At 36.9% G+C, this 120,998-nt stretch overlaps 5 protein-coding genes across 7 annotated transcripts in view; 2 read left to right on the forward strand and 3 right to left on the reverse strand.

Moving 5' to 3' along the window:
• Window positions 1–719: 719 nt before the first annotated feature.
• On the reverse strand, window positions 720–2,278 carry atp5mj (ATP synthase membrane subunit j). The gene is made up of 4 exons (XM_065257195.1): window positions 2,149–2,278; window positions 1,384–1,507; window positions 1,171–1,194; window positions 720–850 (listed from the first exon to the last, which is right to left on the reverse strand). Exons 2-4 carry the CDS (start codon window positions 1,505–1,507, stop codon window positions 837–839), a joined length of 162 nt encoding a protein of 53 aa, XP_065113267.1. The 5' UTR covers window positions 2,149–2,278; the 3' UTR covers window positions 720–836.
• A 447-nt stretch (window positions 2,279–2,725) lies between these two features.
• On the reverse strand, window positions 2,726–7,111 carry rd3l (RD3 like). The gene is made up of 3 exons (XM_065256733.1): window positions 6,799–7,111; window positions 4,294–4,587; window positions 2,726–4,133 (listed from the first exon to the last, which is right to left on the reverse strand). Exons 1-3 carry the CDS (start codon window positions 6,840–6,842, stop codon window positions 3,767–3,769), a joined length of 705 nt encoding a protein of 234 aa, XP_065112805.1. The 5' UTR covers window positions 6,843–7,111; the 3' UTR covers window positions 2,726–3,766.
• An 11,124-nt stretch (window positions 7,112–18,235) lies between these two features.
• On the reverse strand, window positions 18,236–62,893 carry rtn1b (reticulon 1b). Of its 2 annotated transcripts, XM_065257197.2 has the most exons (9): window positions 62,416–62,893; window positions 46,620–47,345; window positions 45,576–46,373; window positions 22,292–22,499; window positions 22,064–22,202; window positions 20,916–20,985; window positions 20,756–20,802; window positions 20,616–20,674; window positions 18,236–19,225 (listed from the first exon to the last, which is right to left on the reverse strand). In XM_065257197.2, exons 1-9 carry the CDS (start codon window positions 62,642–62,644, stop codon window positions 19,183–19,185), a joined length of 2,319 nt encoding a protein of 772 aa, XP_065113269.1. In that variant the 5' UTR covers window positions 62,645–62,893; the 3' UTR covers window positions 18,236–19,182. The 2 variants fall into 2 exon arrangements, with proteins under 2 accessions (XP_065113269.1, XP_065113270.1); XM_065257198.1 differs by lacking the exons at window positions 45,576–46,373; window positions 46,620–47,345; window positions 62,416–62,893 and adding an exon at window positions 28,796–28,988.
• Window positions 62,894–70,084: 7,191 nt separating this feature from the next.
• Window positions 70,085–75,578, forward strand: ppm1ab (protein phosphatase, Mg2+/Mn2+ dependent, 1Ab). The gene is made up of 4 exons (XM_065257199.2): window positions 70,085–70,238; window positions 70,423–70,466; window positions 70,868–71,731; window positions 71,842–75,578. The coding sequence occupies exons 1-4, from the start codon at window positions 70,223–70,225 to the stop codon at window positions 71,983–71,985; spliced, it is 1,068 nt and encodes a 355-aa protein (XP_065113271.1). The 5' UTR covers window positions 70,085–70,222; the 3' UTR covers window positions 71,986–75,578.
• A 42,235-nt stretch (window positions 75,579–117,813) lies between these two features.
• Window positions 117,814–120,998, forward strand: part of six6b (SIX homeobox 6b) — a 4,240-nt gene continuing 1,055 nt past the window's right edge. Inside the window, exons 1-2 of one of the 2 annotated variants that reach the window (XM_065256735.1) lie at window positions 117,814–118,706; window positions 119,863–120,998. The exon at window positions 119,863–120,998 is cut by the window's right edge and continues 1,055 nt beyond it. In XM_065256735.1, coding sequence (XP_065112807.1) covers window positions 118,083–118,706; window positions 119,863–119,940 — 702 coding nt within the window. In that variant the 5' untranslated portion in view covers window positions 117,814–118,082 and the 3' untranslated portion in view covers window positions 119,941–120,998. The remainder of the gene's footprint in view (window positions 118,707–119,862) is intronic. The other variant, XM_065256734.1, reaches the window with a different exon arrangement.

Here is a 120,998-nt window from a genome sequence, read left to right on the forward strand (position 1 = left end):
TCTGGGACTAGAATAAGACCTGTCCAGGAACCAGCCCCATAAAGGTATATATTATGCTGTGTGTTATATATATTTCAGAAAACCTTGTTTTGCTCTGATTTAACAATACAGAGTATTTGGACCAACTGTATACAAGTCATATTATTAGAGGATAATACATAAAGGCCTTGTTTCAACTATTTTCAGTTAAGACTGCTCAAACATTGATTTTAGTCTAGGAATAGCCTTAAGCCTTGTCTGTGTAGCCGGGCAAAAATGCAAGTCTTAACTGAATTTAATAAAAAATGTGAAGGGTTTAAAACTTTTAAGGTCCATAGAAAAAATAGAAATAAAATCTTAAATGTTGTGTATTGTCTTGTGTAACTGTACTGAACCTAATGCACTGAATAGCAATCATATGAAGTACATCTTAACTTCAGCACAGGACAGTGGGTTTTAATGTTGTTATTCATATTCTGTAATGTGTGACAAGCATTAACAAAACTTATATAATATAAAGTACTATCACAACAGCAAATTCAGTGGTAATTCAACATCATGTTCAAAAAGCCTTGATGATATTCAAGGTTTATCACCATTAAACAAACTTTGAAAAAAAAGTTTATTTCATAAGTTAATGTTTCTGATAGTAGGTATCATAGATCTGTAAACCCGTATCAAATGTATTTTCTGCATGCCAGAGTAAAACACTACGAGTGAGTGCATTGTCCATAGGGTGATCCAAATTAAGCATTTTATTCTTCACATAAAACAAAATACAGATATCCAGCTGAAGTTCTTCTGGGGAAGATTTACATAGAGAATGTGGGGAAAGACAGTACCGCCCAGTGGTCCAATCAATGGGCAGGCTCTGTAAGAAAATAGTCAGGTTATTTTCCAGTTTTTGTTTTATACTATAATTTAACAATTGTAACGAATCCTTATAATATTTCATTTTTCTCTTATCTTCCACTGAGCTTTATATTTGTTGTAAAAAAAACATTAAGGCATATTAATATGGATTTCAGTATTGGTCATGGTTTCATAGTTCATCAATACAATTTGGAAGTTTTACCAGAATATCTTCTGAAATTTCACATGACTTTCACATTGCTTTAACAAATACAAATAATCTGGGTAAAATTACAACACTTTAAATCCTACAGCAAATTACAAAAAATGATAACTTACTTGACTGCACTGCTTTCTTCTTTCCTGCAAAATAGCAATTGTAAATATTTTTACATTTTAGTACTACAAGCTTCAAATAATAGTGTGTTTTTATTTTAATTTGTAAAAACATCATGTACATACAACAAAAAGGTATCATTCATTAATGTGGTTCACACCATTTTGACAGCATGTAAACTACTATATAGCTCTTAAACGAACTTGACCCCTCACCTCCAAAAGAAAGTTTGTAGTACATTATTGACATGATTCCTACACCAACCCACATCTCCTGGTATGCCCTGGTGTAGTAAGGGGCCACCTTTGTCCACCAGCCAGCGAATGCACCACCTGCCATCTAGTGATCAGAACATAAGCATGCATGTGGATTTAAGTGCATAGTGTATTAATTCAAATGAATATGGTAATTGTGAGCTTGCTTTAAATGTGTATACTATACAATTCATAAAAGCCATAAAAAAATATGTGATAACAATAAATGTTTTCAAGGACATACATCAAACATTTAATTCAAAGTCTCTAACGGTAAATTATTTATTCATTATATTATATATACACTGAGCATTTAAGATAATACACAATCGTAAAAAAAACTAGTAACGTTATTTCACTAGCTGTCAGAATAAGGTTGGCTAATGTCAAGTACAGTTTAGATGACAGATCGTTATTGGTACGGTCATTTGAAAAGCAAAATGAAGAACAGGGTTTCATTTTACAATAAAACACTATTCCCGTTTAGACAGAGAAAATATGTGTCTAAATCCACGTGTGCTAAATAGATGTCAAGATCGCAAGTAGGACTGCTGCACTACAGTCGATGTTGATTCATTGAAGCGTTGAGCAAGGCCTTGTCGTATGTGGTCTAATTAATACAAACATTTGCTCTAACAACAACGCATCTTCTTGAATTGACCAGTGATACCTCAACATACTACAAATAAAAATGTCTGTCATTTAATTTAAAAAAACGTAACTCACTTTTAGAATGTTACTGCACTGGACCACTCCGAGAAGGTCACTGTTTTACGCTAGCTTGGTATGGTGTATGGAACGGAAAACGTCTATACGCTTCCGTTTGTTAAATAAAAGCCCCGGTACCAAAATAAAAGTCTACTAATTAAATACAAATATATGATGGCACTCAAAATGTATGAAAAATTATGGTATAAATCAAAACATGACATGCTATTTGGAAATTCGATCCTTAAAGTATTACATTGATTTGTGTAGGTTAAACCCTTAAATAGTTTGCTAAATATATATAATCCCTCACAAAAATAGTCTGTTTTCAACAGTTCTATACAACAGCATTATTTATGCAGCTTATTTTTCAGAATGCAATGTATGACATAATTTAACCTAAATTAATTTAATATCCCATACTCTGTATTATTATTTATGCTGTAATTATGTCTATTTTATTTTGTTACCAATTTAATTTTTTGTATTTTATAGTAGTCTTAATTTGATAGTGCTGTGACTGGCATTATTATTGCTATAAAATGAATGCACCTCAGTTCCAAGGTTTGTTGAAATTTATTTGACGGACATTTCACAAACAATAAACACTGGGAAAGAAGCAAATAAATAACATTTAGCATGTTACATGTCACAGTCACACAAACCATGTTTGTCTATAACACAAGTAGAAAGAAATGCAGTTTTATCACGAACTGTAAATGCACATGCAGTCAATATAAGTTTGTACCTGTGTACTCTAAAAAGCATTGGAGAGTTATGAAACATGCAGTTCATGGGTAGTGTGGGGAGCAGGACCAACTGATGCGCAAAGGCAGTGCAGTCCTCTCCCCTCAGGCTAATCTCTGCTCTGTAATCCAAAAATATAACTCTGAAAAAAGACAGATTAGGTTGGATAACTGGGTTGACTGATCCAAGTGTATATGATTGTCTGTGTGCGGAGCTCCTTCCAGTTTACAATAGCTGTAAACCCTATAAAGTTACTGCACAAAGCAAAAATCTTTTTGAAATAAATAAACACAAACTTAGTGTATCTAAAATTGTAATTCCACCGGGAAACCATAGCAGGTTCCAAAAGTTATGTATTTATTTGGTTGTTGAAAATGTACACAGTTAACCTAGTGATTTTTGCAATGTTTTCATGAATAAAGGAAAACTTTGTTATACATTTGTATAGATCAAACCTGTAGCAGAATACATGTGCATAATACATAGGATGACAGATAGAGGTAGATCTCTGCAACAGTGCTTATGAATGTTAAATGTATCTAGAATGTTGTTAATAATCGAACCTGCCAGTCAGACCTGTCAAAAAAGACAAGGTACTTTTGTTCAACAGTGAATATGATAATGGTTTAGTAATGCTACTGAGTAAAGAAAGGATATTTGGGTCTGTGGTAGCAACTAAGACAATAAAGGTAACTCACATTTAAGATTGCTCACATTTATTATGGCTCTTCTTCCATTTGTAATAGTCATTATTTTTTGTGGTTAATCACTTTTAAATAGGTTATCTATTCAAAATGCTAATTTGCTCAAACTTAAACACTCGTTACTTTAATGTGTGGAAAAAGGGACATAGGAGAGGCATGTTCATTTTCTTACAATGAAGTGGCCCTTACAATGTGGTGCTATAGGCCTCATAACTAAATGGATGGCAATATGGCAGGCTCCAATCTCGGTGTATAGAGTAAGGACAGGTAGCACACAAGTGTTTATCTACGTAACTAGATATAGTGGGGATCTCCTCTCTTTGCTTCCCCGACTCTGGTAAAGACTTGTGCAGTGCATTTTCAGTCATATGATTTCTGTTATTACTCTCTGTAGCTGGAATGGCAGTAGAAATCATCGTTGGTGGAGCTGAAGGCGGTGGACGTCTCTGCATTACGTCTTCCTGTCTCCTCAGGAAGTCCCTAAGAACTTGCTTGAAGACACCAACCAGCTCCCAGGGAGGAATGTCATTGTGAGCCAAAAGATCATGGAGCCTTCATGGAGAAATAAAATGTAGACATGAGTACTTATAAAACAATTCTGTACAAAATATGAATTCCAATAGTTTGATCCGAATTATCTGAAGTCCACCCTATGAAGAAGCACAGTTTTAAATGATCATACCTTACAATTAATAAAAATGTTTCCACTTACCTGGAAAGTACAATGGCAGTGTGTGATGGTGGGATACGGCCACAGAGGCGCTCTAGCTGATGGTGCTCAGAGGCAGATATGAGGGCGAGTTGGCTCGGGTGTGCTGGAGGGTGACGGTATCCCAGAATGCCATTGGAAAAGCAGGACTGGAACTCCTCCTCTTGAACCTGAAGTGCTTTTTGCTCAACCTGCCAAAGGAGTTCTTGCAGTAACAATTGACCAGGTGCAACACATCCTTGTGCTGGGTCTTTTGCGTGGGGCGATTTGGACCAACCTAAGAATGGCATTGGTAGGCTGCCATGAGGAAACAAATGTGAGACTATGTTTCACAGCACACATATAAATAGAGACTTAGTAAAGCAGCAATGCAACTGCTACTCGAGTAGACAAAGCTTTCCCAGTTGTGCATAAAGTGGCTCTATATGGAAAATAAAGTGAAATCTCCGTTGATAAATATGTATTTTAATAAACACCATTATTACAAAATGGATATCTGAGTAAATATTGAAAATGATTACGATTAATACTTATTAAATATGCCATTTATGTTGCTTTATTATAGCTTATATTGCAAAAGGTCATGTTGATGAATAGGCTTTTAGTGGTCTTTGAAATTATGTAGTTTAAATTTATTAAACTACAAAATTTGGGTCATACAAACCCAACCAATTGGATTGTAATTTAACCTTTGCCAGGCTGTTTTAACCTCTTACACCAGGGGTCTTCAACTACTCTTCTTCTAGGACGAGGTTTTAAAAATGTAAATATGATGGGGGCCAAACTTTTACCCCTATTTTTACCTTTTATATATTTTTTACTTTGACCTAATAATTATAAATAATTGCAGTTTAACATTGCAAGAGCCAAATGTTAACAGTTCAACTATAAACATTGCACAAAAAATGTGCAAGTTTAAATAATCAGCACATGTATTTCTGTATAGCACTAACCATAATACAGAGCTCTCTTTTGTTTAACTTTCATAAATTGTTTAATTTAAAGTATTCACAACATATACACAGTAATAAAAAAGGTACAAACCCTTTAAAAAAAGGTCCTAATATTAAAAGGTACATATTGGCAGTTCAAAGTACTAATATTCACTCTTTGGGTACAAAGGTGTACCTTTTTGAAAGGGTACTGCCCCAGTGACAACGTTTGTACCTTTATTTCTGAGAGTGTAGCCAGTCTTCTCCTAATGACTAAAATTGAACTTCATGTTTTCTCTTTTAATATTTTAAAGATATATGGGCGCCCCACGCTGCCCATTTCTGACATCTTTCTGGTTTATTGGCCGTCATTTGTCATGTACAGTGAAAAGGCGGCTTTAAAGTAACCACGCTGATTTTAAATCAGCCCCCAGTTGACTAGCCCTGCCTTACAATCTGCGGACCCACCAGCGGGTCCTTTTTAAGTAAATATATTTAAATATATTTTACAATATATAAATATATAAAAGTTGTGGAGCACAACATTTTCTGTAAAATAAAACAATTTTATCCATTTAATCCAAAGTATGTGGGCATATGATTCTTTAAAATTCAGACATGCTCAATTCTGCAAAACGTTTTATTATACAGCAGAGCATATGTAGTCCATGATATGATTGTTTTTTAATCAAATATAAAAATGTCTTGGTTAATACTGTATTTGAGGTGCAGGCAACTCCATGTAATCTCATTGATGTCTAAGATAAATAACTGAGATTTTTCACATGGACAATGCCACACCACCAGCTGAAACCAGGGTCACCGCTACAGGGCTAAACAGTGTGATGTAGCGGTTTAAACTGCAATGGATAATTTGCAACCCCCCACCACACACACAGTTCTGACCCAGAAACTCTATAGTTACACTCAAATATGTAACTTGTTAATATAGGAGCCAAAATAAAGCTTTTCCAGCTATTTTTTTCCAGCTGTACTGTTTTACAAGAGGAGGAAATCTTCTATAAAAAAAAATATTTTGTCATCTTTAAAAAAAAATTGACTGTAATAAGAGCTTACTTTTTCTTTGTAGACAATCCATCACAGTGTATCACATCAAACTTTGCTCCTCTGGGTTATATCAGCAGAATACAACATCTCTGTATTCAACTAATGTAAACAACATCAGCTAGAATATCACATTTCTGTGTATTATCTTGTGGTTTGTCCATTGATGAACATTTACATAATATATTTACATAATTTACATAATTATTTTTTCCATAATAATCTATCATAATTAAAGAAAAGCAAAGTTCAGAACACTTAAGCACATTTGTTTAAAACAGTGTGTTGAGAAAAGAAAGATACAATAATTGACAAATAGAGACAGAAAGATAGAAAATAGAGACTGTTTACGGTGGAAATAGAAACATGATGGGACAAACAGTCAGATTATGAATAGGGTTCATTAGGTATTGGAAGGATGGAACATGACCACCAAAATACTCACCAAAGAGGACAACGATGTGAGTTTCTCAAACAGTGACAAAGAAGAATAAAAGAGAAATATTTGTACCTTGTGGGTCTTAGAGGTCGAAGTCCATGATGCCTTGACTCCATCTCATATAACCAAAAACTGCAATTTGCATCAGGTAAAGCTAGACTCAGAGATGTAGAATGAGAAGACAATAAAACGAAGCAAAGATTTACAGATAATAGAGAGCAAAAGCAAGAAATTTAGCTATAAACAAGTGGTTAAACATGAATAAGTAAACTGACAGATGAGCAAAAACGCAATGCAAAAAGATAGAAAGAAGAGCTTGTGCTAGTGGTGTGTAGATGTCAAAGTTAAAAAGAAAAATGTGACTCTCTGCCCACAGCAAACTGGATCTGTGTCTCTGCTCTGATAACCCAGCCCACTCTGCCTCATCTCCCACTCAAACACACACACACTCACATTACAATATCAGCTCAGAAAGCAAAAAATACACAAATGCGTATGAATGTTTATTATTATTAAAGTCTCACACTGTTTCTCCATATTATTTTGTTTAACTGCATGCATTTTCATGCACTGTCATGTGACCTTTTGATCATCAGGTGTGGATGTTCTTCTAGTGTGCATTAACAGCCCAGATTTCTAGTTTTCAGTAATCAACACTTAACTGAATGTGACAGCCTGGGCAAAAACCTAAAATATAAGACAGTATTGTGACTCAGTGCCAGGGTAATAAGAGGACAGAAATGAGCTCTTGGCCTGGTCAGCAATGCGACATGTGGATGCATTTGTAATAGGCAATTCATATATCACTATGTGAATCTAAGACCAAGTTACGTTTGGAAAATGCACATCCATATTTATGTAGCTGTAACACTGTAACAAAATGCAAGTGAAAAGCATTTCTGCACATAAGAGCTGCATCACAGTTGGTGTCCATATGGGGTCCTCTGGGAATGCTGCAGGCTTTAGGGTCTTCAGAGACACATTGTAACAGCCCAGCGCCTGGTTCTGGGTCAGATCAGAGCAAAACATCAGACTGCTGCTTTCACCACCTGCTCTGTGTACGTCATAATAATCTTATAAAAATCTATTTAGACAGCCAGATCTTACAGGAATTTGTATGTATTTTACTAGTTACTAGGCCAATTCATATTAATTCGTTCAAAATGAAAAATGTGCACTAATCATAAAAAACACGGTAATAAAACCCAAATTTGAAAAGACAGAAACAAGCAATCATTTTTAAAAACACCTCATGTAACATCATAACGTAAGACTTGATGTCACTTGATGCCCAATTATTTCCATCTATTGCCATATCAATTTTTTTCAGGGGTCGCTTGATCATTCATTCTTTCCTCTAAGATATTCATTCTTATTCTTAAAAACTTTATGTTTCGGAAGAGGTTTCAAACACAAAACTTTTTTTCAGACATGCATGCGACACTACTGAAGGAATTCCTATCTTTAATCTTAGCTTTAATTCAGAGGCAGGATGAAATGCATTTGAAATGGCACAGGCAGAGCCGGCCCAGCCACTAAACGACACTTGCAATTGCAAAGGGCCTCGTGGCCAGCAGAGGGCCCCCTAAAGTCACTTAGCTAGTGGTTGAAAAAAATCATTCATCAAAAGTAACATAAAATAAATATTCATTATTTATTATGGCAATGTTAAAAAGGCTGTTACTTGTTATTATAGTTATTATGAAAGTTCGCTAATAAATAAGATCTCTTTCTTGCTGAGATTGATTGACACACAACATCCAGCGCAGCAGCCAATCAGTGCCCGCGATCTATGTGCAGGCGAGCATCCCGCCCACAGAACGCAAAGTTGAGTTGAGCCAGATCACTGATACAGACGCGAACTTTTGCTGTTGCTTTAAGGACAATTTCTTTAATGTTATGTGTGTTTGTGCGTAAATGCGAAGTAAGTGGATCTTATTTGACTTCGGTAATGACCAAACCTGTGTTCTGTTTAACTTCTCTTTCTTATATTTGCCATCATAACGTGAATTGGTATATTAAGCTTAATAATTAATATTTAAACAGTTTAACGTGGTAAATTAATTCTGTTACGCTTATATTTCACGTATGCCATTGTCATTTCTACATATGTATGTCATTAGTGTAATTATATTGTTAAACGTCTGAATTTAAAGTGTTTTATGTGTAAGAGTAAACAAACTCATGCGCATATGCGTGATACATGCCCAGACAGCGCACCGTTGTTAAACCATCTGCTAGCCTTTGCAAAAGTGTATAATGTCACTGTTCAGTGTTTAATATTTAAACTATAGCAATGCATATGACATACAGTAGTCAGCTTTGTTAGATAAATGTTATAAATGCAATGTTAATTGTTAATCTTCAATTATTAATATTATTTGCAAGTTAATTGTTATTATCCACAAACCTATGTTTGTGTCAGATTTTGCTCATCTCAAACAAGCCTATTAACTTTTGTTATGCTATTTACGTAAGGGATAATATATAGTGAGGTGGTTATTATAGCGAATGTTAGGTACTATTAACCTTGTTTGTGATGTTTTAGATATTATTGTTAATTTTGTTTATTTGAAAAATTTAAACATTTAAGTGTTATATTTATTATTTTATAGAATAACATTTAAATAAAATATTATATTTACTCTATTTCGTTTAAATTATACATAGGCTGTTGTTTGTGCCTCTTAAACTCTGGTGTCAATTAAAAATGTTTCTTTGATGGTCAGTGAAAAGTCTTTTTATTCAGCATGTTCATCAGTGTGTGTTCGCTGCACTGCACTGCCATTCAGTTCAGTGGTATCATATTTTTCTGTTAGACAAACATAGAACTCAAATCAAGAACTCAAGGGGGCAGTTTCCCTGACAGGAATTAAACTAGTCCTAGACTAAAATAAAAGAAGGCTAAGACCTGTCCAAACTGAAAAAAGCTTGCACTGTCATATCTTAAAATACACCAGTGCCCTTTGTTTTGCCTCAAAATCCACACAAATAATGTTTTTAGTAAGGCATTTTTGTTAAAATTAGTTATGTTTTCTAATTAAACTAAGGCCGAGTCCTGTCTTAAGATATTCCCTGTCCGGGACCACCCCAAGGTCTTTTATTGTCATTCTGTAGGCTACATGTTGCTACATAAGAACGAAATACGTACTCAGGACCAGCAATGTAAAAAAGATCTTTAACATACAGTATACATAGAATAATTAAAACATAATTTAATAGACACATTTAAAAAAATATAACATAGTAGATATAATATGTGCAGTATAGTCATAAGGTAGTCATTGCTTTTCTTTAGGCCTTACTTAAAACGGTCAAAGGGGCCTCCAACCAAATTTTGCTTAGGGCCCCCAAAGGTCTAGGGCCGGCTCTGGGCACAGGACTTTGTACCACCTATACACTCGATACCCTGGGGAGATCCAGACAGTCATTGCATTCAGTCATCTGAAGTTGCCAAACAAAAAGAGGCTAATGTTGACTGTCAGTCTGTGGTCTGAGGAGGGTGGTGCCATTGCCACTGGCAGGGTGCCTGCATTCGGACAGTTATGTTTTGAGACATGGCCGGTGTGCAGGCTTTGATACAGGCCAGTGTGCATTTATGTAAGATCAGGATCTGTTTTATACAGTTGTAAACATGTATACATGAAATAACAAATAGTACTTTAGAGAAACAATGTACAAAAACATATGATACATCTTTCACACACTCTCAGTAAAAAGGTACACTGTTAAACCTTACCAGGCTTTTTAGGAGTAAATTACTGGCAACACTGTTGCCAGCTAGTTACTGTACAGCATCTATAACGGTGACTTACTGGCAACAGTGTTGCCAGTATAGTACTGTGTCTATGACAATACAGTGAAAAACTGGCAACAGTGTTGCCAGTTTTATACTGTAGGTTAGGAATTACAGTTAATAACTGGCAGCAGTGATTTCAGTTAATTACTGTACAGTACCACATTCTTTAGGTATAATACTGTATAGTATATAAAATGCCGTACTCATGTGGTACTCTAAAACTTTTGAAAGATTCTTTTTTAATGTTACTTTATTAAAAAGGGAGAAAGAACCCCAAAATATTTAGACAAATACACTTTATTACTGTGGCAAAAGATGTCATGATCAGAGGATGGATGAACCCAATCGCAGATAAAGTCGGGGAAAACACAAAACACTTTATTTACTAACATAAAACAAAACCCACGAGGGGGTACACGACATGAAACACAGTAAGCAGACAGATAACACTAAACTTGACAAGGTAACTTGGCTAGATAACCACATGAACACAAGAACAAAACAAAACGAACCTGCACAGAACTAAGGACACAATGACATTATATAGAAAAAAACAAACAAGATAATGAGGGGGAACAGGTGATGGGAGAAAACCAATGATTACTAATAAGCAGGAGAACGAGGGGGTGGGGACAAGAGACAAGACACCGAAGGCACATGACCCACCCAATAAACAAGGCCATGAACCTTCACATAGTGCAGGGATGGGCAACTTCGGTCCTGGAGGGCCAGTGTCCTGCAGAGTTTAGCTCCAACTTGCCTCAGCACACATGCGTTAAAGTTTCTAGTATGCCTAGTAAGACCTTAATTGGCTGCTAAAGGTGTGTTTAATTAAGGTTGGAGCTAAACTCTGCAGGACCACGGCCCTCCAGGACCGAAGTTGCCCATCCCTGACATTGAGCATGGGACTGCCAGAACGCCAAACTGCCATCATAACTAGATATAAATCCAAAACAAGACTCCTTGGCAGGATCCTGACAATAGATAAATACATAGCACAAGGAATCACAAAATTAAACTAAACAGAAAAATTTTTCTGTAGAATTGGCAAAATAAGATAAGATAACAAAAGCAATAATATAAACAAAGAACACTGCCACTGCACGACAGTTAAACCAAAACTAACAAAATCATACTCCAAAACAATGCAATCAAATAACATTCAGGTTATTTATTGGTAGTGCGACACGTAGCAAAAAAAACAAATATGGCAAATTGTGAGGTTTACTTTCAGTGTAATAGACAAATTCTTTTAAGACACATAACAAAATCATGTCAAATCCCACCCTAAAAAAAAAAAGATATCCGTTGTCACCATTGACCCTCAGGTTATTCCAAACCTGCAGTTATTCAACATAATTTAAATGACCTTCTTATATTCTTACAATTCAAGGATTAACAAAAATGCTTCATATAACAGGAAGTAGAAACCAGAAATTAAGCTCTGTTTTTTGCACAGGCCTACTAAAGGGTTAGTGGTGCCACATGGTGATCAACAGTAAAAATGACAAATTTTACCTTTTTGCAAAAGGATAAATACTTATTTGGGAAGTTCACTTATAAACTTTTTTAAGAGTTACAATCATGGAATTTTTGTAAATATTTGGTAATTTTGATCAGTATTGAGGTTGATTAACAGATTAATATATTTTTTTATATTAATCTGATACATTTTTACAACAGTTTCACTTAGTGGCATTTTTTGGCCACGTACAACACGAAAGGGCAGTCAATTTGAACAATGCACAAGGGTTAACGTTGATAGGAGATGCTAAAAACTTGCTAATCAGGAAGCTATTTGGAACCTTAACTTTATGTGTTTTAAAGACAATCACAAATATTTTAACAGTTTACTTACTAATTTTCCGCTTTTAAACATACAAATCCACTATTATATTGTTCAACACAGCACGAGTAAACAAACAAACAAACATGTTTATCAAGGCAAATTGGTGACACCTGCACCTGTGGATGTGTGTATGTGTGTGTGCCAGTAATTTACCAGATAATATTACAGTTATTTTCCTTAATTGGTGCAAAGAGTATTTTACTGTAGTTTATTATTAGTGCAGCATAACTGCACCTCATATCACAGTAAAATACCTTTCACCAGTGTTAAAGCTAAATACTGCCAATTTTACAGTTATTTACCCAGAAATCTACAGCAAGGGTTAACAGTGTACCAAAATTGTCACTGGCATGGTACCATTTCAAAAAGTACATTTTTGTAAACAAAAGGTGCATGTTGGTACACTCCTGTTGAAAAAAACAGCATACCAGCAAGACCATCATATGTTGTGTTTTGGTGCTGGTTTTTTGGTGACCACCAGCTAAACCAGCACCAAACCAGCATCAGCACCAGTATCCCATGCTGGTCATACCAGCAAGACCAGCATATTATGTTGAGTTTTGGTGCTGGTTTGCTGGTGACCAATATGGTCATATGAAAATATGGTCATTTTCCAGCTGCCCAGATCTCCGGGTCTGGCGCTAGCACTTTAAGCATAGGTTAGCACAATCCATTGAATCTGATTAGACCATTAGCATCACGCAAAAAATAACCAAAAAGTTTCAATATTTTTTCTTATTTAAAACTTGATTCTTCTGTAGTTACATCTAAGACCGACAGACAATTTAAAGTTGCAATTTTCTAGGCAGATATGGGTAGGAACTATACTCTCAAACTGGCGTAATAATCAAGGACTTTGCTGCTGTAACATGGCTGCAGCAGGCGTAGTGATATTACGTACTGCCCAAAAATAGTCCCCTTGGTTACTTTCAATAGCAGGGGACAATTTTTGTTTTAAGAGTGAAGCTATACATTTTCTTCTATATATTTGCACGTAATGAACATTGATGAATAGGCTATTGCAATTTTTACAATAAAATTGTAAAAAATTATGTAAATGATGAAATTTAAATAGATAATTGTCAACATCACCCAAACCAGTCAAATTTTTTAAGAGGGCACAGATTTAAACATAAGAAATTGACTTTGAACTATCATCTTTGTACACAGTTAATCCACGAACGTGCACAATGATGACCAGCACTGTTGCATCTGGGTTTGAATAATTCATAATTAATTGTGTCCAGAATGAAGCATGCATGTGATTAATACAGTGAAAATCTTAGAAGAGTGAAGGGCTTATCATATTTTGCCAATGAAACAAAATGACATATAGATTTTTTAGGTTGTATGCAAAATCCACTTGGCTCAAACCCATTTTACATACTTCTACAAATGGGTCTGATCTGATAACTCAGCTCCATAGCTTGTAGCCCCTCAGTATACCAGAATGTGTAGACCAAAATGTTGCTGACTTCCTGTGATTATATTATTAGAGTGGGCAGTGGACTTTCTCTTCCATACAGAAGGGCCAGAGGAAGTTAAGTGTATGTCTCAAAATGAAAATCCATTAGTGTGATATGTCCTCAGGTGAACAGGACGTTTGGTCTCAGACATCTCCCCTGATGGCATTTTAACGCTCACTCATTTGCCATCTCTTAGATAAGTACCATCTGATAGCAATATGTTTGCTCTCATTTTGTGGTACTATCAAGATTTGTTAACTGGTTCTGGGTCCTGTTAAACAGTAATAAACCTTAATAAATTTGGGTTTGTTGTGTTGAAACCTTCAAGTTTTCTCAACCTCAGGGGAGGTTAATTTTTGCTCAGGAACAGCAGATACACAGGCAGGCACCTCAAGGCCATATAGAGTGACTGATCTTTGAGTGGTTAATGTAAGAAAGGTCGTGAAGGTTTTAAAAATTTTCAGACATGGATTTTTTTTAATTTGTTATATTTTACATTACAAATAAATTCACCCTATAAGGCCACATTCCATCCTGAAAATTGGCTATTGAATGTAACAACAAAAGAGTTTTTAATACATTTAAATTTAAATAATTGAGATATTTTGAAGATGGACACTGGCAGCACATATTTCTGGCTAATCTGAACTAGCATTCTACTTCTCAGTTAGGCTATAGACAGCATTGGGGCTAGTTGTCACATACACTATGGGGCAGTCGTTCTCCAGGACAGGGATTAGAAATAAATATACAGTAAGAGCTGTTCAAACTGAAAAGTTGCACTGACATATCTTAATATACATCAGTGTACATGTTTTTCCTCAAAATGTACGCCAGTAATGTTTTAATGTTTATTAATACTATTTATATTTCCTAATTAAACTAAGCTAATCCCTGTCCGGGAAACCATGCCACTCACTAGCCTATTTATAAGATCAAAATTACACAATTGTGTCTTATCTCTAGCTGTAGTTTTTTTATGAAGGTTTTAAACTCTTTGCTCAAACCCATTCAATCCAAATAATTTAACTTTATAGACTATTTATTTTTATCTATTAGATTTTTTGGTCAACAAAAAAATCCATTTGCATCATTTTGCACATGAAAACATAAAAACTTATAAGTACATACATCCAGTTATGCATATACACATACAAAATCATTCAAAAGAAAAAAAAATTTTCCCTTCCATTACACTTTTATTGACCAAAAGGTGTAGGCTGAAGCAAAAGCTTATTATGCCTACCCTTAACTCCACACAAGCAGCACTAAATATCATTAATCTAATATAGCGATATAAAATATTTTCAGTATATATTTAGAAGAACATGCATTATTATTATTATTGTTATTATTTTCACTATTATTTTTATAATCGCTATTCAATATATATTTTCATTACCAATCCTTTATAAAGTATTTTAAATTGTATTAATGACCTGGCCTTTTGTAACTCATCAGGGAAGCTATTCCAAAGCTGAACACCTTTATTTGATGGACAGTTTTTTCTTAAATTGGTTCTACAATATGATATATTAAACATATAAGCCCCTCTAAGGTCATAAATACTGTTGAAAGACTAGACTTATTATTGGCTCCTGAGACAAAATGTTAAATGCTCTCCCACTTGTAAGCCGGTCTGGATGCTAAACCAATAAATGCAAATTTAAAATAAATCAATTTTACGAAATAAGTAAACTGTGTAAAACCCAGCCTCGGTCTACTCTCCTGTCCATATGTGCTCCAATAGCTCAGTGGTAGAGCATTGCTTTAGGAACACAAAAGGTTTTTGTCAAACCAACATATGTTTTTATGCAAGTTTAATTTAACACCTTAAACTTCATAATGGCCTATTTCACTTTATAATGACCCATACCTTACCCCAATGCTTAGCTTAGTGGATCAGAACAGAACTAAACATCTTGTCAGAAACTGAAGCTATAGGGCCATTTGGGGGAGCACTGAATAGGAGGATTTATATTAAAAAGTGTTTTTTAAAAGGACAGAATACCAATTTTTCACCAAGAGGACCACCTGATGTGTCTTAACTGTTAAATGTCCAAGTGCATCATATGAAATGTATAAGCAGACAATATAAACCACCAACCATCTACTCACAATACATTGTAACATTCATAATACATTGTATCATTGTTCTGCTGATTCTGATAAGCTTTTGATGAGGTTGTGAGTCTTATCAAACACACAGTGGCACATTCATTTCCTGTTTTGGTGTCTCTTCGGATGCTACTCCCACCGTCAGCAAATTCCCTATTGTCCCTTTACACTACAATGCGACCGCCACACCCTCTTGTTTCCAGTGCAGTTTTCAGGATGCAGCAGCAGAGGGCGAGGCGAGCTCACAGATACCATCCGAGTCTCTGTGTCACTTTAGTGATGTGAAAGCATCTTCAACATCCTTCAGCTGTTTCTGTTGCTATTGTTCTCCTGAGAAATGCTAATGGAATGCTAAGACATAAATATATAGCTTAGACTTCAAAAATGCAGCAATATAAAGAACAAGTAAAGAATAGAAGAAGTAAAAGCACTTTTAATAAATTTCTTTTGTTACCTTAAAAATGAAAAGTATGCCGACTGCTCTTCAATCTTCAAGCTCTTCCATAAAAAACCCTATTTCTCTCTCTCTCTCTCTCTCTCTCTCTCTCAACAATACTGTTTCGGAATCTTGAAAACTTGTTAGCTTATAAGCACTTCTGGTATTATTGCCTCCATATATGACAAATTGTTTTATTGTTTCCAAATCTTTGTAAGTTGCTTTGTATAAAAGTGTCTGATAAATGTCTGTAATGTAAAAATCTATTACAGTGGTCATGAAGTGTTGTGGAAACCATGTCTATGTGGGAGCGGAAACAGATCCCACTGTTTTCCAAACCCATTCCACCTGTTCCTGGAGCGGAAATGTAGGATTTGAACAATGCACAAGTCATGGGCACGAAGGGTGTAGATTTTGCTTTGAATTAAACATTGAAATAGGGGCATGAAGTGTTTTCTTAAATCATAGTATGAATATTGATGGTGCATGTGTAAGTTTTAATAATTGGGGGTTATCTCCCCCACTCCCACCCAGAAACTATCAGCAGGCATAACAGTGTCCGCTGACAAATGGGCAGGAGCCACACTGTAAAAAAATATTTCAAATCAACATATATTTTTATGTTACGTTAACGTTAATTACGTTAAATTAAGTTCAACAATTTCAACTTGTTTTTATAAGTTATGTCAACTTATCGCAAGGCAAGGCTGAAAACAGTAGGCTGAATTGACTGCATTTTTTTTTACAGTTTACTACTTATTTAGAGCTGTGGCATATAATAAGTGTTCATATACATCAACATACTACACTATAAAAAGTTTGGATCAACTTAAAAAATTCCTTTAATTTTACTTTAATTTTTAGGTGTTACCAATTGAGGTAACTTTTTAAGTTGAACCACCTTTCACTTTTTGCAGTGTAAAGTTTCCCTTTAAAACACTTTGTTGCCTTAAATTTGTAAGTGTAATAAAATTGTCATTAACTTGCTATTTTAAATGAGTTATTTTGATGAGTTAAATTAATATAAAATAAAATGTTGTCATGACTTATTGTTCACATCTTGTATAGTGAACATGCTTAATTTTCATTTACTTTTTATTCTTTTCATGACAAATAAATATATCAGCATTCCAAAAAAAACATATTATATATTATGTATGTATTTAATCATTTGAGTGATTTCAACACAAACTTATAAAATTTGACCCGATCTGTATAAATGGAGCTGGTCATTTTTGTGACTTTTTGTTTTCTACATAAAATCATCTGACATAATGTAAAAAATATTGTTTGAAAATATAACCTTAAAGGGGACAGAGAATGAAAAAACATTTTTACCTTGTCTTTGTTGAATAATGGTACTCTACCCACATTCACAAACATACAAAAAGTGCTATACATGCTAAACATCTCAATCTCATAGAAATTCCTTTTTTAGAAATGTCAGCCAGAAAACGGCCCAATCTGAAAAACTGATGCTTATGACATCCCAGGCATCTAACTGCCCCTCCACTTTAAAATAATTGGCTACATTTTTTGAGTGGCAGCAAACTCAGCCAATCAGTAATGAGATTGTAAGTTAAGCCAGTAGGGGGAGCCAAATAGGTGCAAAACCACTTTAAAATTCCCCACCCTTATAGAGCTATCTGAGAGAGGTTTTTAGGAAGCTTCTCAGACATTACAGACCCAAACAAAAAAATTTTGTCTACATGTCACATCACAGAACAAGGATAAATACTCCGTTCAATCATTCTGTGTCACCTTTAATATTTTAATATTGACTAAGTAAGGTCATGTCAAAGCTTGAAATCAATGTGAAGTCAATAAATCTGGAGTCATGATACATTTAAGAACATTTATTTTCGCATTCATTTTTTGAGTACATCTTAAGTGCAAATAGTTAAGAGTCAATAGCTAACAGAATGAGCAACACGTAACAACGGTACAAAGATTGACAAATTCTAATTGGCAATCGCTCACTGAAGCTTCCATCTCCTCACTCTCTTTTGTATATTTACTGTACGAAAAAATCAATGACAGCACCTAAAAACTTGAATCTCTGTAGGTTCATTATTGAGTACTACCAAGAAAGAAACAAAATGCTACGAGTGAGCCGACCATATCTAATTCAAACATTGCTAAATAGTTGCGTTTGTGCCCAACGTTACACATATCATGAACCTTAGCAGATCCATGCGTCTAGCTGACAATGACGATTATATTAGTTGTGTTTACGGGTATAGTGATGGAAGAGGAAAAGCCCCACCAACGCCCAAGAGACACAAAAAGCTTTTATTTTTTACAAAAAGAGAGGGTCACAGGAGAGCAGTAAAGCTGGAGGATCCTTCACATACTACAGAGAAAATACATCTTTCAGCACAGCTGAGAAAGCACAAATGAATCGAAAGATATAAAGAGAATATATCAGCATTGAGACTCTTGACTTCATGCACTTGAGCAAAATGAGCAACACAAAAAATTTACATCTAGTCTCTTTTCCGATTTGAAAGACATGTTTTACTTTTACAGTTCATTAGTTTGCAATACTTCCCACTAGATCCCGATTTGAGAGACAGCACACTTTGCTTTTTCCCTAATTTTTTCTGTGGTTATAAGGCGAGGATGGGACTTCTCCTGCACAGCTTGGCCGTTGCTCTAGACATCACAATGTGTACAAAGTTGAACTATGTTCGAGTGATGTATATTTGTGTCTGATTTATGTGTGTGTGTGTGTGTGTGTGTGTGTACAAAGAGGAACCCTAGATCTGACAGTGGGAACCTGTGAGGTCTATTCAGCCTTTCGCTTGGCACCAGGAATCTTCTCTTGGATCCTGTACAATCCAAGTAAATTCACACAATTAGACAAATACATTCAGATATATATTTGCAACACATTCTCATGCTGTTTAGACAACAAAGATCTAGTGCAGGGCTAGGCAATGTCTGCCCTGGAGTGCTGACGTCCTGCAGAGTTTAGCTCCAATTCTTATTAAGCACACCTGAAATAGCTAATCAAGGTCTAAAGAGTCACCTGAAAACTACAGGTAGCCAAGGTTTTATCAGGATTGGAGCTCTAATCTGCAGGACATTGGCACTCCAGGACCAACATTGCCTGCCCCTGACGTAGTAAATGCTTTAAAACATTTCTCAAACGCACAACAACGCTGTCAAAAAGATCCAGGTTAGAAAGATCTGCGAAGATGACTAAATACGCTGTATTACGTGTGCAAGGCCAGTAGGTGGCAATGTTACCTTGAAAAGAAACACTACACGCCTGCATTTATATGAATACACCTACAGAACGTTAAATACAAACAATCAAGATGGCGAAAGCATCAAGCAGTTTTGTTTAGACGCTGAGGTAGGTTTATTACATCAAGCGACCTTGGACTATAAAGCGCCAACATTTTGGAAAAGCGTTAATAAACTCAGTATCTTAAAGCAGCACAAACACAGGCCTGTAGGCCTCCGTGGATGCCTACAGACTGACCTTGCACATGTGCATGACGTCACCGTTATCACAGATTCCCAATTATGTAATTAAGACATAAAAAAAACTTGGACTGTGAAACCTATTTTCAAAAGTTTGTGTTTTCAGGACCCTAAAACGCGTTTTCAGGGGGCCAAACTGCAAAAAAACTTTGACTACTTAGATTGCTTCAACAATAGGCTTTATGCCCAACTGCACTACTTCCTGAACTTCAGCCAGCTCCTTGTTTCCTGTCTGCCATTTTTGGACAAATTGATTAATCCAGGTGTGCCTGACCTCAGTAGTCACAAAAACAATAATCAGACACACCTGGATTAATCAGTTAGTCCAATAATGGCAGACAGGAAACAAGGAGCTGGCTGAAGTTCAGGAAGTAGTACAGCTGGGCATAAAGTCTATTCAAGATTCATTATATGGTGACATGAAAATGTCTTGCTAAGACTAATATCTTGCAGCTTACATTGTGTATAACCTAATAGCATTGTAATGCAATTAATACAGCTTAGTTTGTTGAAAAACAGATATAAATAATTTTTCACACCAGATTTGGTAAAGCCAATATATTAAAACACAAGGCACTGAAATGCAAAAATAAATTATGAGTGCATACAAAGTTTCCAATTCATTTTGGTTTTGAAAATAAGTTTTAATCTGTTCATTTTATTCAAATACACTGCTTAACCTAAAATTGTCCATACTTCCCAAAAACAAATGCTTACAGCAGTACTTACTTTGCCACTACAGAATTAACATGGGTCCTTATGAGGTCCACATACTGATCAATTTGTGCCTAGAGAGAGAGAGAGTAATATCACATTGGAGTCTTGGCAACACATTACATTGTAGTCAGATTAACAAAGGTTCCACTGACCTGGTATTTCTCATAGACCACAGGCATGGAGAACATGGAGACCACCACTGAAACAAAACACAAAGGAAGCACAAACATTTGAGAATAGAAGAATGCATGATCAAAACCTTGTGTCATTTAAAAAATGTATCTCTATTTCAAATGACAAGCATGTGCTCACCCATAATAAGAAGAGTGAGGCCATTGAAGAGAGCTCCCACATAGGTCAACAACCACATCAGCACAGCAAACTTGGGTAAAAAAAACTTAGTAGTTAGTAAACTGATATGCACCATATATTTGTTTGTGCCATAACAAGCTGGATTGTAAAACCATCCCATTGGAAAACAAGAATAGGTTTTATGAATTGTTAATCTACTCCTTTATACAAGGGTTTTCAAACTTTATGATGGCAGGGACCCCATATATGATGAACCTTCAGCGAGGGACCCCTAAAATATACACAGTAAAAAGTCAAAGTTGGATTAACTTAAAGGGGACATACCATGAAAATTTGACTTTTTCCATGTTTAAGTGCTATAATTGGGTCACCAGTGCTTTTATCAACCTAGAAAATGTGAATAAGATTAACCTTGTATCTTAGTTTTGGTAAACTATTCTCCACAAGCATAGCTCATTGAAATTTGGCTCCCCTGGTGATGTCAGAAGGGGATAATACCGCCCCTTAATCTGCACTATCCAACCACAGCACAGCCATTTAGTGCAGAGATCAGCTCATTTGCATTTTAAAGGACACATCCAAAACTGCTAATTTTTGCTCACACCTACAAAGTGACAATTTTGACTTGCTATAATAAATTATCTATATGATTTTTTGAGCTAAAACTTTACATATGTACTCTGGGGACACCAAAGATTTATTTGACATCTTTAAAAAAGTCTTGTAAAATGTCCCCTTAAAATAAAATCCCTCAATTGGTAACACCTAAAAACCAGAATTTTTTTCAACTTAAATTTCCTCACTTTAAGCGAAAATTTTACGTTTATAAAGCTTGAATGTTTTAAGTTACCTACTGAAGTATTTTTTAAGTAGATCCAACCTTGACTTTATACAGTGTTTATTAATATTATGTATGAAGAAACACTTAAACTGTGTTAGTAATTATGATAATATAAGACAGCAAATTGTTTACAAACTTAAATAATTGGCTACACAGTAGACTTTTAACATTTTTGCTTTGTCTTTTTTTCTTTACATTTTCTAGGGAGCCCTTAGAAGATTCCAGGGTTCCCCTGACCCCAGTTTGAAAAGCCTTACACTATTACTGATTATGATTGTTAATGTAAATTAAATAAATTAAAGATCACCTTTAGTGAGTCCACCAAATCCTGAACCAGGAACAGTCTGCGTAGTTCTTTAAGTGTGGTGTTGATATAGTACTGGACGTTTTCTGCATACTTCTGCATCTGATCATGGGACAGTGACATCTCCACGTTCAGATATGTTCTGCACCAAATAGAAAAAGTGTTGGAAATAACATAGCAATAACCTTTCATTTATTTAATTTGATGCACACAAACAGAGAGGTGTCTTACTTGAAGGGATGTCCCTCATCTGTCTTCTGCACGGCCTGCAGCACGGACTTGTAGACTCTGAAGCTGATGGTTGCAGAGAGCGCAGCCAGGGCAAGATAGGCCACCACACTGACTACGCTGAACTGCGTCAGAGAGAAAAGCAACAGCAAGATACTGCCAAACACCACCCCACTTTGCTTGAGGTCCCGCCAGTACAGCAACTCCATCGCTGGGTGGAGAAAAAGAGGGAACATAAGTTACAGATAAAGAAGATGAGCTGTGGCCAGTCGCATGCACACATGGGGAAGGTTGGGGGGGGGTTAAGTACACCTCATATCTACTATATTTGATCAATTCTTTTCATTCACTGCCTGATGTCACCTACAGTGGTCTAACACTTACTGAATCATTCTGCATAAGCACTGAGTCATGCATTACACAATTAGAAAAGATGACACAAACAGTGTCTCCAAAATATCCAAGGGTTCAATCTGCAGAATATCAATGATTTTAACTGCTGTCATATCAAGCTGTCCCTGTGACCTTTCTGCATACATACTCAGTAACAATACATTCTGGCCAAATGACAGCATGGTGGCCATGGCAACAGACTGGAAGCAGGTGCACAAATCTGGCAGATTTTGGTTCACATGTTATATAATGAGGTCCATCATTAATCTCACATGCCAAACGTGACAGTAGTGCTATAATTGTCTCAAGCATTATGAATTGGACAGTATACATAATGAATATTTTATTTTATAAATAAGGAGTTAGATGGCCATAATTCCCCTATAAACGCTTCTTATTTATTGAAAATGACAAAGCTCAGTGTATGTGCCTTGGCCTGGAAGCTTGTTATTATGGTTATTTAACAAAATTACCCCCTTTTACCCTAACAAAACTACCCAATTACCCTAAGGCCTTTATTAACCAACTGAAGCCGTGTGGATTACTTCTGTGAAGGATGGATGCACTTTTTGGGCTTCAAAGTCAGAAGCTGTTCCCTGGTCTCCGTTTACTACTACCATTATATGAAGCTTGGAAGAGCCAGGAAATTTTCTAATATAACTCTGATCATGTTTGTCAGATAAAAGATAATCGTGCACATCAAGGATGGCTTGGGACTGAGCAAATCATGGGTTAATTAGAATTTTTCGCAGGAGTACCCCTTTGAGAAATTTTCGAGAATTGCATCTTAACTTTTTCTTAGATTTTGTCGTAAAAAGCTTTTGTGAATCCGGCCCCTGGTTATTAAAGGAACAGTATGTAGGATTGTGGCCAAAACTGGTATTGCAATCACAAAACTTGTGGCTAAAACTGGTACTGCAATCACACAACTGGTGGCCAATACACAAAATGACAACATAAACATCAGTTGAGGGCTGCAACTCCACTTTTTAAATGACAATATCCTGGCCAGACCACTGTTGTCAGTGATATAAGTATTTGAAATTAAAATAATTTCTTAATGTCTAGTGACATATCAGGGCCATTTTATGATTAATTGATATAAATTTCTTACATACTGTTCCTTTAAGCTTAACTCTTTCCCCACCATTGAAGATTTATCTTTTCAATTAAGAGAAAACATTTCCCTGCCAATGACGTTTAACTCAAGGGTTTTTACGGTAATCTGTAATTCTACTATTATCCATTAGTGCCGCTCTTACCCAATTTATTAAAATCTAAAACAAAAACTAATTTAACAACATTTAAACTCTGTGTGTCTGAACACAAAAATGCAATTATTTTAACCAAATTTTGTATTTTTTGAAGAAACCTAATCCTTAACATATTTAAAGGCGGGGTCCATGATCTCTGAAAGCCAATGTTGACATTTGAAATCACCTAAACAAACACACCCCTACCCCAATAGAATCTGGACTTTCATTTGATAGACCCGCCCCACACATACGCAACCCAGGCAACGATGCCGTTTAGTAGACACACCCCTTATTGCTGATTGGCTACAAGTGTGTTTTGGTACTCTGTCCGACTTACTTTTCCAAAGTGTTTTTCAAACATCATGCACCCCGCCTCTAAGAGGTTATAAAAAGAGAACAAATGAAAAAGATAGGATAAAACCTTTTTATTCTCATTTTGTTTGTTTGTACTGTATGAAAGCAGAGGGTCTGTTCTTTCATTTGATATATTTTTATGTTTAGATATTTATAGAAGAAAATTTTACTGGAAGGCATTTTGTAAAACTTTTGTGAAAATGACAAAAAATGCTGGCGGGCAACTTTTTTTTTTAAAAGGCTGGCGGGGAATGAGTTAATGAATGTACTCAGTGCTTTACGGTGTGTGATTCAATTGATTTATTCACTACTAGTCAGAATAAGAAAATGAAACTCAACCCAAACTCTAAATCAACATCTAACGTTTCAAACTACCTATTGCTTTCTATACAGTTAGTATCGATTCACTGATGCATATGAATGAGTTACACCCTATTCCAAATCTCATCCATCTGGTCTCTGTTTTCACCCTGTTTAAAATAATGCAACATAGAGGTTTATCTCTAAAGATTAGGAATTAAGCAGCTTAACTAGTTAAAAATTATAATCTCATAATAGGCCACACATAGCAATAACGTGCTCTCTTTGAAGGTGTGTATCTGAGCTTCATTGTCTAGACAGAGTCCTGTGATCATTTCCCTTGATGGGGTGGTCTGTCACACTCTGTGGTTTGAGGGGGATAAAACTAAAGTATTATTTTAGGCTGAATGCTAATAGAGGCTGGTTCAGGAAAGACATGCGTATGTGCACACGCTTGCTGATTCTTTGTGCGTTGTAAAGGTGCGGTTAGGAGCCTATTATGCAATAAACACAACATTAAATTAACCATCGCTGTGCATGATATATAATTCATAGGCACTATATATCTTAAGCTCATATTAGTCAATAATCAATATTCATACACATTTTCAGTGCTGAATAACATTAATATTTTATTAAACCATTGTCCTTCATATTTATGTTCAGGTGAAAATCAGCACACAAACATACAATGTCATCTGCTACTGTACCAATCATTCTTGAACTGACACAGGCTTGTTTATGGGGTCATTATGGCGAGTTTTGACTAAAATGTGTCGCTGTAAAGTTAGCAGTTGAGCTCTGTGCTAAAGGGAGAACGGTCGCCACGGAAACTGGAGAGCTGGATGCAGTGGATTGAGCAGTGATGCAGTTGCCATAGCGATGGAGATGGCCCCCCTTCCCCTCCACCCTCCCTCCCTCACAGAGCGCACTGCCTGCCTGCCAGAGTAATAAGGTGCTGATGAAATGATGGGGGATGGGAAACAAGAGGTAACACGCCATAACAGAAACATAAGCTAAAACGCTCTAATGCTGAGCGTGCCGTGCCTATCGTTCACATAAAACCTTTGCTTTATATCAAGCTGAAGCGTAGATAACAGTGTAGTCCTTGCGGCAAGATTTGCTAAATATAGCTATCGCTATGCAAAAGGCAGCACGGATACCTGCAAAATCCAAATACAGATTGCAAACACTTTGGACATACAGTGATACAGGATCCAAACAAACCCACGTGGTCTAACACACCACCCACATAACCTCACAAATATGACTACACAACACAAAATACAGAGGCATAAACAACTTGGTTTATGGTTTATCTAAGCATATAAATTAAACCTAAATAAAGACTGAATAGCTCTATTGTATATGCATAGCATCCCATTCTTGACCTCAGTGGGTCATACTTTAAAACAAAGAGATCAGTCAGCCTATGAACTGACATTATACACGGCTAGTCGGGATGACAACAACCTTGGCATGAGACAAGGCGACTACACAGATACACATTTCTGAGCTGGCAATAATGAAGGCTTTTTCAAAGAGATGTCACATGATGTGACATCACAAGCAAGAGTAGCCTCCAGATACAACATAAAAATAACATTTCAGCCGGCCTTGTGATACAGTGATGTAGTGAAACGTGATGCATGCCAGAGAGACTAGGCATATGGGCATGCATACGTTTTAGTTATTTTTGAAAGTGTTCACCAAACAAATATTGTCTTTAGAGATGCACCAATACAACATTTCTGTGACCATACTAAGAATGATATCTATAGATACTGACACCCTTTTTGCTATTTACTCCATGTTTTTAAATTATAATGTCATGAAATCTAAAACAATTCTGTTCGCACTGTCACCCAATTCAAAATAATCACACATTATTAACCCCTTATAAGATATAATCTGTAATGATCATTGGCGGTATATAAAATCAGCCGCTGTTCAATACTTAAAAATAGCTTTTATCTGCTAATACCGATTATAGGATGATATATCTGTGCATCCCCAAGTCTCTTTCAAACTTTAATAACAAGACATGCACTTGAACTTCAACTTTGTTACTGCAAAAAGACAAACTGTGAATCTCAACAATGAGACTTTACTATAAAGGGATCTGATATGATGGAATGTAATTCCACACAACAAAAGTATGTCAAGGAAAAAAATACTTAAAAATAACATCTTCACAATGACCTCCTTAGGAGGAGGTTGTCATTGTAGTGACACCTAGCAAAGTACCATGTGGCCACTAAAGAAGATGTTCTGCATAATTACTTTAAAAATGATCTTGACCTCCAAGCCATTATGATAATCCTTACTGAGAAATATTGCATATTTTATGAACTAGTTAATGAAAAAAAACTGGCAGTTATTACCAAAAGATCATCAGTACAGTAACACTGACTCATGCCATAGTTTTGACCAAACTGCATACTTGCAAGAAGACTCTGAGGAGAAACAGATACTGCTGACTTAAGACAAGACAGCACCTTTGCTGCGGTTTGACTTTATAGCACATTGAAAATCAATTTGTCATAGAGGACACAGGTATAAGCAATCCTATGCCAACATGCATCATTTTAGACAGAAATGACAATACATAACATAACCGTATGCTCATAGGTCTCCACATAAAAAAGTCTGCATATCTGTTTTAATTTATTTAATAGCTTGGTGTTCGAGTGCCAACACAGCACTTAGAAACCGCAAACATAGATTTTCTCTTCCTCGGGGAGGAAATCAATTCTAGATCCTAAATTCTCATACAGAAAGGACCAGAATGATCTTTAATCAGAGTGAATTAAAGTAAGAATGATGAAATAAAAATATGATGTTGATCTTGATACAACAAAATTACCTATGAAACACTTTTAGGCAAATGTGCACTGCATACAAGCCAGGGCCTAAAATAGATCACTAGTCCCACTTCTTACTGATCAAAACATCCAAATTGACCTATATAGCCATACAAGCATAGAAAAGTTGAAAGAAGAAATGCCTGAAGATACGTAAAAATGAATAATTTCAAACACAAAAAGCCTAGAGACAAATATTTCACTAATAGACTCATATGTGTTTATTTGCCCCTGAAGTGACAGACATTAGGAATGCTTGAATATAAATAGCCAGATCCAGAAAATCCTGCTTTTACAATGCTCTAGTTTTTCTTCTATCATGATGCTCTTGGTTTTGGGTTAAGTGCCTATTTGTCTTCCACCAGCTACAGTATGGAGCATTATAAGATTAGAGTAAATAATAATAATAATATATAATTAAAATGAACATATTAAATGCACAGTTACTCGCTTTGAACAAAAGCATCTGCCAAATGCAGAAATGTAAATGTAATAAGTCAGTATGATTGTACACAATTTATTTATTTATAAGAGAGAAAGATATTGTATATAGTAAATAAATGCTTGTTATTGATAAATTAATAAAATGTAGTATGCACTTTAAATTGAATAAATTGCAAGATGCACACCCATCTTTTACATATGCACACCCATCCTTTCAGAAAATAAATGATTCCCAAGATGTTTTAACCACTAGGTAATCAAAAGATGGGTAGCAGAAGTCAACATTTAGGGAACCACCTCAGCTGTGCTCCATAACTGACTATACTTTATGTAGCCACACCCTACATCTCTCTCGCTTTCTTTTTCTTTTTGTTTTCAGTTGTGATGCTGCCTGAAGGCCTACAGTATGATAAAGCAACCTCAAAATTCAAAGAAAGAGACAAAGCATTCGACGGATCATCATATGGATCTACTCGAATCCAAAAGAACAAATGACCTGAAAATGAGTTACTCATGCATATCATTGCCTAATAATTCGAATCAGCACAGTCTGTGAATTCAGGATGGATCCCCTTCAATACAGACAGGAGGGGGACAGAAATAGGGTGTGCCTAGCTGTCTAACACCCCCCCCCCCATCACCACCACATGCAGTCTGCTGCTCGTTGGCCGACGACGATGACGGCCACCTCGATAAAAAAAAAATGCAGATGTGTCCGAGCATCTCTCCACATGCACCAGCATTACCCTTTCGAGTGAACCCCACCCTCTCCATATCTCCAAAAGCCACAAATGACCAACCCCACTACGCTGCTTTCTCCATCATTCTCAAGCCCGTACATGCATCTCCGTCAACCCGACCCCCACGTACCCCTCCCTCCGCAAAACTCACAGTACCATGGCACTTCCAGCTGCTCCAGAAACCTTCCATCTTGGGTGAGTCTGTGGCTGCCATGGTGCTGGCCTGCATGCTATGCTGTGTGAGGTGAAAGACTGCGAATCGCTATCTGCTAACGCTGCTGCTCCTCTGTCTCTATCGTTTTCCTCTCTCTCTCTCTTTCTCTCTTGCTCACCGGTTCACACCAGTACATGAATGACCCATAGGAGGAGGAGACAGTGAGTGGAAGCAGGGATGGAGAAGAGGATGCTGCCCACTGGTGGAGGAATTGAGAGGGCAGCCATCAGGGGGAGGGGCAAATAGTAATGATTGATACCCCTTAAAGCCAATCAGAGTCAAATCCATATAAAATAAAGAAAATTCTGTGAAAACATAACCTTGATATCTTTAAAATAGACTGTCAAAGATTATAATCAATAATGTGAAATCAATGAATATAATGAAACGTTATTGCTCCAAATCTTATTGTGTAATTAGATTATGACGTGTTACGCCCGTTTTTATAGGCAGGTTCACATTTTCATATTCTCATATTTTGTCAAAACTGTATGATGAATAAAATATAAAATAAATAAATAAAATAAATTCTGGAGAATGCTGACACTTTTTTCCATTCAATTGTTTCATATCAAAGTGTATCGCCTAGCACCTTGCATGAAAAATTTCATACAGGTCTGGAAGATCATGTGGATAAAGAATTTAAATAATTTAACATAGATAAAATAATAACTTTTGGGTGAACTGTTCATCAAAAATTCTGCTGACATTATTTTTTATATCTTTTTTCCTCCATCATTCTCATCTTACATATTCTTGTTAACGGGACTAACCTTGACTATTCCTTTTAAGATGGTTAAAAATTTTTGCAGGCTTTTTCAGAGTCGCAGTTATGGCTTATTTCTCACCTGCTGTATAAATTTCACTGTAGACCGCAATAACAGTGTGTGTATGTGTGTGCGTGCGTGCGTGTGTGTGTGTGTGGGGGGGGTGTTAAGGGGACATTGTTATACGGAGAATGACTCAGCCTTTTCGATCGAAAGAAACAGGGAGCACTTACAAGCAAGCGCCCAGCCCTGTGTTTAAATTGGTTTGAGAGGTCAGATGAATCATGACCTAAAACAATTGACATAATTTGAAATCCCTGATACACACAAATAAGACCCTGCATAAAGGGGTGGATTTCCAGACACGGTTTAGATTAAGCCAGGACTAGGCCTTAGTTATTTGAGAACATTTACAGAGTTTTAATAAATATACCTTACAAAAAACATTATTGGTGTGCATCTTCAGACAAATCAATGGCATTGATATTTTTAAGATATGTCAGTGCACGCTGCTTTCAGTTATGACCACTCAAACAAGCATTTTAAAGGGCAACTAGACTCACCTAAAGGATTATTAGAAACACCTGTTCAATTTCTCATTAATGCAATTATCTAATCAACCAATCACATGGCAGTTGCTCTAATGCATTTATGGGTGTGGTCCTGGTCAAGACAATCTCCTGAACTCCAAACTGAATGTCAGAATGGAAAAGAGAGGTGATTTAACATCCAGTTGGGAAAAACATCCAGTATGTGGCAGTCCTGTGGGCGAAAATGCCTTGTTGATGCTAGAGGTCAGAGGAGAATGGGCCGACTGATTCAAGCTGATAGAAGAGCAACTTTGACTGAAATTACCACTCGTTACAACCGAGGTATGCAGCAAAGCATTTGTGAAGCCACAACACACACAACCTTGAGGCGGATGGGCTACAACAGCAGAAGACCCCACCGGGTACCACTCATCTCCACTACAAATAGGAAAAAGAGGCTACAATTTCCATGAGCTCACCAAAATTGGACAGTTGAAGACTGGAAAAATGTTGCCTGGTCTGATGAGTCTCGATTTCTGTTGAGACATTCAGCATAAACAGAATGAGAACATGGATCCATCATGCCTTGTTACTACTGTGCAGGCTGGTGGTGGTGGTCTAATGGTGTGGGTGATGTTTTCTTGGCACACTTTAGGGCCCTTAGTGCCAATTGGTCATCGTTTAAATTCCACGGCCTACCTGAGCATTGTTTCTGACCATGTCCATCCCTTTAGGACCACCATGTACCCATCCTCTGATGGCTACTTCCAGCAGGATAATGATCCCTGTCACAAAGTTCGAATCATTTCAAATTGTGTTCACTGTACTAAAATGTCCCCCACAGTTACCAGATCTCAACCCAGAGCATCTTTGGGGTGTGGTGGAATGAAAGCCAGTAGCATTCTCCTCTTGCGGTAGCAAAAAAACATCACATTTTACATTTGGTGCATTCAATCTATTCTTTTACACAAGCCTGTTCCTTAAAAATTGAACCTCTGACTGCTAATGCAATGCTCTACAAATTAAACCACATTTGGTTCTCGTCCTATGAAATCAAACTTTATAATATTACCCAAAAGCTTTTGCAACCCTTAAAGCCATTGTCTTCCTGCTATCTAAATTGCCTAATCACATTTTCTGATTCTTGTGTGGTGATGTGACAGACTGTAATGAAACACTTGAGTGCACAGAGAACCTCCTCGATGCCATATGTCATGTAATACTGTAGATAACAGTAACTGTACCCAATCAATATCTCACACTCAGAATTGCACAGGACTGTGAACTATGATTTATCGTTGACTTCTGTAATATAAAAGTGCAGTGCAACCTTCAGGCCACTTTTAAAGGCAAAGTTAAAAAGACAAATTCTGCTCTGCAAACCGCTACAAACCCAAAACAATTAGCATATATTATAGTATATGTCTCATGACACATGGGAAGCCAGGGGCTTTAAAAGATTAATTATAGATAAAGACTATATGCATACGATAAACTACACACCCACACACAAATAAGAGAGAGAAAATGGCAATGCAAAAGCCAAAAGTTTGACTGTTAAGGTTCTATGGCATTAGCAACTACAGTTGGAAAAAAATGAAAACAGACATAATTGAAATTCCTTAACAAGGACACATTTTGAAGGACGTGTTCCCCCTCTATTTTCAAAAAATGTCTAAGCATTACTGTGGCTTAAAAAATATAACCCTTCTGCTCCTGTCTTATTTAAATACCTCAAATACCAAATACTAAGCGACTTGGATGAGGAAGCATATGCCAAGAATACATTTAAATACGATTAGCAAAGAAAATCCCCATGTAAACCGTCAAATACCGGCTGAGCTCTGTATATGTCTTTGGATAAAGACATCAAAGCATATTAAACCTCAGGTAAAATGTGGTAGCTGTAATTGAATTAATTCAGTCAGTGCCAGCTTACATCTATTTCTTTCTAACTGCACAGCAGTAAACATGATTCATTTTTTACTCACTCCTTGCAATCCCTAACCTCCAAAAAACAAGCACTAAAGGATCTAACAGTGGATTTAGACACCACTGTATTAGTGCATCTAAACTGGTATTGCACTTTCATTTTTGACCATTATTTAAAAATATTTTTCAAGTAAAAAATGTTATGATTTATAACAAAACAAGTGAGTATGTAATGCTTAAAGCAACACTAAAGAGTTTTTACTCTTTGCTCCCCCTACAGGTTGGAAGCGGAATTGTCCATTACCACTGTCGTAAATAATTTAGCCTACTGCAGCAAAGCTGGCTCTGATTGGATTGTAGGTCTGCTGTAAAGCAAGTTTTTGTAGTTTTTACTCGAACTACAGGACTGCGACCCGACGGTTAGAAACAACACAGTCTCACACCCATGGCGTCAATATTTGACGACACTTGACCATGCGTCAATATGTTGACGCGGAGGGTATACCTTTCGCGTCACTTTTTGACGAACTGGGGACTTCAATACTATTAGGTACGCGAAATTAAACAGTTGTCAACTGACATTGGGGTTAGGGATAGGTTTGGGTAGGGATGTCATTATGTAAATCTAACCCTAAACCGACGCGAAAATGGTAGAAAATGGTAAGAAAATAGGAAAGAGAATTTCGCGTACCTGATAGTATTGAAGTCCCCAGTTCGTCAAAAAGTGACGCGAAAGGTATACCCTCCGCGTCAACATATTGACGCATGGTCAAGTGTCGTCAAATATTGACGCCATGGGGTGAGACTGGGTTGTTAGAAACTTCTTTAGTGCGGTTCTGGCCGATAGAGGGCTGCAAAGCGAATGTGAAAGTGCCGTCCACCCTGGTTCGAGTGGATGAATGACTGAACATTTTTTGGAAACGTTATTTTAAGGTAAAAAAAAACCTCTTTGGTGTTGCTTTAATAAAAATATTGAACATGTTTCTATGGGGGTAATATGATGCCAATATTATTGAAAATGGACAGAGTAAAAGTCATAAATAGATATTACAACTTGTAAACACAAAACGCAATCTACAAATAGATTAAAAATCCACAAACACAGTCCTTGTGATCCGCAAATGTAAAACAAGATCTACGAATCGTCTTTGTGATCCACAAATATAAAGCATGATTTACAAAAAGAAATCAGTGACTTGTACTTGAAAACCAGAATTTGAATGAATGTAAAGTGACTTCTTTGCAGATGAATATCATTTTCTATTTGTAGATTGTGTCACATTTGTTTTCAGAATTCTGACACTATTGTTTCGCTTTGGTGACAAAATAATGCCATAATCGTTGAAAATGAAGAGACTACAATTTGTAAACACGAAACAAATCTGCAAATAGGTTCCAAATCTGCAAACAAACTCCTCATGATCCGCAAATGTAAAACGAGATCTACAAATATATAAAAATCCACGAACAGACTCTTCATGACATACAAATATAAAATGCGATTTACAAATAGATTTAAAATCCGCAAACCAACTCTTTATGATTCACAAATAGAAATCATCGACTTGTACTTGACAAACAGAATTTAAATGAATGCAAAGTGATTTGTCTGCGCATGAGGGTCATTATTTGTTTGTAGATTGTGTTGCATTTGTTTTCAGAATTTTGGCACAACTGTTTCGCTGTTTTCCATTAAAAAAATCTACAAATGCCCTCCTCACAATTTGCAAACAAACACAGTCTAACTTGTATTTTCCAACCATTGTAAAAAGACATTCTTACACATTCTGTGCAAAGTTCAGCGTGCAAGTGTTGAATCTGTGTTTGCAGATCACAGGGCATTCACGAATCCTTCTGCACAAGTCTACAGATCTTTTTGGCACTATCTTTCCGCAGAGTTTGTCACTACGATCCACGCGTGTAGTCAGCCAATCAGGGGTATTGCTTCAAAGTAATGCCACGCCCCCTCAATAAGCTCTTTTCAAAATAAAAGCTGGGCTCACTGCCATTTACCGTTGCCGGTGTTACAGCGCTGAAAGGCGGCCAGACCGCGTTATCGATATTATATTAATGATATTAAAGCATTTATGTATAGCATGGCAAATATGTAGCATTAACGTGAACTAGAACAACCCCTCGTTTAGGTTATTATCAGTGCCTGACAATTCAGCCGAGGTCATTAAATCGTTAAAAACACTGCATGAAGCGGTTTTATCATTAAAACATCAGTGTCTCTTCAACGAACATTTGCCGAATGTCAGCGAGCCAGCTGGATGGAGTGGAGCTGCTAAGGTGACGCAGCTAAAATATAGCAAGCGGGTGCAACGATAATATTGGATGTAACTTGCCGTAATTAACAAAAACATGAGCCTTATTTGACAGCAGCACTAATTGAACTATTTGACCATATGCATTTGATATACATACCGTGACCGGAATGCACTTACAAATCGCGCTGTTATTAGAAACATTTAACTGTTTCCAGACTGAGCATGGAGACAAACAAGCGCAAGCCGTTTATAGAAGCAGCTGCCTGTCAGCGTGTACGGAATGAAGTCAAAACGGTCTCGGTTTTTAGACCGGCAGTCTGCCTGTGCCATTCCACCCTAATCCGGACTGCAAATTACATGTTAATATTATATCCACCATTTACAATCCTTCCTTTAAGGTCTGTTCTGCTTTTAACAGCTCAAAGCTATTACTCTCTGTAGCTTTCGAGTCCGTTGTAGGCTACAGGTAAATTTTGCAGTTGTTTTAGTTAACTTTGCAGAGCATTTTATTGTCGGAAATGGTCCTGGGCTGGGTTTTCCTATAACGATTGAACTTAGCACTCAAGAGTGCTTTCTACAAGGTAAAACCATCGCTCGCAGCTGGGTTTTAAGTGCTACTAACGAGTCGCTATCCCTTTGTCAAGTGCTGAAATGTCACTTACTGAATGACTCGTAATTGTAGCAGAAGCTTGTTTAGGCTAATGATCTTCAGCCGATGTGCACTAATATTTTTTAAAATATGATTAATTATTGTTCAATGACTTATTAAATGTTTTAATAATTTGTGCATCATGAAATATTCTTTTTTCATATTTAGTTAGGACTCGTCCCACTGCGCAATGCCTTCTGCATTTTATAATATAGTTTAGATTTTTCTTTTTATTTGTTGTTTATTATCTATGTTTATTTATTACTAAGAATTATTGCATTACCCAGTTGCGAGCGATCGTTATACGTGTATCTTTGGGAAACGCACGTAAATGAACAACGAATGTTCGTTAAGTAGCTCGTAGAAAGCGCTCTTAAGTGCTAAGTTTAATCGTTATCGGGAAACCCAGCCCTGTTCGTTTGGAATGTGACTGGCACACAGCTCTAGTCAGGACTGATTAGGCTATCCATTTATCAAGTATTGATTAATTATTTTCACTTAATCCCTTTTGCATTTTACAAAAAGTAGAATAGGCAGGCATATTCTGAATTTAATCAAAATTATGACTGTGGCGTTGAAGGAACCTTCCTTTAGTGATAAATAAATAAGTTATTTTGCTATTATTATCTAGCAAATATGACAATTTTAAACAAACTAAGTAGCCTATTTATTTATTTATTTATTGGCAAATGCAGAACAACATGGAACATGTAGAACATAGGCGACACGCCTCTACCTTGCGATGAGAAGATTAATCATGGGGAACATAAGCTAAATGTAATTTTAAAATGTATTTAATTTAAAAACAAATTTAAACCGAAAGCGGACTGTTTATGCTTGTCAAATTTATGCTGGCTCGGTCAAAAAATTTCGTCAGGCAGTATTTGATATATGTATTTGTGTTCATGGCAAACAATATAGGCTATAGAAATTCGTGCTGAGTGACAGGAAAAAGACAACCGTGCTATTGGCACAAGAAAAAAAAGGGTCAATAAATACGAACAAATAAATCGAAAAAAAATTAAGATATTGTTGATTCTGCATTTATCCAGCCCAGCATAAATTTGACAAGCATGTGCTTTCGTTTTAAAAATGACAGTTAAGCCTTTAATCATATAAGGGAGAAAGGCGTGTAGCCTACCTTTGCTTTCTCCTCATTGTTCTGCATTTGCCAATGAATAAGTCAGTCATATTTGTTATAAAAAAAATCAATGTATGCTACATAATAATAGAACTTGTTAATTTTTTACCAAAATAAGAAAAAGAAAGTCGGTAAAAATGTGCACCCAGCTAGACACTCAAAATGAGGGCCGGAGTGGGACTCGCTGACTATTAAAATAATATAATTAAATCCTCAGTAGCCATATCTGCTATAATGTTCTCTGCAGCCTTGAAAATTCATTGTATTTTTCTAATATATCATTTCCAATTCAGTGCAAATACAGTAGCCTAAACAATTATGATTTTGCCATAATTGTGCAACCCTATATTTTAATATTATTTAAGTAAACTTGTTAAAAAACTACTAAAAGGGAACAAATGTGTTTTTCCCTATATTTCTATAAAAAAATGTAGGTCTTGTAAATACGTATGGGGTTGCAATAGTTTGGAACCTACTGATATACAAAACTGGCTAATATGTCCTGACTGGAGCTGTGCGCGTCTGCGAAAAAAAAAAAAACGAAATAGGCGTCAGCTCATTTAATGTCATTGTGCTTTCAGTTAACCTGTTTAGAACTAGAAGTGTTCGCCCTGCCCTCGACTTTAGGCGGTGCGTTCAAGTTCATATACAGCGTGCAGACAGCGTGCCCGAGCGCGAGGGGGAAAAGTCCGCGGGAGAAACTCAACAGCTTTAATGTACAAAAACCTTACGACAAACGAGAAACGTTCTAACGGAAGCCTTCAGTCAAGCAGGATTAAAAAGAGGATGAGAAACGTGCAAAATATACAATGTGTATATACAGTTATGTCATTAATAACTACTGCTTTTAAAAGGACTTATAAGTTATTGTTTTTGTTTCATTTTCAAAGTTTGATACATTGTGCATAATGACATACTTGGAAAAAGGGATAATTCAACAATAATTTATAATTGTATATCTTTTATTAATTTTATGAAATACATTCAACTATATTTCAATGCACATTTAGGCCCTGAACAAAAAACAACTCGCGAGGGGAGGACTAGGGATTAACCATTAATTAACTTTAAGGAATTAACTTTAGTGTTTAGAATTCAGTTAAAAACCAAAAAAAGAATTCTGTGTGCTTTTTGTTTAAAGTGCTTGTTTTTATTTAATGTATTTATTTATTCACTGGTGGTAGGGTTGGGGGACAATGAAGGGGAGGGGGGGAATAATTTGATGTAACGGGTGGAATAATTTTAACATGTCACCTGCAGTCCGGGTGAGGGTGGATTGCAGACTGCGGGTCTAAAAGCCAAGACTGTTTTGACTCGATTTGAGTGCCTAGCTCGATTTGAGTGTCTAGCTGGGTATGCGGTTTTATCTACTTCGTTTTTCTTATTTTACACTGTAAAAAATGTTTTGTGGCTTAGTAAATTTAACTAAATAAAATTAGTCAATTATATAAAAAATAGGTTAAAAGAAAAACTATTTTTGAGTAGAAAATAATGCAAAAATGTGAGTAATTCTAGATTAACACATTATTTAGTTAATTCCTAAATTTTATCATGTAAAATTTGTGAGAAGGAAATTAAATAATTATAAAAAAAATAATAGGCTGTATTAACTTAAAAATATAGTGCATCATTTTTGCATCCACTTTTTAAAGTAAATTTTACATGGAATTTTTAGTAGGCCTAATTGCTTCTCCATGTAAAACTTACTTAAACATTGCAATTGCTTAAATTGCAAAGGCTTAAATTCAATGTAAAACTTACTTTTAAAAAGTGTATGTAAAAATGATGCACTGTATTTTTTTTTTTAGTAAATCCAGCGTATAATTTTTTTCATATTATTTTTATCAGTGTACTTAGTTTGTTTAAAACGGTCATATTTGTTATTAAAAATCATCAATATATGCTACGTAATAATAGCAAAAGAACTTATTTATTTTTCACTAAAATAGGAAAGTTTCTTCATGCCACAGTCATAATTTTGGCTAAATGCAGAATATGCGTGCCTATTCTACTTTTTGAAAAAAGCAAAAAGGATTAAGTGAAAATAATGAATCGATACTTGATAAATGGGTGACTTGTTCATTATTGTAGTATCAAGAAATGCATTACATTTTTTAAAAACAAAGCCCGCCTTTTAATCTTTCTGACTAGAGCTGTGCGCCAGGCAAATTCCAAACGAGCAGGGCTGGGTTTCCCAAAAGCATCGCTAAGTAGATCGTAAAAACAATCTTAAAATTCATCTTAGAATTATGGGCCGTTTCCCAAAAGCTTTGTAGCTTAAGTAGCACTCGAAAATCATCGTAGATCTACGAGTGCTCTGGAGTAATCGTTAATTTATAAGTGCATCGTAAGACAGCAGTGTTACAAGGTCACCTGCAGGACAACCAGCAAATTGCACTCCTGCAATAACGATAATGTAATGTTTTAAATGTAGGCTATATTTATTTATTGGGTTTTTTTTCTTTGTTTATTTGTTTAAATTACTTTAATATAATATATTTAAAATTCAAACGAGAAATGAAATTTAAATTACTAAACATAAATTAATTAAGAAGGAAAACGTATTTGGTACAATTTTGGTAAAAGTTGGTACTAGCAAATTGATAAATGGTTCCTACCAATTGCTGCTATAATTCATCTAGGCTACAGTAAAAAAATATTTTTTTGAAGGGTATGGCATCTGATTAAAGAAACCAAATAAATATTTACGGTACAATGCAATAATCCTTAATAATAAATAAACATAGATAATAAACAACAAATAAAAAGAAAAATCTAAACTATATTATAAAATGCAGAAGGCATTGCGCAGTGGGACGAGTCCTAACTAAATATGAAAAAAGAATATTTCATGATGCACAAATTATTAAAACATTTAATAAGTCATTGAACAATAATTAATCATATTTTAAAAAATATGAGTGCACATCGGCTGAAGATCATTAGCCTAAACAAGCTTCTGCTACAATTACGAGTCATTCAGTAAGTGACATTTCAGCACTTGACAAAGGGATAGCGACTCGTTAGTAGCACTTAAAACCCAGCTGCGAGCGATCGTTTTACCTTGTAGAAAGCACTCTTGAGTGCTAAGTTCAATCGTTATAGGAAAACCCAGCCCAGGACCATTTCCGACAATAAAATGCTCTGCAAAGTTAACTAAAACAACTGCAAAATTTACCTGTAGCCTACAACGGACTCGAAAGCTACAGAGAGTAATAGCTTTGAGCTGTTAAAAGCAGAACAGACCTTAAAGGAAGGATTGTAAATGGTGGATATAATATTAACATGTAATTTGCAGTCCGGATTAGGGTGGAATGGCACAGCCAGACTGCCGGTCTAAAAACCGAGACCGTTTTGACTTCATTCCGTACACGCTGACAGGCAGCTGCTTCTATAAACGGCTTGTTTGTCTCCATGCTCAGTCTGGAAACAGTTAAATGTTTCTAATAACAGCGCGATTTGTAAGTGCATTCCGGTCACGGTATGTATATCAAATGCATATGGTCAAATAGTTCAATTAGTGCTGCTGTCAAATAAGGCTCATGTTTTTGTTAATTACGGCAAGTTACATCCAATATTATCGTTGCACCCGCTTGCTTTATTTTAGCTGCGTCACCTAAGCAGCTCCACTCCATCCAGCTGGCTCGCTGACATTCGGCAAATGTTCGTTGAAGAGACACTGATGTTTTAATGATAAAACCGCTTCATGCAGTGTTTTTAACGATTTAATGACCTCGGCTGAATTGTCAGGCACTGATAATAACTTAAACGAGGGGTTGTTCTAGTTCACGTTAATGCTACATATTTGCCATGCTATACATAAATGCTTTAATATCCTTAATATAATATCGATAACGCGGTCTGGCCGCCTTTCAGCGCTGTAACACCGGCAACGGTAAATGGCAGTGAGCCCAGCTTTTATTTTGAAAAGAGCTTATTGAGGGGGCGTGGCATTACTTTGAAGCAATACCCCTGATTGGCTGACTACACGCGTGGATCGTAGTGACAAACTCTGCGGAAAGATAGTGCCAAAAAGATCTGTAGACTTGTGCAGAAGGATTCGTGAATGCCCTGTGATCTGCAAACACAGATTCAACACTTGCACGCTGAACTTTGCACAGAATGTGTAAGAATGTCTTTTTACAATGGTTGGAAAATACAAGTTAGACTGTGTTTGTTTGCAAATTGTGAGGAGGGCATTTGTAGATTTTTTTAATGGAAAACAGCGAAACAGTTGTGCCAAAATTCTGAAAACAAATGCAACACAATCTACAAACAAATAATGACCCTCATGCGCAGACAAATCACTTTGCATTCATTTAAATTCTGTTTGTCAAGTACAAGTCGATGATTTCTATTTGTGAATCATAAAGAGTTGGTTTGCGGATTTTAAATCTATTTGTAAATCGCATTTTATATTTGTATGTCATGAAGAGTCTGTTCGTGGATTTTTATATATTTGTAGATCTCGTTTTACATTTGCGGATCATGAGGAGTTTGTTTGCAGATTTGGAACCTATTTGCAGATTTGTTTCGTGTTTACAAATTGTAGTCTCTTCATTTTCAACGATTATGGCATTATTTTGTCACCAAAGCGAAACAATAGTGTCAGAATTCTGAAAACAAATGTGACACAATCTACAAATAGAAAATGATATTCATCTGCAAAGAAGTCACTTTACATTCATTCAAATTCTGGTTTTCAAGTACAAGTCACTGATTTCTTTTTGTAAATCATGCTTTATATTTGTGGATCACAAAGACGATTCGTAGATCTTGTTTTACATTTGCGGATCACAAGGACTGTGTTTGTGGATTTTTAATCTATTTGTAGATTGCGTTTTGTGTTTACAAGTTGTAATATCTATTTATGACTTTTACTCTGTCCATTTTCAATAATATTGGCCTAAAATTACCCCCATATGTTTCTCTTAAGTCAACACAGACCAACAGAGATATGCTAATTTTTATATTTTAAACAATAATGCATTATAACCCCTCTCTAATTCATGTTGCGCAACGATCTGTGTTGCTTATGGAGACCTCTATTGACAGATTATAGCAATGACATCCACCCTCAATGTTTATACCTCAGCCATCCTCGCATTTCTAGAGGTTTCTGTGAGACACTGAGCTCATGAGGGGAGGGGGAAGAGGGGTTGCAGTCAAACACATTCGCAGATACACACAGACAAAATAGAGTTTAACTACAGATGACAACATAGCTGGTCTGCTTTTATTGGTGTGTTTATATATATATATATATATATTTAAAAAAATAATATTAAAATGTATTTAATTCTGTTTGGTACGATGAAAACAAAGTGCTTAAAAATGTTAGTACCTAATGACATTTAATTTTTAATAAAAAATCAATGTGTTTTATCTCACTAATAATGGAGCTTTACCATTGATTTTCCTCCCACTGCAATGCATCTACATAAACAAAAGATGGCAGCACTCGATGGTCACAAAGTGAAAAGTAGAAGAGTGAAATCGACCTGAACCAGTGAACCCAGCCCAAAGCGAATGCATTATTAAAAGATGCTAAAAGATAACTGCTTTGTGTGCATATCAGACATCCCATAAACAAACAAATGCAGTACACTACAAAAATGCTGAGTAGGTTCAAATTGGCCTTTAACCCATCATTTGGGTTAAAACGACCCAGTATAGGGAAATGTAAACAAATGGTGTGTTCTGCCCAGTATTAAATCAGCCATTGGTTAAAACCAACCACATAACATTTTTTAGCGTGTAAGAGTAATTTAATCCTATATTTATTACAGCATCCACTTTGGAGGACAAGACTTAATACCGAGTATCAGAAATGCCACAATTTGTCATGTTGTCCACTCGGAAACAATTGGCTTTCTTCAGTAGGAATGCATGTTTGGCAGTGCCATATTTGCTCCTTTGAAGTGTAAAACTTTAATGTTATCATGTAAAAATGTACTTTTTAAGATAAAAGTACTTTTTTAAAGGTGTTTTGATAATCTGAATTATTCAGAATAAAAATATGTATGCTGTACAAATAAAAAAAAAAAATTCTTACAGTATATATAGTTATTTCACTATGGTAGAAATTCTACATTACAAAATTACAATTTTAAATTTCCATCTGTACTGACTGTTTGAATATTTTAGGTAGAAAACTGTTCTTTATAAATGATTTTTATATGGTGTTATAATGCATACTACAGAGGATTTAAGATATTTTAATTTAATCAATAAAACATTTGGTTAATACTAATAATAAGCAAAAAATATAGCAAAAGATTAGGTCAAATACCACAGCCAGTTTTCACATATTTACTGTTTATATATCCCTCACTCTCCAGTGGGATACAATCACCAGGCAGAGATCCATCAAAATGCTATTCATAAACAAGCAGGTTTTACTGCACAAACTTTTGCAGGAAAGCAAGATCTTTATAGTACTTATTTATTTCACACAATCTCTTTCCACTGGGTCTAAAAAGCAGATGCACAGAGCGGTCAGGTATGAAATAAAAACATTAGCTCGTAACATTTAGAAGGATGTTTGAAAGTAGTACCAGTGTAAAATTCATATAGGGTTATCTGCTAAATGCTGCATATGTGAACCTGGAACACAAAAAGTAATTCGCTAGGGTATATAAAGTCGCTAGGGTATATTTTTAGCACAGCCAACAATACATTGTATAGGTCAAAATGATGTATTTTTATGGAATAAATCATATTACAAATCATAAAAATCATATGATATTAATTAAAGATATTTAGTACAATTCCTAATGTAATTATATCAAAAATGTATTTATCATTAGTAATATGTGTTCGTAAGGACTTCATTTGGACAACTTTAAAGTCGATTTCCTCAATTTTTTATAATATTATATCTCAGCCAAAAATTAACAAACTTACTTATTCATCTTTCAAGTGGTGTATAAAAGCTCAATAAAAAAATAGACTGGTTTTGTGGTCCAGGGTCACATATAGGCTTATAATGGATTATTAATAAATACAGACAGCTAAAATATTTCATGTGCATGATCTTGGTCTGGAGGTCTGGTGATGTAGGTCTAAGGATGATTGGAAACATCATATCAGCAGAGCAGGAAATGCCTCTAAGAAATCTGGGCCCAGTTTTTTTAGAGGAGTCACAGTACTTTGAGTATCTTCTGTCTAATCATAACTTCACATACATCATTCTCTCCATTCTTCAGTCTTATTAAAACCCCATGTACAGACTCAGTGTGCTAGAACAGAACTACTTGAAACAACTATAAGTTGTCAGATTAAATTAGCCTGCATTCATATATTACTCAGGGGATATTAAATATCAACACATGATATGAGTAGGCCTGTGCATGCCCAGTGTTGTAACTGATTGTCAAGGGACTCTGGCATTGAAATGTGTTTTTCCTGTTATTAAAGCCAAAGGGAGTTTCCTAACTGGGATAAGCTATTAAACGTGACTCAGTTTTTATTTTAACTTTAGAGTATTACATAGTTCTGGCTTAAAAAGAAGTATACTGAAGTTGGTAAGACTTTATACAAAGGCTTGGTATTCTTAATGCATATGCATAATGCCTTATAAAAACCTTATATGTTTATTGTTTATGCGATTCGGACGTACTACATCTGCCATGTTGATACATCACATCACATACGTCGTCATCACGTCATGTCATACCAGCGCGAAAACGGCCGCATCGCTGCTTTCGCCTTTCTTTGGCCTTGTCCCAAATGGCACACTCCGGACTCGTGGTCCTCCGCAGAGTCCACACTTTGATGACATCATGTAGTGCAGACTTTAGGGACCCTTGATGCGAGTCCACGTGGGTGCACCGGAGTCGTATTTTGGGACAGACTCGAGGGTCAGTTGCCCGTCAGTGTGAACTCCTCCCTTCCATCGTCTGATTGCTCTTTCGTAAGGACTTCTGGGTTGATAAAGTGCGCAAAGCCTACTGCATTGCGGGCTACGCTGAAGACCGCATCAAGAGGGCAAAGGAGGCACTGATGAGCACACTTCAAAGCATAAAAATGACAGATGGGACACCCTACGGACTCGTAGACTAAGCGAGCACGCGCAATTTAAGGCCACGAGACTGAAAGTCCACATGAAGTGCGCCATTTGGGACAGGGCCTTCTTCATTGCGTAACTCCGCTCCTGGGGCATCATGGGATAGTGAAGTGTCCATCGTATGCACGCTTTGAAATCTAAGCGGAAGTAGTAGGTCATCCGGGTACTTTTCACATACTGTTTTTGGTATACTACGTATTCGGACATGCTACTCGCCTCGCCTACTGCTTTCCGCCTACTATATAGTATAGAAGTAGGCGGTTTCGGACGCAGCACCACTCTTGATATCTTATGGCTATCTTATGGTCCCCTGAAAAAAGCCAACTTATAATTATTATGCTTACACATTATAAAGCTGTTTGGAAATTTACCAGAAGAAATTGTATCACTTTAAGTTATAAAAGAACTCATCAACTTATTAAAGTAGCAAAATATTGTGCAATATCAAGATAGACTTAAAATACATTATAGAAAGTATTACTGTAAAGTATTGTATCTTAAAGTAGGGATGTTCATTTCAGTTCATTTTCCTGACCGACAACTGCAGCATGTTATCCAAACAAGACCGTACAAATACAGTTGATGGATGTCTGGGACCTGGTAAGGACAATACAAACACTTTTTTTATTTAAAGGTGCAAACAGTAGCAACAGATCAACATCGGAACCAGGATTCATACTGTACATTATCAAATTTTCACGAAACATTACATTATCAACGAGCACGGGATCAATCCAAAGGATTAATATCCAAAGAGGGCGGGTTGTCTCTTTTTCATCTACCACAGTGGCCATTTCTAAAGCAGGAGACATTATAAAAAGTTTTGCTTTTGCGTCTTCTTTCTTTATTTGTGCAAAAATCGAGATGGTTATGGTCAGGGTGTAGGACAGAGGCAATCAGCTAAGGTCTGTCTGGACACGCGCGAGACAGAGATGAGCCGTGTCATCTTGCGCACACACCCATGTCTCCGTGCAGCTTGCAAACCATACTCAAGCACGGAAACATATGCAGTACAATTTCTCATTCAAATGATAATCAGGCCGTCAGCAATAACTTACACCATTTACAGGCCATTAACAAATTAAAGATAGAAAAGTGGCGAAATGTCTATAGGCGCGTGTCGACATGCATTGTGCATTAACAAATATATAGTTTAATTTCTTACCAGTTTACAGTTAACCGGTCAATATGATGTCTCTAATTTAAAAAACCTATAAGAGCATTTCACCACAAATTACAACAAACCCTTGAGGTCTGATGAAATGCAGTTAAAGCTGTTATCTTGTGGTGTACACTGTCTGACCAAATGCCTGGAGGTACTGTATGATATCCACATTAGCCACTGCTATTAGTAAATACATTTACCTTTCTCCTTGGTTATACCCTGGATGACGATGGGCGGTGCGGTCTGTGTATCAGAGCCTCTGCGGCCTTGACTGGAGCGTCTCCTCTCTCCTCTGAGCACCTCCGCAGGAGGATGCTCCACCTTTAGATCTGACAGGCCCGGATTGGAGTCAGGGGTTGCGCTGCCAGGCTTGGGCTTCGCCTCGGTACTGGGTGTTTTATCTTTAGGAGTAACAGTTTGGGCTGGAGCAGCCGGAGGAGGTGTGGGAGTCACAAGGGGAGCTGTGTTTGCAGAAGGAGGGGTTATGGGTTTTTTGACCTGCTGCAAGTCTCCCTTTGCAGAATCATGACTTAATTTCTTGGGACTTTCTTCTCCACAGGACTCCAGAGCCAATTCGCTGTCTAGTTCTGCCTCGCGCTCCTCTCTCAAGATGCTGTACTGCATAGCAGGGCCAGAGGCAAATGCAGGAGCAGAAGATGGGATGGAAGGTCCGGTAGATGGCGGAATGATGTCCGGCTTCCTATTGAAACTCATGTAGTCAGAACTAAGACTTTGTGGAAGAGGCTCTTCAGGCACGAACTCAACCTCAGAGTCACCAGATTCTGCACTGCTACCCTCCACATCAGGGGTCCGAGGAGCGAAGATGGGGGAGCTGGAGGGTTGTGAGGGGGAGATCTTCACCTCTGTTGGGGATCTGTCCTGCTTGAAGTCGAGCTGAGATGGCAAGCTGGGTGACGTCTGAGTTTTGTCCTGGGTGGAGCTCATTATTTCGAATTCAACAGCCTGAATGTTTGGATCGGATGGAGAGTCAGATTCTTCTAAAAAATACAGACATACGAGGGAAAGAGAAAGGAAAGGATTGATTAAGACGGAGAGATATTTTTGATAAAGGCAAGGTGTCTTATGAACATCTGCCAGTGTTACAGTGACAGTGAATGTAAATGTCTTGTATGCTTTGCCAGTACTAATATTTCCAGTTGTACAAAAGCAGCACACCTACGTAAGAGTATGACAGATGTAGTGGATCCATTAAACTGAAGTGCTTCTGTGTGGGTTATGTTTACCTGTGAGAGGAGTTGTAGATGAGTCAGGGCTGTCGTCCTCAGGTTCTGAGAGAGTAACGGTGGGCACTCCTTCAAGCCCCAGGCTCAGGATGCTCTCCTTCTCTAAAACTGTAACTGTGGGGCTATGCTGGACTGTGATGGGTGATATAGATGGAGGAGTTTCAGTCAAGGTGATTTTAACCGGGCTGGCACCGCTACCGGGACCCGGAGACCGGTATGGCTGGTAGTCAGACAGTTCTTCATCAGATGGTTCCTCCACATATGGGAAGGTCTGAGATTCCACAACTGCAGCAGAGCCAAGCTCATCCGCATCCACTTCTACAGGTGATGGGCTCTTCTCCAATTTGGTATACTGGGTGGGTTCTGAGAGGCCACTCATATTCCAGTCCCCAAGAGGGCGCTGTGGTTCAAAGGAGTCCTCCTTATGACTGATGTCCATGTAATTATAAGACGAGTCAAAATCTTTTTCAGACTCGTGGATCTTGTGAGTGCCATCATTTGGATCTCCAGTGGAAGTTATCTCGATGCCGGAGTCGGAGGTCAACATGAGGGAATGGGAGCCAAAGTGGAAGTCTTCTGTATGTGTTGAATGTTTTTCTTCAGCTCTGTCAAGGTTGCCAGAAAAGTAGGTGTCTTCTTGTGAGACGTAACTTTGACTGGACACGAGGGAGGTGTATAGGTCCCCATCATCAGTGGGCTTCTTGTGGAAGTTTGAATCAGGTTTTTCTGCAATGGGGGGAGAGGAGAGAGGGACATGTGTAAGAATTGTAACTATGTAATGTTTATACAGTGAGTATTCAATAAAATTCCATGTTTTTTTGATTGATTCAATTCAAAAGAAAATACTGTAGCATCTTTAATACTTTAAAATTCTAATTAATATTTAAGAGAAATAAAACATTTACACGCTGACACATTTAATCAAGGTTCAGGCTAGTTTTTTTATTCTGTGTACAGTATTTTGCAGGTTTTAGACGCAGACAATGTTTTTCAGGTGCCCACTGTGGTAAAGTGCCTTCCAGAGAGTGGTTCAGCTGGGTGTAGCAGTGACAGCTCTTATCATCTGTCAATGACAGCACAATCCCACCATCTATACTTCCCAAGTCCTTCCCATAACATTGGCCTCTCCTTCTGCCATTCTCCATATTAATGAGGCTATTTTTGGCAGATGCCAGTTAAAGTTTATCTGTAGGTCAACTCATGTGGGGTTACATAAGCTGGGGAAGCTTAACACACACACACATAGTGTTGTGTCCCTCTCAGTATTACTACCCAGCAGAGTAGTGCATCCTGACTGTGTCACAAAATGAATGAGAATGTGGAAAAGGTTTTTGTAAAATAAAGAAATAAACTTAAATGCATTAAAACCAATTGTGCTGGTAGACAGTAAAGAGCTCCATAAATCTAACATAGACACTGTACAATTACAGTATGTAAAAACTAACCTTAGTAACAAAGAACTGTCCACTGAAGATTTTTTGACTTTAAAACAAACACAGTGCAGTAAGCTATTCATGGGTTGTAAGGAAGCTATTCAAAGGGTGACTTCCCAAACACAATATCATCATTTCTTATAACATAGCACCACAACTGCACCACAAAACATCTGTGTGGGCTATAATTATACCACTGCTGCTACATTTACCAGTAAATTATAACTACTGTCACTCTGGACATTTATGATTCTGCAACATTGACAGTATCAGATGGCCAGATTTATTTTTGACTGAATACACTGATTGTTAAAAGTCAAACTTGAGACAAATAAGTAATATGGCATTTATAACATAAAATGTGAAATCATTTTTTTTCCTGTGAATTCTACTTAAGTTTGTTTAAATTATCTCAAATTTTTTGGGTCATCAATAATTCCTATTTGATACGATGTGTCTTCATGAAATGTCTGTAACATACTTTTGGTTAAGTCTGTGTAAAGTACGATATTAAAGGTGGGGTGCAACATTTTTGAAAAATGCTTTGGAAAAGGGAGTCGGGCCGAGTACCATAAACAAACACTTGCAGCCAACCAGCATGTCTACTAACCAACATTGTTGCCTGGGTTGCGTATGTGTGGGTCTATCAAAAGAAGGTCCAGATTCTGTTGGCCTTAAATGTGTTCTCAGTTTTTGAGGTTTTTTTGTCATTCAAATTTGGCTGGGTGGTTGATAACATATTTTTCTGAGAAAACAAAAACTAATGACTTTATTCAACAATTTCTTCTCCTTGTGGGTTTCAGTGCGCGTTCAAAAGGAGACCATTAGCACATGTGCCGTGACCTGCTGACATAGTTCCAGTGTTTTTCCAATTCAATAAATTTTTTCAATTCAATTTTATTTATATTTATATATTATACAGTTGTCAAAAGCGCTTTTTATGTAAGCCATTATACAAGGATTGTAAACAATACTTTAACAGCCCATATAAATGCGCAAATTAGTAGCATTTTAATAATTTAATTTTTGTGCTGTCGGGTTAGTATACTGATGGTGAATCGAGCATGACAAGAACCTGATGTGTTTAAATATGTACCGTTCAGGCTATGTCTATGGAAATGCTCATAAACTTGTAAATAATGTGAACTTGTAAATAAAAAAGCTTTATTCAGGGCAGTAATAATGGGTCTAGCATATATAAATATATACAGACAAATGAGCATGTTTATCACAGGCTTTGCATGTTATTTTACACTGTATGCTCAAACTTAAAACAACTCTAGCTGTTTCTCAATATGCACTTGCGTACACTTGTTTTCTCATGGACTTGTGAAACATCATCAGTCCCTGCCCAAGTACTGTTCTAATTCTAAGTTCATATCAAGCCAAGTACAGTTAAAATCCCTGGATGTGATCTTACATGTGTGGACTAACGACTGCCAAGTATCCCAGAATGCATTTCGAATCAAAAACAATGAAGTGGAAAACCAGTTTAAAATATTACTATTTTTGTATCACAAAATTTATTTTAAACAGTTGATTGAGAAAGAATATATTTTATAAACTTTAAATATGTCGTTATTTAGTAAAGATAGCACAGATTTGTTTGCTTCCTGAGGTGTACAGTGGTGCCCAAAATGATTAGAACACATGACAGATCTGAAGATGTTACCCTTTTTTTGCTTCCAAAAGATGATTTAATTTTTAAAATATTGTTTTCTCTGAGCACAACAAATATCAGATTAGTGAATCATATCAACTTTTATCTTTAATATTTTGTGTGTCCAACTTTTGTGGCAATTACAGCAGCACATCTCTCTTGCATATTGAGTCAATTTCCTCAAAACTTAATCAGTAGTGTTATTCCATGCCTTCTGGAACTTAAGCCAAAGGCTTTACTTTGAATATACAAGCGCAGTTTATTGTCCAACTCACCTCAAATGTGCTTGATGGGATTGAGACTTTAAGGGGGCAAGGAAAATTATCTTAATTTATTTAATCTAATTTACTCCAGAGATGGTCAAGGCCTTTTTGTACCCTAGGCTGGGCTAGGTGCCTTAGGTTCTTAGTAATGTGTGCAGAGGCCATTATTCTCTAATCTCTTTGTTCACCCCATTTAGGAGCACAGACCAGGAGAAACTGAACTTGATGTGCTCAGTGCAAATTAACACACGCATACAGGTTACGTCGGCATATCATTCCCCAAAGCATCTGGAACACCAGTTCCCTGCATCCATGCTGGTGCCTTGCTTCAGCATTTCATGAAATGTCATCTTCAGATTAAATGTTGTTATAAAGACAGTATCATTGGATGCATGCGCGTTGCTATGGTTACGCCGCTGGCCCAAAGTTAACTTTCAGGCTGTTGCTTGTTCATTAGTGAATTACTGACCTCTGGAACAATTCACTTGTAAAAATAAAAAATTTTTCAGTTTCTAAAAAGAGAGGAGACAATGAGTGTGGAGCCAGGCAAGAATTTAAGGATCTGTGGCCAACATTGTATACATTCATGTTATACAGTAAAGCTAGCTTAGTAAAATGATTTTGAAGATTGTTATTAAAGATAATCTGCTCTGTTGTTATTGAATCTATGTGGAAGTCTACCGGAAGCAAAGTTTGGGCCTCAAAAGTTTTTTTTGAGTTGCCGCTAAAATGGTCTATAATTGCTTTAGATGTACTCGCGGTAAGATGCTGCCCTAAGCATCACTTCGGAGACACAAAATCTTGTTTCCTTCTCATGGAAGCAACGGTAACAGATGTTACCCCAAACGTATTACTTCACATACAAAGAACATGGCTACTAAACAAATGATAATGGGTTCTCTTTAACAAAAACCATATCGGAGACTGTGGATAATTATGATTTACAATGAAAACATGTTAAAACATGATTTTGTGTAAAACACTGCACTAACCTGACCCCCCTCCATTAGAAACTCTGTTTCTCTCCACGCTGCCCTACATTCACTGGGCAAACCTACTCCACTGGGACTCTATTTTTAACCATCAGTAGCTATGAAATGTGTAAAAACATGGTCAAGGTACAGAGAGAGATGGAAGCCAATACCTAAAAACCCCTGCATGGAGCACTCACACCACATTCCAACTCACCACTTTCTAGGGATAGCAACAACCTACACCAAACATTGTTATCAAAATCACAATGATTCATAACACGACTATTTATAAACAAAAAATACAGTTCTTTGAGGGACAAAACACCAAAACGGGACTGTCCACGGATAACAGGGACATCCGGTCACCTTTTTATATTAACTTTTGCTTATGAAGACTACATTTACATGGCATATGCTTTCATTTAAAGCAACTTACATTACTTTCAAGGTATACATATTTATCTGTATGTGTGTTCTCTAAGGACCAAACCCATGATCTTTGAACTGCTAATGCAATGCTCTAACTGAGCTATAGCAGCATCGTCCTAATCAATTTCGTCCTAATCAATTTCACCATCAGCTGTAGGCTATTAAGAACATAGATATGTATAATAAAGGCTAGATGTATTACGATGGAGTCTCTACACTGTAAAACAAACGGTGCTATATAGCACCAAAAGTGGTTATTTGCTTGTAATCATAGAAGAACCGTTTTTAGTGACATATAGCACCGGTGAAGCACCTGTGTAGAACCATATGGGGGCCATATAGCACCACTATAGCACCACATATGGTTCCACATAGCACTATGTGGTTTTACACAGGTGCTTCACCGGTGCTATATGGCACTAAAACGGTTCTTCTATGATTACGAGCAAAGAACCACTTTTGGTGCTATATAGCACCATTTGTTTTTAGAGTCATCACCTGGCGGCCATCTTACCTCAGACAGCTTGCTCACTCGTAGTATTGTGTTTAATGGTACAGGTACATTTAAATGACCATAACTTGCTCAATTTTCTACCGATAACGGTTTGGTTTCTTATAAACATATTAACGTGGTTATAATTCTGGATGCTTTAACATGATTCATGAAAATTATTCATTAAGTATTATTCAGTGTCATAGGTAAATCTTTGACGTTTATAACAAACCATACCATTTGAAAATCGGTAGAAAATGTAGCAAGTTATGGTGATTTAAAAGTACATGCTCCATTAAACTCAATGCTACGAGTGAGTGAGTGCTCTGTGGTAAGATGGCCGCCAAATGCGGACGTTCCACTCAATTGGCCAGCAGCGCGGGCGAGACATCTAGCCTTTATTATACATATCTATGATTAAGAATATCAGAGAAGTGTCAGAGAAGTGTCACGATGTGAAGGTTGATCCTGTATATGCATCAGTATTCATTCTCACACCACACAGTCTCCAGGCCACACCTCCCCCTCAACATTCAACCAGTGTGCAATCCATGAGTAATCCTCTCAATAACAGTCCTAGTGAGAGTATAGTGGCTTTAAGTGTTGATTTTTTTTATTTTGTACAGTACACTCACAAAAAAAAAATGCTGGGTCAAATATGTAAAACCCATCAGTCTGGTTAACTGTTTTGAGATAAATCCAAGTGAAAATATTGTCACAATAAGACATGTAAAATCACATTTTAGTATTCCTACTAAGCATAGTTAGCATAAGTTGAGCACATAAAGGTTAGAAAGAAAGAGATATCAATAAATACTTAGAGTAGGACTATTGACAACTGGTAGCATATGATATCCATGACATCAAGATGAAGACATGATGTTGTTTTAAAGGACTCATGGGAAAAGCTGTGTTGAGTATCAAGTTGTCAAGGGTATTAAATGGCTAATGCTTATTTGCAAGAAGAGCTTCTGCAAACGTCCTAGCCACTAAAATGACTGTGCACTTTTAGCTGGCATAACCCATCCATCACAGACTTTTAATAATGAAAGCGTTTTAAAGGCAAAGTGATAAACACACACACAGGCGGGTGCACACACAAAAACAAATAGTAGTGTGTGTTTGGTGTTGTCGATGTGGAATAGCACATCCACATCTGAAACTTCTTGAAAAACAAAAAATCAGATTCCTTGCTTTGATACCTCCAAAACAGTCATTAACACTGACTCACTGCTGTCATGATTTTAAGAAACTTTGATATTATACAATCTAATACAAAAATATGAAAATATAAATAATTTAAGTTTAAAAAACTGAGACAAATATATGCGGGATATTGTCAGTAATCAAAAGTCTAAAACTACTTCAACTTCTTTGTATTGTGCTGTTTTACTGTAGTTCAAGAAAGCAAAAGTGATTCTTTTATCATGTTTAGAGCGAAGCATCAGTGTTTCAGAAGAGAGTGTTGTTCCTCACATGATACTTAAAGGAAAACACCACTGTTTTTCAATATTTTACTATGTTCTTACCTCAACCATTCACAACTGTGAGGAATTAAGTCCTAAGGGTCTTCATTTGTTAAAGGAATATTCAATTTTCTTAAAAGAAAAATCCAGATAATTTACTCACCACCATGTTATCCAAAATGTTGATGTCTTTCTTTGTTCAGTCGAGAAGAAATTATGTTTTTTGAGGAAAACATTGCAGGATTTTTCTCATTTTAATGGACTTTAATAGACACCAACAATTAACACTTAAATCAACACGTAACAGGTTTTTTTAATGGAGTTTCAAAGGACTATAAACGATCCCAAACAAGGCATAAGGGTCTTATCTAGCAAAACGATTGTCATTTTTGACAATAAAAATAACAAATATACACTTTTAAAGCACAACTTCTTGTCTAGATCCGGTCCAGCGCGACCTAACGTAAATGCATAGTGACGTAGGGAGGTCACGTGTTACATATATAAAACGCACATTTGCGGACCATTGTAAACAATAAACTGACACAAAGACATTAATTAGTATCAGTTGACATACAACAACGTAGAAACGGTCCTCTTTCTCAACACTTGTAAACACTGGGGCGGAGTTTCGTGTTCATCCTCTGTGACCTCTTGACGTCATGACATATTGCGTGGGGTCACGCTGACGCATCACGACCGGATCTGGACGAGAAGTTGTGCTTTAAAAGTGTATATTTGTTATTTTTATTGTCAAAAATGACAATCGTTTTGCTAGATAAGACCCTTATGCCTCATTTGGGATAGTTTATAGTCCTTTGAAAACGTTGAAAAAAACTGTTACGTGTTGATTTAAGTGTTAATTGTTGGTGTCTATTAAAGGGATAGTTCGGCCAAAAACGATATTAAACCCATGATTTACTCACCCCCAAGCTGTCCGAGTTGCATATGTCCATCGTTTTTCAGACAAACACATTTTCGGATATTTTAGAAAATATTTTAGATCTTTCTGTTCATTAAATGTAATGTTACGGGGTCCAGCAATAGTCCACGACCTTCAAGTCCAAAAAAGTGCGTCCATCCTTCACAAATTAAATCCAAACGGCTCCAGGATGATAAACAAAGGTCTTCTGTGGGTAATCCGTGCGGTGTTGTTGTAGAAATATCCATATTTAAAATGTTATTAACGTTATAAACTACCTTCCGGTAGCGCCGCCATCTTGGAGTGATCCGCATTCAGGATGAGAGCTTACGCAGCGTACAGAGTTTCTCTGCTGCTGCTCTGTGCCCCCGCCCTCCGAATTTGTCATACGTCACTAAGAAAAGTGCGTACACTACGCTAATACTCTCTCCTGAGTCTAAGATGGCGGCGCTACCGGAAGGTAGTTTATAACGTTAATAACATTTTAAATATGGATATTTCTACAACAACACCGCACGGATTACCCACAGAAGACCTTTGTTTATCATCCTGGAGCCGTTTGGATTTAATTTGTGAAGGATGGACGCACTTTTTTGGACTTGAAGGTCGTGGACTATTGCTGGACCCCGTGACATTACATTTAATGAACAGAAAGATCTAAAATATTTTCTAAAATATCCGAAAATGTGTTTGTCTGAAAAACGATGAACATATGCAACTCGGACAGCTTGGGGGTGAGTAAATCATGGGTTTAATATCGTTTTTGGCCGAACTATCCCTTTAAAGTCCATTGAAATGAGAAAAATCCTGCAATGTTTTCCTCAAAAAACATAATTTCTTCTCGACTGAACAAAGAAAGACATCAACATTTTGGATGACATGGTGGTGAGTAAATTATCTGGATTTTTCATTTAAGAATATGTAATATTCCTTTAAGGGATAACCGGCAGAGAATTATAAGCCAAATGTGGGCAAAGGTGGGTAAACCTTACAAAGATTCACACATCTTTGTACACTCTTAAAACGAATGTGTTAAATTAACACATCTTGTGTCTAGTTAAGGACAACACACCTAGTGTGTTGTCCTTAATTTAACACATCTCTGTGTTATTTTTAGAACAACACACTTTGTGTTGTTTTAACACATCTTGTGTTGTCCCTTTTATTTATATGAACTCAAAATCAACACGAAATGACACATAATGTGTTAAAAACAACACATAATGTGTTAAATAGTTTAACACAAAACAGTGTGTTAAAATTAACACATCCAGGATGTGTTAATTTTAACACATTATTTTGTGTTACAATATTTAACACATTATGTGTTGTTTTTAACACATTATGTGTCATTTAAGTTCATAAAAAATAAAAGGGACAACACAAGATGTGTTAAAACAACACAACGTGTGTTGTTTCAAAAATAACACAGATATGTGTTAAATTAAGGACAACACACTAGATGTGTTGTCCTTAACTAGACACAAGATGTGTTAATTTAACACATTCGTTTTAAGAGTGTAGAATTAAGTTTTACTTAAAGGAAACACTACCTTTTTCAATATTTTACTATTTTCTTACCACAACTTTTTTCAATGCATGCACTTAATCTCTGTAAAGTGCGTTGTGAATGTATAAGCATTTAGCCTAGCCCCAATCATTCCTTAGGATCCAAACAGGGATTAATTTAGAATCCACCAAACACTTCAATGTTTTTTTTTAAGACTGTTACATTAGTAGTTACACGAGTAGGTATGGTGGCACAAAATAAAACGTGGCGATCGAAAAATTAGAACCATATTGTATGGCGGGAGAGCACTTAGTTTGCAGCACTTCGACCTCTCGCTCAAACTTATTATAATATTAACAGTCTTTAAATAGGGAAAACATGGAAATGTTTGGTGCTTCTAAATTCATCTCTGTTTTGATCCTAAGGAATGAATGGGGCTAGGATAAATGCTAACACATTCATGACGTGCTGTACAAAGATTAATTAATAAGTCTAAGTTGAGGTAAGAAAATAGTAAAATATTGAAAATCGGTGGTGTTTTACTTTAAGTAAACCTTAATTCTACAAAGATGTGTAAATCTTTGTAGAATTAAGGTTTACCTACCTTTGCCCACATTTGGCTTATAATTCTCTGCCGGTTATCCCTTAACAAATGAAGAGCCTTAGGGCTTAATTCCTCACAGTTGTGAATATGAAGTTGACCATGACCTTGCAGCATAGCTTTGTTTATCTCTCCATCTCCTGTCACACTTTCCCTCTGAATACCTCTAAGGTTTTTAAGTCAGTGTCGCCTCATCAATGTTTTCCTGTGAAGATAGCCCTGGCGCTGAGCAGAAAATAACACAGACTGCAGGAAGGAAGTCAACACAATACACTGATCCTTCTAAGCAAATGAGATCAGGAACCAAGAAATGTATTTGCCAAAATACTCGTCTTTTGTGTATCAAAGGGTCAACATAATAAATAAGCAGAACATATTTCCAAAATAATAAATAGTTTACTATAGTTAAATGTTTGCGCGCGTGTGTGTGCGTGCGTAAGTGTGTGCATGTGATACAAGGACATGAGAAAGTAAGTGAACACACATTCCAGTTTTCCTAACGAATCTCACTGAAGCTAACTGAAGACGTTAAACAAAGACCTTCCTGTCTATCAAACACAATTCAAAGACTTCCTGAAAGCAGAACAGATTATAAACTCACTGTCTAGGTATCAATAAGTGGAGTATCTCCGATACATAACCCATACAGTCATAAATGCTTAAGTGTGATTAGCTTGAAATTCTTTATTTTTAAATAAATGTAATATTAAACTTTTTTAAAGGAGTCATATGACCCCATTTCATGTTTTCCTTTGTTTTTAGAGTGTAAAAAGATGTCGGTGCACATAATGGATCTTTCTAAACACGGTAGAGTTACAAGGCTGGCTGTACACAAAGGCTTCTTCTAAAACTTTGAAACTACACTCTCGTTCTTCCGACTGATGCCGATGTTTTCATATTTAATAAATTTCCTACTGATGATTCAAACGAGAGTTTTGAGCTGTGACGTGCTTGCAGACATGGTTTTATGTTTTAGTATCCTTACCTTACCAATCTGTTACGTTCTGCTCACATTGTGCTGGTTAAGTTGATGGATCAGCTTAGCCATTTGTGTTTTCTGGGTCAGATTCAGGCTCTTATTGATAAGGTAGTAAAGACCATATTATCTGGCTTTCCCTAATACTTTTGGAGCTCATCTTTCAAAACATGGTAAGGAGCATCACATTTCCACTTACATAATTGAGGTTTTTGGCCAATCACAACACACTGGATAGTCGGCCAATCGGTTCACGAATGTTTTTCAGAACCATGAGCTTTGTACAAATCGACCTGTTTAGAGGTGCTCTAAAAATGTACGGTATGTGGAAAATATTGCATTTAATGAACCATAAACCACGCAAACACATTGTATTACACCAAATACATAAAGTAATTTGCTTAATTGGCCACTAAATATAGGCCACTCAACTTTTACACTTAAGTGTGAAGGTTTAAATGTGCCTTACAGCAAAAAAGTGCCCAGAAGGAGCTACGGCCGGGTCAGGAGGCTTTTCTGTGTGGAGTTTGCATGTTCTCCATGTGTCCCTCCCACATGCAAGTTAGGCCTACACAATTAAAGGTAGGGTAACAGATTTGATCCTGAAACATTTTTAGTCATGCTGGTTAAAAGTCTCCTCACATCCTGATAGCAATCACTATGTTAAGTTGTTTAAATGTATTTGTAGAAATGTATGTTATTTGTGAATGGCGTAGGACCAAAAAATGTTCAACCAATTATAGATCTCGGTCTGAACGGATGTTGCCTTTTTTTTCCCTCATCCGTAAGCGTGAATGCCCACCGCGCGTTCACGTGCGCTCACCTCCTGTCTGTAAACACGGAGAATGGCAAACTTTTCTGCTGAATTGACAACCTGCACAGGAGCAACAAAACGAAAGACATCTTTTATAACAACAACAGCAAAAACTGCCTGGATCAGCAAAGAGCAAAAACCCAAATTAACATCGGTAACTTTACTGCTTTACCACGAGATGCAAACAGCTGCATGAGGCAAAGGGTCTGAAAGGGTCGTTGCACTGTTTATTTTGGTAAGGTAGGTACGCGATATGTTTGTATTGAGATGTATTCAGATATTCTACTTTGATGAAACATTGTGTTGCTTATGAAATTTGTGTTCGTTTACAGATTAGCGTAACGATATAGTTACTACGTCTACACAACCGAAAATGTGCTTTAACTAATTCTGATGTAAACCAGTTGTTTATGTTGGTTATTTTGGAAATGTTATTCACTTTGTACTGCAAAGTTTTCTCACTGGTGAATGAGACATGAGACGTGACCGTCTGATCTGTGCGTGTTCATGTGTTTCGAAAGAGGCGTGACTTTGGATGGCGATTTGACTGGAGGGTGGGATCGTGATTTCATTGCTAGGTGGCTACCGTTAGCATTTTTCAAAATGTGATACCCTACATTTAATCAAAAAACAAATCGGGATTTCAATTATGGGTAAAACAATTGATTCACAATATGATTTTTGTCATAATTGTGCAACCCTACAAGTTAGGTTAATTGGTGATCTCAAATTTGCTCTTCTCCCAATGTGTGTATAGATCAACTTGTGTGGATTAAAACTTAGAATGTTCTGGAACTGGTTCTTGCCATGAATATAGCTATAGATGTTGGAATGGTGTTAAGAAAAAATAAATGAAAAAGACTTTTGTAAGAGTTTTTGTAGACTTTACAGGTCCTGCTTTGATTGTGTTTACAGTGCACAATATAACATGTGTTCATATTTCGTGTGTAAAAAAGGCCGTATTTTTCACACCTTTTGCTTACCGCTGTTTTCACTGTCCTAAAAACGGGGTGATGTCTTTCTTGTTCTATGAAGTCCATCCTTCAGAAATACATAACGAGTTCTGATTGTGTAGTAGTTTAGTGTGTTGTGATTCGACAGCAGCTTAGCTTAGCTGTGAACTGTCATATTCCTGTGGGCAGAGGTTAGTCAAAAACTTATATTGACGTCATATATCCGGGAAGTAAAGAGCTGTAGTTGTAATGAAAAACGCGCTGTTTTTGTGTGTTTCTTTAAATGCTTTGAACTACATGCAAACATGTGTCTCTGACAGAAGGTTGAACTATGTGCTCATGAGTCTGTGAGCTGTCATGGGTGGGGCTAAATCAATGTGACATCACAATGATAGGGGATCCCCAACAGCCTGTTTTGTGTTACAGTTGGAGTTTAAAGGAGATTACACAAAGAAGAATAGATGAATTTGTATAATAACAGGATGTTTCTGCACACAACTCATTTTCTGCATTTAAAACACATTTAAAAGTGCATTTTCTAGGTTAGGGGGCTTTAAAAGAGACAGTATTCAGATTGAATGTGCTTTGTAAGAAGTTATACTTCTGTCCACTAAATTATTCATGCGTTATTGGAAGGATTTATTCCTATGGATCAATGGAATTGTCAAGCTGCCAGTCATTATGGACACACCCATTTGACGCATACACCATTACTTCTATTGCTCTACATAACACTCTGCTCCATATCCATTAGGATAGTTGTTTACTGGCATTAAAACATCTAGCAAGCTTTGTGGCCCAAACCCTATCCCAAAATGTTCTCATCAAAAAAGAGAAAAATCTTTTAAACAGGAGTTAAACAATGACTCCTTAATATGGATAATGACTGATTTGCATGAGGCCTAGCCCCACCTGTGAAAGTCTGTACTGTGGTTCAGTAAGCACTGGTGCAATCACAGCTGTCATTCAGCTAATGAGACAGATTCAGTCTGATGAGAGGATCTTTCTGTAGGACTTGATTATTATCCACTTGCCAATGTCAGTCTGGTAATTCAGACCAAGGCTAAAACATCTGTGACACTGATGCATCTTTTCAGCAAATTTTTAGCAGAGCTTGAGAAAGTGATAAGTGTTGTCACGCAGTTTCAGACCATAACTTATCAAATTATATTTCTTATAAAAATATGAGGATGGGAAATGTTAGCATACACATTTACACCAGCCTGATCTTTCAAAAATAATTTACCTTTGACAGACAAGAAAACTTAATTAACTAAATAAACTAAATTTAAAAGAATTTAGACATTAATTGACAATGAATCTATCTACACAATCTGCAGGGTATTTTGTCTCATCTCAACATAGGGTCTCAACAGTAAGGCTATTTATTGAATTACTAAGCATCAGACTTGTAGGTTGCTTGTGTGTGTTCTCCGATACTAACCTAGTCATATCTGTTACATGTGATACCTCGGCATTTGAAAAACATTTTCCCTTGCTCGCATCAATATAGCATTAAAAAATACACTAAACAGAGAAAGTCAGCCTTGTCTAAAACTAAAGATTTATTTGTACCTAAATTAAATTAATAACAATGATCTGAAGGTTGAAAGAGATGAACATGTATGGGTGGTGGAGTCAAGGATAAATTCCAATTTACTCATAAGAATAAAGTATAACCATTACTTAAAGGACCCTGTAAGTGCACTATTGTTGTCCAAAGGTTATTTCTAGACTGTGGCTTTATTAAATTGGAAAAATGTGATAAGACAAACACCTGACCACATCACAAAATAATAGGTTTTTCCTCTATATGCTGTCTGTCCTTCCTTTGTTTTCGATAGCATTACAGCAGCCTACTCTCATATTACACAAATCTATTTCGATCCAAGCCTATATGGGATGTTCCAATGCCAATGTAAAGTATTGATTCATGTGGAGTAAGTGATCTCCAAAGGTTACAGTAAAGTGCTTTTTCTCAAACACAGCTGAGGTACAATGGAATAGGATAGATCAGGTCGTAGAAGCATAGTATAGATAGGCTACCTTTAGTGTAAGATAAGAATAGCAAATGTAATAGCAAATATTATACATATACAGTATTATTGAAATAAAAAAGCTAATTTATATTATTCTCTTTGAAGAGTTATCTTTATTTTGTGAAGCGTTATGTTTACTTGAAATACCCATAATTCTACATACATATACATGTACTGTAAATTCATTGTTCAGCAGTGGCCAAATCAAATCTCTCAAATCAAAGTTGGTTTAATTTTATGCAGTGTTTAATGGGCTTCTGCAGTGATTTGGAAACAAACCAAATTTAATCAATTTATTTCTCTATAATGCTTATAAACTGTATCACATGTCATCCATATCCTAGACTCTATCAGAACGTTTTGTTGTTTTTTAAAGTATTGAAGAGTTTAACTTAAGGCAAAGTTAATTAAATGCAGTTCTCTAAAACTGACAGGCACATGCTGGAGGTCAGTGATCCATTACCACAGTCTGTCTGCGAGACATGACTTGATTTATTCTACTTTATGAGTTAAGCTTCTTTTTAACATAGCGGTTTTAAACATTGCTGTAATATCCAGTGTTTTCTAAATGATATTTAGGATCAATGTAAATCAGCTACCTAAGAAAGAAGCATAACTCATGTAATAATATTAACCAAGTTACTGTATGTCGCACAGACAGGCTGTGGTTATGGATCACTGCTCTTTGGCTATTAGTTATCAGTTTTAAAGGACTGCATTTAATTAACTCTGCTAGTGAATTCTGTATAATATACATCATTAAGCAAAAGCCTACTCTAGTAGTATAAAGTATTATAAAAATATAAATTGTTTGTGACAAGTATTTTAAACATAAGGGGTCACTTGTTTCTCAACTAGTTAATATTTGAACCCTATAAACAAAGGTTAGCTTGCGCCAAAATAATATGCATTATTACATAAAAAGGCATTTTTTTGCTGACAACTCAAGGGCCATAATACAGTACAAAAATATGATGCTATACGATTACAGGATTTTTGTACTTATAGAAATCTACAATTTCTGTAGATCCTACTGCGAAGAAACCATGACCTGACAAGAGTAAATACACGAGGCTACACTGGACAATTTCATTTTAATAACATTAATTGAAAAAAAATGTAATTTTTACTACTGCTAGTACTTATACCTTATAAATACGTAAATAAACCAAGGTAACAGGTAACCATAACAAGGCCCCGGTCGAAACAGAAGTTAACACACAGCAGTGCATACATACAGAGAACATGGGATGCCCGCATTACCTGTGGAGGCAGTTTCCATGACAACAGGGAGCGGTTGCCGAGCACTTTCACGATGACTGAACAACTGCTCCTCTTCACTTGAATCGTCCTCTACGTCTCCCATCGTCTTTCCTAAGTCCTCACGGCGGCCCGTGGTGCTCCCGAACAAATCCGTCTCCTCGGTATCGTCCCCACACCAGACTCGCGATCCCGCCTCCGGTTTCACGGACATTGCTGAGGGCTCGTCCATGTGCGATGCTTTTCAGAGAGACGGAGAGTCGCGGGGAGATTGAAGACGGTTCAACTCCTCGGATCAGATGCTGTAAACTGTGTGAAATGTTTCGGGCGGGCCGGACTCTCCGACAGAGGCTCACGCGGGTGGAAATGACTCGTTTAGTTGAGTGTTTCGGAGCTGACGTCACCTGGTCTCGGGCTCGTAGTGGGCAGGCGGCTTTTAAAACACATTATTAACTTAAACAAAGTGTAAAATAATATGTACAACATCTAAAACTGTGATTGGTCAAACTATTTAAATTAACAAGCACGCTTACCATAAAAGAAATATGGCTGAAAATGTAATTTGTTTAAATGAAAAATATATTCTATAAAAAATAAGGAATGCAGCCACGCCTAAATTGCAATAAGGTGGTCTAAACATTGTCCTAAGTTGCATTGGAGAAAGGTCTGTTGTCTTTATGAAATAGCGTCATCTTGTGTTTCAAGAGCTAACTACACCCTACACCCAAGTCTTTGTTTAAGATGTCAAATAAATCTTTGGTGTCTCCAGAGTATATATGTGAAGTTTTAGCTCAAATACCAGATACTATATTTGTTATAATATACCAAATAGATAATTTATTATACAGCATTTTAAAATTGCCACTTGTGTGAGCAAAAATGTGCTGTTTTAGTGTTGTGGTTGGTTAGTGCGTATTAGGGGGGGTATTATCCCCTTCTGACATCACAGGGGGAGCCAAATTTCAGAGAATGGTATACCAAAACAAAGTTACTTGGTTGTTCTTTTTCACATTTTATATGTTGACAGAAGCATTGGGGACCTAATTATAGCACTTAAACATGGAAAAAGTCAGATGTTCATAATGGGCCCCCTTTTACACATGGTTGGGTAAAATATGGACAAACCCAATCGTTGTGCTAAAATTAACTTTTTTAGGTTGTGTTCTTTTCATGCAAAATTTTTTAGGGAAAAGCCAGCAATTTTATGTTTTACAGGGTTATGTACAGCATTTTTTTCAATATCCAAATACATTAGAAGTTAAAATGTACAATTTTAAAACAACAACAAAAATTGAACTAAAACAATTAAATATTGGAGGTTTCGGATATAGCATGTCATAATGTTATCTGTAATTATTTTGTAGACTTAGAAACTAGGGGTGTCGTACATCTTTTGTTTTTAGGGGAAACCAGAAGCAAAGAATTTATACTTTTGTAGAAGTAATGGCATTGTAATTAACTAAGGGAAAACTTTCTCTGTCATTATCAGTGAAATATTTATTTTATTATTGGTTTTTACAATAAATGAAACAAGATTACAGTGATGATAAAAATTAAAAGTAATAAATAATATCAAATATATAACTTAATTCAAAAAGTAGTTACATTTTGCCACTAGGTGGCCTCAGTGTTCTATTTTTTTCCCCTTTGCAATACAATCGAATGAGATTGTATTTTTTAGCCCATACAGTATCAGTTCACAGTCAAAATTTTCTAAAAGATATGTTTATATATTTGCTGTGAAATGTTCAATGTTGTTAATTATACACAAATGCATTTATCCACATATTTACCAAACAATTTGGTATATTACTTAGTTCCCCTAATAAAAAACAAAACAGCAAAGACCAGCATAAGCTGGTAGCTGGTTTTGGCTGGTTAAGGTGGCTGTAACTGGTTTAAGATGGTCCCCCCAGCCTGGCAAAGCCGGTCAAGCTGGTGGGTCAGCTGGCCTTCCAGTCCAGCTAGACCAGCTTAAAAAGTGACCAAAACACAGCTAGACCAGCTTGCTACATCAGCAATACAAGCTAAAACCAAACTGGAAGACCAGCTAAAACCAGCTCACCAGCTTATGCTGGTCTTAGCTGGATTTTTCATTTAAAAGTTCAGACAAAAATGAAAATTCTGTCATGAGAACAGTGGAACACAAATGACCGCATGTTAGAAATCAAGATACTTTGGACGTCACCGACAGATTTTGAAGTTATGCAGCCTCCTAATGTTTGTATGTGTTTATATTTTACTTTTCATTCAAGATTCACTGCCTCGCAGATTCAAAGTTCATACTAGTGTTGTAGTACAACTACACCCACACACACACTCACTCACATAAATCAATTTGCATTTAATAAATCCTTGCCTGATATGTGTGAGTGCACTTTCATTGTCCTGCATAGCCTTTTCTGCGGTCTAAAGAGTCAAGCCCCCGATTTGCTCACAATAATGATGCAGACACACAGCAGTCAGAGCAGATGGCCAATCAAGTGAGAGAGACAGAGAGTCCTAAATTAATGCACATATGCATGCCTGCACATATGCAGTATCAAGCTAAATGTGCATGTAACTATGCTACTGTTTTCCACAAATTTACATTTCATTTGCATAAAGAGCATGAATAGTTCGTCGATGTTCCATTTTTCTTACTCTCCCATGATCCATCAGTCCTTCTTGGATCTTTCATTTCACATTTTTAAGTTCTCTATGTCAAGTACATACATGAGTCATAATAATGTATGATGGAACGTAATATGATGATGTTTCATCTCTGCATCTGCACTCATCGGACATATGACCTATCCAAACATCTTGTTGCTTCAAATGTAAAAAAAGTTTTAAAGTAGTGTTGACATTTGACCATATCAAACATCCATACTTTATTTTTTAAATGATAGGTTTCCAAGTATTGTGAGTAAAAAGACATTCCAAAAATGACATTTTTTATAACATTTAGGTGATCTGTTTATAAAAAACATGTCATATAACAGCTGTGAAAATAGGAAGCAATAAAAGAGGACCAAACAGAGTTAATCCATGAAATGTATCATCTTGCTGAGTTCATCTTCATATGAAAAATAAACTCTGCTGCTGTCAACAGCAAGGTTGTCCTTACAAAGAAACTGAGATCCAGACACACCATCTGAAATCTCTGTTACATCAGATTAAAATTGCAACAAATATGCAAGTGTAAAAATTGGGCCATGGATTTAGAAATGGTGTGTACCATTTGACTTGTGCCATATTACAGAGAGGCTCGGGTGGTATTGATAATCCAAAGATAATCTTTAGATTGCAATCCCTTTTTGGAATTAGGGACACTGGTAAAAATTTGCACACAGGAGTAAGACCAAACAAAATGTAATTTTGTCAGATTTAATGTCATTAAGTCTCTTGGAAGTAATATTGCAGTTGTTCATTTGGTTGGTCCTGCTGGAATGCAATAACAAAAAGGGCTTAGATGTTTCCTTTTGTTTTGTTTTTAAATAACATCTACTGTATTAGCAAAACAATAGAAAGAGAAATGTGAAGATTGAATATGAAAAGATTATCTTTAATCTTAAAAGATAGTAGTTCTACAATAGCAACACACTTTAAACTAATTGTTTTTCTTTACCACCGATCGTGTACATTTTGATAAAAAAATAATATTTTTAATAAAATAATGCATCCGATTAAATGTTAATGCTAATCCCAAAAACTGATTGAAGAATTGTTTGTTCAAGGAGAGAAAAGACAAATTTCATCTCTTATATGACAATAACAATATCCAATTGTTTACAATCCAAATACAATGACTGCTGTCGGAGGCAACTTGAAGAAACAGTAAGTGCATCACATTCATTGTTTGTTGAACAATATTAACAACAAACAAAAAGTTGTTATTCAGTAAATTGGCATAAATGTGACTGTTTCGTCTGTGAGAAATGGTGAGGATGTGACAACATGAAAAGAGAGGACGAACAATGGCAAATTTTTGAGCAAGTGCTGCTTACAAAGCAGGTGCACTTGTCATGTTTTTAAATTAAAACAGATTAGATTAGAAAAAATAAATATGGTCAAACTCAACCGTTGGGTTTATAAGGTGCCCAATTTTTTTTAACGTAAAGCTAAGACATTTCCTAGTTCAAAGGTCAAAAAAATTCATTGAAACCTTATTTGTTATCTAGTACGAATTTAAAAACAGGGGCAAAAGCTTTTTGAATGTTTTTGTCTTTTTATTGTTGTGGGTTTGTGTAGTACAAAACACCAAAAAACGGGACTGTCTCCAGAAAACGGGAACATCTGTTCACCTTAGTTTAAATAAACATACTGGATAGTTTCAACCCATGGTTGGGTCAAGCATGAACATTTTCTGTTCATTTAATTAAGAGGTTGCACTTATTTTTATTTTACCTGACCATGGGGAAAAACCCCAGCTTTTTAGAGGGCCGGAAAGACAATTTTTTGTCTTAACTAGGTTGAATTGATGCTCTAATCCAAGCTGAGATGTCTTCCAGGCAGGCTTATATTCAACCCTCTACAGTGAGGTCATCTGATTGGAGTGAAAATAAGATATGGGTGTCATCAGCATAACAGCGATAAAAGAAACCATATGTGCCTGTATGATGGGACCCAAGGATTTTGTGTATATGGAGAATTGAAGCGTCCAAGCACAGATTCTTAAATTAACATTCTTCTAATTCCACTTTAATTAGCCATCTATAACATAACGAATAAATATGCTAAAGCTGACTATTAATAAAAATTATTATTAATATTATAAGGTTATATTTTGTTTCATTGCCTGAAAACAGACTAAGGCAGTGTTTGGGAAAGTATGAATCATAAGAACTGTGGCCTGAATCATGTAAACAAAACTGCCCCAAGGCTACGAAATACTGTGATTAACCCAAAGAAATAAACTCTCCTTTTTCTTTTCAGTTTAGTGGCAAATGACACTGAAGATTTGCAAAGTAAGAATGATGGTTCACATGAAACTATAATGACTGCTTTTAATTATGCACATTTTAGACATGCGAATCACTGTTTGCGTCAGCTAGTTTCTTCAGGTTTTTCTTACTTGTATCTCCTGAGACAGAAGATGTTTTTTAAGGGTGGTGGCAGTAAACAGTGACTCACTTGGTTCGCTTCATACATTCCCACATTTACTGCAGCAGCTGCTGTTGTTATTGTTTCAGACAACTGAGTCCAAATACACTGTCTGGGATTTGGTAAGTGGCGATTATTGTTGTGGCACATTGCTCTGCACACTTCACCTGTGACAATTTGGCAGACAGTCTGACATTTTTGTGAGCTGTGTTCATCCATCTCTCATTCATTCATTCCTTACTGTATGCTGCATGTTCCAGACTTAAGATACTTGAAATAGTCTGAGAATCAAGAAAATTCATTATTATTCTATAGCTGTAAAACAATTTAGAAAAATTGGTATAAATAATGCATTGGAAAAGTCTGGCAATAGCTTTAGGGTTTTATTTGTTTTGATACATGTTGTGCAATTCAGAAACACAATGGAAATCTAGCTGGAGGTTCCCTTGTTCAGGCCTAATGCATTTGGTGTTTAGAGCAGGGAGCTACTTATCCTACACTCTAAAAAAACAAACGGTGCTATATAGCACCAAAACAATTGCTTTGGATCGTAACGATAGAAGAACCATTTTAGTGCCATATAGCACCGGTGAAGAACCAGTGAAGCACCAGTGAAGCACCAGTGAAGCACCAGTGTAGAACCATATAGGGGCCATATAGCACCACATATGGTTCTACATAGCACTATATGGTTCTACACAGGTGCTTCACTGGTGCTTCACTGGTTCTTCACCGGTGCTATATGGCACTAAAAATGGTTCTTCTATCGTTACGATCCAAAGCAACTGTTTTGGTGCTATATAGCACCGTTTGTTTTTTAGAGTGTAAGTGCTCGCCGCATTATGAGCTACACACTTAAGTCACCCTGCAGAGAGCATATCTTTATTGTAAGATGCTTTTAATTTGGATATCCAGGCCTAGATAAATTATTTACCCCTAGTCATTAGCATTGGGTTGAAGCCTTGCACCCACCATGACACAAAATCATAGCAACACAACACTTCTCTGACCATAACCGCTTGATTTTTATACCTTTAAGTGACCTACAGACACTACACCATGGAAACCTATTCTGTGTTCATAGATGGCCATAAAGCGTGTTATTCTAAGGCAGGGGTCTCCAACGTGGTGCCAAAGCACATTCTAATAATAGTCTCAATTGTAATATTTATTTATTAAATCAACAAATCAACATACAAAACAAAAAAGTTTTGAGTACACTATAACAAAAACTAGCCCTCCAGATTGTTTTATCCGTTGTAGTAGCCCTTGATCACAAAAAGGTTGGAGACCCCTCCTCTAAGGTTTTCTCTTTTCTATTGCTCCTAGGTATGCCATTAATAGCCTGATAATTAAAAGCAGTGGTTGTCTAATTGCTGATGTTATTATGTAAAAACATATGCCTATAATACCTGTTAACATTTTCTGTACAAAAAGGTTTCTAAACCTTAGGGTCACCTAAATGAATAATTTCTTGTGGTTCTAAAAAAACGGAAGGCATATGCTTGAATGTTTCATATTACTGTCATAAACAAAAATCTAATTGTGCCAACATAGCTTAGAATATATATATACATACATATATAAAAGTACCTTTAACTTTAACTATATAAGTACTTGAAATAAATTAGTTGGACAGGCAATAAGAGCCAGAATAGACAGGAACACACAAAGGGCACATATGATGCAAAATCTTCTTTTACAAGCTGTTTGTACATAAATGTGTGTTTGCAGTGTCAGTGTGTAAACACAATAACTCTTTAATGAAAAAATCCACCCTCTCCTTCTTTTTTAATCCCCAAAGCGGTTTCATAGACATGCTGCTTTAATTCTCTTGGTAATGTGACATTACAACAAAGCCTCACCTGTGGCCAATGACTGGCTGGTTAATTTTACCCAAAAGATTTTCTAAATGTGTTTGTTAGTACATTGCAGCGCCAGTGTGGCTAAATATACTATATTGTCTCAGACTGTATTCACAGGAATCAGATGTATTTTTAACCAAAAGCGCTCACTGTCAGTTGGTAAGGGAGTGAGGAGCTGTAACGTTAGCTCATTTACATTTTAAGGAAAACAGCGCATTTTTGCTCCCACCCAAATAGACACACATAATTTATTCTAGGCGCATCTGAGAATTATGACATCTTGTAAAAATTGCATAATATGTGCCCTTTAAGAAGCGCAGGATAATACAATTTTAGATCGGTGGCTACAATCTAAAATGCTAATACATATAGCATAGTCTATGTAATGTATATATTTTTTTATTATTCATAAAGAATTAAACCGTAACTTTTAAATGGTATCTATGATACAGTCTCTAACAAACTGTCGTTTACTCTCGTCAATGAATCTATTTCCAGCTCTTACTTGCGTGGCAGTGATGTAATAATATGGGCGTTCGATTTCATGCAGCGCTGCGCATCAAAGTACCGCGAGAGCACAGCTTTTCAATAGCTCTCGCGGTACTTTGATGTCACGCGCCAAGCGATCTGCGCAGAAAGTTGAATACTTTAACTGTGTGAAAAACAAAATGCGCACTATTCGTCGCAGCATCCGGGTCCCAAACAAACACATTCGCGCGCAGAAAGAGAGAGAGAGACAGACAGAGAGCGAGAGAGATCCCTGTGCGAGGCTCCGGTAGCCCCCCCTCGGGAAAACACAAACACCGGAGCCAGAAATGCCCCACCGCCCAGCTGCGGATACCCCTTAATGGACTCATGTGATGCTTCTCGAACGCTGTATATGGTTTTATTTTTTATTTTCATAGAATATAATAATAGAGTAATCCGCCTCAGCCTGCTTTACCATTAGTTAGCTGGCTTGGCTAGCCATCGATTTGCGTGTGTTGTGGCTGTGAGCGAAACGTTTGCTTTATAGTTTTTGTCTGGTCTTGTAAAGTGATATCAGGACTGTTGTCTGCAGGTTTTGTGCGTTTTCTCATTCAGCAAAGAACACTAAGAAGCTGGGTAAGTGATATTGTTACACTGGCGTACATTACAATTTGGGTTAGCCTGTCACTGCTATGTGAGTTTGCAGCGTTGCTGGTCAGGGCAGTGGCTTCAGATGCTTTAACATCATACGGTTTTAAAAGAAGCCAACATTAAAAAAAAACACACCAAACTATACTAATACTGTTAATAACTTTGCTGTTATAAAACTTGCTCAACCTGTTTCGTAAAACATTTACTTATTTCCTGATGGGTACTTGGAAAAGCTTGCTGCACCTGTGGCTTGTCATGTAACTCATAACATTACGTCCATCACATGTATAAACATATTGCCATTTTGTCAGTGATGAGAAACTGATAGAGTCTGCTATACCAGAATGAAACTCGAATAACCACCTGCTTTGTGTTTTTGGCAATAGAGCAAAATAAGAAGAATGGGTGCGTTCTTAGACAAGCCAAAGATGGAGAAGCACAATGCACAAGGGGAGGGGAACGGCCTGCGCTATGGACTCAGCAGCATGCAGGGCTGGCGTGTAGAGATGGAGGATGCACACACAGCTGTGATAGGGCTGCCTTACGGCCTTGGCCTTTGGTCCTTTTTTGCTGTCTATGATGGACACGCTGGCTCGCAGGTTGCCCGCTATTGCTGTGAGCATCTACTGGAACACATCACCAGCAACCCGGATTTTAGAGGAGCCAGTACGGAGACAGGAGGCGGCGAGCCTTCCGTGGAGAGAGTGAAATGCGGGATCCGCACCGGTTTCTTACAGATTGACGAGCACATGCGGGCCATGTCTGAACGCAAGCACGGGGCGGACCGCAGCGGATCCACGGCAGTGGGTGTGTTGGTTTCCCCCAATCATTTCTACTTCATCAACTGTGGCGACTCCAGAGCTTTGCTGAGCCGCAAAGGACGCGTCCACTTCTTCACCCAGGACCACAAGCCGAGCAACCCTCTCGAAAAGGAGCGAATCCAGAACGCGGGCGGTTCTGTCATGATCCAGCGGGTCAACGGATCTCTTGCCGTCTCTCGAGCTCTTGGGGACTTTGACTACAAGTGTGTGCATGGGAAAGGGCCCACCGAGCAGCTGGTGTCCCCAGAACCAGAAGTCTATGAGATTGAACGTTCAGAGACGGAGGATGAATTTGTGATTCTGGCTTGCGACGGCATATGGGACGTTATGGCAAATGAAGAACTATGTGATTTCGTGCGTTCACGTCTGGAGGTGACGGAAGACCTAGAGAGAGTGTGTAATGAGATTGTCGACACTTGTTTGTACAAGGTAAGGCCAATCAGATAAGCAGCGTTTGGCCTTTGCTCTCAAACAGCTTGGTTGTATTATTGGTATATATTTTTTCATTTGTGACCCTTGTTTTCTTTTTGTGTCAACAGGGTAGTCGTGACAACATGAGTGTGGTTTTGGTATGTTTTCCTGGTGCACCGAAAATCAACCCAGAAGCCGTGAAGAAAGAGGCGGAGCTAGATAAGTACCTGCAGAACAGAGAAGGCGGAGCATGTAAAAAAGCTAATAAATAAAATATATTACAAAGCTAAAGAGAGAATTAGAGATGCTGAGTATTCTTACTCAAATAGAAGAGCTTGTTAGATGGCAGTTTACACTTGCCGAACAAACATACGTTAGAGTTAACGTAAAGTTTTCAATTAACGAATCCCCATATTGGAGAGGAAAGACTCGCTGGTACTGTATTAGCACAGTTAGGACTATTCTGCAGTCTAAAGAATTACACAAATCTGAGCTTATACTGACAGTTAGAGGCCTTTGATTATTTATTGCGAAAAGCACTTACACAATTTACATATAACCTGTAGCTTTACCAGAGGTTTTATTTAAGTGCATCCCAAAATCTAGCGCTCCAGTGCATACTGTACGTCAACGTTGATGTATTAAGTTATGTTAAGCGCAGTCGTAGATTAGGACTGTAGAATGCCGAAAACCCAATATTTGGTTGTGCACTTTTTCATTAAAAGCTGCTATACGTAGAGGCATCTTCTATTAAAAGAGCAGAGACCAAATTGAGATCTTCGAATAGAACATTTTTAGTGTTATGCGTACTGTTTGCGTCAGTTTGGCTTCGGATAGTCATCAACTCATACAAGCATGTGTTTAAGTCTGCCTCTCTTTCATTAGCATCTTTCTGAAAATATCGCTGTCATCATAAATGAGTGTGAATGTCAGCACTCCACTGCTGGTTATCTGAAATTATAGCGGACACTCTGTTTATGTACACGGCCTGATGATGCAGTTGGCTGTTGCCATGAGGATTTTTCTCTGCATGATTCCTGCTCTGTAGCCGTATTATGAAACATTGTTGCCTTAGTCCTAATTTACAGCGACTACCCTCATTAGAATTGATAGGCTAGCACTTAGCACTCAACCCCAACTTAGAAGAGTAAAATTGAATCCATGGTACTCGAGCATGCACTGTACCGAAAGCACGAAAAGTTTGGAGACCTCCTGCATGTGCGCTACATTTAAATAAACAGGGATTATTTCGAGTTAAAGTTTTATACTTTGTCAAAAAATTTGTACTGGACACATTTATTACCCTAAGGAAATAGCTTCAGACTGAACTAAACCCAGTATTTGAAAGATGGTGTTGATGTTTTACAATGCTTTCAGAGTTGTTTACTACTTGTTGCCTCAAACTGACAATTTGTCAAACCTCTGGTTTGTCTATGTCACTACGAAGAAATTCACTACATTTTTGGTGCATATTGGGATTTAGGCAGTCAGCACTTTTTATGAAACATCGATGGTACAATAATTGTACATTGCACTTGATGTATTGTATGTCTGTAAAACCCAACAAAATTTGGCAGAGGGTTTGCTTTTCCTAGACTCTTGTACTTTGAAAGTGTTGCATTGGTTTTCATATTTTTGCACCCTTTAGATTTGGTCCTTTGTAAAAGGAGAAATTGATTTATTTGTCTGCATTGTTAAACGGTGGGCAAGTCTTATTTTAAACGTATCCAAATTTGCCCTTAGCTCCCATAACTTCCTCCTAGCATGTTTTAGCTTTAAGATGTGTTAAACTGAATGGAAATCAGTGTGCCTGCTCTAAAGAGTGAACTCTTGAGATTAAAGTGATTGTAGGTCACTTCAGTACCATATCAATTTCATTTTGCTTGGGTTTGCTGTTGGGTCTCCTCACTGTTTGATGTATTTAGTATATAAAAAAAGAATCCACTGTTTATCATATTAGCCTTAATTTTTTTCTTCCACAATAACACATTTGACATTTGTGTAACTTACAAGACATATTGTGATTATATACCTATACAAAGAGCCTTTAAGTGTGCCTATAATTGTGATTTTATGGCCAACTGTAGCATTTAACTTGACTTCAGTAGGGGTGTAACGATAAATCGTGCGATTTGCTTGCTTTGCTTCTCAATGGATTACAGTGAAATGCCGCTACATCCAAAAGCCAGAGGGCACACTCGTGCAAAAACTCAATATGCGCCGCAGAGGTAGTAGCATTTACACACACATATCATACGTCAAGCATATTCATATCGCTGTTCTTCAAACCCCTTATGTGTATAATGATTATTATTTTTTATTATTTCAAATGCATGTTATAAGCGACTCAAACTCGCAGTGATTTTAACCCTGGAGAACCCAAGAACCACTTTCTTAGCAGCAATAGGCTTTATGCACTACTTCCTGAACTTCAGCCAGCTCCTTGTTTCCTGTCTGCCATTATTGGACAAACTGATTAATCCAGGTGTGCCTGACCTCAGTAGTCACAACAAAAATAATCCGACACACCTGGATTAATCAGCTTGTCCAATAATGGCAGACAGGAAACAAGGAGCTGGCTGAAGTACAGGAAGTAGTGCCGCTGGGCATAAAGCCTATTAAATTTGACCCATGGGTCTTCTCCAGGGTTAAATTGATAAGGACTTCCTATTGATCAAAGAGCCGTAGTACATGAAAGAGCTGTGCATAAAATCACCTTTGCGATTCAGAATCGGTGTGTCGCGATTTATCATTACACCCTTACTTTTAACTCATCCAAAGTTTTGTTTGTTGATTGTTTGTATATGATTTAAAGCCTAACTTTGTCAGGCAATAGACAAGCACACTCGGCCCAGGCATGGTTACTTTAACCGTTCACCTAAAATGATCACGCATAAAGCACAACCCGAACCCCCCATAAGTCAACCATGGGGTGGAAATATTGCCTTATTGAATAATAAGGCAGGAATTATCTGCTTTATATAGGACGTTGCCTTGTTTTATGTAGTTGCCTGGAAACACTGTAGCACCGTTGAATTGGGATAAGCTTCTTTAGGGTAAGAATAGAAAACATGTCAACTACAAATCTGTCCTAGCAAATTATGACTGAAATTATTGGCTTGTCTGTAAATAAAGTAGGCCTTTATAAAACAACTTTGATGTATTTTTTGGAGTGTTCATCTTGGGCGAAATTGAGCCCTTGTATTGTTATATAATTGTGCCGTTAGTCCCTACATTTAGTTCACTTTTGTCTTTACCTCTCAGGTCCAAACTGACAAGCAACAGAGGACACAATATTTATTTAAATAATTTATTTGTCTTTATAATGTTTTATCTCTATGGAATGAAACAGTCCATGCATTCCATTTTATTTAGCCAAATAAGCACTACTAATGCAATGAGAAAAGCTTGTCTTCTTTTCTCTTTGTATTTATTGTTATCTGTGAGTTATACAACCATGTCATTATTGGTCCATTTGACGTAAACGTTTTGCATAGTTGCTTCACTGTACCGTTCAAAGTCAACCACCTCTCACTATTCTATCAGAGTTGATTGGTCTAAGGTTGATGATGTGTAAGGGTTACAGTCTTTGATCGGTCCTTTCTTATCCCAGCAGACTGTTTGTGTCTGTATTTGTTCGATTTTACCTCTCAGAAGGTAACTGTTTTATAAAGCTCGTTTTGAAAAATTTTTCAAAAACTGTTTCATAGAATCGTATTTCAATATTAAGAGGGTGAGCCCCCAGTATTTTCTTTCTTTAGTTTTATTTTTGTACATTAGCACCCAGGTATTAGCAATGTAGACAAACTGTGATCTTGTTATTCTTGGCTGTCAAAGATGTTTCAAATAAAATTATTTACGGAAACCCAGAGTTTGTGAGCTTTTTTGAATCAGAGAATGATGTCAATGTACTTGTGAATTTGTCTTAAATATTGCTTTTAATGAAACCTGTATGCGTGTCAGGGCTGGAAGAAATGCAGGGATGAGTTGCTGTGGTTGAAGCGTTTTGGCCAAGTATAATGTGTTTCATGATTGATGTCTTTGATTTAGACAAACACATTGCTGTCTTTCTTGAAAAGACAGGCCGTACTTTAACCCTAAAATCTGATAGGCAGAAGATGAAGAAGCAATGAATGTGCAGGACCTTTTTTATACAATGTCTTAATATTGCGCTGTTTATTTTTTATAAAGTTAATGTTGTGAACTATAAGTAAACATCTGCTATTTGGTTAGCTTATTCAGGAAAGTACTGCACATTTGCAGATATTTATTTATTTCATAATAGTACAAATAAAGCAATCTTTATTCTTGGCAAAGTGGAGCAGAGAGGCATGAATCATAGAGAACAACAATTATTCGTCTTCCATCCTGTCATAATAAAGCTGTGACTCATTGTGTTTTTGCACTTATCAATATGCTTCAAGCAATGTTAAAAAGATCTATTTCAGATTAAGATGCTGCTAAATAAAAGTCTTATAATTAATGTCAAAAATTCATTTTATACTTCTCTTTTGCCCCATTAGTCACAGAATTATTGATTTTATAGAAAGCGCTTCCATCCATCCATCATCCAAATGACTCCAGAAATAAAATGATATGTTTGTGAGAGAACATTTTTAATACTTTGAGCTCTTTTGACTATTTTAAGATGAGTAGCTTTATATGCACTTGTTGTATTGTGTCTATATATAATAAGGGGGGGGGGTACATCCTCTTGTTGTTTGAGTGCCATGTATTTGTGCTACAGGAAGACACTGACTTTGGCATGAATATGCCAACATGGACGTTGATTGATGGTGAGCTCATCACTGGGCACTCACACATTCCCATCTCCAATTCACTTGCATGTTTTGGACTTTGGGGAAAACCGTATCTGGAACAGTCTGGGCATGCAGGGTATGCACGTGCAAATGGGCCCGCCCCAGCTTTTAATAAAAATATTTTTGTCAATTTAATTTTTATTTGTGGCCGCAATAAATAAATTTTGTATATCATGTGTAGTGATTTCTTATTTCTCCATAATGACTAATTTCTCCGTCATTTCTTGTTTGCGTTTATTATTTTTTTTTTTGTACTCCGCAGCTGCCGTAAACTACTACGCCATAATTTTTTACATGACGCATCGCCACGCCAAAAAAAAATAAAAGAAAACACAGTGTGAAAGGTTACTATAGCGGCTATCTACATGAACATTAAGGATGGACAAATATAAACATAAAAGTGGGGCCTTAAAGAGAAGGCGGAGAAGTTAGTCACGAGTCAAGAACTACCCAAAACATTTTGTTTTTCTTTATTTAAATCTACCCTTTAAAGTAAAAAAGTAAAGTAAAAATATTTGACTACCTTATTAAAAGTATATGTTGTTAACAGACCTGCGCGCCACAGTTAACAGTGCCAACCGGCAAAGTTGGGGGGGGGGTTTGGCTTAAGGGGGCCCGTAAATGTTTTTTGCATATGGGCCCAGGACTGACTTGCTGTGCAACTGATCTGAAAGAAACCCACACTAACCCAGGAAGAACTTGCAAAGTCTCCAAAGAAAAGCCTCCCTTTACAATGGTTGAAGATGCTGATTGTCCTTGGAGAGGAGAAGATCTCTATTCAGTCTGGTTTGTATTAAGATGAAGACAAAAGCAAAGCAGGTGAAAAAAGAACACGCAGGCCTTGCTCTTGTTGTCTGACCTTCCAGAGACCAATTATGCAGTGATTTACAAGTAGAGATTGAATACTAAATGAATGACAGACTGCCTTTAGACCTGCCTTCAGCAGTATATGATGCTTAATAATGCAGTACATTGTGTCAGGCTAAACCATTTAACCTTTGACTTAATATTTTTATATGAATCTATAGACAATTAGACCTAGACTCTGCCTGTCTCAATCTTGCTGAGCCCTTGCTATTCAAATTTCACTTAATCGACATGCTTTGTTTGTGGTATTGTGAGCGTTATGATAAACATAGTGTGGCATTTCTCATATATTTTTATTCCCACTTATGAAGGTCTGAATGTGAATCATTGAAGAGGTCTTAATCAAAAACCTGTGCAAGTACGATTCATTGTACGATTTGACCCGCTTTTTGTGTATGTGTTTGTGTAAATGGGTGTAGTTTTGGTTTTATATTTATTTTTGACCTATGGACTGGGCAACAAAGCATCTGAATCTTTTCTGAATCAACGCTATAAACACGATTCAGTTTATTATACTGACATTGTTTAGTAACTGAACTGGTAACACTTGCTGATTTATTGTTGGTCAGATCAGAGCATCATATGAATCATACTTCATCTGTTTGCTGACCCTTTCCTTTGAGGATCAAAGGAGGGACCCCTGGCACCAAATAACTTAAAATAGAAAAGGCTTCTCTTTGAATGTGTGACAGAAGTACAAACCCGTTTGATAGTTTGCACTGTATACACCTTTAGTTAAAAACGATTTATTATAAATGATAAAATGTAAGACTAAAGCTATTTCTGATCTTTTTGTGTATACATTTTTATAACAGCCTATGTGTTGATGACTTGCCTCAGAAAATCTATGGAGAAATGTTTATCAATGTACAGTTATTGTAAAAACTGAAACCAACAACAGTTATGTGATTCCTACAGATGCCCAAGCTGTAGTTTAGACATCAAAGAGGAAATATCAGTCAATCAGCTGTTCCCCTGGAGCATTATGAGTAATGGATATTGTGCATGGATGCAACAGTGGAGTGGTTTTATCTGACTAGCAAATTACCAGCGCTGCATGCAAAATCATGTTTCATATATTTAGGCTTAATGTCTGCTTCTGTCTGGTCAGTGCTTGTTTATTTTGTTTGAGACATCATCTCATTTGTTTGTACAGCTTGTAACTTGATCACATTATTTAATAGATTTTTCCATCAACATATAAGCTAATTTACACTTCTTTGTTTAAATTGCTTTTATTGGTATGCTTTTATAATATCTTTTGAATATATATTATGGTAACACTTTACAATAAGGTTGTATTAATTAACATCAGTAAATGCATTACCTAATATGAACAACAATAGTTTTTCAGTTTGTATTAATTCTTATTGAACATACTTTCGTTAAAGTAGAAACATGTAACTGTTAAGCTAGTAAAGAGCTAAGTTTCTAGAATTTATAAATTGGGTTATGTGTGATGCTGTTCTCTGAAAGCCCTTTTGTTTTCAGTATCACTAATGGGGATAGGATCATCAGGAGTCCTAACCATGCGGCTCAGCTGACCTGACTCTGCCTGTCTAATTACAGCATTAAAAGCTTCACCGATCGCTCATGCATGATACTTTCTGCTATCTGGCCTTTTGAGCTCCTGGGCAGCCATATGGCGACCTTGTGCGGGTCGGTTAGCCTAACCTGGCTCTGCCCTCAAGTGCACAGAGTGGGAGAGAGAGAGCATGTACGGATGCAAACAAACTCGCAAATACACATCTGGTGTGGGAATATGAGCAGACCTTGAGATTTTATTGTGGAAGAGACATTTTTTATTGCTTGAATACTTTGATCATTATAAATTTCAAATGATTTGAGTGTTTTTTCATATTTATCATATTTCTTTATTAATATCTAATTTTCAATGAAATTTTATTTCCATAGTGATGACAAACAAAAAAAGTACATTTTAGAACAAACAGTAGAGAACAACTGTATAAAAATAAGGAAAAGTAAATAATAGAGAAAATAGGAAATTTATATGAAAGAAAAAGAAGACATGGTATAAATTTTGTCATAATACATAGTACAGATGTAAATAAAAGGCATGCATGTAAGTGTTGCTTTTTATTGTATTTATTTTACATACATGCGTACTTTTAAACTATCACAAAATGCATAGACTTCAATGTGAGACAGCGCCGTTATATTTATTTTAGCTAGAGGGCGCCAGAGGGTCGTTTTTGAACACTTGTTAAATTACTGTTCGCTTCTTTGTGTCTCTCGGATTTATTTTACATTCTCCTTGACATGTTAAAGTGTCTTTTTTACTATTGCCTCTAAAGTACCATTGATAACAAAACCATTTTCCGTTCTCTTATTTTTTTCCAGCAGAAATGAGATGGCCTTTTTTATAGTAATTCCATGGTTGGTGAAAATCATTAGGTACATTTTATGTACTTGTATAGATTTTTCAGCCTTATTTAATCTTAGAAAGTTATTACTGATGCGGACAGCATGATAAAACTACCTAATAATATACAATACAACGTACACCAAGGCAGTGCAATGTCAAGGAATATGTAAGAATTACAATTCGTAAAGAGCATGAAATAAAATCATTTTAATACATAGCTTTTTTGTTTTTTGGAGGTCTGAGAGAGTGACACGACTAAGATTAGGTTATGTTAACACTGTCATTATGCTGAACTGCTTTATAAGTGAGTGGGTAAAGGGGCTAAATGCATAATAATTGATGTTTACTGTTGAGGTTAACTTAAGTCACATAGGTCCTCATTAGTGCACTTTAATTGAATAGAATTGATTGAAATTCCCTCGTGGGATGTATGGAATTACCGTAAAACAATATTTAAATAAAATAGCTTAATACATGGATTTAATAGTAGTTTGTTTGTCAATACTGTTTTGTACAATGGCACCTCATTAAGCTCTGTGTCAAGCTAGATCCGTAATAATCACACCTCTTAGGTTTTTAACAATGAGCACTGAGAAGCACAGGCATGCAATACTCATCAGATTCCTTAAAAAAACAAAAATTATATTACTCTATATCATACTATATATACTATATTATACAAGTAGATGTAAAATACATTTTCTCAAATTAAATTAAATTTTAAAACATCCATCCCGTAGTAGCACCTTATATAGAAGTCTATTTTGGGTGATATGATGCTCTCTTGCATTGCACTCTGTAAAACCAGTTGTATCAGCAGAGTGCTGGGCTTGCTCTGGCTGCATGTGTTATTTAGCCCATGTCATCATCATGCTCTGTTTATCTTACTGAGGCCATTAAGTGTGACTAACACGGCCATGCACACGGTTAGCCTGCTCCGCCCTGAGGCCCATGGATCTGATGTCAGCCCTATCTCCTGCAGTTTACTTCCAGTCTTGGGATCCATTATATCATTTTTAATGGGGAAAAAGTGTGTGTGTATGTTGTGCTGAATTTTGCGTAGTAAGTTGCCGAATCCTATTGATTCACAGTCATCTGCGACCCCACCTCTAGGACAAATGTCATAAAGATCAAATTCAAGGTCAACCACACTAAATAAAAGTTGTATGGTTTCTCCCATATATGGGACAACGCATGAATATAAAGAGGACATATCATGAAAATCTGAGTTTTTCCTGCTTCTTTAAACCTAGAAAATATGAAAAAGATCAACCCGTTAAAAAGGTGGAGTGCACGGTTTTTGAAAAACGCTTTGGAAAAGGGAGTCGGGGCGAGTACCAAAACACACTAGTAGCCAATCAGCAGTAAGGTGCGTGAAAAAATAGGTTATTGAAATTTGGTTCCCCTTGTGATGTCAAAAGGGGATCTTATTATAATAATACCGCCCCTTAATCTGCACTATCCAACCACGGCATTGCCATTTGAGAGAGAGAGAGAGAGAGAGAGAGAGAGAGAGAAGAGAGAGAGAGAGAGAGAGAGAGAGAGAGAGAGAGAGAGAGAGAAAGAGAGAGAATAATTGATAGCACAATTGAGCTTTAATTTCAACAAACAACCATCATGGCGATCAGTGTTTGCATTTCACCAGCTCATTTGCATTTAAAAGGACGCACCCATAATCCCACCTTTATAGGGGACATATCATTAAAATCTGACTTTTTTCATGTTTAAGTGCTATAATCGGGTCCCCAGTGCTTTTATCAACTTAGAACATGTGAAAAAGATCAACCCAGTAAATTAGTTTTGGTAAACCATGCTCTGCAAGCATATGAAACAATTTGGCTCCCCTTGTGATGTCAGAAAATACCACCCCTTAACTTGCACTATCCAGCCACGACATTGCCATTTAGTGCAGAGATCAGTTCATTTGCATTTTAAAGGACACACCCAAAATGGAACATTTTTGCACACACCTACAAAGTGACAATTTTAACATGCTATAATAAATTATCTATAGTATTTTGAGCTAAAACTTCACATATGTGGGGACACCAAAGATTTTTTTCCATCTTTAAAAGTCTTGTGAAATCTTCTCTTTAACGTTTACATCTGGCAGATTTTATCCAAATGGACAGTGCATGACAAGCAATACATTTAATCAAATTTAAATGTGTTTCCTGTGACTTAAACCCACAACCTAACACAATGCTATATGCTACTAAACAAAAGTGCATATTCTTTTTTTGTGTGTATATGTGTATTATTAATAAACAGTCAAACTGTAGCTAACAGGGATTGTTACCTCACTGTCAGAAAAAAATGATCAAAAATGTTCCCTACTGAGGTGGTACCCATTAAAAAAATAAAGGGTACACCTTTGCAAATAGTGCATATTAGTACCTCAAAGGTATTATAGTAACACATAAACACATCTGTACCTGGTAAAAATTTAGGACCTTTTTAAAAGATACTGCCTCAGTTACAGCCTGGGACCAATTTTTTTTTTTTTGACAATTTTGTTCTGACAGTAGCTCTTCTGCTGTATCCCAGCCTCCGGCTTCACCCAATTAGTTTAAATTGCCTTGTTTGTATCCCATGTCAGTTGACCTCATTTTTGCTTGGCAGAAACAATAGAAACCATCATTGTAAGCTTGGATTTGAACATTTACATTCACTAGCAATTTTTTTGGTCCATTATTTCTCTCTTTACTATACGACTAGCGGAAGCTACTGTTCTGGAAGATGCCTTTTACACAAGCTTATTGAAGTCAAGCATTGTTTTAATTTAAACTTTTAATAATTGTATAAACAAATTCTTTAAATAATAGATGAAATATTCTAGATTCAATACATTGTATTCTTTGTAGATTTAGCTTATGCTTTGTTCCAACGTACAATGTGTTCAAAGTACATATTTGTGACCCTGGATGTGCTATTTACTGTTTTACATAAATTCACCTATAGAACATTCTGTGAAAATATAACCTTGATGTCTTTAACACTGACTAAGGCCATGTCAAAGATTGAAATTAAAGTAATTGAAATCAAACTTTGATGCTCCTAATCTTATAATTACAAGACTTTGAAATTTCCAGAAATTTGTGTGTTCCTGGAATCAAATCCTTGAACTTGGTTTTCCAAATGACATACATACACCAGTTGAGGTACAAAAAATTAAAGACATCCTGACAGGGCATGACATGAATTTCACCAGTGGCTGTTGCGTCTTCAGGTGCTTTGGACTCGCTGTCTCTGCCACACTCCCCTGATGGACGGTTCAGCAAAGATATCTGCCCCCACGACTCTATGCTGGATCTCGCCGCAATGCTTGCTGGGTAAAATAGCTCGCTCCTTTTCCCCTGAGTCACCGGGGTGCCATTAAGAGCCCTGCTCGTGCAGTGGAGACAGCAAGAGAGCGAGGGGCTTGCATAACATGGGACAAAGCTGCAATGCAGGCAGCTGACAAGGACTGTTTGCCCACGCTCCACTGAACCACAGCTGCGGTCCATCTGGAACTGGACCGGCTTTGTCTGCTCTTCCTGCATGGGCCCTCTTGAGCCAGGACGTGACTGACAGGGTACGGAGGGTTAAAGGTTGTAGTATTGCACACTGTTGTGCTTGAGATCTGAAACAAATGCTGCGGTTAGCTTCGTATTATTTATTGTCGAATTTCATAACTTTTTCTAATCGCTTAGGAAGAATTTTGAAAAGAATTGTAGTTACGGATTACAAACTTTAGTATTCGTTGAAACACTCTTGTTTCAAGTCTTTTGCATGTGCTTCTGGAGCTTTTTACTTAAGATGGTTTCAAAGGAGCTACCAAAGATGAGCATAACCATTGGAAACAGAATAAAACACCCAAAATAAAAACAGTTATACAGGTATAGGTAAGCTGATTACCTTAGTCCATAGATATCAATAAATATCTGCTAATAGATTTCAGCATCAGTTCATAATGCGGTTAACCCTTACTTTAACAAGTGGATGCAATGAGACAGGTTTCTGTTCGGCATAAAGCCTATTTGTTGATAAAAAATATTCAGTGGATACTTGACTGTATGTCACTATTGAAAAAAGATAAATTAATAGAAAATGTATTTTTTATCACCTAAAAATGTATCATGTTTACTGATGCCATGGCCCTCTTATCCATCCATCCTCTTAGAAACTTAGATTTTTGCATTTGACATGCACATTTATACATTCAAACTGACTTGTAGTGCAACTGAATATACATTTTTCCCTGCAAACACCAAACCATTGATAAAGGCATTATTAGTGTCAGGATTTATCATGCACAGAAACACCAAGCTATACTCCCATTCATATGATTATAGACACTTATAATCCATAATGCATGGAAATTATGCATTTCATGCTCTATTTATGCAGAAGGGAATACACACTTTTGACCTAAATCTAACAGCAAATGCCTCATTTAGCATTGGTCGGGTGTATTTCCTGTTCAGTCTATGGCCACCACTCAGACATGAACTCAGTACTGATTGATGCCAGGCAAATGCACAGTCTGATATGGGATCTATTCACAGATGATCCTCATACTGCACAAAAAGACAATCAGTAAAATCTTAAAAATCCCAAACCTTAAAATCATTCTGTTTTCTTCTGACTGAAAATGGCTCACAGTGTCTGCTTTGTTTTGCTGCAGGGTCAAAAGAAATGCCGTTGTTTCAAAAGAGTAAGAAATACTTGTACAAGTTCATGATTAATACTCACAGTCCTTGAATTGCAAAATACCATTAAATGTTTTCGGTTGAAAAGTCTAAAAACACTGTGCTCGCCGTGAATTCTGATTCAGAGGAAAACCTTTGCTCTGCTGACAGAGGATATTATTCTCTTTTATGCTCTGTTTTTTTGATATATCATACAATGACTTTCACATTTTGCCTTTCACTTTGCAATTAATTCTGTAATAAGTGATTACAGTTGTCTTTTTGTCTTTGTAAGATCAGACTTAGAGTGTCTAACCTTCGTAAGTATATCTGTACTGTAAGTACAAAGTCTTTGTTACATGAATGTATTGAGAGAGTTCAGGTTTAATAGAGCTAGTTTTTCTCTCAAGGTCCTAAAGTGTGGCTTCATGTACCCAGATATGAGAGCTTTTTTGATATGAGATACAGTTTGATTGCTATATGTGACAATGACAGTGACATTTGAATGTCTTAATTGATAAAGTAATAACTTTATATAAATATATATATATATACTATACTATATATATTCTTTGGTGAGTGAAAAATAAAATATATACATATTCCATATTTTAGCTATACATATTGGATATATACATTGGATATATCCAATATGTATAGCTAAAATATAGAATTACAGGCATGAGTTATTTTACCAAAATTTTTGTGGCATGCCTACTTCAAAATTGTCCATATTTTCAAGGTTGGCACACATTTACACGTGTAAATATACCCACATCGAATGCTGCTGTTATTTCTAAAATTAATTTGATTCTTTTTCAACTTGTTCAACAATGAACTAGACGGCACCAACAAACATATAGGCTATATTCACACACCCACCGCAAAGGCTTCACACAAACAGAACAGGACTCAGCTGTGCAAGAGCATTTTCCCATTCAATGTTCTTCTGAAAAACCCACAGTGTTTGGAAGCAAAGGCTTCGTGAATGTTCCATTTAAATCCACAATGAGATGTACAGTGCCCGTCTGATTGGACTCTCGCTGTATTTGTGGAAAAGCACTGCTTTTGATAAAGGTCACCTAAAGCATTAATGAGATTTATTTGGAAAATCAAAGACTTCGGAATTGGCATCCTGAGCGATTAAAACATAAGCAAATTAAATTCAAGGCCAAAAACAAGTGTCAACAAATTTCTATAGATTTTTAAGCAGCACACAGTCGTAAGGGAATTAAATATTTGTCGTCAGCTGCGATTTTAACACATTGCCTGACCTGAACAAATTGCCAAGATTTATTAAAAAAGCAACGCGACTATAACGTAAAGACCTTCACGTAACATGCCGCGGATTTGTTTCCTTGCATTTTTTTTAAACGGCTCCTATTTATTTGTTTGTTTGTTTGTTTGTTTAAATTCTCCAGTAAGTATATAAAGAGAAAACAATTTAACATTTTGATAAAAAGCGTTGTTTATAGGCGCAATGGATTTATTAGGTATGGAAAGAATGTTTTGAAACAAATTGTTAAGTAATAAATAATATTGTTCAGTAGCCTATATTAGCATACATCTCAATATTACTTCTGTGAAATATTCTGGCATATCATGTTGACAAAAGTTAGGGTAGCAATGCGGCCTATAGCAGATGAAAAATGTAAAACTTAACAGTATAAAAGTCATTTATTATTATTATTTTATTAAAATATTAGCCTACCTTTTATAATTTTTATGTAACTTTAAAAAAATTAATTACGTTTTATGTAGACTTTGATTTTATTGTGAACCACTGGAACGGATTGGTGTACGATCACTGTCGGCTTTTCTCTTGAATTGCAGAGTCTTTTATCTTTTCCATCTCATACCTTCGTCGATTTATAATAGGAAAAAATATGTTTTTTTTTTCAATACCCACACACACACTTCCAGCAATTTCATCTGAACTATGGAATCCAATTTTCTTAAACAAGTAAGATCTAATAATTTCTCTACCAAAAAAAAAATATTAAGCATACAAATGTATTTTTTAAAAAACAGGTCACGTCAAGCTTTTTTATACAGACATCAACTCAACACTGCAGACTGTGAAAGCGAAGGCGCCATCCCCATCTAAGTTCCTCTGCACCTGTTCCTCAAACACGCGCGCGCGCGCACACACACAAACAAACAAACCTTCTGTGCACCTGCCTCTCATGTGTACTGCATCATGTTGGTTTCCGGTGGTACAGCAGAACAACTCTTCACACTATGATTGGGGAAATGGATGTGGTGGGGGTGTTGACTTTTGCAGCTGGTCAGTTATCTTCAATGAAGTGCAGGAAGATAGACAAAGAAGTGGGCAGCCAAACAAATCAACAGAGTCCCCCTGCATCCTCTGCATTCTCATATAGTACAATACAGAATAATGTCTTCTCTAAACATTCTTTAAATGAAACATCAGGCCTTTAATTTCTGACGTTAATTAGTTCCTGACTTCCTTATTTTAAATGAAAGTGTATGCCATCCTTTAAATAAATTGTTTCTGTAAACATGCTGAAAATGGCTTTCGTTTCTTTCTTTTATAACTGGCCCATTTATTTACTTATTTATACAAATAAAATGACTCTCTGAACTGCAGTATATTAAAAACAGTAAAATAATTTTATAATATTTATAACAGATTAATGTGAAAACCACACTGACGAAGGAAAAAAATCACAGCCAACTGTGAAATGTGAGAGTAAATATGCTGCAACCTTCCCCGCAGAGCTCAATTCTAAAGCAACAAATAACACATAAAAGCATTCATCAGAATCACAGCAGCCATTTCTCACATAGAGCATCACATGAACCTTGTTTAACACACAAAGCTTTTTGATTAATGCTGAGCATTTAAATGCACATTTTAATTTTAACAGCATCGCAATTGTAGTATAATGCTCAGATATGGAAGCTCCACTGTATATAGACAGAAGAATCAGTTGCCCTACAATTAAGATTTTAATAAACTATTAAACAGTGTTTTTTATGTTTAACTATAATCAAATTTGTCTGTAGTCATTTCAACTTATTATCTTAACTAGTGATCATTTCAACTTATTAAATCTTAACTAGAGATAATTTGCTGTAACTTACAAAAACGTTGAAATTGTTTAACGAATTCTGATGAGTTAAACACAAATTGTTGTCTCATGACTTGATCAAATCATTTTTGCTGTGTATGTTCGATCGACCTAAGGGACCATAAAGAATTAATTTAAATTATTCGAGTTGAAAGGACTGATGTAACAATGTAGACAAAAATCATTTCAAAGAAGTGCACATATATCAAAAGTGTCAGCACAGTTGTGGTCCATGCTTGTCGTTTCCTCTCATCCTTAGCAAATCAAAACATTTTATTTTCGACAAGGTATTTGTTTCAGAGATCGGTTTAGCCACTACCCAGACACATAAATAAATAAGGACCGGAAGTTCACTTTGGTTCAGGCGCGTAAACACGACAACACACATGCGTCTGATGAATCCATCTAAATGCCACATCATACAATATCCCAAAAAAGGCTGTCCTTCCAAACTCTGGAGGGGTGAGAGAAGCCACAAAAAGGTGAAGAATCAGTTTGAAGGAGCAAGAGTTCACTACAGAGAGTGCAGCAGTTAACCACATCAAGAGCTCTTGCCTGTATGGGGGTGGCACAAAAGAATTACATATACTACTAGCATTTTTTCAATAATGTCAATTATGTTTATTTGATGTGTTTATTTAGGATGGGTAATAGTAGGGAAGAGCAGGGTAAGTTATCCCATTTTTCACACTGTCTAACATTTACTGAGCACAATACATCCTAATAGTATGAATCGCATAACAAATGAAAGAAGAAAGTCTTGGGAACTGTTGTATTCATTACCAGTGTTGGGCAAGTTACTTCCAAAGTGTAATACATTATATATTACAAATTACTGTAATTTGAAAGTAATTAGTTACATTACAATATTACTGACTCTGAACTGTAATGAGTTACACTACTTTTGCGTTACTTTTGAGTTACTTTCATCAAAATAACTGAAGTATGACTAGGCATTATAAAATGTTAAAATGTAGTTTATTGATGCTTATAAATCTAGAAGTTATGTGTTGGCCCTCGAACTTTGAATAGGCACAGTGAAGACTTATGGCAAAATACAGTACAATGACTGTCAGAGTCATAAACATGGACAAATGATCTGGTAAAAGTCTGGTAAATGATGGTACACATACCAAACACAATAAAGCTAGAGCCCACTATAATGCAACCTATAGACTAATAACATGGCAAGACACGCAACCTTTTTCATTTCTATTCTTTAATTCACTTTTAATTCAGATTCACAGCACAAACCTGGCATGCACTGGGTTATCCCAACTTATCAAAAAGTGCTAATGGAGGATCAGGCCTCAAGGAATACAGCTCATTTCAGAACAATATAAGGATTACATGTAGGTTAACATATAATTACTTAATAAAACACAGACAAACAGAGGAACACTGCTTTTTGCCAAACAATGAATATAGGCTCCCATACAAAGGTTGGTAAAAACTTTAACCAGTGATGTTTAAATGTACTATTTAAATAACCATGTTTAAGTCTACATTAATGTTATGTTGTAGTTTAGGTTGCTGTTTGTAATAAAACTGTAGATAGCATAGGAATAGCCTAGCAATCTATTATGTATATGGACTGTAACCATAGCAACGTTAGCTTACCTTATCATTGCTGGTGTGGTGAAATGGATTTTACTGGCAAGATTTCTAAAAGTCTCTTTACTTCTGAGGTTCAAGCAGCACAGGAGACCGATAGAAACTTTCTGTTGCTTTTACTTAGTGCTCTCATTCGCAGAATTTTGCGTATGCGGCGCTACCGGACCTGATTGCGACCACTTTAGTCAATGCTTATACAGCCGCGGACTTCCCAGATTCGGCTCTTTAAGAAACGCGTCAAATACAAAATTAAAGTAAGAATGAACATGCTGCATACAGCACCTGGAAACAGACATACGCTGCGTCCCAAACCGCCTACTTCCATACTATATAGTAGGCAAAGAGTACGAGAAGTAGTGCTTTTCGCCTACTATATAGTATGGAAGTATGCTGTTTGGGACGCAGACATTACTATTTTACCCGCAGCTTTTTCCTGTGTGGATGCTGGTCGCGCGCATTAGTCAAAAATAAAAAAATAAAATAACACGTCTATTTTTTAATGCATTGTTGTAACGCGCTCGTTACTAAGACTGTAACGAGTAAAATATTACCAAAATTTTATTAGTAATGCGTTATATTACTGCGTTACAGCAAAAACTAATATATTACTGTAATATATTATATTTTGTAATGCGTTACTCCCAACACTGTTCATTACATTTTCATCTTGTTACAACTACTATGTGATTACTGATTTTAATTTTGAAATTAAGACAAGAACTGGAAATATTAACTCTGGGATTGTGCTTAACCCTGGGTAATCTTGATTCTAAACCCTGCTTTAACCCTAGATTAAGGATCGTTTCACACTTGTAATTTAGAAGCAGAGTTATCCCTAAAATTAACCCAGGGTTATGAAACCCTGCTAGCCCTCACTGTAAAAAAATATGCCTCTCCAACTTAAAAATTTCTAGTTACCCGTTGCACCTAAAATTTTTAGTTGGCCCAATTTAAGTTGCAGAAACCAACTTTTTTGTGTTGTGCTGACTACCCCAACATTTAGACTGAACTTAAAATAGAATGCTGTGTCAATTAAAAATATTCTCTTTTAACTAAACATAGCTATTTAAATATTTCATATTGGCAAAAGGTCTATTTTTCATTCATGTTGTCATGGCATATCACTCAATAGCAGTATACTGGATGAACAATGTAACAATGAACAAACATTATTCTTTCAAAATAACTCAAAATACAACATATAACTAACATTAACAACATAAATAAATCCAGCAAACATTAAAACCGTAATCTTTTTTAGTAATTATTAAACAATGAAGTGAAAATGTCGCAATGCATGCTGGGAACCATTCAGACCATTGTTTTTTTAATTGCTTGTTCAAATTACTCAATTTGTTAAGTTGGGTAAATGAATTGGACAAAAACTTAGATATCTAATATTTGTTAGCTGGATGATTATGCTTTTTTCATCCATACACAAAATAATGAATTTACCCCCTTCAACAAAAAATCTTTGTTCAAGTTACTTAATTGTCTTTGTTAAAAGAACATTCTGAAGTTGGATTTTTTACTGCTTTTGTGGGGTTAACCCTGCATTGGCCATGTGACAATTTACCCCGCTCTCCTCTATTGTTTAGAAAAGAAATTAAACTTATTTTAATGCTGGTTTCATGTGACAGAGCATAAATGTATATTTATCTCTAACCAGAAGCAACAAATTCATACATGCTACATTTCAGTGTCTAGCACATAATTCAGTCATGGGCCTCTGGGTGCTGATGTTTGGGGTGGCAAAATCAGCACTCTTAAGAGGCCACTTGAAAGCCTTGGAGGTCGTGCCCTCCCTGCCTGGCATCTGGTAACCTTGTCAGATAAAATCACCAACATGGAGGACTTCAGCTTTTCTTTTAAACTGAGACATAATCTCTTTAATTGGTGTCAACTGAGAGTCTCTGCAGCTAAGAGACACATTGAGGGGCTTAGGGAGGATGGCAAGTCTTCCTGACCTTTAACAAACCTCTATTTTAAAGAGGGAAGCAGTGACTGGGATTTCCTTACTTGAATTTGCCCTAGATGATCAGTCCCTGCTCTGTCACATCATTTTAAACCTAAAGGTGACGTGAGGGCCTGAACTAAGTGTTGCCTGTGGAGAGCTCAACTCCACCCTGTGTTGGAAAGCACAGTTATATTTGAACTCAAGCTCGTTATTTCGAGACAGATAACTTGCAGGAATAGTCCAAACAAGGGCTGATCAGATATTTTAGGATATTTGGGTCATTTTTAGGATAGCATGCCATTTGTGTGCAACCTCAGTCATTTGCTTCTGTTTATAGTGTGTAATGCAAAATAGTACATTTTAATTCCCCCTGTGCATGGGGAATATTAGTTTTTTTGTTGTTGTTGATACTATATGGTGTTTTAATATGCTTTAAGACAAGCCATGTGCAAATTATTCATTCAATAGCATTGCTGATTCTTTTTAATAATAAAATTGGAGACAGTCTCATTCCTGCTTTTTAAAATCATCTTGGTTTCCAACATCACGAAGATGTTACCAATCACACCAACACAGTAAAATGCATTGATCAGTAGTTTGAGTCATAGACATGATGTTTGTATGGATGCCGCATAGACTTTCCTATGCGTTGAAACTATTGCAGCTACATTTCTTTTTTCTGATGAACACGAAGGGAGATAAACAAACCATTCATGGACTCCATTTCTATAGTAGGAATAAAGAAAACTATGGAAGTAAATGTGATCCACGAACAGTTTGGTTACAAACATTTCTCAAAATATCTTCTTTTGTGTTCATCAGAACAAAGAAATTCGTACAGGTTTATAACAACAAAAGTGAGTAAATGATGAGAGAATTTTCATTATTTGGTGAACTATCCCTTTAATTGTATGTGGTGCAATGATATTTCTAGCTAAAAATGTATTTCATTGATCTTTAACATTGTAATATTCTACCACAAAATATAACAAAACAGAAACAAAACATGTTTTATAAGAAGAGTGTCATGGTTTTTTAATTGGGCTGTCTATTAATATGTCATTTATTACAGTAAAACTGATACTACAAGAATTCACTTTTTTCAAATGATATTTAAATGAAATCCTTTGCAAGGCTGTGAATACATATTTGGGAATGTACACTCTTAAAATAAATGTGTTAAATTAACACATCTTGTGTCTAGTTAAGGACAACACATCTAGTGTGTTGTCCTTAATTTAACACATCTCTGTGTTATTTTTGGAACAACACACTTTGTGTTGTTTTAACACATCTTGTGTTGTCCCTTTTATTTATATGAACTCAAAATCAACACGAAATGACACATAATGTGTTAAAAATAACACATAATGTGTTAAATAGTTTAACACAAAACAGTGTGTTAAAATTAACACATCCAGGATGTGTTAATTTTAACACATTATTTTGTGTTAAAATATTTAACACATTATGTGTTGTTTTTAACACATTATGTGTCATTTAAGTTCATAAAAAATAAAAGGGACAACACAAGATGTGTTAAAACAACACAACGTGTGTTGTTCCAAAAATAACACAGAGATGTGTTAAATTAAGGACAACACACTAGATGTGTTGTCCTTAACTAGACACAAGATGTGTTAATTTAACACATTCGTTTTAAGAGTGTAGATAGTTAATTGATAGTCAATGAATCAGCAATTCATTTCCCTTTCAAGTGAAAAGACATAAAGGATAGAATAAAAAATACACAAATACAAAATATGTAACCCTGGACCACAAAACCAGTCATAAGAGTCAATTTGCTGAAATCGAGATATAGCTGAATAAGCTTTCCGTTAATGTATTGTTTGTTAGGATGTGACAAACTATTTAAAAATCTGGAAAAATGTAAATACTGAAACAAATCGACTCTAAAGTTATCTAAATGAAGTCCTTAGCACTGCATCCACTCACAAAAATAATTTGATATATCTACTGTAAAAAATTTTTTTACAAAATATCTTCTTGGAACTTGATCTTTATATCTTAATGATTTTTGGCTTAAAAACAAATCGATAATTTTGACCCATACAATGTATTTTTGGCTATTGCTACAAATGCACCAGTGCTACTTACTTCCAAGGTAATAAAAATGTTTCTTAAGTCTGACCCATATATTTGCAATATACATTTCTTTATTGTATGATCTCATAAACCACTACTGAATTTACCACTGAAATGATTTTCATGAGAGATTTATGAGTATATTAATACACTTGAAATGCATACGCACCCGATAAGCTGAAACTTTTCGTTTTAACTGATGGGTCACATCACACTTTTTTATTTAATTCAAAACGCATTCATTCCAGTACATTCAAAACTGTGACCCTCAGTGCATAATTTCCATTACTGTCAGGGCTTTGCAACCTTTCTGTATATTGTATCTCTCTTTAATAGCAATGCCAGAACAAAACATGAAGTGTTCGATACAGATACAAAAATGTTTAGTAAATTTGCAGAAAAGCAGTTCAATGTATAATGCATTTTAAAAATGAATCCATGTTATTAGTGTTTGCCAGTTTCCAGTCTGTTTGTTTTTATGGCGTGTGACCCATCATATACCCACTGTGGCAGGAGACAAAGAGAAGAGACAGAACAGGCAACCCAGTGATGGAGGTGAGAGGAGAACGGCGACCAAGGTGATTCTGACATTCAAAGCAATGAAAACAAGTTGACCTTTGGGGGGTGTTTGGATGTCTCTATTATGGCACCCTGGGTGAGACTTCTGATGACAAACCATCAATTTACCAGCGTGGAAGACTGAATTGCAGTCTGGCTTTTTGAGAGCAGAAAGCGCTTTATGTATTTTGCCGTGTTAACAAAGTACACAAACACGTATGCATTCAGTATTCATAAATGATACAAAATTGAATTGCAATCTGAATGAGCTTGAACAAATTGAGTGCATAAAGAAATACTACAGTGATACACAAAATAATGCAATGGGTTTATAAGTCTTGAAAGTGTTGGCATGGGAGCAGAGCTACTACGTTCTTGTATGTGTATTTTTTCTATATATGTGCATTCATATTTCTACACAAATGTCTGCGTAAATACGCCTCTAATCGTGTGCACATGTGTGAGACCCCGCTGCATTTCTCCTCTCATTGTGCAAACACTTGAAGAGGCGCTCTGAGTTGTTCCAGACGCAATCTCAATATTTGGCCACTCTACCCAGCAGGAATGCTTTCTCCTCATTACTTGGTGACAAAGTGCTGTCTTTAACAAGCATCCTTCTGCCCCTCCTCAGTATTTAGGAACCCCCCCACAAAAAAAAGAACATCATTTAATTATGCAGTCAATCACAATTAGAAGCAAATGTTTTCCCTGTTGGTCCTGCCCCTCTTTTCAGGGCTTTGTGCCTTGGGTCTTTGTGCGCTGAGAGAAAGGCCCCAGCGGTCAATGGGGCGGCTGAGTGGTTGTGTGTGTGAGGTGCAGTCTCGCGTCCACGGCACATCTCGGGGGGAGGGAGGTACATCCGTAGTACATTTGCTGAATTAAGGAAGCACAGTGGGGAGACTTTGGAAGAGAGGCTGAGGGAATTGATGGGAGACTTGTTGCTAGGTGACTAACAACCGCTGCGTGTCTGTCTTTTTCTTTTCCTTTATGCGCTGTTCAATTCTCCGTTCTGCTCCCAGATAGTCCGATTGCTTCATTTCTTTCTCGACGCATCCTGTCTTTACTACTGCCACTTACTGTGAAATAAAGAGAGTTCTCAGAGAGGGAAACATTGTCTTTAACCCTCCATGTGCTATTCTGTGCTGGTTACAGTGATGATTTAAAAAAAAGCTATTGAACAGAAACTCTGTCTATACAGAGAACTAGCAGGACACAATATTTCTGCACAATACAACACCAAACACTTGAACTAACTGCGTGTTTTGCTACTGTTAATTTCACAGTTTTTACTGTTAAAATTTCACAGTTCTGCACATTCTGGACTGTAGCTCTGTGGGTTACGTTACTTATATTTATGCATTTGGCTTTTTCATCCAAAGTGACTCACAGCTATACAATTTGTCATTATGTGTGTTTCTTTGGAAGCAAACCCATAACCTTTGCATTACTAAATACCAATGAATCTATATGAACAATTTAATGAATGCAACAATGCTTTGATTGCAATGTGTTATTGAGTTTTAATTAAAGGTCTCAACCAGTTCTAATTTTCTGTCACATTTTTGAGACGTGATTATAAGTCCTCTCTTCTAAAAAACATCTTCTGTTGTCTCTGGCCGGATGACATCACAGACCTCAGTGTTGAACCGTCTCTGAGCTCATGGCATGACTTCACAATCTTAAAGCTTGTATTGTTTCAGCTCTCTCAGTCAGTGTACCAGTGTCACACATAGAGCATTGATTTTTCTTAGTTCACTCGGTGCATCAATCACACATCAAATCACACTTGCATTCCCTGCACTGTAGAGCATTCTAAAGATTCCAAAATTATTGGTTTGATTCTCACCGAACCGATATACAAATTTCCAAACCAAGACACCGAAGAAAATGTTAAGATTGATTCAATAAAAGCATATACAATATAAATATAATACAGTGTACATACAGTAAATAAAAATAATAATAAAATAAAATAAAATCAGATATTAAATGTGTTCGGAGTTTGTCACACTACAGAAAAAATGTGTTATTAACCATCCAACAAAATCTGAATGATGAAAAAATGGCAAGTAAATAAAATAAGTCACATGAAGTTACATCTATTAAAAGTCAGAAAATAGGATATCCTGAAAATAAGATTGAATCTAAGCTGAACTTGAAGCGAATTGTGAAGCAGTGTGTCCTGTTTAAGAAAATTGGCCCATTTTTACATTAACAGAACTATGATGATGTTATTTTATCGTGTTTTTATTAAATCAACCTTAACATTTTCTTTGGTGTCTTGGTTTCGAAATGTGTCTATTAAGAACAAGAATTCACTGTGTCAAATTGTTATATGGTCCTAGTAAGCTGATTGGGGAGTCACAGCTTCCTGCATCCCTGTATGGCCCAATGACGTGATGTGCAATTTTTATGTCCAAACCCCTTTATGAAGTCAAAATAGGGAAATGTTGGTAACGCTTTAGATTACAGCCCGGAAAGTACTACGTAAGTACAGCGAATTTAGAGTGTATGTTTCTGTAATTATATATTACTTATGAAGTACGTACGTGTAATTATAAGGGAACAATTTATAATATTTGGGGAATAAAGGGGTAACAACCAGGAAAAATACAAATAATATATGCAGTGAAGTACTACGTAAGTACAGCGAATTTAGAGCGTATGTTTCTGTAATTATAGTATACTTATGAAGTACGTATGTGTAATTATAAGGGAACAATTTATAATATTTGGGGAACAAAGTGGTAACAACCAGGAAAAATACAAATAATATATGCAGTAAGTATTTTAGATAACTAAACAAAACTTAAAATTCAGTTAATGTGTTTATGCTATTTATAAGTACGATACAATTTATTTAGAATTTTCAATAAAGGTTACTTACCTTAAGAAAGAAAAAGAGTACAGGAATTTGTTGGGTCATCAAGCAAAATTAAAAATAGGCAAGGCAACTTTGGTGAAAACAAAGCAAGCAAAACTAGAACTACACTCTTAGAACAAATGTGTTAAAAACAACACATTAGTGTTGATTCTGGGACGACACACTAAATGCGTTGTCCCGAAATCCACCATCTCTGTGTTATTATGGAAACAACACATTTTGTGTTACTTTTAACACAACTTGTGTTATATTTTAACACAAAATCAACACAAAATGATATATAATGTGTTAAAATTACACATAATGTGTTAAAAACTTAACACACAAAGATGTGTAAAAAATTAACACATCCTTTCTAAGAGTGTATTTTCTGTAGTTAGTTAGATTTTACCCCCTTGTTTCATGTAGTTACAGAGTAAGTACAGAATCTGCGGGCTGTAAATTAAAGTGGCACTTGTTACCCCCTTGTTTCACGTAGTTACAGAGTAAATACAACATCTGCGGGCTGTAAATTAAAGTGGCACTTGTTACCCCCTTGTTTCACGTAGTTAAAGAGTAAATACAACATCTGCGGGCTGTAAATTAAAGTGGCACTTGTTACCCCTTTGTTCCGAAAATATTATAAATTGTTCCCTTAAAATTACATGTATGTACTTTATAAGTACACTATAATTACAGAAATGTATGCTATAAATTCGCTGTACTTACGCAGTACTTTACTGCATATATTATTTGTATTTTTCCTGGTTGTTACCCCTTTATTCCCCAAATATTATAAATTGTTCCCTTATAATTACACGTACGTACTTCATAAGTAAACTATAATTACAGAAACATACGCTGTAAATTCGCTGTACTTACCCAGTACTTTCCGGGCTGTAATCTAAAGCGTTACCGAAATGTTTAATAAAAACCACATTAATTGCATCTTTTGACCTCTGTTTATGAAATCATATGAACATATATTGAAGGTATACACAGTGTAAGGATTATTAGGCATTATAATACATAATGTCATACAGGATAACTGTCCGGACCTTAGAGTGACATACAATAAAGCTAAACAAACTGTACAAAATCTAATAAACCCTAACATCTCTGCCACAGGCATTACTGTGAGTCCTGACAACAATATATTTAAATATTACAAAAAATATGACAACCAATTGATTGTTATGCTCTGGAGCATTCTGTCCCAAAACTGGCTGTCAGCCAATGTCATCCAGCATAACAAGCAAACTGGAGCTATTTTATTGTGAATATTATTTTGAAACGATGAGGAAGACCCTGAATGACCCCCAAACAATGGTGAAATGTCTTTCTTAAATGTGTTAAACTTACCCTTTTCCTCACTAGCACACTAGTAAAATCCTGTGTCATATGGGATAACGCTAAAATAACATATAATGTGGATTTTATGTAAATATGTTTATTTAGCATGAATTTACATATTTGGAAGTTGAAGGCGAAGGTTGCAGATTTCTATAGGTAGCCAAAAATATTGCCTGATTAAGATTTAAACTGAGTTTTGTCATACCGAATAACAATTGTGTCATATAGGATAACAGTCATTTTTGACTGGTGTCGTCGCATGATTCTCAGTTAAAACGCTTTATACATTATACAATACATTTAAAATAGAGATTTTGGTAATAAGTAAAAAACATCCCCATAACGATAATAACTACTTTGATGTGCAGTTTTAACCTATCAGTTGAATAAAATCAGACTGACTAACTCAATTCTAAATGATGACTCTCATCCTTTGAACAATGAATTTAAACTTCTGCCAAACTTCACAACACTGTATACCTACAGTAGTCTACCTGGGTACAAATAAAGTGAGCTTGAATAAATTATCAAAATCTTGCAAAAATAGGCAGCATTCTCTGCTCTCATGCAGTAGAGGCATGTTCGCTGTCTGTGCGGAAACCAGCCAACTTTGAAATATATCTACAATCTGAATGGATGCTTGTGATTGTGTTAGGGGCGGGGCCATGCACTGTGGCTCAAGAGCGTCACTGTTTTAGCCCAGCCTAAAAAATCTCGAACTGGTAAAAACGGTTTAATGATATAACTCTGCAATTCAGTACTACATAGTTTACAGTATTTATGGTGTAATACATTTCGGTAACACTTTATTTCGATAGTCCACTTTAGACATTTTACTAATTATAAGTAACTTTGCAACTACATATCAACTACCAATCTTTAGAGAATTAGTAGACTGTCTGCTTAATATCTACTAACACTTTATTGTAATGATATCTCAACAGACATTCAACTGACTATAAGTATGTTTTCAGGTGCATGTCAACTTATTCCACTAACCCAAACCTCTTCCCTAACCCCAACCCTTACAGTCTACTTATACTCTTATGACAGTTAGTTGACGTATAGTTGCAATTTATTGAAAGGTAGTTGGCATGTAGTTGCAAAGTTATTTATAGTTAGTAAAATGTCTAAAGTGGACTATCAAAATAAAGTGTAACCTACATTTCTAACATAATGTGTTTGGAAACAGTTTTCAAGATTGACTTTACAGGATCTATAACCCAGCATTAGGCTAAAAGGGCTAATTAAGCAATTAATTAATTAAACATGAAAATAGTTAAATTTGTCCCAACGAAGGGTTAAAAACAGCCCATCATTGATTAATTTAGAACTCAATGAAATGCTTGAAAAGAACCCAGTATTTTTTGTGGATATGTCAACCTGATCTCACAAAGTTCTGTGGGATAGACACAGAATTTTTTGCTAATTTCTCCATGGCATTCTCACGGATCTCCGCATTTTTCCGTGACCCTGCTACGGACTGTCTTTTTCCGTGGCATTCTCACGGATTGGTTACTCAACTGCTTTTTCCTATTTTCAAACCATTTTCGCTTTGGTTTAGGGTTAGATTTGGTGTTTGCGTTAGTATGTCACTTTAACTATTGGTTTATAAAAAAAATCTGATTTATTCTTTTATATTTTCTAAACTTTAAACAATTATCGCCTGGCGTTGGGGTTAGAGTTGGGTTTGGGTAGGGATGTCATTTCATGTAAATCTAACCCTAAACCAAAGTGAAAATGGTAAGAAAATAGGACAAAACAGTTGAGTAACCAATCCGTGAGAAGGCCACGGAAAAAGACAGTCCGTAGCAAGGCCACTGGAAAATGCGGAGATCCGTGAGAATGCCACGGAAAAATGAGCAAAAAATTCCGTGACTATCCCACGGAAGTATAAACAAATGTAAGCTGGAGTGTACAGAATCTAAACCAGTACCAAGTACAGATAAAATGTATAGAATATGGATGAGTGCGAATGTAATCAAGTATGTAAGAAGTGCAAATCAAATATATTTTAAAATAAAAATAAAAAATGTGTAAATATCTACAGACAATATTCAATATTTATGGCTAACTTTATATAATTTATATAAAACTGATATGATACTGTATTACACAGTGTAAATAATACATTTAAATATAAATGCACTGCAATTCATTTTTGTAAAGAACTGCCAATTGTATAGATGCAAATGTAACTTAAAATGTAAAAGCACTATATCCTGAGGAGGACATAGAGAAGATTATGTTTGGGGTTACTGACTTACAGCGGCAGAATGTTCACAGAGGTCAGAAGGATTGCTTTTCCCCTGTAGGTATTGCATATCACGGTCTTCAAGTCTCCATATTTACATGTAGACAACAGTGCTTGCCACTGGCTTCACTTACTATTACACATCTATGTTAAGACAGTCTCCAGAGGGACTCTAAGCTCCTCCACCCGGTCTGATGACAGCAAGCATCTGACCAGATAAATCAACTTTGGCATTCCAACCAGAAACACTGGACTGGACCAATGTTTATAACTGACCTGATGTGATGTAGACTGCTGTGACATCTGTATACACACCATGGCCAGTAACCTCTTACTGTGCAGGCTTTTATATAATTGTTTTCTTTCTCCATTGATATTTCTACAGTAGGCTAGGCTACATTACTATGACCTCATAGGACTAGCTTCTAGACAAGAACAGTTGAGTAGCAATAAGGTACGAGAGGCTATGGGGTATGTAAGGAATTATTGACGAAAGGCCCTTGAATTATTCGAAAATAATGCATAGCCAAGGTGGTAATCCGGCACGATGCGAAGTGGAGTGCCGTTACACTGTGGGTGTGCATTATTTTCAAATAATTCAAAGGACCGGAGGCAATTACTCCACTTATACCACAAACTCTGGTGGTTATTTTAAGACATTTGACAGGTTAGGTGTGCATTTTACAGAAAAAGAATTAAGACCTTTTGAACATTTCTCAATCAATCAGAATAAAGCATTTAACCGGCCCGTGGTATATGTGGAATAAGTCACGGCCGAAGGGATGACATGAAGCAAAGTCATTTGCAGCCCCTTAAACCATGGTTTATTTATAGCTTTTATAAAACGTTTACCACACAAAACAAATATAAAAGCATAAAATATGTATCAATGCAACTTTAATGAGGTAAAATCGCAGTGATACACAGAATTGTTGGGTGCAGTGGTCATATCTGTGTTTTATTTCTGATAAAGCACAGCTATGACCGGTGCACTCAACAATCCATTTGGCCAATCAGAATCAAGGTCTAAATTTTATCATTTTAAATAAATTATTCACATTGTAGGTGAGTTGTAAGTTGGATTAACTTAAAATTCTTCACAAAAAAATTTTCAACTTAAAATTTCACTTAAGTTATACATTAGGTAAAAGATTTGAATTTAATAAACTTAATTTTTTCTTTTTTTTTAAATTTAAGTGTTACCAATTAAAGTATTTTTTAAAGTTGATCCAACTTTTGCAGCATTACAATAAAATCAGACATTTTTATTACCGCATTAGTATATTTTGTCAAAGTATAATGTTAATACAATCACCTGAACATTCTACACATGACTTTAAACAGTGAAAGTTGGATGTGGGTCCCCTCCATTTTTTTTTACAAAATATATTTTCAAAATTTTCAAGAAACTTACTTCATCTACATTTTTAATTGGCTCAATTCCATTTTCTGTAAATTTAAGGATCAGACTGTTGCCACGAGTGATAAGTTGAATTTTTTTTTACAGTGCACAAAATATTCATCAATAATACTTGACTAACATTTATTTTCAACAAGCCAACAAACACATGTACAAACACATGAACAAGCAGCAGAATGAATTGTGTAGGTGTAAATTTCAGAAACCCTAATCACAAATAGTATAGTGCTTACTCTCACCTCACTTTCATTGACAGCATGGATGCTCTCAGCATGCTGGGCCTGTCAGTGATGGTTAGTTACTCTCCATTTACTCAGCACACATGTTGCTCGTCTAGCAGGGACATGATACTTCCTTTGCCCAAATCGAAGTGAGGAAACTCCTAAAAAAGGGAGCCAGTTTACCAAAAGTATTATATATAACAAGATGTGCACTGCTATCACTATGAACAAGGGACAATGCAACACTCATTATGGCCGCTCTGGCGATGGAAGGCCTGTCCTTTAGTTAAAAGAACTAATCGATATAGACTGATGACACTCTCGGGGAGAGGATTTGTACAGGGTCGCGTGAGGGTCTTGCCAACCTGTGCACATGTGTAGTAGCTGAAACGACATTGAAAAGGGTGTTTTTACCGCAGTTTGAACTTAAGAAACAAACGTTTTGGTACAGTTGATGTCAGGTTCAACTGTTGGTCAGAAATATTTTAGAGATATAAGATATGTCTTTCCCTATTAAAGTAAGTTGGCACTTTTGTCTTGCATTACTGAAATAACTAGCATTGCAAACATTCTCGTCTAGTGGTGCAATTTCCTTAAAGGGACTTCGCTTTAACACTCTTGAGAATTAGGACCCTACTATATCTGCAGAAGTGATTAGGCAATAATTCCCTATATGGGTTTATGCCACTATCATATTAGCAGTCAAGTCCCCATTCCCTTCTTACAATCCCTCCTTAAGCCATTTCAACAATGTTCTGTCTCCAAAGCGCACATTTTTTCTGGCAAATAACCTGTATTTGTATCGTCTCACTACTTTACGTGAATTGGTGAAAATATTTGCCATTCTGCTGCACAATAAGTGAATATCCATATCTGTATCAGTCGATCATTTAAATGTGTACTACGTAATGGTGTTTTAAAATTATAACCATTCCATCTCCCTGTTGGCTTGAAGTTTATGAGTTTATAAGAGGCTCAGCGGCACTAAGTTGGCATTACTGTAGGCTGACTGGCTGTGTCACACATTAGATCAAACTGTGCAGTGTTAAGTTAAGGGCAGCCAACCACCCAAAACAAATGATTAAACAATCATGTATGGTGATTTATGTTTGCTGATATTAATGCTACAACACATTAGTGTTTATTAAATATTATCAGCAGCAGTAGGCTAAGCTTAATCATATTAACTATGCAAGTCAATTAAACATACTATTTAAGGTTTTGACTAGTATATAGTTTAGATAAATCATAAACAAGTTAAAATTACTTCATTTGTTAAGTTCAAGTAAAACATGAATGGGGCTCATTGGTTTGGTTACAAACAATCCTCAAAAAACAGTTTACATTAAATAACTACTAAACATAATACATGAAGCAATATGTGTAACATAATAATTATATGTACATAATCAGAGGTGTAAAGTACTTGAGTAATTTTACTTGATTACTGTACTTAAGTATTATTTTTGGGAATTTTTACTTTACTTGAGTACAATTTAAAATCAGTACTTTTACTTTTACTTAATTACATTTTTTAAGAAAAAAAAGTACTTTTTACTCCTTACAATTTTATTTACAGTCAAAAAGTACTTATTTTTTAGAGATCACTTTATTCTATTTTCCCTTACTCTTACCAAACCAATTGAATTGTGCAGATGGCCAGTTTAATTTAAATGTTATTTATTTTCCTTGGCCGAGTTACAACGTGCCACTCCCTGAAATTCATACGGTCGTAGCTCAGGCACCTTAAGTCCGGGGTATTCACCCTTTGGGTCCCTTATCCTACCCGAGAGGGCTTTTTCAACGAGCCAACACCCGACTCTCTAACACTTTCTGTGGCCGACGGTCTCCTTTAAGTCCTAGGCATTCGCCCTTGGCGTCCCTTATCCTACCTGAGAGGGCCTTTCCAATGAGCCAACCCTGACGCTCTAACCCTTTCCCCGGCTGAGATACAGCGGTCATTCCCCTGATTTTCCCACAACCGTAGCTTGGATGCCTTTGGGTCGCTTATACCCGAGGGGACTTAAGGTGCCCGAGCTACAGCCGTGGAAAAAATCGGGGAAAGGACCACCGTATCTCGGCCGGGGAAAGGGCTAGAGACTCGTGAGTGGCTTGTTGGAAAGGCCCTCTTGGGTAGGATAAGGGACCCGAAGGGCGAACGCCCTGGACTTAAGGTGCCTGAGCTAAGGCCAAGGAAAAATCCGGGAAGGGTTGACCATATCTCGGCCCGAGAAAGGGCTAGAGACTCGCGAGTGGGCTCGTCGGATGAAGATTTTTTTGCTTCTTTGAAACCGACAACACATTAAGCCAGCAAAGAGTTGGATGGATATCTGGCCTGAGTTTCAGACACCAGGAAGTCTCTGCTCACGTTCCCTGCTATTTGCAGCCTCTCTATCAAGATTAAGACCTTGTTCACGCTGTCCATCCAAATCTGATTTTGTTGCATGTCTGACTGGACAGACTCACTGTCCACATTGTGTATCACAACTGTTTAGATCCGATCTGTGCTTCTTGTAAGGTTTTGCATTTTTCTGGATTATCTGCACTGTTTCTATGGCAATGACGTCACACTGGCACAACAATCGTGTTTACATTTTACGTGACGCAACAGCATGACGTAACCAAAAAGCTACAAAAATACGATCAGAAGCTTGAAACAGAAAAGAAAAAAACAGATTTCATGTGTTTTTTGGCCGTTCACACGTTCTAAATGTGATTGGGTTCCAATCGAATATGCACCAAAATCAGATTTGGACTAACAGTGTGAACAAGAACTAATACAACTCTTTCTTCACTGGCTGTCTGTGAGATGCTTGATACTCAATTTTGAAAATCAGCTTTAGTTAAATTCGAGGTTTCAAAACTTTGAGTAGCATGTTGGATACTGAAATTAGGTCGTTTTATAGTTTGATAATGAAATACAATTAAATACAAACAGTGTAAAGCAGGATAAAACCCTGTGTGTGGTGCATTCACTTCATTTTTTTAGAGATTAAAAGCTTAAACAAGAAACTCTAGTTAAAATTTTTCCTGTTACTTTTACTTTTTTAATACTCAAGTACAATTTAAATGTGGTACTTTTTACTTTTACTCAAGTATGATTCTGGCCAGATACTTTTACTTTTAATTGAGTAAAATTTACACTCAGTACTTGAACTTTCACTTGAGTAACATTTTTGAGTACTTTTTACACCTCTGTACATAATAGATTCAAGTATTAATTTATGTAAATAGATAATATCATGTTAATGATGCCAAGATCAGAGTTTGATTCAAGTGACGAAACCAAAAAAATGTCTGCTAAATATATAAATGTTCTGGATGGATTTTAATCCCCAAAAAAATCCATAACTGTTGAAATGGTACTTACACTATAAAAAGTTGGATCAACGTAAAGTAAGTTATTTAAACATAAAATTTCACCTTTCACCACAGTTGAATATACTTTAATCCCAGACAGGGATTAGGTTTAACCAGGACTAGGCCTTAGTTTAATTAGGAAATATAACAAACATGCCTTAGATTACTTGTGTGCATTTTGAGGCAAAGGGCACTGATGTATTTTAAGATATGTCAGTGCAAGTTGTTTATAGTTTGAACAGCTCTTACATTTATTTTAGTCTAGGACTAGTCTAATTCCTGTCCGGAAAACCGCCCCAAAATGTTTAGGTGTTAACAGTTAAAATATTGTAAAATAATTTGAACCAACTTTTTACAGGGTATGTTTAATTTTGTGTGGTTTCACTGTCATTATTCTCATGACAGGATAAATGAGCTAATAAATTATTTAAAATCAATGTTTATGTCCAATTATTTACTTGTGTAAAAAGGGTAAAAATATACATCCAGCCAGCTTTTAGTGCAAAATAAACCCCATTAATTTGATACAGAATCATGTCAGGGAAGACTGCTTAACTGGCTGCATTCCTTACTTCTCCAAATGTGGTGAAATAAGAGTAAGAGGAGCTGAATTCATAAGAAGTCTGAACTCATTAAGATGAAACACAGCAGAAAAAACTGTTAACCAAGCACATTTATAATGTTGAAACAGGTTGTGTTATTTGTGTGTGTGTGTGTGTGTGTGTGTGTGTGTGTGTGTGTGTGTGTGTGTGTGTGTGTGTGTGTGTGTGTGTGTGTGTGTGTGTGTGTGTGTGTGTGTGTGTGTGTGTGTGTGTGTGTGTGTGTGTGTGTGTGTGTATTTCTGTAGGGGCAGAGAGGAAGCTCACTCAGGCAGAAATTAGAGTTCACTTGTCTTTTTCATTTGACAAGATGACACCGTAAGGAGCTCTTGACGTTCCCCTTGCATGGACATGGAGAGCAGGCATCATGAAATTTGCATGGGTGCCATTGGCCCTCTTCATTATTCAAAAGCTTCATATCCACACATGGCACCTCAGTGACAGCAGTTTCTTCTTGGGATTAAACAGGCACACTAGATCACTGCATGGGATGAAATGGGAACTGAGAGAGGACAACAACAGCTTGCATGATCCTCTTTTAAAGTCATTTCTGAGAACTAGTTCTAAACACGTTATAAATGAATTGCTGAAACACTTTATAAAGACTGTAAACTACGTAGTACTCAATTGTAGAGTTAATTGAGTATTATTTGCGGGGGGATCAGTGATGCGCAGGTTGGTTACCCGTGGTCACCCGCGTTTACGAGTCATCCAAAAATATTTTTATTGATATTCGGGTCGCGGTCGGTCGGGTAATTACATTGGAGGGAAGTACACGTTATCCCTAGCAGTGATAGGGTGGCAAGTAGGATCTGATGATTGACTGTGTCAAAGGCTGCTGATAGGTCTAGTAAAATCAGAAAATCAGAGGATTTGGATTCTGCCTTAGCTAGCCGAAATGCTTCTGTGAAATGCTGTTTTGGTGGAGTAGTTGCATTTGAAGCCTGACTGTTTGTCATCGAGTAGGTTGTTCTGAGATAGAAAAGAGGATACCTGATTAAAAACTGCTCTCTCAAGTATTTTCCCAATAAACGAAAGAAGTGAGACGGGTCTGTAACTGTCAGTAAGAGAGGGGTTCAGCGTGGCTTTTTTAAGCAGTGGTGTGACCAGGGCTTGCTTACATGTGGATGGAAATGTGCCTGTGAGGAGGGAAGTGATGATGATATGCGCAAGTGTTGATCTGAGCGTGTCTGAAATGGCCTGTAATAAATGGGAGGGGATTGGGTCAAGGGGGCATGTGGTGGAAGAGAAGTTTAATAACTTTGGTGTTAGTCAGGCGAGAGAAAGAGGACAAATGGAAGTCATATGTACAGTAAGTGTAGTGTATTCTGAGGTATGTTGTGAAGATAATTGGTTACTAATGGATGAAAAAAAAGTTTGCAAAGTCATCAGCTGACAAAGAAGAGATGGGTGGAGGAGAAAGTAAAAAAGTTTTGAATAGTTGCCTTGTGTTGGGTGCGTTAGTTACCTTGGTTGTAAAGAAGGATGTTTTAGCTGTAGTCACAGCAGCAGAGAAAGAGAAGAGAAGTGACTGGTAGTGATAGAAGTCAACCTGGTTGTTAAACCTCCGGCATTTCCTTTCAGCAGCCCTGAGTATAGTCCGTTGCTCGCGGAGAATATCGAACAACCATGGGCAAGAGGGACTAGCACAAGCTGATCTGGATGCCAGAGGACAAAGAGTATCTAAACATGATGTAAGAGTAGAGCATAAGGCGTCAGTGGCAGCATTAGCATCTAAAGACTGGAAGTGAGTGTCGTGTTTTTGGGCATAGATTCAAGCGACACATTGTAGAGCAACTGAACAGCATTTATTTAAAGCGTCATATACACAACTCTCATTCGTTCACATGACCCCGAGCACCTAGTAGTTCCGGTACTTCCTCTTAGATGCTTCATAATAAAACCCCCTTACATAATAAAACCCATTACACCACATCCCCCTTTCTAGGAGATAGATGCAGACTTAAATGAACATTGACTGCATGAGTGAAACATTGTTTTTTTCTTCTTTTTTTTTACTTTTTAAACTTAAAAGAACACCTTCGTTAACTGTAACTCTTTTGCATTCACAAATCTAGTCTTTGAGGTTTTATGACATTTCTACCAGACCTGGTTCTGACAGGACCTGGGGAAGCTGCCTTTGGAGTCACAACTGCAGACTCTGAACAGTTCGTTGTGAGCTTGGCATCCTCGGTCGGACAGACAGATGAACTTGGAATTTGAACCTTTGGTGTGGTTTCAGGCAATGGCAATAGATGATGCCTATTTCTCCTGATGACTCCTGAAGGGCTCTCCACTATGTATGAGCGCGGTGTAGAATGAGGTGAGATGACAGTCCCTTCACTCTTGGTGTCTGTGATCCACACCGGTTGTCCTGGTGAGAGCTGAGGAAGATCTTTCACACTTCAGTCTCCTCTCTCTCTCTCTCTCTCTCTTAGCCACTGTAGGCAGATCTGGCAGGCTGGGAACGAGCAACGAGGGAAGCTGAGGAAGTGGCGTACGCAGTCTCCGTCCCATTAGTAGTTGCGCTGGGCTGTATCCATTAGCCAATGGGGTTGCTCTGTAGGCTAAAAGTGCAAGATATGGGTCTTTTGCTTTCTTTAGTAGTCTTTTCACAGTCTGGACATGCCGCTCAGCCTCACCATTGCTTTGTGCAAACTTTGGACTGCTGGTTACATGTCTGAAACCATATGCTGCTGCAAAGTCTTTGAAAAGCTGGCTTGAAAACTGAGGTCCATTGTCACTGTAGAAAAGCTCTGGAATGCCATGTCTGGAAAAGATTGACTTTAGGTGTACTATAACATCTACTGATCTCGTGGGCGTCAGTTTTGCTAACTCCACGAATCTGGAATAGTAGTCCACCACCAGAACATAGTCATCGTTGTCAAGAGTAAAGAGATCAGCTCCAACTTTCTGCCATGGTCTTTCGGGGAACACACTGGGCATTAAAGGCTCCACTGAATTGGCGCGTTCTTTAATGCACGTGGTGCAGTTTTTTACAAGCTCGTTGATTTGGCCACTCAGACCAGGCCACCACACTGTCTCTCTAGCTCTCTCTCTGCACCTGGACATGCCCTGATGTCCCTCATGTAGGGCTTTGAGAACAGAGTTGCGCATAGTGGCAGGAATCACGAGTCTGGTGCCTTTCAGTAACAGTCCATCATGCACAGTTAGAGTGTCTCTGTGTGGCCAATATGCTTTAATTGGACCTGTAAGATGGCTGTAATCTGGCCAGCCTCTCTGACACAAGGACATGACTTCCAAACATGTGTTATCTGTCTTTAGTTGTTCTTTCAGTTGTGTGATGTATGTTGAGCTAGCAGGTAGGTTTCTGATTATTTCATCGACGTATATGTTAGTGTCAGCCATTAGATCTGCTGCAGCTTTAGAATCAGATTTTTGCTCGACAGGTGCACGTGAAAGGGTGTCCGCTGTGAAGAGTGCTTTGCCTGGAGTGTGCGAGATGGAGTAACTGTACCTCATAAGCCTGAGTCGGAACCGCTGGATCCTGGGTGGGAGCTCGGTTAGGGCTTGTAGTCCCAGCAGACTGACAAGTGGCTTGTGGTCCGTTTCCAGGGAGAAGTGTCTCCCGATGAGGGAGTCTTTAAATCTTTCGCATCCCCACGTTAGTCCAAGCGCCTCCTTCTCCACCTGTGCATACCTCTGCTCCGTCTCAGTTAAGGAGCGTGAGGCGTATGCTACCGGTCTCCACTACTCGCCTTCTTTTTGAAATAGGACTGCACCAAGACCGTAGGATGAGGCATCCGCAGACAGCTTCAGATCTTTGTTCGGATCATAGAGTGTGAGAACAGGTGGTGATGTCAGATCACTTTTCAGTTGATCAAATGCTTTTTGTTGTGGATGGTCCCAAACCCACTGGTTTTTCTTTGAAAGCAGATCTCTTAGGGGCTTGTCTTTTTCCGCCAGTCCTGGAATAAATTTACCTAACTGGTTGACCATCCCAAGAAAACTACGCACTTCGCTGACATTTGACGGCTCTTTCATTGCTTTGACTGCTCTGATTTTGTCCGGGTCAGGTTGGACTCCCTCCGCAGACAAAATGTGTCCAAGGAACTTTACCTCATGTTTGCTTAAGTCGCATTTCTCCCTATTTAGGGTGACACCAGCCTCTTGCAGTTTGTGAAGCACTGTGTGAAGTCTGACATTATGCTCCAGCTGGTCTTTTCCCCAAATGAGAATATCGTCCATGTGACAAATCACGCCTGGTAGCCCATTGAGAATCACTGACATTCTCCGCTGAAAATGTTCTGGGGCTGAGGCTATTCCAAAAGGGAGTCTGTTAAAATGGTAGCGTCCGAAAGGGGTAATGAATGTTGTATAGTGTGCTGACTCAGGTGACAATGGGACCTGCCAAAACCCTCTGTTTGCATCTAACTTACTGAAGACGATTGCTCCAGCCAGGGATCCAAGTGTCTGTTCCACTGAAGGTAAGATGTACTTCTCTCTGCACACTGCATCATTGAGATGAGTGAGGTCGACACAAATGCGCACTGAGTCATTTTTGGTTGGCACTGGGACCATACCTGAACACCATTCCGTTGGCTCTTCAACTCTACTGATTACTCCCATGGACTCCATTTTCTCCAGTTCTTGTTTCACTTTTCCCAACAAAGGAATGGGGTCACGTCTCGGTGTGGCCAGGGAAAAAGGAACAGCGTCAGGTTTCAGCTTAATAGTATAAGGTTGCTGCATTAACCCCAAACCCTGACACAGCTTTGGATATTTCTCATTTAACACTTTCATGTCTATGCTATCTGCTCTAGACACAAGGTTTAGCTTAACACTTGCTGGCCTGCTCAACAGTGCTGTGTGCAAATCTTTGATAACGTATACGTTTTCTTCAATTGCTTCTTCACCTTTGCACAATGTTTCTCTGCACATACCCAGTACATTGAGAGGAGTGCCCCCTGGTCCAAACAATGGTCTGTCTGGTTTGCATAACTCTTTCACATTTTGGTTTATACTGTAGTACATCTGGGCTGGGATAACTGAAACATCTGCTCCAGTGTCTATCTTAAATCTGACTTTGTGGTTTCTGATGGTAAGATCTGCATACCAAGGATCTGAACCTGCATCTACAGAACCAAGGAACATAGGTGTGTCATTATACTTCTCTGTCTCTATCACATTCACGGATTTAACAGACTTACACACCTTACTATAATGTCCTCTTTTACCACAAGTATGACAGGCCACATCTTTTGCTGGACATTGAATTTTACCATGTGCCGGTGTTTTACCACATCTGTAGCAGGATCTCTCATTTGGTGTTTTGGACTTTGTTGTGTATTTTGGCTGAGTTGAGGACTTATATTTTGGATACTGTTGTTTTGGATGTTGCTGTTTTTTATATTTCGCTGACACAGCATCTATTTCCGTGTAGTTCTCTCCTCTAATGTCTGTTTGTTGCCTTTTTATCACTTCTGACTGCCGGGCTTGATTTACCGCCTTCTCCAGTGTCAAATCCTTGTCCATTTGTAATCTCTCAGCTAAGCTAGTGTCTCTGAGTCCCACAACGAGGCGATCTCTTATTAACTCATCGTGTAAAGCACCGTAGTTGCAGTTTTCAGCCAAAGCATACAGCGCGGTGACGAACGAGTCAACAGTCTCATTAGTTAGCTGTACTCTTTGGTTAAAACGGGCTCTTTCATATATAATGTTTTTCCTGGGAACAAAATATATGTCCAAAGTGTCTTTTACCGCTTGATACTGTTGTCTCTGCACGTCCGTTAAAGCTTGACCTCGAAGAATATCGTCCGCTTCATCCCCCATACAGTAGATGAGCGTGTTTACTTGGTTAGCCTCCGAGCTAAGATGCAAATTACTGGCTAGACGGAATCTTTCGAATCTCCGTATCCACTTTTCCCATTGCTGGGGCTTAGAGAAATCAAATGCTTCGGGAGGCTGAATAGTGAATGTGGCGTTCGGCGGTGGATTTGCGTTAGCATTGTTGCCGCTGTTTACCTGTAGCTGGGGCGGTAGCCTGCGAGGCTGCGTTGCGCTAGCTCCCGATTCCTCTGTATCCGACATTATTTTCTTCCAATACAGTCTTCTTTTCCACTCCCAGAACAGCTTGCTTTCACTCGCCGGCGATTAAGCTCTTAATGCCGCCCGACTTCTGACACCATGTCGTGTTTTTGGGCATAGATTCAAGCAACACATTGTAGAGCAACTGAACAGCATTTATTTAAAGCGTCATATACACAACTCTCATTCGTTCACATGACCCCGAGCACCTAGTAGTTCCGGTACTTCCTCTTAGATGCTTCATAATAAAACCCCCTTACATAATAAAACCCATTACACCACAGTGAGATGAAAGTGAAGATGCCACCACAGCCGAGAAGGTGCTAGGGGAAAGAGAGCAAAGGTTACACCAGAAATCAACTGGAGGTGGTGTGGGTGATGTAGGAAGTTGTATGTTGAAAATGATGAAGGAGAGGTCAGATAAATGGATAAAAAACAAAGCAGTTGCAGGTGTAGATGAGATCAAGCTGGTTTCCTGATCTGTGAGTGGCAGCTGAGGTGAGGCGAGTTATTTCGACTGAGGAGGTGAATGTGAGTCCACAGAGTAGGTCTTCTTCAGGTGGATGTTAAAGTCCCAGAGTACAATGAGAGGGCTGCCATCTTCAGGAAACGTGGAGAGCAACATATCCAGCTCCTCTATAAAGTTCAGAAGTGGACCTGGAGGGCATTAAATTACAACAATGTGAAGTTGAGTAGGAGAGTTGATGTTAACAGCATGGTATTCAAAAGTGTTATTTGTGAATAGTGAAGTGAATGAAGTGTACTTTCAGCTATTGTTAATGAGCAAACCTTTGTCACCACCCTGGTCTAATCGGATTTGTTGACGGCAGACAGGCAGTTCCAGAGTCCCATAGAAAAAACAGAGGAGTTGGAGGTGAGTTGTGGATTGGTCGCATGATGGAGAGAGCACGTCGTGTCCTGCGGCTGAGATGCAGCTGGTGTCTGTTGTGAATGACAGGAATGTACCGAAAACACATTGTTAGTTGAAAGTAGAAAAGGTAAATAGAATTAGCTAGAAAAAAGTTAAACAATACTCAAGTGCCTTGTTGGTGTCCTTGCTCGGTGGAGTCACACAGGTAGAGTCACAGGTCTTCACATGAGGAGGGCTGCACACGAGGAATGACGATATCGCTGATGTCATTTCCACCCCTAGGAGTTAACCAACTTTGGCTTAATGTAGGACCCCCTTCTATACGTTACATATTACTACGCTCGCTTGTTCAGTTTAATCTCAGCTGCTGTATTTCGCTACTTATGTTGTCTATTGATTTTTCAGTGTTTCCCCTGCTTTCCCCTAAATCTGCTTTGAAACAATTACTAATTGTGAAAAGCGCTATATAAATAAAATAAAATTGAATTGAATTGAACTGAACTGAATGTGCTAGCGCAGGCTATTATGCCCTATTCTATATTTAAAAAACTATTTCTGTGCAAATCTTTCCAGGTGGCAGGTGATAGACTATTTGTGGTTAAGCACGACCCATTTTAAAACACTATTTATAACTCATTTAACTTATTCTTGGAATTCCTAATGGGCTGGTGAAACTCTTAATCCTGTCTGCTGTAAGCATTTAATGAATGATAAACCATTCACAGGGCTCTAATTGGGGTTCAACATAGTGCATGATCTAGTTTGTTGAACACCACACAGATTTAGAGTTGGAGGATGACGCTGAGCTGTCATTGTGGGTGTGTGTAGCAGTGTGATGTTAAGGTCCTGGTCTCAAGGTCAAGTAAACATGTCTTATATCTTAAGGGAAGCTTTGGTTAAATGTATTAGACTATCACAACTAACGCATCAACTACTGATTAGTAAACAATGTAAGTGGCTGAATGAGCAGCATACTGTTTTATATATTGTTTGATGTTCTTTATATGTTCTGATTAAAAATAAATACTGTTTTCTGCTTTCTGACTGATGACTGAGATGAAAGAGTAGATGCCCAACTGGATTTAACAAATGTAAATTGAAATCAATGTGTTAAGCATGTGTGTGTTTACAAGTAATATTTGGTTCTGTGCCAACTTACATTTGTTCCCAACAAGCCGATTAGTGAGATGGGGCTCTGAACCCTTGTGTCTTGTATCATAATTTTAAATAAGGTTATGTTGCACAAAAGATTACTGGGGTCTTTACTATTCCTTAACCATCACCTTGGCAATCTGAAAGTGCACTGAAATGTAATAGATGATGCCAAAGCTCACAGTAGGAATAGCAATATTTCAGGGATGCTTGCTTGAACTGAGGCAGTTAACATAATCTCATCAAGGTAACATAACCACATGCAGTGTCTAAATAATTTAATTTATATACACATTTCTTATACGGTGAATTAATAAGACACTATGAATGCAAAACACTATGGTTCTATGGAAATTAATGAGCGTTTTTTTTTTTTATTATGAAAATATTATTGCAGTACAGTACTGCTGTTAATATATGTGTGTGGGTCTGTATGTATTTGTGTGAATGATTATGCTGGCCTGTGAAAACTGGATCTCAGTTACAGTACATCCGTAGATTATGGTTTATAAAAAGGCAGCTCTTATAATGCTGGATGGCACCATCTAAAGCAGCAGATTTATCCACTGCATTATCCTCAACTTTCCAAATGATCCTGGGATCCCTGTCACTCTAAATGCCCATTTACGACTTAACTAAAGCATATTTAGTCCACCAGAGGGTTCTTTAATATGACTTCTGGGATGATACCTTAATTACAATATAATCCAACTACAGCAATGGATGTCCTCCCAATGCAGATTGCAGCATGTGGTCAGTGTTGCCCTGACAAAATTAGACCCATGTTTGTTTAATCTATTCCCTTGTGGATTTTTGGAATATTCACAATCTAATGGTCACTGATCTAACATGTTTCATGATAATCCTTTATTTGACTAGGGAAAGCTGGACATGGATATTGAGCCACGAACAACAGCACGCTTTGAAACAGGATGATGGCATGTAAAAGATTGATGGAATTTTGAAGCATATCTTTGGTATGAATTTAGAAGGAGGGGAACACATATAGATAGGTAGATAGATAGATAGAGAGAGAGAGAGAGAGAGAGAGAGAGAGAGAGAGAGAGAGAGAGGGAGAGAATGAGAGGGAGAGAGAGGAAGCTCATTCAAATGTCTGTGAATGAGGCATGCACAGCTCATGCAGAGGAATCTGGGACACCTACCGGCCCCTCACCCACTATTCCTGCTCCATCACTTCTTTTCTCCCTTTTTGTGCTTCAGGCAATGCTGTGACCTTGCACCGTGGGAATCTATGGTCACCAAATGACTTTAACTGTCTCAAAAAGTGACTACCTCTCATTTAACAGACCTATAGCCTTCGTGTCTGACAAAAATGTAACAAAATATGCAACAAAACAAAAAACCGACAATAGTTAATATATTTGTGATATTTTATTTCTATTCAAATATAATGCAATTATAAAGTATTTGTATAGCAGCTTCACAGAAGGACACGATATAGAGCACATGAACACAACAATTCAGAAAATAAAATAAAAAATGTAATATAAAACGAAAATAATAATCATGAACATAAGAAACTACATTGTTTGTAATTTGAAAAAATTTGTTTCTGGAAAGCAAGAGAATAGGTAAACCATGCAGATCAAAAATGGTATTTTTGGTGCTTTTCATCATCCTTTATTGTGATGCAAACACATTAACAAGCAAGTTCCAGTGTTCACTTTGTAAAATATAGGTGCTTCACGAAGAACCTTTTTTGTAGTACCATTAACAGCCAAAGGTTTCACAAAAGGTTATTTGTGGTTATTCAGATTATAAAAATTTAAGAAAGGTTCTTTAAAGAACCCTTGACTGAATGGTTCTTTGAGGAACCAAAAACTTATCTTTTATGGGATAACTGTGGCACCTTTATTTTTAAGAGTGCCATGCTTGTTCCAATCTATGATCGGGTAATATATGGACAAACATGGGTTAAACCAGTGGTTCTCAATCTGGGGGCTGCCAGATGGAGCCAGGGGGAGCCTCAGTTTTGTGACATTTTATAAAATACATTAATTTATCAAACATTCTGTGTAATTAAACCTTAAAAATTAAATTTAAGTTTAAGAATACATTTTTTGGGGGGCCACAAGGGGATGCACTGTACACAAGGGAGTTTTGTTCCATTTTACAGCTGATTTAAAATTTTAACTTTCACCAATTGACACAATAAATGTGTATGTATTTTGATCAAATTAGAGGTTGATCATTTTTACCAATTACCAAATCAAAATGTTTTTATAGATTTAAATAATAATACAGACTCACCTGCAGTATTTTCGGGAAAATATGCGACGATGTCGCCTTTTTCATTCTTTGGAGACACTCAACCAAAATTTTTAGGCCATTTCAAACATACAAGATAAAATATAAAATTTTAAAGAGTCTTTTAATGTTTAAAGATGGAAAAATGTTGAGCACTATTGCCTCGCTTCATATCCCTGTATGACCACCGGCAATACCAGCAGCCAATACATAGCATTTTGCACTGTTTGCTTTATTTAGTACAATTCAATAAAAAAGTCAAGTCTCTGTTAAATTCTTGAATGTTTTCCAGAAAAACATATTGAAATAAAAAAATGGCCTCGTCGGACTTGACTATCTTTCGCCTTTATTAGCCTAAATATGTTTTTTTAAATCAAGAAATTGGTTGTGATTATTATTATTGTATTTTCATAATTTTTTATTACAGCCACACAACTAGTTACAAATGTAACTTGTTGCTAACAACCTGAAGGTTAATTGTTTCTGAAGTAATGGTACAAATCTAGATCATGATGGTGTAAAGTAGGATTAGTCTCTGTGACATGACCGTGGTGCATGAAAATGAGCAGCTTCCCGTACAGTAGCTCGGAGATGCGGGCAGCTCATACATCATTCAAAAAGGGCCCGAAGGGTTTTCTACAAATGAACGGTGTGGGTCTGTGAAAATAATATCAGGGGCTTTCCGTCAGAATGAACTTTTCCACTGTAGTCAGCCGTGAAATAATCTGACCCGACACTTCAAACCATCTGCGCTATCCATCCGCCTTCTTATTTATTGCCCCAGTCGGATCACAGAACGAGCTGTGGCTGATACCATAGCATCACATTGTTTCTATCGCATCTCCACAAACTGCAGGGTGACAGGTCTGTCCAGTGATACCCCTCCTCAATTACTGATCCAATCTCAAAAATGCTGAAAATATGGGTGATAAATTGCAAGTAAAAATAAACTGATCTTTGCATTGATATTTTTATATCAATGTTTGAAATGCTCGATTGCAACTCCTCGTAATGGAAACTTTAGCCTATTGGTTGCAAAAGAAAAAAGACGTGCATCTGTAAAGCGGAATTGGTTTACTTTCATCCTCAACGGCAATGAATTAAATTTGACAGTGCAGTGACTATTGCTCTGAGCTGTCACATGTGTACGAGCTCAAAAAAATCTTGCTTATCTTTTCCCTTTTTCCATCAGCGTTCGTCACTTTTTATTTAACCTTCACTAAAAATCTATAAGCTTAATGTCATTAATGAAAAATGTTATTTTGTAATGCACTGCTGTGAGCACGTATTTATTATTAAAAGCCAATCGTGCCCTGCGTTTAAAGTGGTCTTCTAAGCGAATACCTCACTTCGTAGTAGATTAGACCAGATGAGACAACTTTCAATGCAGTAGCCTACCGTATACGCTATATCTCAAAAAGTACAGTTTAAGTCCAAGATGTGTTTAAAAACATGTAACTAGGACTAAAGCAAAGATCGCTTATGTTTACAGCGTAAAAGGCGCTGTCGAGGTCTGGGAGGTGCTGAAATCCACTCTCTTCCATTCCGCCTGATTGGCGCACTTGACAGTGATTGACAGGCGTCCGTGGAAACTACGCAACCAATCTGCCAAGTCCAATAGAAAATCAGAAGCGGGCAGCACGTCTTTTCCCACCTCAAAAAAATCTTCATTCTTGTGCCATAATCTCCTGCCCTCCAACTCTTGGTATTCCCAGCCGAGGCAACTGCAGTCAGCCGGAGCGTCGTTTCTATTCGTCTGCATCATCCTTTATCAGCTGACACTGGAGTTGCGTTTTTGTCTGGATTCGACTTGAAAAGAGAGAGGAAAGGCACATAAAGCCTGAAGCTAGAGGTAGAGGGGACTCCGCGGGGGGAAGAAAAGCCTTCATGTTTCAGTTGCCAATCTTGAATTTTAGTCCCCAGCAGGTAGCGGGGGTATGCGAGACTTTGGAAGAGAGCGGAGACATCGAGCGTCTCGGCCGATTTCTCTGGTCGCTGCCCGTCGCACCTGCTGCCTGCGACGTACTTAGCCGGAATGAGTCCGTGTTGAGGGCTCGGGCTATCGTAGCCTTTCACACTGGGAATTTCCGTGAGCTTTACCACATTCTGGAGAACCACAAGTTCACCAAAGAGTCTCATTCCAAACTGCAAGCACTTTGGCTGGAGTCACACTACCAGGAGGCAGAAAAGCTCAGAGGCCGCCCGCTAGGGCCAGTGGACAAATACCGGGTGCGAAAGAAGTTTCCTCTGCCTAAAACTATTTGGGATGGAGAGCAAAAGACACACTGCTTTAAAGAAAGGACCAGGCATTTACTTCGAGAATGGTATCTTCAGGACCCTTATCCGAACCCAAGTAAAAAGAGAGAGCTTGCACAAGCTACTGGACTCACTCCCACTCAAGTGGGAAATTGGTTTAAAAATCGCAGACAAAGGGACAGAGCAGCGGCCGCGAAAAACAGGTGTGTTTTTCCAAATTTCAACCTTTCGGGCACATTGTGCAAATATTTCAAGGTACAGCTGCTTTTCTTCTCCATCATTAAACTCACATTACACAATAGAATTGGACAAAGGCTAAAACATTATGCGCTTGAACGACATAAAGAAAATGTCAGGGTTATTTAATAAAAAAAATTCGATAGTATTATTGGTCAAACCACTTGGGGGATCACACATGGTTTAAAAATGCCATTCGAACTGTCCTCGCCATCATTGTGACTAGTAGTTCTTTGTAATTGTATAATGCGAGGCGTTTCTTCTCATTTAAGATTAACTTTGCCATAACATTGGGCGTTTATTTACATTCTTATTTCGGGCTTCAATATTGTAAAAAAAAAAATGTGTCGTGACAGGTTCAAACAAGGTTGACTCGTCGCTTTTGACGGAAAATTAATCGCCTGAGTTTGTGTGTGCATTATGGTTTGGGCCTAGTCTACATCAATGGGCAAATCATTTCGACATAAGAAAAAAATCACAACAACCAAGAAATAAATAAGATTAAAGATTAACTATTGGTTGTCGGTTATAATTTTATACATACCTAACCTTTATTTATAACTAATGTTTAATGGCTTTGATCTCTTAGCTATGGCTATTTGCTATTTGTTTTGCTAGCTGTTAGTGTCAGTGACATTAACAATGGGAGTTCTTTACAAATAGCTTTATAATTTAACCTGTCAGAAATAGTTTTATATTTTTGTATAATTTTTTCGTTTTTTTTCTGTCCAGGTTAAAAGCTTAGTATTTTTTTATTAAATGATAGAAATTCAAAACCCTTTTAAATGGTATTTAAAATACATTTTACGGATTTGAAACTAGGTACTACTGGTTAGAATGTTTAGGTAAATAAACGATGAATGCATTTGTTACTTTAAATTGCCAATCTATGTTTTTTTACAAAGCCCGCACAGAAAATAAATGTGCTGTACGGGTATTGGTTGTACAGATGCTCTTTATTTTCATGTTCTTCCGGGGCATTAAGTTAAAAGGCTAAATCCAAAGCTAAATCTGACAAGCTTATCATCGTTTAATATTACATTACGTCATATGGGTTTATATCTGTTCAGCATTTTATTCAGCATACATTCTGTAATTGTTGAACACGGATTTAATTACTGAAGTTTATTCAAATGATCAGCCTTCATCTAAGTGATATTATTTGTTCTTATAGATTACAACAAGGCTCGATTCGGTCCTTAACTGGAGAGGATGGTGCTGTAGATCGACTGGGGAACGCGTCCAGCCCTGAAGCGAGCCTGTCGAGTAAAGCCGCTGCTTCGGCGATCTCCATCACTTCAAGTGACAGCGAATGTGACATCTAACATCGCACCACAAACCGCCCGGGGGCAATACAGGAAGACTATGAGAAAATTAACACATAACGAAGGAAATTCAGACAGACAATCAGCAAGAAAACAAGCACAATAGTGCCTGCCTTAACGAATCAGAGGCCGTGTTTTTATTTTATTATTTTTATTTGAAGGGCGTTACACCAGCCCGGAATCGTGGGATTCATGGAATGCTTTGTCTTTAAAAAGAATATTTATCGTTTTTCCACAGCAAAAGAGGGGGCAAACAAAAAATCATAATCAGAAGAAAGAACAACTGTATTAAAGTGATTTTGTAAGCCCCCGAAAATATTTTTTGTTTGTTTTGAAAGGACTTTAAGTTGAAACATTTTCTAAAGTGTTTGACCATTCAATTGTTGAATAATGTTTTTGGTCGTTTTAAGTCTGGTCATTTTCGACGATAAACAACTGATTTTTTTTAAAGCATGTGCGGCGATAGTGAAGATGTTTTAATGAATGCAAGACTTGAAGCTAATAAAATGTTTCATTATCAAACTAATCATAAAGACATATCAATACCCATTATCATTTTAAATTTCTATCATCTGTCATTATGATAAACTTGATTAAATTCATTTTGTCATCTCATCTTATTTTGTTAGCCTGTTTAAAAACATTAGCATGTGTGAATGCAATGTTTCTTCCAGCCTCCATCAAGCAAAGCAAATTTTGTCTCCGTATAATAAACAGTAAAAATGTAAGGTCCATGGACAATCAGTAATCGGTAAATGTAGGATATAGTGGTGTGTTGTAAATGTAGGATATAGCGGTGTGTTTAACCTGATAGCTTACCGCGTGTCCAGACGCGTTAACCGCACGGAGTGATTGGCTTTGCAGTTCGGTAATGCATGTTGACAGGAGAAGGTCATTGAGAGGGCGTAGCGCATTGCTTTAAAACGAGCAAACTAAGAAAAGCTTTTAAAATCAGACAATTGTGACTTATAAAAACATAAACTCA

This window comes from Paramisgurnus dabryanus, chromosome 12 (genome assembly GCF_030506205.2).
Source record: "Paramisgurnus dabryanus chromosome 12, PD_genome_1.1, whole genome shotgun sequence".
NCBI classification, from domain to species: Eukaryota; Metazoa; Chordata; class Actinopteri; order Cypriniformes; family Cobitidae; genus Paramisgurnus; species Paramisgurnus dabryanus.

What these genes read in the sequence shown, in the direction of transcription:
- atp5mj (XM_065257195.1), bottom strand. Translation starts at nt 1,507, where the DNA reads ATGGCAGGTGGTGCATTCGCTGGCTGGTGGACAAAGGTGGCCCCTTAC. An exon ending in CTACAAACTTTCTTTTGGAG is followed by an intron (nt 1,195 to 1,383) that starts GTGAGGGGTCAA and finishes GCTATTTTGCAG; the next exon opens with GAAAGAAGAAAGCAGTGCAG.
- rd3l (XM_065256733.1), bottom strand. Translation starts at nt 6,842, where the DNA reads ATGGAGTCAAGGCATCATGGACTTCGACCTCTAAGACCCACAAG. An exon ending in CGACCTCTAAGACCCACAAG is followed by an intron (nt 4,588 to 6,798) that starts GTACAAATATTT and finishes TCCTCATGGCAG; the next exon opens with CCTACCAATGCCATTCTTAG. An exon ending in ACTGCCATTGTACTTTCCAG is followed by an intron (nt 4,134 to 4,293) that starts GTAAGTGGAAAC and finishes TTCTCCATGAAG; the next exon opens with GCTCCATGATCTTTTGGCTC.
- rtn1b (XM_065257197.2), bottom strand. Translation starts at nt 62,644, where the DNA reads ATGGACGAGCCCTCAGCAATGTCCGTGAAACCGGAGGCGGGATCGCGA. An exon ending in ATTTGGTGGACTCACTAAAG is followed by an intron (nt 20,986 to 22,063) that starts GTGATCTTTAAT and finishes TTTTTACCCAAG; the next exon opens with TTTGCTGTGCTGATGTGGTT. An exon ending in TGGTCTATGAGAAATACCAG is followed by an intron (nt 20,675 to 20,755) that starts GTCAGTGGAACC and finishes CTCTCTCTCTAG; the next exon opens with GCACAAATTGATCAGTATGT.
- ppm1ab (XM_065257199.2), top strand. An exon ending in AAAGAACACTAAGAAGCTGG is followed by an intron (nt 70,467 to 70,867) that starts GTAAGTGATATT and finishes TTTTGGCAATAG; the next exon opens with AGCAAAATAAGAAGAATGGG. An exon ending in TCGACACTTGTTTGTACAAG is followed by an intron (nt 71,732 to 71,841) that starts GTAAGGCCAATC and finishes TTGTGTCAACAG; the next exon opens with GGTAGTCGTGACAACATGAG.